This window comes from Antechinus flavipes, chromosome 3 (assembly GCF_016432865.1).
Source record: "Antechinus flavipes isolate AdamAnt ecotype Samford, QLD, Australia chromosome 3, AdamAnt_v2, whole genome shotgun sequence".
NCBI lineage: Eukaryota > Metazoa > Chordata > Mammalia > Dasyuromorphia > Dasyuridae > Antechinus > Antechinus flavipes.
In genome coordinates this window covers 468,925,143-469,069,321 of record NC_067400.1, presented here as the reverse complement: position 1 = coordinate 469,069,321, position 144,179 = coordinate 468,925,143, and the positions used below count along the sequence as shown (strand labels likewise).

At 36.4% G+C, this 144,179-nt stretch overlaps 1 long non-coding RNA gene across 1 annotated transcript; it reads right to left on the bottom strand.

Annotated features, from left to right (window-relative positions):
• Positions 1-23,509: 23,509 nt before the first annotated feature.
• On the bottom strand, positions 23,510-143,192 carry LOC127554794 (uncharacterized). Its single transcript, XR_007952072.1, has 3 exons — positions 143,094-143,192; positions 142,819-142,898; positions 23,510-24,086 (listed from the first exon to the last, which is right to left on the bottom strand). It is a non-coding gene; the product is annotated as an uncharacterized LOC127554794 (long non-coding RNA).
• Positions 143,193-144,179: the final 987 nt, after the last annotated feature.

The following is a 144,179-nucleotide window of genomic DNA, read 5'->3' as shown; positions in this document are numbered from 1 at the left end:
AAAATTAAAGAGGGCCTCAAAGAAAAAATATGAGAAGTCAATTTCCCTTATTTCTTTGCAGGGATCAAGGCCTGTAGATTAAGGATATTGTATCCTACATCAAATATTTTCAATAAGTTGATCAGTCTTGCTGATATTTTTGTCTTATTCCTTTCATTTTTTAAAAATTTCTTTGTTATTAGAGATGCCTCTCTGTAAGGGGAAACAGATATACATTTGGAAATCTAAGCAATATAAACACAAAACTTATCAACAAAAGCCTATTTTTAAAAAATATTAGAGCAAACATGATTATAAGAATGTTTGTATTGAGATGGCAAGAGAGAAGACAAAAGGCACCAGTAGAGAAGATGGTGTTGGCAAGGAGGATTACTTCATTAAATCAACGACTACAGCTAAGAAGAATAAAATGGAACAAAAAGTGCCTTAGTCCTTCGTAGTACATAACATAGGTGTCAAACAGCCATCAGTACATGCAGCCTATAACATTCTGAATGCAGTGTGAACCAGATTAAAATGTAATTGGGAAATATTTAACAAAATAAATAAAAATGCAATAAAAATAATGCTAATAGAAAACCACGTGGTTTTCTAACTCAATATGGACCCACAGGGATCCTTATATATGGTTTAGTGGTTCCCATTTCTATTTGTGAGTAAGAGAGGAAATAAAAGAAACTCATGAAAAAAATTCTCCATGCTAAATATCCCACTTCTTTCAACAGATCCTCAAAAGAAGAAGTTTTATATCCTTAACTATCCTGGTCTTCCTACCGTGGATATGTTCTAGCTTGTCAATTTCCCTCCTAAATTTTTCCCTCCCATAACAGAATATGGAAATTGACCTGACTTGAGGAGATCATCTGCCTTCCTGATTTGGGCACTATTGTTATTATTAAATCATTTCAGTCATAAATAATTCTCTGTGACATCATTTCAAGTTTTCTTGATAAAGATACTGGAGTAGTTTACCACTGTTATCTCCAGATCATTTTACAGGTGAGGAAACTGAGGCAAACAGGGTGAAGTGACTTGCCCAATGTCACAAAGCTAACAAAGTAACCTGAGGATGGATTTGAATTCAGATCCTCCTTCCTCCAGAGTCAATATTCTATCCACTGCACCATCCAACTGCCCCAATGGATACTGTGTCTTTTAAAACAGATTAAACTCCCTCATTAGGGTTTTGGGGGGGGGGACTACGACATAGATATTAACTTTAAAATTATACCAACTCTGAAACAAGAAGAGATCTTAAAGTCCTTTGTTACTAGTACCATGATGCTAGCGCCTTTCAACTAAAAAGGGATTAAGTCATTTCCATATGAAATCTCTGGAAGCCACTGAAATCTATTCCATTCATTATATTTCCCTTCACTGACATGCCCCTCAAAAGCCCAGAAATTAATGTCAAGGTCCCTAAGTCCAGGAAAGCAGCTATAGCTACTGCTTATATATGTATATCAGAGTATTACACTCCAAGTACCCCCATAGGTCAGTACTAAATATGCAGTGTGTAGGGGCTGCTGGTGGTGAGTTGGAAGTTAGTCTAAAGAGTGATGTGCTTAGAGTCAAGAGACCTAAGATTAAATTTCCACTCAGAATTGGGCTCTTTGACTGTAGGCAAGTCATTTCACTTCTTAGAAGCTCTGAGTAGGGAATACACAAAATGGGGCAAAAAGAATATTAATTCTCACATCTGCTTCACAGAGCTGGTGTGATAAAAGCACTCTGAAAACCCTAGAACACAATAGAATCATGATTATTATCGTTTCACTTGATCACATCATATCAGGTTTTTTTATACTCATTCCCACCAAAATTAACACAATTACTATTCCTCTGATAAGGTGTCACCTAACAACCTCCCCACCTGCACAAGCGAGAGAGCAATGAGAATTTCAGGGGGAACTACTGTTTTATTCTTAAGTATTGTTTCATAGACCTCATAAAGAATCATAGAACCATGAGATTCTGAGCAAAAAAGGATGATAAGAGGTCATCTAGTCTAACCTTCCCCTTTTGTTGATCTTTAGTCAGTTCTTATTCTTTGTGATCTCATTTGAGGTTTTCTTGGCAGAGATACTGGAGTGATTTGCCATTCCTTCTTCAGTTATTTTCCAGATGAGGAAACTGAGGTGAAGAGGGTTGAGGGAGTTGCCTAGGGTCACATTCAATAAGTATCCAAGGCCATATATGAACTCCAAATCTTCCTGATTCTGGACCTGACCTTTTATCCACTGTGCCACATTTTACAGATTAGGAAACTAAAACTTATTCAGGTTAAGTGACATGCCTATCATCCCCTTTTGTTGATCTTTAGTCATTTCTTATTCTTTGTGATGCTATTTGAGTTTTTTGTTTGTTTGTTTTTTTTTTTTAGCAGAGATACTGGAGTGATTTGCCATTCCTTCTTCAGTTATTTTCCAGATGAGGAAACCTGAGGTGAACAGGGTTGAGTGAGTTGCCCAGGGTCACATTCAGTAAGTATCCAAGGCCATATATGAACTCCAAATCTTCCTGACTCCAGACCTGGCCCTTTATCTACTGTGCCACATTTTACAGATTAGGAAACTAAAACTTATTCAGGTTAAGCAACCTCTAACATTATACAAGTAGCAAGTATCAGAATTTGCACCTTTATGTGTTGTACTTCCAAATCTGGGCTTCGTTTAACTGAATAGTAATAACATTCTCTCTACTGTACCAATGAGGGACATGAGAGAAAAATAGATACTCTCTAATGTCTAATCTAGTTCTCCACCATAGTAACGAGGACTAGAAACTGGACTAAAAACTGGATCCTACCATTTCAGTGCTCCGTGATACCATAGATCTCATTGTACACCGTGTACTATGCAATCTCAACAAAAGTAGTATAGAATAGTGGAAAGACAACTGAATTTGGAGCCAGAGGATCTGTGTTCGAATCCCTCCTGAACAACTTACTACCCAGGTGAAGAGGGACAAATTACCTCAATCCGCCAGCCTCGGGGTAGGGTCTAGTAAAACGAAAGTGAACTAAATGACTTCCAAGGTCTCTCCCACAGTGACAGCTCTGGTTCCCATTTCCTGCCCACACCAGAGACTCTCACCTATATAACACTAAGGGAAGGGGAAAGGGGATGGGGAGGGGGAGGCGGGCGCCGGGGAAGCTGCCTGTGTCTATGAGCCCGAGTCATGGTTTGGGTTTTCTGCGCTGCTTCCCAGCTGCACTCCCACATTGTGATTGATGCCTAAGATGTGTGCCAATGTCCCAGATGCACCCACCGCCCCCGACAGCCTCCTCCAAAAATGCACAGCCTCCCAACACGGCTGCTCACAGCCATAGTCTCCGATCAACATGGTGCCAAGAAAATGATGGGACAGGAATTTTAAATGACACCTCCCGCCTCTATCTGCTGGAGCCAGAGTCCCTGAAAAGGCACATCTGATAAATTCATCCAAAAATCACAGGGAGCAGGGAGCAGGGTGAGGACATATCCTTCACATACATACAAATTTGTTAAATATATAAAATTGCGACACAGATCTAAAGAGCCAGGTTATTTATTTTTTGCAGGGTTGATCAATCATTTGTGTCCCTAAAGAACGCCAGACCTTTAACTACTCATCTGATTATGTCTGCCGCAGCCCCATTGCTGCTGCTGCTAGTGGTGGTACTTAATATTTTATCCGTATGGCTCGTAGGCACAACAGCGGCTGGATGAGGTTGATTTCCTGACAGAACGCTTATTTGCTTTCTTGGATCATTTTCCACATTTCCATCTAGTCTTCTTTTCTCCACTCCCAATACCCCACCCCCAAAAAATGTAAAAGAAAAAAGGAAAGAAAAGAAATAATAACTGTTTATTTCTTTCCCCTCTCACTTCAAACAGGAGATTTACTTTCAAAAACCCCATTAAGGGTTTGATGTGTACACTGAGAAACGGCTGCTGAGTTTAAAAGCGCCAGCAAATTACATTGGCCTGGAGCTTTCCATTGCTGTATGGCTTCAAGATAAGGCACAGTCCTTGTCTCAGCCATGGCAGCGTGGTCTGAATTGATACCAGCCCAAGCAGTGATTACCTTTTCTTGTGTAGGGTGGCAGGAGGGATTCCATTTTTCCTCTTTCTTATTGATGATGATAAACATTTGTTAAGTGCCTGCAGCTAAGTTAGACACTGTACTAGATAAGTTAGAACATGGTCTAGGCCCAAGGATTGTTCCTGCCTAGAAAAGACAAAACAGAACTTTGGGTGGTCCTGGTGACAACAGTGACCCAGCCTGGACCAGGAGTGAGAAATGGCTCTGTCATTGTATCCCTACACCATTGTGTAATGATGAAAAAGTGACTCAATCTCTCTGAAGCCTCAGTTTCCTTATTCACAAATGAAACAAGAATACATGTTATCTATTTCATAGGGTTGTTACATGAATAATATACTAAATGGATACAAACACTTTAAAGCCAGAAGGAGCTAAATAGGCACCAATTCAAGATCTCATAAATGTAAAATATGAAAATATCATTATTATCATTATTATTATTATTAGCCTTAGGATATAGAACTGAAAGGGCCTTAATAATCATATAATCAAAAGCTGTCATTTCACATATAAAGAAACTAAGGCCCAAAAAAGTGAAGGAATTTGCTCAAAGTCACACAAGTAAACCCCTAGAGCTAAAATTGAACCAAATTTTGGTTCAGATCCAAAGCCAACATTTTTTCCCTATGAGCCAACTTTTCATCACTATTTGTATGCTTTTTTGCATTTTTCCTTCCTTCTGCTTTCTCTATAGAATGGGGCACTTGTGATGGCTATTTCCTTTAAGTATCCTCGTTGCCCTTTAGATTTTCAAGACATTGGTCTGTCTTGATTTGCTTCCAACCTGCCTAGCTGTTTTCCCTTTAGTCTCCTCAGTGGCTCATCATTCACATTATAACCCCTAACAGTGTAACCCAAGTTTCCATTCTGGGACTTTCATTCTTCTATGTCTACACTCTTTCTTGGTGATCTCATCAATTCTTGTAGGCTTAATCATCACCTTTCTGCTTATGACTCCCAGATCTACACAGATCTATCATCTCTCTCCTGAGCTCCGATCCTCCATCACTAACTACCTATTGGATATTTGGAACTGGTACACAGGTACACAACAGAAATCATTATCCTTTCCCCAATATTCACCCCTCTACCTAATTTCCTTATTACTATGGAGGGTTCCATTTGGAACCAATTACCCAGATTCACAACCTCAATATCTTCACTTTTCTTTAAGACCTCGCATATCCAGTTAGTCCCCAATTTTCATCAACTCTACTATCATAACTTTACTGCCATACCTCCTCTTTCTTCCATTCCACATCTTAGTTAATATTTTTATCACTTGTACCATTTTAATGGACTTCTAATTGGTCTCTCTACTCCAATTCTCTTCTAATTCCATTTCCCACAAGATTCTCAAAGTTTTATCCTCAAAATTCAGACCTGACATTATCCCTTGTCTGCTTAAAAATCTATAGTGCCCCCCTATTACCTCTAGAATAAAAACAAACTTCTATTCTGCATTTAAAGCCCTTCCCAAACTGGCACCAACCTATCTTTCCAGAATCCTAGCATTTTGCTCTTCTTCAGGCAAGCTCAGACCCAACAAAATTTGGAATTCCTCAGATTCCACTTTCTATCTTCCATTTCTATGTCTTTGAACAAATTGTCCCTTATGTCTGGAAAACACTCTCTCCTCTCCTCCATTTCTTAGAATCCCAGTTTACTTTGGAGGTCAGCTTAAGAGCTACTTCCTAAATGAAAGCTTCCTAATTATCCCACTTATTACCTTGTATTTGCCCATGTGTATTTTTTACACTAACCCTAACCCTGACATGTCTCTTGATAGAAAGTTATCTCCTTGAGTATAAAGATATTTTTTTTCTTACTACATACCCAATATTCAGCATGTTATCTGATGCATAAGAGATCCATTTTTAATACTTGTTGATTGATTTGCCATGAAACTGAAATTGAAATAAGCTCTATATCATCATTTATGAAGATAAGGTCCATTATTCTATAAGAAACAATGAGCAAGGTGGATTTAGAAAAACCTGGAAAGACTTACATGAACTGTTGCAAAGTGAAATGAGTAGAACTAGTACTAGTAATACTAGTAGAAGAACATTGTACACAGTAAAAACAATATTGCATGATGAAGAACTGTGAATGACTTTAGCTATTCTCAGCAATACAATGATCTAAAACAATTCCAAAGAACTTGTAATAAAGAAGCACACTGAGAAAGAATTAAGGGAGTCTGTATGTAAATCAAAGCATACTTTTTTTTAAAAACTTTATTTTTCTTGGGGGTTTTTTGGTCTGTTTTCTTTTGAAATGTAGCTAATATGGAAATGTGTTTTGCATGACTGCACATGTATAATCTTTATCAAATTGCTTGTTTTCTCAAGGAGGAGAGAAGTAAGGAAAACATTTAAAACTCAAAAATTTTTAAATGTTAAAAATTATTATTATATATAATTGGAAAGGATAAAATATACAAAATCTTGATTTAAAAAAAAAAAAGAAAAGAGGGTCCATTACACAAATGAATTAGAGTAAGACAGGTTTGTAGACAAATGAATAGTATAAACAAGGACTTTGGAAGGCAAGATTAAGCTATTTAATAAAAATAACCCTAACTTAAATTTTCAGTCAATTGTATAAAAACAATTAGAGTGCCAATTAAGTGAATCAACAAGCATATGGAGGCCCTATTATCTTCACATTGCTGTGTTAGGCACTATGGGTCCTACAATTCCATGCTTTATAATACAGTGATTCTCTTAACTCCTCAAACACAGTATTTATGTCCTCAAACTTACTATCTTACTTAAGTAAGAGTTACTTAATTAAGATTAAGTAAAAACAACTCCATTTTCTGTATCCAAGAATTTTCCCTAGCTATCCTCCAAGTTTGAAATTCTCTCTCTACTCATCTCTGCCTCCTGGATTCCTTGAAGTCTCAGCTTTTCTAAGAAGTCTTTTTCAATCCTCCTTGATCTTCTTCTGAGGCAATTCCCAATTTATTCAGTCTATCTCTTGTTTGCATCATGTTTTGCACATTGTCTGCCCCATTAGCTTCTGGAAGAAAGAGACTATTTTTATCTTTCCTCATAACCTCATTGATTACCAAAGTGCCTGAACACAGTTGGTGCTTAATATTTATTGGTTTATTGACATGAGGCTTGCCCTTGTGACACTTAGATTATAGTTTAAAAGATATTCCTAACACATTTGAAACAATTCTAGGATTTAAAATGGTGTGTGTTAAATTTGATAGGACAGGTTATAAGCAAAATAGTAGGTATCAAGAGAAGAAAGATAGGTGTAAACTGATTCTAATAGTAATTAGGAAAAGTTTCATAAACAACATGGGACTTGGCCTGGATCCTGGACTACAGGTAGAAGTAAGCTAGGTAGCAGAGAAGACGAAGGCTTTCCCAAAGGAAATGAGCAAAGCAGGTGTGAGAAAGAATGACGAGACATTGAAAGTCATGTGATCTTGAGTCAATCTTTTTTCTTTTTCTGGACCTCAGACACACCATCTGTCAAGCAAGGGAAATGGACCAGATGTTCTCTGAGGTCCCTTCAAGCAATAATATCATTTGGCAACTCCTGTAAGGGGCCTTCTCTGGTCACCCCACCCTAGCTGCTAATGTCATTCCCCTCTAAAGGTGCCTTTCATCTATTCTGTATTTATCTGAAATATTCTGATGCATGTTTTCTCTCTCCCATTAAAATGTAAGATTCTATTGTTGCTTTTTCTTTGTATCCATAACATTTAATACAGTCTCTGGCATAAAGTTAACAAATACTGATTGTTTAACTTATCAATTGATTAATAGCAAGACCTATTTGGCGAAATTTTATTTCATTATTAATTGCATTAATAAAATCTATTTTGTAATATAGACTTTAAAAACTCAGATTAGATTCCCTCTCACACAATGTGATCAAAAAGAGATTGCCTCTGTAGTTAATAGACTTGGATTCAAATGACTTTTATAAGTCACAACTTCCTGAAGTCTCAGTTTTCTTTCCTGTAAAAATAAGAAATCATTTAAAACTCTATATCTATGATCATATTATTTTAAAAAAAGATTTGTTAGATTATAATTTTTTATGTTTAGTACTCTCTCCCTTCTCTGACCACCTCTAGTAGTACTTTGTTTAGACCAATGTTATTAAAGACATCATATCTTGTATTGTTAATTATCTTTTCCTGTTTGCTTTATACTAGAAAGCAGATTAGAAACTATTGAAGGATACACATCAGACTCTAGAAATATGAAACATAAATTGAGAAGGAACTTTAGGCATCTTGTCCAACCCAGTGAGGAAACTGAAAATCCGAGAATAATGTCCAAATCACATAGTCCTTTGGTTCTATCTATTCATAACACTTAGGACAGATAACAGACAGTATTAATTCAGCAGAAAAAGAAATATTATTTGCCTCCTAGCTACTTTCTGCTAGTAAGAATCAAAACTGAGACTTGGACAAAGGTCACACAGCCTTTTGAGGTAAATTTAGTTAAATCTGTAATCAAAAAAGCACCATATAAATGTGCACTCTCATTTTTACATCAGTAGTTTAAAAGCAAAACTCTTTCTTTCTGGAGGCTTTTTTTAAAGGCCAAACCATTTTTCTTACTTCTGGTCATTGCAAAACACTAAATATTGTAGATGGGAGTTAAAAAGTCAAAAAGCAAAAAAAAAAAAAAAAAAAAATACCATGGACCCTGCCCTTGGGCACTTATAGTCTAAGAGAAATATTATTAAACACAGCTAAATAAAATAGAAGCATGCTAAAATAAATTAATTAAATTTTTTTTGTCATACTTATATTACTTGTCAACTGATCAACTGTTTTTGTGATATGGAAAGATGATATGGAAAGGTGGGTGCAAGCAGATATTTTAGATTCACCAATCAACAGTTTTACCTGGACTTCTGAAGACACAAAATACTCGAGTAGGAGAACTAGAGAGAGAGATATTCTGAGTTCCAGCAGGGGGAAGAATATTTATGTCCACTTTTACATATTTAAAGTTATACGTATAGGAAAACTCTGGACTTACTCTCCCAAACCACACGCACCATAGCAGGTAAGATTTTCAGAGAGCAGTTGCCTAAATCAAACTCCAGGATTCAAGGAATAACCACTGAAAAATACGGAGGTTCTTCTCCTTCAATATCATCTCTGATTAGCATTCAAATAACACTTAACTTCTTGATGTCTCCTTGATATAATTAATACTAAAGAAGCTTTAGAAAGGGATTTTTATTTAAAAATATATAAGAACAACAGAAGTATAAATATATTTCCACTGAACTAGAAACACACTGTCATCTTAGTCCCTTGGGATAGAAAATTTGGGTTTAAAGTGATTAATATAAAATTTTTCTTTGTCACTTTCACTTCTATGAGAGACACAAACAATGGAACAATAATTCCCTTGCTCACAGAATAGGGTCTCTAAGGCTACTATGTAGAGTCATTGCTGGGAGAAATCAAGTAGGTTTGCAGAGAAGATTTTTCAGATGTTGAACTTTTCAGATCTTTTAAGTCCCTGTATCAAAGGCAAAAAAACATAAATAGGAAGCAACCTCATTCATCTTAGACCTAGGCTTGTCTAAGAAACCATGTGTTCATGGATTGGATCAAAATGGGGAAAGATAGTGCCCCTCATCAGTCCTCCTCAGGTCAGTGAGTCATTCTGATATCCATCAGGGAGGAAAAAGAGGTTAGGTTCTTCTGTTTCAGTCTTTGTTATCCACATTCAGTTCTAGTTCAGTGACCAAATAAATAGCTTTTCTTCATCATAATGTAAATGGACAAGAAATTGTTAAAATATATCTGCATATGGAGGGCCTTTCTATTATATATCTTCACACACATCAGAGGCAAGTTCACCAACCTTTCTGCTCAGTGTCAAGGTTGGCAATAACCAGAATCTAATGCATAAGGTTCCCAAACATGGGCTTTTATTATCCAGCCCTCTGTTGCATATGATTTAAATTTTAATAGTAGTGTTAATGTGGCAACAAGATCTATTTTAATCTCTAATATTGATGTATTGTAGTGGATAGAACATTGGATTTGCAGTAAGAAAGCTTGGTTCAAATTCTGCCATTAACAAATCACAATTTCACTCATCCTCATTTTTTTCATCTGTAAAATAAAGGGTTAGATTTCTATATATTACCAATAAAATTCGGTAATAGGAAATAAAAAAAGAAATTCCATTTTAAATAATTGAAATAATATAAAATATGTGTGTGCTAAGACATACATAGAAACAATATGAACACAATTACAAAATACTTTTTTTCATGAATAAAGTCAAATCTAAACAATTAGAAAAATGTTACGTGCTCATGCATAGGCTGAACCAACATAACAAAATGATAATTCTACATAAATTAACCTATTTATCAAAAAATTATTTTATTGAGGTAAAAAAATAATAACAATTCATCTGGAAGAACAAAAGGTCAAGGATAGTAAGAAAATTAATGAAAAATGTGAAGGAAAGTGGTCTAGCCATAATACCTCAAACTGGTATTTAAAGTGGATCAAAACAATCTGGTACTGGATAAGAAACAGAGTGGTGGAAGTATGGAATAGATTAATTACAAATTTTGTTTTAATAAATGACCATAGCGGATAATAAATCCAAAAGTCCAAGCTTTTGAAATAAAAGCTCAGTATCTGACAAAAACTAGAAAACAGTATATGGCACAAACTAGATTTAGACTAACATCTCATACTGTAAACCAAGATGAGGTTAAAATGGGTACATGATTTGCACATAAATGATGATACCATAAACAAATTAGGAGAATATGGAATATCAGATCTATGGTTGAGGAAAGAATTTAGGACCAAAGATATATAGAGAGCATTACAAAATGTAAAATAGATGATTTTGATTGTATAAAATGTAAAAAGATTATAAACTAAACTAATGCAACCAAAATATAAGGAAAGCAGAAAACAGGGAGTGGGGGAGATTTTATACCACTTATCTCTTGATAAAGGTCTCATTTCTCAAATATAGAGAGAACTGTGTCAAATTTATAAGAATTCAAGCAATTTCCCAATTGATAAATGATCAACAGATATGAACAGGTAGTTTTCAGACAAAGAAATAAAAGGTATCTATAATTATATGGAAAAATGCTCTAAATCAACTAATCAGAGAAATGCAAATTAAAACAACCCTGAGGAGCCACTTTACATTTATCAGATTGGTTAACATGACCAAAAAAATGCAAAATGACGGACATTGGAAGGGATATGGGAAAACTTCAACATAATGCTTTGTTAGTATTGTTGTGAATTGATCTAACAGTTCTGGAGAATAATTTGGAACTATGCCCAAAGCGCTATAAAAATATGCATATTCTTTGACATGGCAATATTAGTGCTAGATCTATATCCCAAAAACATCCCCCAAAAGGGGGAAAGAACATTTTTTTTAATATTTTTATTTTTTTTAGTTACATGTAAAATAATTTTTTACATTTGTTTTTAAAACTTTAACTTCCAGATTCCCTCCCTTCTTCTTCATACCATCTCCCTTTGAGAGGGTAAAATTATGCAAAACATTTCCATAAAAGTCATGTTGCAAAAGAAAACATAGATTTCCTCCTTTTCCCCCAGGGAAAAAACCTCAAGAAAAATAAGGTAAAAAATAAGAGTATATTTTAATCTGTATTCATGCACAATCAGTTCTTTCTCTAGGTATGGGTAACATTTTTATCTTTAGCTTTAACTTTTTTTGTTCTTCAGAGTAGTCTTGAATCAGTGTATTGCTGAAAATAGCAAAGTCATTCCCAGTTTATAATCTCCCACAACATTGCTATTACTTTGTACACAGTACTTTTCACTTTGCTTCAAGTCATGGAGGAATTTCCAGGTTTTTCTGAGAGCATCCTACTCATCATTTCTTATAGAACAATAGTATTCCATCATAACCATATATCATAATTTATTCAGCCATTCCCCAATTGATGGGCATTCCCTCAATTTCCAATTCTTTGCCTTGAGAAAAGAGCTACTGTAAATATTTATGTACATATAGGTCAAAAGGACCTATTTGTGCAAAAATATTTATGTGTGTGTGTTGGCTAAGAATTGGAAGAGATGCCCATCAATTTGGAAATGGCTAAACAAGCTGTAGCCTATGTTTGTAATGGAGTAAGGAAATGTCAAATGGATGATTTCCAAAAAACCTGTAAAGGTTACACGAATTGATGCAAAGTGAAGTGAACAGAACCACCAGAATCTTGTCCACAATAGCTGCAATATTGCTAGATTCAGAATTGTAAATGATTTAGCTATTCTCAGCAATACAATGATCCAAGACAATCCCAAAGGACTAATGATGAAGCATACTCGACCTCCAGAGAAAGAATTGATATTGATTGAATACAGCCTGGAGCATGCTATTTTTCCGCTTTGTTTCATTCTTTTTCTTCTGTTTGAGTCTTCTTAATATGGAAATGTTTTACATAATTGTGCATGTATATCTGATTGTTTTTTTGTCTGGGAGGAAGGGGAGGAAAAAAAGGGATAGAATTTGAAACTCAAAACTTTTTTTAAAATGCTAAAAATTGTTATAATGTAATTGGAAGGATTTATATATATATACATATATGTATTATATATGTATATGTAAAAAAATAAATATTAACTTGACTTTAAGTTTTTTTTAAAAATGAGGGGGCTGGGCTTGCTTTTTTGAGATCTCTTTCACTTCTAAATACATTTTCCCATGATCCTATAAGAAAAATCAAAACTGTTGATGACTAATCCAAAGGGTAATAAAAATATATAAAAGTCTTCAGATTGGGGCAATGTCAATTTTAAATAAAGGCTGCCTGCTGCAAGTAAGTCCCTTTTTTGCAAATCCCAGCCTAATTGAACATTGATGGCCATGCTAAGTAGGCACAGGGTCTGGGACCAGAGTCAGTGCAATCTCGAAATCATGTAATTTTTCGCCTCAATGAGCATGCAGATGTTATTTTTAAAGAGAAGAAGAAGAAAAGGGTTTGGACTCAAAGAAATCTGCAAATGACAAGGATGAATGATAAAGGGGCTTAGATTTCAGACACAATGAGGTAGAACTCTACCTCCTACCTTTCTCCTTTTTTGTCAGCCTGGGGGAGGTGGAGAAAAGAAGGAAAGCAGGGTGGGAAGGATCTGAGGGGAGTCTCAGACTGCTTGTGCAATCAGAGTAACTCTAAATAGTCAGACATTTGGAAGCACATTGGACACCAAAGTCACCAACTATGTCAGAGCCTAATTGTGTCCTGGGTCTAAGAGAGTAAAGCCAGTTTAATAGCTGTGGGTGATGGAAGAGGGAAGGAGGAGTGATAGAAGAGTAAAGATGAGCTCTTTGCCCTAACAGAAGTTTTACAGACAGGGAAAGCTCTTGAAACAGAGACCATAAAGATATACTTCCCCTATGCTTACATCGTCTAAGACAAACTAGCTACATTTACAACACAAAAATTATCCAGAGACTTTGACAATTCTCCAAATCACTTAGACTTGTCCTTACAAAACAAAAGGGACCGTCTGTTGCTCTTGGAGACCTCGGTTTAATTTGAAAGAAAAAAATGCTATACTCTATAAATAAAATTTCTAAAGACCTAGAAATATGCAAAAACCAGCCTCAGGATATCATTTAAAGCATTTTCCAAGATAGGAAGTCCCTTCTCCAGCAGCAGATCCAAACTCAGTCTGAGACAAGTTTGAGAGTTGTCTCAATTTCATACAATTCAAAAAATATTGATTAAGCATCTGCTATATGCCAGACACAGAGCTAACCTGTGGGGATTCAATTAATGAAAAGAAATCCATTCTTGCCCTCAAGGAGCTTGAAATCTAAAGGGAAAGACAATGCGGGAAAAGGGGCAGGGAAAGGCTTGGCAGGATACCAGAGGGCCTCTGCCACACAGGGGCATCCTCTTCATAGTTCATGGGCAGCAGATGCAAAGTGCAGACAATTGAACCCAGTTTCTGCCCTCTGTAAAAGAAGGTATTGGGAGGAGTCTGACACTGTGCTCTCCAATACTCCAATCAGAAGGCTGAGGAAGATGAGGGAAATAGTGTCAATCAAGGCCTGAGTTAGCAGCATGGAAGTGATTTTAAATGTGATGAGCTTATCCTAGGAAATACATCTTATGCCAGGGAATTGAAGCTAGGCAGGGCAACAGATGCTATGCTCAGCTACATAAAGAGGCAAAATGACTTGTTGACCAGTCTATCAAGCAATAAATATTTATTAAGTATTTACCACATACCAGGCACTGCTAAGTAGGAGGGAGATTAAGAAAGTTAAAAGACCCTGCCTCTCCAGGAGCTCACAACCCACCAGGGAAATAACTTGTAAAGAGTCACACAGTGTCAGAACAAGCATTTGAATCCAGCTCCTTCTGACTGTGCCATGATTCCTCTTCATCTTTAATTTAATTCACCTCAGGGAAACAAGACCTCAGTCCCAAAAGGTTCCAAATGGAAACTCATAATTCTAAGGAATTTGGGATGCAGGGTTCATATCCTTTTCAGCAACAAAGATGGAGAAGATGGGAAAGAGAAAGAACAGAAACCTAAGAAAAAGTATGTGGGTTTTTTCTCCCTGTGTGCTTTAATTCCCAAGTAATCTCATTTTAATTACATGTATAAATTTAAAATGGTTAATACTGTGCCATGTACAACAGTCGTACGCACCTTAAAAACGGCACTCTCATTCCAACTCGATTGCATATATAAATTTGAAAAGTGAACACCGGGCAGATGAGAATAATTTCACAGTCTCCCTCACATGAGCCACTTTGAAAACCACAGTTGCACTTTAATCCCACTTCAATTGCAAACATAAATTTTTTAAAACTTAATGCCATACTGTAGAGAAGAGCTTTAATTGACTGTTAACAAGCTGCCAGATCAGCTTCCAACCATCCCCATTACGAGGCAGGGGGTCTCAGAGGGGTCCCCATAACACAAAACTGAAAAGATAGAAATAAACCCTCTTGGAACACACAACCCAGTTAACAACCCCTGGTGCTCATGTCCCTTATCTTTGGATTGGCCATTTTTCCAAAAAGGGACTTGATCAGGAAGTGATTTGCCAGCTGCAGCCGGAGGAAAGGCTGAATTAGCTTGGAGAAAGGGAGGTTTAGGAATCTCCAGGCACCCTAAGGAGGGGCAAGATGGAGGCTCACACACACTTAGAATCATAAATATTTTGGAGCTGGCAAGAACTTCAAAGATCATTCAATCCAACCCTCTCATTTCACAGATGAGAAACAGAAATGAGAAAGTAAGTGATTAGTCCCTAGCAACATGGTTAGGGGCTGATCAAGAAGTGGAACTCCTCTCCCAATCTAATGCTCAGATTGGAAGCATTAGATTCCCACTCTAATGCTCAGAATCAGGGCAGAAAAAAGACCATCTAGTACAATCCATACCTGAAGGAGCATTCCTTCTACAGAACATTTGACAAATGGGCATGTTGCTTTGATTTGGGGGGCTTCTAAAAAGGGGAGGGAACCCATTCCATGTGGGCATAATTCTATACATCTTGCATTTCACCACATCCCTGTTTTCTAAGAGAGGGAAAAGAGAAGAATCAGATTCCTTAATTAATTTACTTATATTTTGTAGTACCTATCTATTGGGCACAAGTTATGCCTCTAGGCTCTGTGGGAACATAAGATATACACACATAACAAAGTTAATATCACAAAGCAATAAGTGATGGAGTTCATATCCTAGTAGTAATAACAATTATTAATCATTCAAAAGACATTTATTAAGCACTTATTATATGTCAGTACTCCCACTAGGCATTAAATGTAAGTTTTAGAGAAGATGTGGTCTTTACTTCTTATATAATAGAATATGGCATAAGCAAAAATAAATATAATACAAAATAATATGTAAGTGAATATATAAAAATAATACAAAATGATACTTTTAAATGATAACAACAAAGAGAGTGGGACTCCAAATAGGGAAAGAGGCTTTGCTGACTAGAGTCAAAAAAGGCAGCATTTGATTTGGGTAGGAATTCAATTGGGAAATAGGGAAGACATTCCAGGTATTGAGAACAGTATAAGCAAAGGTATGATTAAAGGAAAGGTCAAGGAATGTATGGAGGACACTAAGTAGTCTAGTTCAGTTGGAATATAGAGAGTACAAAAAAGAGAAAGATGAAATACTATTGGAAAAGATGCCACCAAATTTGGGGAAACTTTGAATTTGTCCTATTCTATGACTTTGAATGAATGAACATATACTAAATAATTATTATATGATACATGCTGAAAATGCAAATAAAAAAAGAAGACAATCCATGTTCTCAAGGAGCTTTCATTCTAATGGGAGGTAACATATATAGAAGGTCATAGTCCAGTCAGATGGAAAGACTCTATGATCTTAGGATACACTGGCAAAACAGATGATAATGAATCCTCTTTAATTTATCTTCACTGTTTAAAAACAAATCCTATTGGTTGTTTATGTTGAATCATTTGAAAGCACTAAGGACTTAGGTATCTAGTCCCTTTTTTTTCCCTGGTCTTTGGTAGTTGTGTCTGCTAAAGTAGAAACAGGTACTACAGTACCTGCAGAAGTAATTACGGGTCATATCTAAGCAAGGGTTTAGGTCTTGGGTAATGGCTGTGCAAGGGGTTGGCTGGGAAGGTGTTGCATTGTTGGTGGAGTTGTGAGATGATTCAACTATGCTGTAGAACAATTTGGAATTATGTCCAAAGGGTTATAAAACTGCATATACCCTTTGATCCAGCAGTCTATTTCTAGATCATTACCCCCAAAGAGATCATAAAAAAGGGTAAAGAGACTTATATGTGCAAAAATATTAATAGTGACTCTTTTTTAGTATCAAGGAACTAGAAATTGAGTGGATCAGTTGGGGAGTCCATCAGTTGGGGAATGACTGAATAAGTTATGATATGTGAATATAGTGGAATATTATTGTTCTGTTAGAATGAGGAGCAGTCTGATTTCAGAAAAGCCTGGAAATATTTATATGAACTGATACTGAGTGAAACAAGCAGAACCAGGAAAACATTATACACAGTAACAACAACATTATGTGATGTTCACCTGTGATGGACTGGCTCACCTCAATAATGCAATGATTCAAGACAATTCCAATAGACTTGGGATGGAAAATGCCAATTGCATCCAGAGAGAGAACTATGGAAACTGCATGTGAATTGAAGCATAGTATTTTCATCTTTTTCTTTGTTTGTTTCTCATGTTTTTCCCTATTCATCTGATTTTTCTTGTACAACATGACAAATAGGGAAATATATTTAAAATAATGCACATATTAAACCTATATAAGATTGCTTGCTATCTTGGGTAATGATGATGGATAGTGGAGGGAGAAAGAAAAATTTGGAAAAATTTAAAGTCTTCCAAAAATGGATTTTGAAAACTATCTTTACATGTATTTGGAAGAATAAAATTCTACTGATTTTTTAAATTTAAAATAAAAAAAAAGAAAAAGGGTTACTGATATTAATGGTAATTGTTCACATTTATTTAAAGTTTGCAAAGTACTTTCCATTTATTATTTCATTTGATCTTTAAAACAATTCTTTGAGCTCAGCAATAATTTATACAGCATTTTAAGATTTACCAAGTGCTTTATAATACTATATAATTTTATTTTATTTAAGGTATTATGATTCTTATTTTAGAGAACAAAAAAAAAAATGAAGCAAGAAGTGATTAGAAATTGAATGATTTTAGCCATGGTTATACAGTTAAGAAATGTTTGAAGCAGTATTTGTACCCAGATCTTCTTTTGTTCCAAGTCCTATACTCTTTCCATTATTCCAGGTTGCCTCTCCAAGCTATAGGAAATGTGCTCATGAAACTTTGGGATATCACCAAATTTTCAGGAATAACTAGCATGTTGGTTAAGAGAATTAGAATACCAAAAACTTGACAGGGTAGAAGAGGGATTTAAATATATATATATAAAACTATGTATATCACCTCAATAAAAGTAGTGACTCCATGAGGAAAAGTAGATTTTTTTATCATTGTGAAGAAAAGCAGGGGCGATGGGTAATTGGAGAACTTTATAATTGGTTAAGACTAGAGAATTTTTTATTGGTATTTTGGTATGGCTGATCACTTACCTTTTTCACAAGTAAGGAATGTTAATTTGTTTTATGGGACTCCTCCTTTATGGAACTTCTGAAGTCCCTTCTCACTATATATTTGTAATCATGTTATTAGTGCATGAGAGGGGGGATGCTTTTAGAAGTTGAAAACCTTACTTGTTGAACCACTTGCAAAAGGAGAGGAGAATAATTCTCACTTTGAAAGGTGAAAGTTTGCCTTTCCAAAGCCTCCTTCTATCTTCTCACTGGGTACTATCTTCTGTGGTTCCATTTACTCAAGAATTTTACTTTGAGCACATATATTGTTGTTATGTAGTCATTTTCACTTGTAACTGACTCTTCATGACCCCTTTTGGGCTTTTCTTGACAAAGATATTGGAGTAGTTTGCCATTTCCTTCTTCAGCTATTTTTACAGATGAGAAAACTAAGGCAAACAGGGTTAAATGACGTGATCAAGTCATATGGCTAGTAAGTGTTTGAGGCCAGATTAGAACTCTATCCACCGTGCCAACTAATTACTTTTTGAGCATGTATAGAGTAGAACAATAAGAAAGGTAGAGTGACTTAATAAACGAACTACCCAGACCCTTAATACAACTATCACCAAACCAATTATTTCAGGTTCATTTTCCCCTAAAGAAAAATCCAGTTTTTACCCCATTTTGGGAAGGTAATAAAAACATAAAAATCAATAAGATTTTCTCTTCCTTAAGTTTCCAACCATAATGATATCAGGCAATTCCAACAGAGAGCATTTTTTTTTCTCCTGCTCCTTCCTCTGTCTCTTCTGGATACTTTGCTAATGACTACTCTCTCTCTCTGGCTTCCCAGACATCTAAATCAAATTTACTAGGATGATTGCCTTTATCTTAAGATTGAAGTCCATACTAATTAAACAGAAACATAAAGAGGATTCTTTAAAAACTGAGATAAGTTTGGAGACAGGTATTCCTCCTCTCTAGTAAAACTAAAGGATATAAAGGAGAGGGGGGGAAACTGTCATCAACATACATCATTCTTGATAACTATAGACAGCTACAGTCTTTTTCTCATGTAATGCCAGGTTATGTCTATATGGTTTAGCCCCCCAATCATGCTATTTACAGAAGGCTCCCACATACTCCTTCTACTTCTCTGTTCAATCATTCAGTAACGTAGGTACCTTTTCTTCCGAAATAAGAACATTGAAGGAGACAATGTGTAATAATATGAAGAAATTTCAAAGAATGGAGATGGAGAATGAAATAATTGAATGGATAAGTGCACTAATGAACAAATGTGCTAAATGTCAGGGATGCAAATATAAAAGCATGATATTCCCTACTTTCAAAGAGCTTATATTGTTCGTCATCCTTTGTTTAAAAGAGCACTAATGACATCATGAGAGCATGTCCTGATTGGTGCATGAATTGGATTTGTGAGAAAAATAACATATGTAAGAGAATGGTGCACAGAAAAGGGTGCATTGGTATTATTGATTGTATTACTGTTTCCAGAGCAAGAGGAGGAAAGAAGGGGCAGTTTAGAGTCAAGACAGGAGAGCGTTTGGCAAGGAGGTTGATAGAACAGACAGTAATGTAGGATGTGAAGCATGATCTGGGGTCTAGAACTAATTGGGCATGGTAGCCCATATAAGTTTGTGCTGGTTAAGTTACCAAGAAGGATTTCTTGGAAAAAAGATGTTTCCTCAAAAGTATAATCTTCTTAGTGAATTAGACTGTAAGCAATGAAATAGAAGTAAGCAATCCATTCTAAGTATGATAAACAGAGGTGTGGATAGAGAGAAAGGAGACTATTCAATAAGGGAAAAGAGAAAATAAGTTAATCCAAATAGTAGAAAAGTCTTTCCAACTGAATAAGGACCCAAATGAAACTATATACTATAAATAAATAATGAGTAAAAAAAAAAATTAAATTTTGTGAATTTATCCATCAATGTTCCCCTCTCTGATCATTGTCTTCTCATGGTGGCAAGGCTTGCACTGTTCAATGAAATTATAAACAATCCTGTGTAGGGTTATCCAAAATAGACAGGTCATAGTGGAGAGGTCGGATAAACTGCGATCCACTGGAGAAGAAAATGTCAAACTACTCTAGTATCTTTGCCAAGAAAACTCCATGGACCATATTAAAATGCTAAGAGATATGACATCAGAATGGTATGCTATGGTCCATGGGGTCACAAAGAGTCAGAAATAACTGAATAACTGAACAATAATCTAGCAATGTTCAGCAAGCCAGAAGCAGAAGCAAATAAAAGCACTATATTTTTACTGGTGTTGAATATTAATAGTCTTGTAACAAAAGATTTTAAAGGCTTGTATGGTTTTAACTGAGTCACAAATAGGGCAGACAATAGGGTCAAGGGAAAGGAGACAATTAAAGGTTGTGTAAAGGTGAAAAGGAAAGTACAAGGAACTAGAGTTCAAGATAAATGTAAAATGAAGATAAAGGAATTGAAAGTATGGGAGGAAAAGGGAAGGAAATCAAATAATGGCAGAGCTTTTGATCCCAAAGTTGTAACAGAAATGTGAAATGTTGATTTTTCAGGGTGTTCCTACATTCCCAAGCTGATTAGTTGGTTGATTGATTACTGCCCTTTATTCTCAAAGAGAACCAAAATGACATCACTGTGTTGAAGTCAATTGTGGCTGATCAGACCAATACACACTTGAATGGCTCTACCACAGGTCAGGCACAAATAGTTCCTGTGAACATTTGAAGTGGAGATGTCTCTAAAGTTGCATATCTCCCAAGTACATTTCCAAGTATATTACATTTATATGGTACATATTATAAAGCTTTCAAAACCCTTGAAAATAGCTATTCTTGGTGGCAGTAGTTCAGGAAGCATTTGAACTAGACTTTAAAGGATAGGGAGGATTTCAACCACTGCCCCTAAAACCAAACCCTAATGAATATGTGATATGCATATGTATGCCAGGTATGAATATGTGGATATGAATAATGTGCTACAACACCAGGATATAATTAATGAGTACTAGAAGGAAAGTGTATATGAAAGCATGAACGTTAGCTCTCATTTAGAGCTTCGTCCAGCTGCACCCATATAGTGAACTGAAAACATTTAGTAAAATATGAGCAACAACCCCTAATCCAGGATAGGTATAGCAGGGAAAGTGCAAATGATTAAAATGTGCTAATAATGCATAAATATCATGAATTATTAGAGTATTGATCATCCCCAAACCTCCCATTATCTGAAAAGTCTCAACATTCTCTTGTGTTCCACTGTAGTCACTAGCAAAGAATACTGAAGAAGACTTGAATCAATCACCAAGCAATTTTAAGAGCATACTATGTGCCAGATAGTAGTGATATGGTGATTAAAGTGAAAGCCTCTGTTTTCTTGGTTGGAATTCTATTAGAAGGGATACATATAAGTGTGTGCAAAATATATACAAAAATAAATAAAACACAGTTTGGGGGCTGAGGATGGATTAATGGATTGAAGAATCAGAAAAACCTAATATAAGATATAACATTTGAAATGAGCTTTAATTGAAGCTTAGGATTATAACAGGAGAATGGAGTACATTCCAAGCAGCCTATGTTCAGAGAAAGATGAAATATCATATATGAGGAGTAGAGCAAGAAACTTGTTCCACATCCCATCCTAGGGCAAGGGGGTGGCAAGGAGAAGAAAAGGCAAGAAGAAGGTTCTATGTAGCAAAGAGCTGACACAAAAATAGGGAGCCAAGAAAATGAAATAAAGGTCCTCAAATAGAATCATTTTTCTTCAAATGACCTTTTTTTTTCTTATTTCCTCCCTATTTCTCCCTATTGGAGAAACAATCAAGTAAAGCAGATGCTATTACAATTCTCATTTTACAGATAAGTAAACTGAGGGTGGGAGAGGTTATGTGAATGTTTCCAGTGTTCTACTAAAGTAGTAAAAATCTAAGGTGGTATCCAAATACAAGCATGCATGACTCCAGGTTTAACACTCCTTCTACTGCTTTACCTAGCTGACTGTAATCACATGCATTGTTAAGATCCTTGAAGGATTTTTTTTTTTAAAGGAGGAAGCTAGATGGCACAGTGAAAAGAGTGCTGGCCCTGTAGTCAAGAAAATCTGAGTTCAAATCTGGTCTCAGAAGTTAGATATAACACCCAAAGAAAGAACCCTGGGAAATGAATGTAAACTGTTTGCATTTTTGTTTTTCTTCCCAGGTTATTTTTACCTTCTGAATCCAATTCTTCCTGTGCAACAAGAAAACTATTCAGTTCTGCACACATATATTGTATCTAGGATATACGGTGACATATTCAACATGTATAGGATTGCTTGCCATCTGGGGGAGGGGGTGGAGGGAAGGAGGGGAAAAGTCGAAACAGAAATAAGTGCAAGGGACAATGTTGTAAAAAAAATTATCCTGGCATAGGTTCTGTCAATAAAAAGTTATTAAAAAAAAAGAAGTTAGGTATATAACCCTAAGCAAATCACTTAATCTCTGTCTCAGTTTCTTCACCTGTAAAATGGGGATATTAATAGCACCTACTTCCCAGTGTTGTTGGGAGGATCAAATAGAATATTTTTAAAGTTTTTAGCAGTGTCTGGCACTGTTGTTGTTGCTTAATAAATGCTTCTTCTTTTCTGTAATTATTGAGAAATGTCAGAGAGAGCAGAGAAAAAGTGCATAGAAGCACCTGACAATGAGAGGAGAGAAAATTAAAAGAAAATTCAATGACTCTAGAGTGGAAGGAGTTGGGTACAGTTATGGCACAAAGAAAAGGCTGCAGTGTTCAAAGCCAGATTCGTTAAGCTCATTCCCTGCCTTGGAATAAGGCTTTCCATCAAAGGGTTCCAAAGAGGCTGGTCTGGGTATCCCTATTCTAAATGGCTCCAGTCTGTGGGGAACAGAAGTGGCCTTCAAAATATAAATGAACTCAGAGATGTAAGTAGGAGTTTTGATTCAGAGTTAGTGAGACCGTCATGGAACTCATCTAAATGGTATGGTCTACAAAACTTAATTTGGAAACCTCAAATCAGATGGCTTAATTACCATGAAATTTGGGGGTTCATCCAGGAAATTTAGAAAAGCTCACTAGAGTGTCAGACTTCCACTCTCAGTCCTAGTTGGAACTCCGAATCCAAGGAATATGCAGAAAGCACAAACCAGTGTAATAAGCTTTCAAAAATATGAGATGAGGATTAGGAGAAGAATTATGAGAATTCAGATGCTTCTCTCACTAAAAAAGTTGGCTCCTAACTTCGTGAAGTTTAAATAAAGTGTTGAGCTTCCCCGACTGCCCCAGTCCACCTTAAATGATAATAGACCAATCTATCGAGAGTAAGAATTTAGAAAGATCTTTTGGAAAAGAAATAAGAAGCCTTTCCAGAATCGTGACTCTAATCCAAACTGACCCTCACAGTCTCCCATCTGTGGTGTATCAAGGAGAAGAAGCTATTGGGTGTGAGAGGCACTGGAATTCTGGGCTTCTCGAAGAAATTAAATAAAGATCCTTTTGCTATTTCACAGTTATAAGTTGGCAGGAGGGAGGGGAATCTCTCTCTTCTTCTGCAGTGGGTGAAGTTACTCCCTTTTTGCCAACTCATTTTCCCCCTCACCCTTTTGCTCCAACAGACTCTTATGCTTGTGATCTTCCGCAATGTATTCATGTATTCATTTAAAAGTCCTGTCTGTGCTGAAGTGGGTGCTGCTTGTAATTGCTGGAGGCCAAAATCTGTTCTGTTTTTCTGGCTGAGTGTACCAGGCAATCATCAGCTGTAATTATTTCGAGTCTTGTTACAGATGGAACTTCGAGGTTTTCTGTCTTAAACAGAATTCATGATTCAAATGTCTCCAGAACCATCAGTAAGGGGTATTGGGATGGGCATCCTCACCATCTGAAAAGGTAGAGTAAGGTCAGTAGAGGAAATCATAGAGAACTAGAATAGCTAGAAATGGTTTCCCATGCAATATCCCTTCCTCATGGCTCAAGTCTGAATAAAGAGGTGTGTGGCACTCAGGGCTCCCCAGAATAAGTACCAACCCTCTGCTTTTCCTTCTCTTCTGACTCACTTGGAAATTTCTTGATATCAATCCTCCCAGGGATACAACTTCTTCCTTACCCCATCCCCATCCCAAACTTGATGCATATAAAACATATCAATCTAGGTATCTCAGATTTAACAAATACCAGACAGATTCATTATCTTCTCTGTCTGTCCTTCTGAACTCATCCCTCTTCTAAATTTTTGTATTTGTCAAGGGCACAATCATCCTACCTGTCATCAGACTTTGCAACCTTAGTGTCCTTCGTGACCCCTTATTGAAGTTTATTGTAATTTATTTTCCTATATCTCTCATACATCTTATGTCTACTTACAGAGTCACCTTATCCTGAACTATTTGGTGTCTCTACCTCATCTTTCTTCATTCCAAACGATCTTCTACAAAGCTGTCAAAGTAATTTCCCTAAAGTATAGAACTAATTATATCACCCCCACCTCTACTCAGTAAGTTCTTGCGTCTCCCTCCTACCTCGAGGCTCAAATGGAAATGGTGATATTTAAAGTCCTTTGCAATCTGACCCTTCCTATCTGGATAGTTTTTTAATATAATATCCCCTTACATTCGCAATGGACCACATATTCTGACTTATTGTTCCTAAATATGACATTCTATATATTCCAGCTCCATGCCATTGTTTTCTATGCCTGGAATCTTTTCCTAACCTCTGCCTTACAAAATCTGTGGCTTTTGGCTGGTTTGGTGGTTGTTGGTTGTTATCAGTGATTGTTGTGTAGTAATATTGCTATTTTTGATGCTTTTGTTATTGTTATGGTGGTAATTAAACTGGACCTTTGATTTCATAGCTACAGAGAACTCCCAGTGAGTTAGCATTCCACTAATTCAGGTCAGTATTTACTCTGCAAGTTATACCTGGATCACTGAGTATTAAAAGTAAGTTTCTCAGAGTTTGCGCAGCTCATATGTATGTCAAAGAAGAGACTTGAATCTAGTTTTTCCTGATTCTACTTACTACATCATGTTTCCTGTTTTGAAGGGACATGCTACATAGACATATGAATATTTGTTGTTATTGCTATTGAGTCACTTCAATCACATCCAGATCTTCATGACCCCATTTGGGGTTTACCTGGCAAAGATACTGGAGTGGTTTGCCATTTCCTTCTCCAACTCATTTTACAGATAAGGAAACTGAGACAAGCAGGATTGATTGACTTGTCCAGGGTCACACAGTGAGTGTCTGAGGCTAAATTTGAGCTCAGGTCCTCCTGACTTTAGGCTTGATACTCTATCCATTGAATCCCTTTTTAACTTTTTTGATAACTTATAGATAATCCCTAGCAAATGGTCAAGTTTCCTTTGCCTTTTTTAACAAAATTATTGTGAAACCATTCCAGAAGCACTTAAAGTAGTGATTCTCAATTTTTTTAAGTCTCTAGATCCATTCACACTCTTAAAAATCATTGAGAAACCTTTTATACTCAAAAATAAGGGAGGATTCCAAAGATCTTTTATTTATATAGCTTATACCTACCAATATTTATCATATTAGATGCAAAAATTGATAAATTTTAAATAATTTAATTTCTTTTAAATTACAATGCTAAATTGATTTCACTTTAACAAATAAAAAATCACTATTTTCCAAAACAAAAAATTAGAAGCATGGCATTATTTTATCTGTTTTTGCAAATCTCTTTAATCAGTTGGTTTCTCATCTTGGCTCTTATCTTTGATCTATAGCAACATATTGTTTCACTGAAGTATGTAACAGATATTGACACAGATATTTAGTTGAAAAAAGAGATGAGTAGGTTGATAGACAAATAATGTTGGGAACTCCCCAGGATCCTCAGACCACACTTTGAGAACTGCTAGTCTAAGGTCTCTGTGTAATTGATTGAGATATATTCTCACCTAGTAAAGGCAAAAGTTAAAAGGGGATGTGTTGATTCTGATCCTACTCTTACAATTACAATGTTTTAAAATTTGATAAGCAGTTTGCTTAACACCTCATCTTTATATCAGCCTTCTAATATGAAGAACCACTGGTATTATTGTTCCATTCAGATGAATGAGCCTTCAGTGGCAAGCCAAAGGATCAGAAGATAATATACAAACTTAAATTTCTCCTGATTTCTACTCAAGTCTTCTTTCCATCAAATCGCATATGAGACAAATGATTATTATTAGCCAATGATCTAAGGAGACCCAGAGTTCCCCTCCTCCTTTTTTTAAAGTCCTAATTTTTAAAATTTCAGTCTCTTAAAGAACATTGCTGATAATGAGACTGGACTAACTTTCTTGTTCAGACTCCACTCAGGTAGAGTAGCTCTTGCTTTCTGCTCAGACTTGGGTGGGGTATAAATTCTTTTAATAGATTACCTAAGGCTGGGGAAAACTTAGAAATGGATAGCATAATCAAAATTTGGTTCCAGTCCCTCATTATAATGTTTATTCTCTCATTAATTGCTAACCAATTAAAGTTGATTCCCACTGTGGAATACCTACTCTTAGAAGAGTATATAAACTGGGAGCCTGCCTGCTTTGTATTTGTCTTTGGTATAAGAAAGATACCCAAGTGACCATCCTTTTATTTATAAATGTGCTGGACTTATTAATAAAATGATTAAATTACCCAGAAATTATGTCTCTCAAATCTTTTTAATCACCACACACAGCTTCTTAAATAAATCAGTGGTATGCCCATCCAACTAAAAGGAAGCTTGCATTTCTTGTACCAACTCCTCTCATTCTTCTCATTTGAAAAAGAATGGGGTTCATGCCACACCCCAAGTTCTGTCTGCTGCTATCACTCACTCAGAGACCTGAGTCATTCCCAGTCAAGTATCCCAAAGACAGGATGCTTGCAGATACTGATGAAGATGAAGATTCTCTGTTTCCAAAGGTCACTGTAGCCCAAGCTCAGTCCCTTCCTACATTGTTGTTATAGGCAACTAACATGACTCCAGGATGTCTTTTATCTCTTGATGGACTGTTTCAGTTTCTTGTCTTTTGGTCATGCACTTTCTTTTGCTGGAGGTAGAATCTTGCTCATATAATTAGAGCCAGACATCAAAGATACATGCATAGGCTCTCAGTTTCCTATTCTGATTCCTATTTTTATTTCCTCGCCATATTTCTCACTCAGTTCCTCTTTTTTCCATATCTTTCTCTTTCTCCCCTCTTGCTTTTCTCATCCTCTGTGCCTTATTTCCTTTTCTTATCCCTTTTTTCTCACTTTCTCAAAAGTTTCCCTGCTTTTCCTTCTCTCTCTCATCCCCACTCTCATTATCAAGTGAAAGACCAGATAGGACATACATGATTTGTCTGATGATCCCCTCAAAAATGAAGCTTAAACACAAAAATAACAATAATACTATGATGGTTCCAAAGCTATAATGAGAGAACAAAGTCAGATGGCAAGGAAGCATTGGCTAAAAAGAAAGACAGACAATCCCCTTTCTGAGTGGATCTCCTTCCACTTAGCTCCTGTCATAGCTTCATCCTCAATGACTCTTCCTCAATGATTTTAATCTGTCAAAACAGCACATCCAAGAGCAATCAGACCTTCTGTCATCTATATTCAAATCTGCTCCCCAACTTAATTCACCAATTCATTCAATCCAACTAGCATTTATTAAGCACAATCTAAGTGTACCAATAACTTGAAGAGGGGAGGAACCTCAAAGTAGTCTATGGGAGATTTTCTGTCCTTTTTTCCAATTTCATTTGGGAGGGCATATGAAAGGCATATTGAAATGATTATTGAGTCATTTCAATCACATCCAGCTCTTCCTGATTCCATTTGAGGTCTACCTGGCAAAGATACTGGAATGGTTTGCTATTTCCTTTTCTAACTCATTAAGAAGTTAACTTCATGTTAAGAAGTAACATAAAATAACATATGGTTAAGTGCCAAGGGAATAAGATTTCAGAATAGAGAGAAATCTGCATGGACTGAAGGAATTAAAGGAGGTTTTTTTGGAGAAAGGAGTCCAGGAGAACGTGACATTTCTGGTATTTGGGTATTGGCACAAATTTGGCATGATATTGGTGCAAAATACTGTAATTTTGGCATGACAATTATATGAAATGGATTGACATGAATTTTGTGATTTTTGCACAGCTGTATCACGTTGACATGACATTGACTAACTTGCCATGAAACTGGCATGTTGTTTCTGTGAACAGTGTATGGTTGGCATGAAGATGCCATGAACTTGGTATGATGATGCCCTGAGAGGGTGTGCCATTCGCATGAAATGTGTGTGGAATGTGACAGTGTAAAATAAAAATTCTTGTGATGGTGGTGTGTTATTGCATGACAATTGCATGTTGTTGACATGACAGTGTTGTGGGAGAGCATGATGTTGGTGTGGTTAATGGCACTATGTCATGATAAATGTATTATACTGGCGTGGAATTGGCGTAATATTAGCGTAACCATATTTGTGCAACAATGACATGATATTAATGTGACAAGGATGGGATATTGGACTCACTCAAAGTTACTCCAAGAATTGACGGGCAGTCTGGGGAAATCTTTCTAACAAGCAGAAATATGTTAAAATGAAATCTGGGAAAGTAGTGGGTTCCCTCTTCCTAGAGGGCTTTTAATCAGAGAATAGATGAACATTTGTCAGGTTATATGATAAAAGAAGAAATTTTTTTCAGTCACAGCCTAAATAGATGTAGAGAACATCTAACATTATGATTCTGAGATTTTGTGTTCTTGGTGCTAAATCCAACTAGTTCTGACTTGAGAGCTGCCATTCTTTACAGTTACATTGTCTTCCTCTGATAACATTAGGGAACAAGCAGTGATGTTCAGGTCTGTAGGGTCCCCAAAAGTCATCATACTTAAAACTCTCTAACAATAATTCTATTTATCCCTGCCCTTCCCAGCCCTAGTGAGGGCAACATATGCTATTCTAGTTTTAAAGAGAGGGAGAAAAGATGGGGTAGATGCTGCTCTAGTATTTTTCTTTTGTGTGACCTTGATTCTCCTCCCTTCATAGAGGAGAAACCTCTTGTGCATTGTCAATTAAGGCATATGGTCTCCTCTTAAATACTACAAATCTTCTCTAAAGTCCCTTTCAATCCTAGAAATGGACTTCTATGACATCTAAAATCTTTTTTCAGCTCTTATTCTGTGTTCAAATGATGAGTATGTCCAGTCAAGAATGCAGAGCAGGGGAAGGTCAGGTCAGTACTCTGCCATCAATCCTTTTATTCACTCATCAAGAATATTAAGCTTCCTTTGGTATAAAGTACCATATTCAGTATCTAGCTGGGAAAATAAAATATATAGCTAAGAAATAATCAGAAAATAATTAAACATGAAACATTAATAAATGCAATATAATGTTGCAATTAGCTGTATATATAAATAGTAAAGTCAAGTTAGGGAAGAAGATGTATTCCATTAATTAATTCATGTATTTTGGGAAAATATTAATTGCAGCTATTATGTGATGTAAGGCCTCTTTCTCCTCCATTCCTCTGTCACCCCTCTTTAACTTTATGCTCACCCATCCCTAAGGGAAAATGAAAAGCAAGCCTCAAATAAATATGGTTAGCTCTAAATTCTATTCCATTCTCATTAAACTTGGTTTCCATAGTTTTCTAGGTCTATAGGGGAACTCTGGGCAAGTGTATACATTTCAAGGCAGATGCTTGTTCTTTGAATTCAACAAATTCCACATTTAGGGAGTACCTAATAAAAGCTAAGTTTTGAAAAGATGAATAAATATAGAATCTAGTAAGAAGGTGGTGGTGATCATGACTTTGAGAGAAGTTAAATGTCAAAGAGACACATAATTGGAGGGTTGGTGAATTTTGGGCTCTCCAATAACCTAAATATATTTGCAAGTAGCTATAAGGCTGCTTTGGAAACAATGATCCTGAAGTCGCCTCTGTGCTCAGCAAGCTTAACAGGACCAAGTCACTTCATCACCTGGGGTCTCAAATTCTCATCTGTAAAATGAGGCCGGATTCAACTTTTTAATTCTGCTATTTTCTCATTTTAAGTGGTCCATGGGCTTATTCCAAATGCGAGACTGGAATGTGCTGATGTTTTGGCAGGGTTCCCATCCAATACAGCAAGAACAGAGAAAAGTGGGGGTGCTATTTACTCTGAGTAGTTTTATTGATTGAAAATTTATCAACCACAGCTTGAGATTGCTGCCACAAACTCAGGTTATAAACAAAAAAGTTGGAGCCCACAGAAAGGATAAGAAGGTCCACAGGGTCTTTTGCTCTGCTAAATTAAAATTACAAAATCACAGAAATGGAGATTTGGAACAAACCACAGAAACCACCTAGTCTGACATATCTAAACAGGAATCCCCTCCACAGCAATCCTGATCATCTGTCTTTAAGATTTTGCTTAAAGACCCTCATTAAAGTGAAGACCATTAACACCCAGGCAGCCCAATCCATTCTGACATACCTCTAACTATTAGGAACTTTCCCCATCTATATCAAACCTAAAAATGTCTCTCTACAACTTGTGTTCATTGCTCTTAGATCTAGCCTAAACCAAAAAAACAAAAATGAACAAAAAGAAGACTAATCCATTTTCCATATACTTTCAAATACTTGAAGACAGCTGAATATTATATCCTGTTCCCTAACCTCCAAGTCTTCTATATTCCCAATTAAACATCACCAGTTTTTTCAGCTAACAAAAATGAACAAAACATGAGCTTTGCCCTCCTCAGAATGTTTCCCAGATGTCCCAGTGCGTCACAGTAGATTTTGGAGACTCATGAGATCTGTACAATGAAAAAATGGAGAGAGAGCTGGCCAGTGGTACTGAGACCTTAACATGGTGAATAATACAGGAGAAGACTGGTTGGCTAACGGGGTAAATCTGGCCCACCAAAGGAGATACCAGCACAGCACAGTCACTATCACCAGATAGGAGATTTGATGCTCTCCAGACCATGACATCAGGAAGAAGGAGGTTCAAGGATAGTACCATAGAAAGGCAGCTCCTGGGCTTTGTCCCAGCTTCATTTCTCTATTCATTCTTTTCTTTCTAATCATTTCCCTAATATAAGAAACATCTACAGAGAAAGGAGAGTTCCTCCCATCAGAGGAACATATTAGCAATCCAACATATCCATACCGACTAGAGCCAAATAACGCCACTCAAAGTGGGACAGCAGATCAATTCCTTAAGAAAGAATTGAATTCAAAACCAACTTCATACCTTCCTAGCTATATGAACCTGGGGTAAGTCACTTAACTTCTATCTGCCTCAGTTTCCTCAACTGTCCAAAAGAGATAATAAAGCATCTACCTCATAGGGCTATTGAGGATAAAATGAGATAAGTGAAAGCACTTTAGATCAGTTTCTGGCACAAAGTAGTGCTTTATAAAGACTTGTTTCCTTTCTTTTCTCTGCTCCCCACTAGGGCAGTCACAAATCAGGCCAATATCCTGGGTTTCACAGGAATCTATAAAAATTCAAGCACCTTTGATACTATAGACTGGGAGTAATCATTTAACAAAGTGGTACAGGCAGTGAATATTCTGGCAAATGGGAGACACTGGGAGTGTAGTAGGAAAGGGTGTATACAACATAGATTTCGTGTTCCAAAAAATCAGAGACATTTTCTAGATTGTTAATTCAATTCAAAACACTTTTCCCCCCAATCCAACATACATTTATTAAGTACCTGCCATATACCAGGCACTGAACTAAGCTCTGGGGATACAATTAATTTAAAAAAAAAAAAAAGACAGCCCTTGCCCTTGAAGATACTTACAATCTAAAAGAAGAGACAATACACAAAAAGAGGCAGAAAAGCAGAATCAGGAGAGACCAAGCCCAGGGGGATCTTGTTCCATGGAGTAGAAACCAGACAGAGCAGCAGATGCAAAGCAGAGCCAGTTGAGAGTCTGGTTTCTGCCTTCTATAAAGGAAGATATTGGGAAGAGCCTGATGTTCAGTCCTCTAGCCCTCTAATAAGAGGGGAGAAGAGGCTGAGGGAGGTCATTCACTTATGTGCTGAGATTATAGGTAATAAACTTAACCTGAGAAGGGCATCAGTAGAATTAAAACCAGCCAGAGAAGCAGAACACAATGAGACTCTCAGCTCCCTAATAATTCAGGGATCCTCAAACTTTTTAAATAGGGGGCCAGTTCACTGTCCCTCAGACTGCTGGAGGGCCAGACTATAGTAAAAACAAAAACTTTGTTTTGTGTGCCTTTAAATAAAGAAACTTCATAGCTCTGCGTGAGGGGGTTAATTGTCCTCAGTTGCCAAATCTGACCCGCGGGCCGTAGTTTGAGAACCCCTGTATCAACTCAAACTAAATCAGTCAATTAACAAGTATTTATTAAGTACCTATTGTGTGCCAGGCGCTGTGCTAAGTGCTAGAGATAAAAAGGAAGGTAAAAGATAAGTTGAAAAAGTTCACAATCTAATGGATAATGCCATATCACTGTTTCCTCATATTCAGCTTGTGGTCCACTAAAATTCTCTGAGCTTTTTCAGACACAGTATTATTTAATCATGCTCCTCTTATTTGTATGTATGAAAAAAAATACTTTTAAATCAAATGCAAGTTTAATTTTATTATATTTAATGTTTTCAAATGATCTTTCTGGAAATTTAGCCATCCAAAGTTGATTATTCTTTCTAGCTTTGTATTAATGGCAAATTTCAAAAATATCCGCAAAGAACATCCACAGTTTCCACTGCTATCTGAAGCATGCCATCAAATGCCTTTATACAAATCATTGATAAGATATTTAAACATCAAAGTGCCAGCTACAAATCCTTGGGGCCCTTCACTCAAGACCTACTTCCAACCTCACATGGAATCATCAATGACTATTCTTTGAGTCCAGTCATTCTTCTGGTTCTGAATTTGCCTAAATATATCAAACATATTATCATCTAGCCCATATCTCTCTATTTCCTCCCCAAGTACCATAAGAGATTTTAGAGCAGAGACAAAAGTATGAACATTAGAAGATTCCTTGAGGCCTTTGTAACTTTAAATCACAATTAATTAAATGACTATGATGATTGAATGATGAAAATAGTATGGTAAAGAAGAAAAAGCCATGCCAGCCCAATAACACTTGTGTGGCACATGGCTAACTATTTGGTGTGGCAAGATTTTTACGAGTCTGTAATACTGCCTTCGCTAAAAGTAAAGAAATAAATAAAACAAAAGCCCTGAATAAATACAAAATATTATAATTATTTGTGCTGAATATTTGCCTTTATTAGTCTCTGCTTAAAAAGATATAAATTCAGAATAGTTTTTAGCATTCCAGTCAGCCTGTCACCTCCTACAGGGACCAGAATATTTGCTTTGTCAAAGTTGGTTGCATTAAGTTCTTTTCTTATTATTATTTTAGTTCATTTTCCCCACTTTTCTATAAAATGAGCAAAATAATTAATTAGTTGCAGGGTTGGGTTTTTAAGGGAGTTTAGAGTTTTTTGTTTTTGTTTTTAGTCTTTATGTACTTTACTTTCCCTTCTCAACCAGAATGGTAAGTAGATGGGAAAGAGAAAAGAACAAAGGACTACCCAGAGAACAAGAAATGGGGGGATAGAGGTGAAAGAAGAGGGGGATTAACAACTTCAAGTAAGACCAAACAGTTCAAGAGAGCCAGCCCAAAGGAGTCAAAATAGATTTAAAGAAACATCATAATGCATACCCTTTGACCCATCAGTGTTACTACTGGGCTTATATCACAAAGACATCTTATAGGAGGAAAAGAGACCCACACGTGCAAAAATGTTTGTGGCAGCCCTTTTTGTAGTGGCTAGAAAATGGAAACTGAATGGATGCCCATCAATTGGAGAATGGCTGAGTAAATTATGGTATATGAATGTTATGGAATATTATTGTTCTGTAAGAAATGACCAGCAGGATTATACAGAGAGGTTTGGAGAGACCTACATGAACTGATGCTAAGTGAGATGAGCAGAAGCAGAAGATCATTATACACAGCAACAACAGACTATGTGAGAATCAATTCTGATGACATGGCTTTCTTCAAAAATGAGATGATCCAAAGCAGTTCCAATTGTTCAGTGTTGAAGAGAGTCAGCTACACTCAGAGAGAGAACTGTGGAAAATAAGTGTAGATCACAACATAGCATTTTCACTCTTTGTGTTATTGTTTGCTTACATTTTTGCTTTCCTTCTCAGGTTTTTTTTTCTTTCTAGACCCAATTTTTCTTGTGCAGCAAGATAACTGTATAAATATGTATACATATAATGTATTTAACATATACTTTAATATATTTAACATGTATTAGACTACCTGCCATCTAGGGGAGGGGGTGGGGGAAAGGAGGAGAAAATTTGGAACAGAAAGTTCTGCAAGGGTCAATGCTGAAAAATTACCCATACCTATGTTTTGTAAATTAAAAGCTAAAATAATAAATATATATATGTATATATATGTAAAAAAATAAAAGCGAATGTTAAAGGGAAAAAAAAGAGAGAAACATCATAGCCAGAGACATTGTTCTATGAGTTGGGTGGAGGGAGTAGATTTGACATTTTGAAAGTATGGGAGAGATTCCCAATGTGGAAATTCCTTCAACTGATACAAATACGCAACTCACATGTAATTTATAACCTAAGATAAACCTTTATAAACCTTTGATTCTCTCGACTATTTTCTTAGGGAACCTAAAGACAACTTCACATTTGTTATCTAATTTATTTTCATAAGGAGAAAGAAGTGAAGTTTTAACTGTATGCAAGGAAGCACAGCTAGAAAGGCCAAAAATGTTGTTATGGGTCACACATTAGAGCTCCTTGGTTCTTCTGGCACATAGGAGGCTCTTAAGAATCATAAAAGTATAGATTTAGAGCCGGACACCATTTAGAGGCCAGTCCAACCTCCTTATATTATAAGTAATAAAGTAACAGAGACCTAGACAGCAAGGTAGCCCCATGGATAAAATGCCATGTCTAGAGTCAGGATTGTGGCTTTTTCTTTCTCATGTTTTTTCCCTCTTGTTCTGATTCTTATTTTACAACATGAGTAATGTAGAAATGTGTTTGATAGGATTGTACATGTATATCCTATGTCAGATTGCTTGCCAACTTAAGGAGTTTAGTAGAAAGGGAGGGAAAAAATTGAAATCAAAATCTTATAAAATTAAATGTTGCCATTATTAAGAGAAATGCAAATTAAAAGAACTCTGAAGTAACACCTCACATGGAAAATATAATGGTAAATGTGGGAGGGGATGTGAGAAAACTGGGACACTGATGCATTGTTGGTGGAATTGTGAAATGATCCAACCATTCTGGAGCGCAATTTGGGATTATGCCTAAAGGGCTATAAAACTTTGCATAAACTTTGATCCAGAAGTGCCAGGGTCACATAACCTAGTGTCTAAGGCCATATTTGAATTCAGACATTCCTGACTCCCCCCTTGGTATTCTATCCATTGCCCCACCTAGCTGCCAATAAAACTTTAAATATATTCATTTCTATGGGGTTCTTAGACATTTTCCACTCAGAACCCCTTTTCTCCCAAGAAATTTTTACTCATCCCAGGCATATAGTATATAAGACCAGTATACAAATCAAACATTTACTGATAAATCATTATTTCATAACCCCTACATTCAGTTATACAACACAATACTGGTTCTATATCTCAAAGAGATCTGTAAAAGAGGGAAAAGAACCTACATGTGCAAAAATGTTTGTGGCAGTTCTTTTTATAGTGGCAAAGAAGTGGAAAATGAGTAGATGCTCATCAGTTGGTGAATGGCTGTATATGTTGAAGTATATGAAAGTAATGGAATATTATTGTTCTATAAAAAATGATGAACAGGCTGATTTTTTGTGACTCACACATTCAGTTACAAAATCCCATACAGTGACACAACCCACAGTTTAAGAAACTTTGCTCTAGACAATCACTGCAGAGCCTTCACCAAGAATTTTGTTGCAGTCTTTTCAACTAATTTTCAACTACTGTAATTAAGTTTTTCTCTTTGATTATTATAAACAGTTGCTAAATTTTTAGGAATTTTTAGCCTTACTCAGATATAAACTCCCCTGGATTTCTCTTTCCACTGATTTTATGACTCAAATGAAAAGGGGGAAAAATAGAATGAAAGCCCATAGTATCTGTCTCTCTTCAGGTCTTCCATGTCTTACTTCCCCAAACATCCAAAACCTTTTTGTGTTGGCTGCTTGTTTTGCAAGGTATTCATTCTTCCCTAATTGTCCACATTCCTTTGTTTCTCTTATTAGGGCCTGATTTGTCAAGTGCACTAGACAGCTTCAGTGTTGGCGTCAGCATTAATTCTCTCCTCTCATTTATTAGTGGGCCAATTTTTCTCTCTTGAATTTTTCCCCTTAATATAATATCAACCACCAAAAAAGGCTGCCTTAGTCTCCTCAGGCAGTTTCCTGAGTGCTGTTGCATCAGGCCTTTTTTCTATTGTGATCTTGATCTTTTCCTCTGGCTTTCTTTCACTGAAACAGCACATTTTGTATCTGTAGTTGTCCTTCATATTTCCAGGAAAAGAATTTTTTTTCTTCTTCTTTTCCTGGAGATCTCTCTGTTGTCTTTAATGAGGCCATGCTGAAGGGGTCTTATCTGTGAATTTTATCAAAAGGAATGGTAATCATTCATGCCTGTAATAACAAAGTCCCTCAGGAAGCTGCAGGCCCCTCAACCAGGGTTGGATTTTAATCCTCCCCAGTGATTCATGCTAGCTTTCAGCACTCTTCAAAATATTCTTTCAGGGAGTCAAGTTCCTGCCCAATGCTGCTCAGATCAGCCCTTCCATTTCTTACTGGGCTGAATAGTCACATTGTTGACCCCTACTACTATATCATTTGTCACCTTTTTTCTTATCTGTCAATTAAATTTGTTAATTATTTGTCAAATTTATGATTTGTCAATCATTCTTCCTCCATCCAGTTATATGCATCTCCCCCATACCTCATTTATATCAGCCTCTTCTCTAAATAACTAGCAGAATCTCTTTGATTAAATATCTCTGTTTATTAATCCAACAGATTTGCTGAAGATCAAAGAGTATCCCCTACCTGCTCACCTGAAGCTCCATTACCCAGTCTAATTCAATAATATGTGCAAGAGGATAGATAAGTGGGGCAGTTGAGTACCAGGCTTGAAGTCAGGAGAACCTGAATTCAAATCTGAATTCAGACACTTATTAGTTGTATGACTCTGGGATCTTTCATATGATGATGATCTTTCATAGATGAAGAAATGAACTGGGAGAAAGTTCGCTCCAGGTGAATCACTCCAGGATCTTTGCCAAGAAAACCCCAAATGGGATCATGAAGAATCAAACATGATTGAAAATGATTCAATTCACAACTTTAAGCAAGAGAGCCTGAAAAGGGGTAGTGAGTGGAAAAACCCACCAACCCAAGGCTTCCGCTACCCACTGCCGAGAGGCTGCTTGTGACTATTTCATCTCTGAAGAACAGGATTTCTCAATATAACTTTCCTTTCTTACTGATGGGGAGAACAGATGCTACCAACAGTTGTTTCTTTTGTTTTTTGTTCTTTGTTGTTCTTCACCCTCTCCTTTGCCAAATCATTTCTCTGCTGCTTGCCAAAGCTTTCTCAGTGTGCTACCATTCCACAGGTTTTCCTCCTTACTTTCTCAAGACAGTAGACCTGATCCCCCATTCACCCATGGAGAAAGAGCCCACTAAATTTCAGCATAATTTTATAGCAGAGACCTTAAATTCCTTTCACATCAAAAAATGTCAGCCACCTAATTTGGTCTAGCTTCCGGATTAGATACCTAGAATCATTGAATTCAGAGCTAAAAAGGACCTTTAACAATAGATATCCCAAAAACCCGAAGAGGAAAAGGAAGCCCAACAAAATAAGCTTGCAAATCTAGGACTTCTGATCTATCAAAATGTAATGGAAAGACTGTCTCTGCTATTTGTGTCCCAGTGTTACCTTGAACATATTAATTAAACTCCTTGGATCTCAAATTCAACCAATAAACAATAAACATTATATAATAAACATTATTCCAACTGTATGCCTTAGTATTGTACTAAGTGCTGAGGTTGGGAGGGAGGCAAAAAATAGTCCTTGTTCTCAAGGACTATATAATTTAATCGATTTCCTCAATTGCCAAATGAGGGGGTTAGGGTAGATTTGTATCAACTATCTCTTCTAGCTCTCTACCTATGAACCCCCCCATCCCCAAATCTCTTGCTCTTCCCAGGAACAAGACAAGTTCTCTGGTTAAAATCTTACTGCCATATACCTTGAGAGGACATTGGCATATAACTTCTCTTCATTTGATACCAGCTATTTTGCTTGGTTTCACTGCTACCATTGCACCCATCATCATAATCACCATCATCATCATCATCATCATCATCATCATCATCATCATCACCACCACCATGCCTCTGAGATACGTACCTTCTGGTGATTTAATCTTTTTTTTCAGCTCCCTTTTCCCATTAAACTTTAAGCTCCTTGAAGACAGAGACTATTTCTTTTTTCTTATTTGTATCTTTAATTCTTACCATAGTCCCTGGCAAATAGTAAATGCTTAATAAGTTTGATTGCATTGTATGAGAATCTTATCATTTATAGACCATCTCCAGTCACAACTTCATTTGTCCTACTGCCTGATAACCAGAGTTCATGTCTAATAAATATAGTAAAATCAGAAATAGAAGAGCCTAATGGGAGCAATCTCAAGAAAACTGGATAAAAATTTAAAAAGAAGGATAGTGAGGCATTTATGATACATGATAATGAGTCAAGAATGATCCCTGATGTCATTCTCAGTCCCTTCCTCTTGTTAAAAGAAAGAGCAAACTTTTACTTATATGTGCTGCTGGATTTGGTCCTGTGTAATAAGAACATATGGATCGAGTTCCTACCACAAAGACCAAGAACAGATATAGAAATACAGATGTCAGCTTAAAGGATATGCAGATGCAAAAAGAAAAAATATTCAATTACTATAGGAATAAACTATTAGAACATAAGACCATAGATCTAGATCTAGATTTCAAGAAAGGATCCAAAAAACTAACTAGTGTAATCTTTTTTATTTTTCAATTGAAGAAACAGAGATCCATAGGTTTCAGACAATGGTAAGTGCAAAAAGATGTCAATAAATCATATCTATACCAGTAGTATAATAAATAATAATGATAATCTATAACAACTATACAATCATAATCAATCATATTTGTACCAATAGTATAAATATGTTATGTTTGGTTCTCATTTGGGTGAAGATGATTAAGAGCAACTATGGGAGCCCCATGTTCAGAAGGGCAAGGAAAGAGTAAAGAATAAACATTTATGTAGTAATTACGATATGCCAACCTTTTTCAGATAATCTCATTTGATCTTCACAACATTATGAGATATGTGCTATATGTTCCTATATAACTATGAGCTTTAGAATGCTTATTAGGAGACTATGCATGTTACTTTGAGTTAACACGACTTTGAAGGAAATAAATAAGGATTAATTAAATTAATTTAAAAATTTTAATTAATTAAGTTAATTAAGTAACGAGGATAATTTAACCTGGTCATGGGATGTTTCTCCTAGTACCGAATTTCTGTAGTACAGGTGAATGTGGGGTAGGGACTTTCCAAAAATGTTCACCAATTCTGTGTCCATGTTAGTAAAGCCTCTGGAAGATCCCTTCTGCAAATCAGTGTAATTATGGACTGGTCACAGTCTTAGTTTAATTGGCACCAGTTGACAATATGTAATAAATTTATATAATCAGCTTAGATGAAAGGATTGGGTTGGTCTTAGATCACTAATGGATCATTAACCTCTATTACTGGTGATTGCTAGTCTTACCAATAAGTAGATTATGCTCAGACTTTTGTTCCTCAGTTTCCCTTAATTACAGATTTATTGCAACTCTGCCAACTCAACTCTCATGTGCCCTAGGCCTGGTATGGCCCCAGTGGTCAAGAGTTCAATGCTAGACAGCTCAAAGCAGCAGCTGATGGACTGTCTCATCTGGGCAATGCATGGGCTCCTGCCTCCCCACATTTAATTGGTATTAAAGATTAAAAAGCAAATTACCAAAGCAATCACACAGAATCCACTTGTCTATATTTCACAACAGCTCCCGAGCAGTTTGATATTTACTGTCAGCTGGCATTTAATTACTGTGCCAGATTTGGAGGCCATAATTGACAGAATGCTGAGGACTAATTCTTTAAAAGGACGCTTTCCCCATACAAGAACACTTGGGCTCAGGGGTGATGCTGCCTCCCTGTTCTAAGGAGCACAAAGCCAGACATCCGAGCAGATTGGTTCCACTCTCCGTTACTCCTACTTCCATCCACCAGAAGGCTGATTTGGGTGATCGTGCTTGCTCTAGCTGGAGAATTGCAAGCAACAGTGATAAAGAGACAGAGTATTTCCCCTTTCTAATCACTAAATCAAGTGTCTAGGTTGGCAAAGTTCACCTGAAATTTTGTGAGGCTATTACTCAAAATTCCAAGGGATCATCTGTCCGGATGAGGGAATGATACCAATAACCAACATTTGTCTAGCCTGACAATGTTTGCAAAATCCTTTACATATGTTACTTATCTGATCCATGGCAACCTGCTAGCTCCGGAGGAGGAAGTGAGTCTGGGGGCTTTGCACAGCCCTCCCCTACTTCAGTCAATTCTCTTGCATGTCTATATTCTCTGTGATTCTCTATATATCTCTGCGAGTAGGAGTACGAGCTGCCCCACTGGCTGTTTTTTCTTTCCCTTCCCTTCCCTCTGTCCACACAGGGTATCATACCCTTCTCTGTGGGTGTTCTTCCCAAAACAATGTAATTTTTGATCTTTGAAACCTCTCAATATATCTTGGGGTTTACGGGCTAGGACTATGTTTTAAACCCAAATCACTCCAGTTCCCATGGATTGACCAACAATATGTCCCAGCCCAATCCCCATTTGACCATTGTTTGGGCCCTGATTGGATCAAAGTGAATATAAACTTGTTTCTGTTTTGGCCAGAAACTCTGAGGGTCTTCCTCTCGAAGATCGATTTTTTTTAACCAGGTAATAGTCCATTCTCTGCTTGATTTCTTACCTAAATTCAATCACTGAATGGGACTTTTCTCAGTCAAACTGAGGCTTGTTAAAGACCTTAGCTCAAAATGGCCAAGATCTCTCATTGCATCCAGTTGTCCCGATCTGTGACTTGCCACCTGACCCAAATGCATCCAGAGGAGAAAGTGGGACTGGTGACGACTTTGCACAGCCCAACCTCACTTAAATTCAATTCACTTCCCTGCATCACCTCCCCGATGATATGGTTCTCTTTGAGAACAAAAGACAAACAACAAAAAAGCTCTGTGTGATCCTTGTAAGGTTGCAGGGGTCCTCAAACTAAGGCCCTCGAGCCAGATGCAGCAGCTGAGGATGCTTATCCCCCTCACGCAGGGCTATGACGTTTCTTTATTTAAAGGCCCACAAAACAAAGTTTTTGTTTTTACTATAGTCTGGCCCTCCAACAGTCTGAGGGACAGTGAACTGGCCCCCTATTTAAAAAGTTTGAGGACCCCTGGACGGGTATTGTAAAACCACTTAACAGATAAAGAAATTCACAGTGACAGAAGTTAAGTGATTGGTCCAGAGTTACCCAGCTAGTAAATGTCTTCTACAGGAATCACACTCGGATCTTGACTATAAAACCAACATTCTCTTCTCTAAACCTTGGCTGGTGATTCTATACATGACATAGTCACTGCCAGCCTGTATTGTATAGTTACTATACAAGTACACCCCAGGCATTCCAGCTAGTCGTGCCAAGGGGTAACAAAGTGCATGAGATCAGAAATGCGCTTGTCTGAATTCAGAATTGCTCTTGTCTTCTGATGAAATCCAGCCTCTAGTCCCAGACTCACTACAGACTGAAAGACTTGGAAGAGTTTCATTACTCCAAGTGATCAGAAGAGGAGGTACTCCCATAGATGACAATGTCTCCAGCTGCTTCCCTACCCTGGAGTTGGGCAGGAGGGTCAATGCCTTGGAAGGCATAGAAGGAATTATCTAATAAATCAGCCCTCCTATCAGAAGCTTCCAGTTCCTGTTCCAAAGCTATTGTACAGCACAGAGAATGAGGCACCAGTTATGGGCACAGTTCAAGGAACATCAGGAGACTATTGAATATTCAAAGCATCTATTCCTAAAAAGTCACCACACATTTGGAAACTCTCTGCCACCCACCCGTGCCTTGTGTCATTGTACTTTATTTTTACTGGGACTTTCTGTGGGGTTAGATGTCCAAAACTCGATCGAGCCCACTGTGAAGACATATCCACAAAGGACACCATGGCTCTAACCAGAAGGAGAATGATAAAGGTAGAATCTAATTGGTTATTTCCATTTCTCATTTTCCAGGGCCAGCTTCTACAAATTATATACCCAGCAGCATAGGGGGAAAATGCAGAAATATTGGCATAAAGAGAGAAATATGTAGCATCCACATCCCCAGCCTTTGATTCTCTTAATAATTAAAACCAAAGTACTAGGAAAGGAAAATTTTCAGAAGCAGAGAAAATAAAATCATACGCTATACTGAGTGCCAATACTCTCAGCATGAGACTGGATTTTAACCAGCTGGCCAGAGAGGTTGAATACTAATCTGAGTGCAGATTCTTTTGTGGTATCTTGTGTTTTTCTCAAGGATGTTGTCAATTCAGTTTAGACTCTACAATAAAAGTTTATATTAAAAGAATAATAAAATCTTGGGCCTGGAAAGGACCTCAGAAATTATCTGTGCCAGCCCTTTTATTCCTACAGATAATCAAACCAAAGAATCCCCTTAAAGAAAGAAATTTCATGAGATTGCATAGCCAGTAATTGGCAGAGGCGAGACAAGGACTCACACCCTTATAAACAGAGAAAAGAAAGCCCAATAAATAGGGAAATATTTTGAAATTGGGACAATACACCAGGATGCCTTTCTATCCCTACCCAGGTCTTTGCATAAAGATTCCCTTATTTCCTAAATCCAGGTCGTTTAATTATGACCATATAATAATTTGAAGGTACACATGGCTAAAACTCTCCAGGCTTAGATGAAAATGCATAGTTAGCATTTTTATTAACTGGATAAGCATGCAAATCCACCTGCCTTAATTACAGAGAGACGAACAGACTGGGGCTATTATAGATTTGTCCATCCCAACAATTGGCACGCCCCTCCCCCTTCTCTGGTTGGTTATGAGCTAGCTGAGACAGAGCAGCTACCATAGCAGCCCATAACAGGGCACAGAAGAGCAGATGATCCAGAATCAGCAGAAGTTTGGGTGGATTAGGAACCTGGAAGTAGTCCAGGAACATTTGGGACTGCAAACTCTCTGAAACCATTTCCTCTGACTACCCTCGTTATCTGCCATTCACATGTACCTTCCTGACATTTCTGAAGGAACCTTCATGGGGTCATCATTACTGGCCTTCCCCTGCTCCCCAAACCATTTAAAGTTATTTGTTTCTGGTTTGATTGTCTCTGAATTCAAATAGTTTCAAGAGGATCAAATGTTATTCCCTAAAACTCTTTGTATCATTATGAATTTTTGTTGTTATTCAGTCATTTCAATCATGTTCAACTCTTTGTGTCCCCATTTGAGATTTTCTTGGCAAAAATAATCGAGTGGTTTGTCATTTCCTTCTCCAAATCATTTTACAGATGAGGAAACTGAGGCAAACAGGGTGAAGTCACACTTAGTAAGGGTCACACAGCTAGTCAGCATTTGAGACCCAGTTGGAACTCAGGAAGACTCATCTACTGAGCCACCTAGTTGCCATTACTGTCTTTCATTCTGTTAGAACAGAAGGGATGTAATTCAGTTTCTAATCCTGCATGCTCACTGTTACTTTTTTGTTTAGATCTCTTTCAGTTCCGGGGAGGGCAATCTCAAAGTCAATTTTAAAACTCTTGGTAAATGCCTACTATATATTGATCAGTGTACAAAGTGCTGAAAGAATCGGAAGAGAAATAAGTCTTATCTTCAATAGAGCTCATAATCTAGTAATAAGATATATATTCACATTAAGAAAGATCCTACCTTCTGCTAGAAACCTTTTCCAATTTATTCTGTATCCATCTTGTTTTATACAATTGTTTGCATGCTGTCTCCCCTCTTAGACTGTAAGCTTCCTGAGATCAGGAGCTGTGCTTTATCTTCCAGTGTATCCCAGTGTAATGTACTTTTTGACATATATTAGATACTTAATAAATGTCTGTCTCCATCTCTGTCTCTCTCTGGGTTTCTCTCTTTGCCTGTCTCTGTGTGTCTCTGTCTCTATCTCTCTGTCTCTGTCTCTGTCTCTGTCCCTGTCTATGACTGACACACTCTTTCTCTCTCTCTCTCTCTCTCTCTCTCTCTCTCTCTCTCTCTCTCTCACTCACTCACTCTCCATCTCTCTCTCAGAAGGCAATCAGGTTAAGTCAAGGCCACACAGCTAGTAAATATCTGAGGTCAGATTTGAGCTCAGATTCTCCGGAGTCTAGCCAGTGCTTTATCTAATGTGTCACTTAGCTGCCCCTTGTCCAAGTTTTCTTAACCTGAAGTCTATAGACTTCTTTGTTTTAATTATTTTGCTAAAAATGTGTTCATGTATACCTGCTTTAATGCATTAATAATATGTCCATGAAAGTCAGCTAAATGGTATAGTGAATAGAGCACTGGGTCTGCAATCAGGAAGACTTCTTTTCCTGAGTTCAAATCTGACCTCAGATACTTACTATTGTGTGATCCTGGCCAAGACACCTAATCTTTTTGCTTCAGTTTCTTCATCTGTAAAATGATTTGGAGAAGAAAATGGCAAATCCCTACAATGTCTTTACTAAGAAAACCCTAAATGGAGCCATGAAGAATCAGACAAGTCTTAAAAAAAAAAAAAAAAACCTTAACAACAAAAATGTCCATATAATTTATTTCTTTTGTAATTCATAATTGTAATTGGTTTCCTGTGGATCTTCTTACATTTAAAAACTTTATTCTGAAAGGAGTCTATGACACATACAAAAAAGGCTAAGAACCCCTGGAGTCTAATCTCATTGAATACGTAAGGAAATTTCAACTCTGAAAAGTAAAGTGATTTGCTCATGAGTCATGCCCCTAGTTAGCCACTCTCTCTTTGTGTCTCAAGCTTTACTTTCACAAAAGTAGGGCCTTGCTACCTCTGCAGGAACCTATTGAAATTAATGAGATAATTTATTTTTAAATGCTTTGAGCTCCTCAGAAGGGAGGCACTGTATCATCTTATGCAATAGGCTTCATTAGACAATACTGAAAGAAAACATTTAAATAGATCCAGCCCCTCTCCACCCTACCCCCATTCTCCAGGAAGGATAATGTAAATGTGGATTCACCAGTAAACATAGACCATCTTACAAAAGCAAGATGTTTAAACCCAAAAATTAAGAGCACATTGCTGAATAATTACAGGATCTGAAAATTTTATAAATTCAAAGTATTATGACAATGTTTTTTTAAAAAATCCCTTTTTAGTTTACAACATTCATAGAACCTTGAGTTTAATCCAAAACTATAGCAAATAAAACCTTGAAGCTACATCGCATCTTCCTTCCAAGGAACCATCATCTCCACCCCCAGCCCCAAATGTGCACTTATAGCTATGTATAGCTCAAGCTCTGTGGTTGTACATCAATGTATCTGTTATTATTCTTTAGGGCTTGACTCCTTTTTTAAACCATAGTCTTCTAGAAGATAAAGGACACAACTCTACAACTCATTGATTTCCAGTAATTCAGTAATTCAGTTTTGTTTTGTCATGTCCAACTCTCTATGATCCCATTAGGGTTTTCTTGGCACAAATACTGAAGCAGTTTGCCATTTTTTCCCCAACTTATTCTATAGATCAAGAAACTGAGGCAAACACAATTGAGTGACACCTAATGTCAGAGTCTATTTGGATTCAGGAAGAGGAGTTTTTCTGACTCTAAACCCAGCCCTCTATTCATTGGGTCACCTGATTGCCCGAGTTTCCTGTAAAATATCCTACATAATAGATGCTAAAAGAAACAATAGTTGAGGTTCAACTTCCAACAAGAAACAGGAAATCTGGAGATGGGAAGAAACCTGAATTTCAAGGCAGAACATCTAGGATCACATTTCTCCCTAAGGGATTTATGATTTTTCAGGATTATAGATTCTGACCTTAGAAAGCCATCTAGTTCAGTTTTTTCTTTTTAAAAATAAGGAAACTGAATTTCAGATAGGTCAAGAGACTTGCCCAGAGTCACACAGCTAGTTCAGTCAACAAAAATTTATTAAGCACCTACTATATACTAACCCCATACTAAAAGTTGGGAACACAAAGGAGGAGAAAGGAGAGCTAGTTAAGTATCAAACAATTTGAATAGAGTACCTTCAATCTCCAGATGCAAGGCTTTATTCATGCAATCACTTGTTAGATCTCAGTTTCCTTTTCTGTGAAATGGAGATATGGGGCTGAGTGGAACAGAAGATATTCCCTATCACTAGGTGATATAAGATATAATTCCTTCCCAAATATGTGGGTTTCATTCACACTCCACAAAGTAAGGTCAGAAGTGTTTTATTTTGTTATGTTTTGTTTTTAATTTATAGGAGAATAAGTCCCAGGGGTTGTGGGTGACAAGCTAATGTTTCATAAGAAGTTAATGGGTAGACATAAACCCAGAACTTATGCCTCCTACTCAGCCACCTTTTTGCCAGATTGTTGGTAGTGCCAACCTGAATGGACAGATAAAAATCTTACTTTGCAAAAATCTGTTTCCTATCAGCCTTGCTGGGCTTGGCCCTTGCACCTGCTGAGCTGTAGGGCACTGGGCTGTAAGAACCATGTTGGAAGTGACTCCTTTGATGTTTTCAAAGGTCGGAGCATATCTCTCCCCTTTTGGAGTGTCACTGGGCCGCAGGTAAAGAATGTTACAGCTGGTGGGAGAGCCAATTAGAGCCAATTATAACCCCACTCACCTCCCATGACACTGAAACTCCTTGTAGAACTTGCCAGTTCCTTGCAAAAATAGCTTGCATCTGGGCCCAAGTCTGGTATAGAATGTGCTTTGACTGCAGAGATTGTGTTTAGCAGAAAGAGGCTCAATTGAGGCAGAGTGGGCTGGTTGTGCCCCACCTTTCCCAGCTTACCTTATCCAGAAATTGTCTTGCTAAGAGACATAGCCTCTGGGCCAGGACAATAGATACAAGGATAAATATTTGATGAATTAATGAGCTTCAAGAAGGTCTCTTGGTGACACAACCAGGGTAATGAGCGTCTTCAAAATGTATGTTTGTTTTAGTTTTATTGGTTTGTCTGTTTTAATCTGGAACTGTGATTTCATTGACTTGGGGAACTCTAGATATGGAAATTTCCTCCACCAATGAAAGTTTGTAATTCCTACTCGATATAAAAATCTGCCCTTGATAGAACAAAGATTTATTCAGAAGTGGGACTTGAATCCTTTATTTGATAAACCATATAGTTTCTCCATCACTTAGGCTACAGACATCTAATCTTGCTAATTATAATGGTTATAATGGCAAGATTTCTGGACTCTGAGTAAGAAAGATCTGGGTTCAAATCCTACCTCCGATATTTATTAGTTGTGTGAGTATGGCCATGTATGTCATTTAATCTCTCTGGTCTGAGTTTCTTCATCTGTAATATGGGGATAATAATTACCTGCAGCACCTATCTCAGGGATGTTATGAGCATCAAATACGATCATGTATGCAAAGTACTTTGTTCTGTGAAGAGCTTTCTATAAACTTTATTATTGATAGCAGTAACTTTCCTGATGAATGCACCAAAGGAGGCAAATTAGTACAATACAAGCAGTACTGGCTATGAAGTCAGAACTTTTGGATATAGACCTCTCTTCAGATACTTTGCACCTATGTGATTTTGATGAAGTCACTTAACCCTGTGGGCCTTCATTTTTTTCATGTACAACAAGGAGATTGGGCTGGGTGATCTTTAATGTCTCTGCCATCTTTAGTCTATAGTCCTCTGAAGACGATAGCCAATAAAGTTAGATGAATATAATTTCCATAATTTTGTCTTCAATTAAAATCAGTGGGGATGGAGGAGGATGGGGAAAATTTTTTAAAGAGTATACAACTAGGAAGCATTTAGCTTCACAATTTCAGTCTCATTCTCAACAGCTCACTAACATGTCCAGTCGCCAGCCAAATCCTATCATTTCTACTTCAATAGCATCTCTCCCCCATATCTATGTCTCATTCTAGTTCAGCCTCTCATCCCCTCCTCCCTGGATGACTGCCATAGCCCCCTAATCCTCTAAGAATCCCTGCCTCCAGTCTGTCCCACCATCCAAGTCATCATTTACACAGATGCCAAAGAGATTTTCTTAAGGGGGAGATCTGACCATGTCACTTCTCTGTTCATAAAAATCCATAATTACCTCTACAAACCTAAACTCCTCTGTTCAGCATTTAAACCTTTACAGCATGGTCTAAACCTACCTTACCAACCTTATTATACATCACTTCCTGCATCCTGCCACCAGTCAAGTTGGACTTCATGCTTGTCCTCATACAGAGCACTTTTGTCCCCAGTGGTTCCTAATCCTTGAGATGGACTCAATCCTCATGTTCCTCTCTTGTATCTCTTAGTTTCCTTTAAGATTCAGCTAATGCACTTTTTACATGGGACCTTTTCCAGTCCCACCAGCTGCTAGCACATTCCCCCCCAAAATTTTCATGCATCTCTTTTGCATATAGAGTGAATATACCCATATGTGTACATGTTGTCTCCTTTTAAGCTCCTTAAAGGCAGAGAATTTTTTTTTAATTTGTTTCTCCATCCACTCAGGGCCCAGAACTGAGCTTGGCAAATAATAGGTGCTTAATAAGTGCTGATTGATTAATAACAGGATGTTAATTCTGTCACATCACAGAAGAAGAGACATGTTAAAATATAGGTCATATGATTAATGTGGTAAAAACCTTTATAACCGATTGCATAAATTATGACAATGGCCTTCTAATTGATCTCCCTGATAGCTCCTGACACTTCAGTCCATCTTATACAATGCTGCCAAAATAACTTTCTTTTAACACATATCTCACCATGTCCCTAGCCAGTCAATAATTTCCTTTTACCTCTAGAATCAAATTTAAATTTCTCTGGTTAATTTTTAAAGCTCTTCACAATCTAGCCTCAACTTCTCTTTGCAGCCTTATTATATGCTACTCCCTCTTCAATACTGCAATACAACCATACTGTCTTTCTCTATTTTCCTTAAACCCACAACACTCATCTCTGTGCCTTTGATCTAGCTTTCCCTCATTCCTGGAATTCACTATCCCCTTACCTCTGCCTTAGCGAATCCCCTCTCCTTTAAGATGCAATTCTGCTACCATATTGTTCAGGAAGATTGCTCGAAGCCCATTCCCCTCTCAAGTTAGTATCCTCCCTCAAGAGCTCCCTTGTATTTATTTTTTGTGTGTTTGTTTACATTTATCCTTCTATTTATTCTGCATATGCTTATATATGCCCTTGTGGTATTCCTGTTAGAAGGTAAAGTAAAATCTATTCAAATAAGGATTTTTTCATTCTTTCATTTTTATCCCAAGAAGTTAGCACAGTGCCTAGCACATAGCAAGCACTTAATAAATACTTGTTGTTGGTTGATTAAGGAAAGGATTTAACCATTGAGACACGGAGATTTACGGCCTCTCACATTGCATAGAAATTTTAATCCTAGTGTTTCTAAGTGCCTGGAGAGCCTCACCTTTTCCCCATGAGCTTGCTTACTCTGGAGCTCTAACCCCTAGCCCATTAGCCTACTTTGAGCCCCACTACCACTTTATCACACATACCCTCCTCCCACTGGGAAAGTGTATTCTTTGACTAGAAAAATCCTTCCACCCACCTAGAGGGTGGCAGGGCTATAAATGAGTCGAATTAGCTCTCTTTGCTTTGTTTATTTCCTTTCTTTATTGTTTGTTCTTGCTATCTAGAAATCTATATTTTAACCCTAATTGTCTCCCAGTGGTAATGATTAAGGCATGACTCTGAGATTTGCATTGCAAACACCATGAGGCTTTCAACAGTAGCTGATGAATTTCAAACTTGGCTTTTCATGGACTTTATTGTTTTATTTTCTCTAATCCAATTTCATTTCAGGTCAGGGTAGGTTATTTTCTTGTGTTGTTATTATTGTTATTGTTGCTGTTGCTGCTGCTGCTGTTGCTACTGTTATTGTTTTGGGGGTATTTGGTTTGGTTGCTTCCTCCCTAGAAGATTATTAATCCTTTCCTCCAGAACTATATGACAGGTTTGGGTCTAGAAGCCTTCTTTCAGGAGAGCTCTGATTATGCACACCTGACCCTTCCCTGAGTTGGGGGGGAAGGAAGTTCAATTTAAAATAGTTGCCTTTATTTAAAGGCAATTAGCATTGAGATGCAGTATGCTATCATGGATAATATTCTAGACCTAGAGTTCATGAGTGCAGCATTTTGCAATGCAAAGAATACTGGATTTAGGGTTAGGATTGTGTTCAAATTCTGACTCTTCCACTTATTATTTATTGACCTTAGGAGAGCTATTTAGTGACTCTGGGCTTCAGTCTGTTTATCTATAGAATAAAGAAATTTATGCTGGATTTCTGCCTCTATCAACTATGTGATCATAGACAATTATGGGATCACAGGATTGTAGATTTAGAAATGAAAGGATTTCAGAAGCCATTTAACCCAACTTCCTAATTTAACAGATGAGAAAAATGTCAACGCAGAGAGATTATGTATGATTTGGCCAAGGAAACGCTGGGAATGAGTCGTAATTTCTCTGATCTTCCCAAGACTTTAAAATTCAGAGATCAGCCTTTTGTAGAGAAAATACCTATGCTGATGAAAGAATGGATCTTTGAAATAAATAGTGTCTCTATCTAAGCCAGGGAGCTTATGTCCACATTTGGGCTTGTGTCCACTTTGTCAGTGAACATTTAGACAGTCCTCCCAGGATGCACAACTGAACACTCTAGATCTAAAACAATGACTCAGCAGCACCTAATAGGCACTTAATAAGTGTGTGCTGAATTAAATTAGTTGAAAAGCCCAGAGATGTCCTCAGATACATGATATAAAAATTGGAGAATATTATTATTTGACCCAAGGGAGGTGGTCCAACTCCAGTGAATTTCTGCTTCTCTCTCTCTCTTTTTTTTAATTTAAAAGTTTGTTTATTTTAGAAATAGTTATAACTCAGCCAGGTAAATATATCACCATAAATTTCATTTAGCATGTTCCCCACCCCACCCTCCACTGGAATAGCTTCATAAAAGACAGCAAAAACCTGCAGACAATTCAAAGTGGGAATAAGATTGTCAATACCAAGTGCATATTGGAAAACAAAATGGCACAATCAGATAGAAAGAAGAGATTGCATTAAAGCTAATAAATATCAATCTAGAAGAAAGCAAATTGCATTGGTGTCTAAGTAATCCCATCTTTTAATAACAATAAAACTTTCTACTTCTAGGGCACTTTCTATAACCTCTCTCTAATAGCTTTGCAAATCAGGCAATGAGATTGGGTGGGTATAGCACTCAGGGATATAACTAGAGAAAACACTGAATCTGGAGTTTGAACTCTGCATAATTGCACAAGCATGTATCTAGCCTCTACTATGTATAGACACTGTGCTAGATCAATCAGCCAACAAACATCAAGTCCCTACTAAGTGTTAGGCACTGGAGATATAAAAGCAAAACCAAAATTATTCCTGTATTCCTGGATCCTAGATTTTATTTAGGAAAGACTATAAACATATATGTATATAAATTAAATACATAGAATGTAAAGGAGGGAGAGGCAACTGGAACTTTTAGAGAAGGCTCCATTGGGCAAGTAGTCCTTGAAGCAAGTTTTGAAAGCAGAAGTCTAAGAGGCAATGAATTGTGAGTATTGCAGATGGTCAGTAGAAAGGAAATAAAATGTCTTTTGTAAGGAGTAGCAAGTAAACTATTTTGACTGGACTATAAAGTTAGTGAAAAGTAATAATGTATAATAAACCTAGAAATGTTCACTGGAGCTAGGGTTTTGTGGTTTTTTTTTTTTTTAAAGTATTTTAAGTCACGTACAATTCTTCATGACCCCATTTGGGATTTTCTTGATGCTGGAGTGGTTTTGCCATTTCCTTCTCCAACTCATTTTACAGATGAGAAAACTGAAGCAAACAGGATTAAGTGACTTGCCGAGGGTCACACAAATAATGTCTGAGACTGTATTTGAATTTGGGTCTTCCTGACTCCCAGGTTTTGTATTTTGTCCACTGCACCTATCCAGGTTGTAAAAAAAAGGTTTAAATACCAAAGAGAAAAAATATCCCTGCTTTCTTATTAGGATGGATACACATTAGATATATATAAAATAACACCAAGACATTTCTAGGAGACAGTGCTAATAAATGGAGATATTAGTAATCCCAACTCCACTACTGCTACCTGCATGACCTTAAGAAGCTCACTCTATTTTCATGTCCTCAATTTATTCTTCTTTAAAATGAATTAAAGCTTAGAATAGGGATTCTTAATGCTTTTGTGTTCCATGGACTCCTAAAGTCTATGCACTCCTTCTTATAATAATGTTTTTAAATAATTAAAGAAAATTCTGAATCTCAATTAAAGGTGAGTGAAAATAATGATTTAATTTTTTCTCATCCAAATTCATAGAACTCCTGAAATCTATCCATGGACTTCTTCCTGTGTACACCCGATTAAAAACCCCTGGCCTAGATGATCTGAAAGTTTTCTTCTGGTGCTAAATTCCAAGATTCTTTAGTCCACTTGGCCTTCTCTAACCACTACTTAAAAGTAGCATTCTGGTAAGTTGTTGGGGGTGGAGGGGAGTGGTATCTCTAAAAATATCAGCTAAGAAGTTCAGAAAATGAACAAGGAACAGATGGAACAAAAGAAGTTGGGAAAAGAGCAAAATTTCAATGGATTGAAAAGTATATAAAATCATATTGACTGTTATCTCTTGCATAGCAAGACAAATTGGCACACTTTGCCTTTTGATACTACTTTTGTTTTACTTTATATAGCAAAGGGATAAAGATCAGAGCTATGATGACACTTTGCCTTTTGATACTACTTTTGTTTTACTTTATATAGCAAAGGGATAAAGATCAGAGCTATGATGTCACTGATTTAGTGAACTTCCAGATAAGAAAATTCCCTTTACCAATGTAGATCTTCACCTTCTCTGTAATTTAGATTACTAAGAGAGCAAGTGACTTATCCAGGGTCACAGTCAGTGTGCATCTGAGATAGAATTAAAATCCAGATCTTTCTGACTATGAGACTAACTCTATCCCCTGTACTATAATCCCTCTCCAATACTTAGCTGTTCTCATGTTGCAGTCTCCTCAAAAAAAAAAAAAAAAAAAGTAAGTTTCTAGTTATCAAGGATTCTATCTTTTTAGTCTTTTTCTTCCTGGTACTAGCACAATACTTATACATTATAAGTATTTAATAAGTGTTTGTTGAGTTAAAGAAGAAGACACCTTAAGAGTAATCCATTATATCAGTTTAGAGTTCAGGAGAAGAGTATATCTGAAGAGAAGGTAGGCAAATTCCTGTAAGGTCAGGCCACTGCCAAGGGGTGGAAGCCCCCAGAAATGGATGATCTCTTATGTGCTGCCAGTAGGTGACTTGGTTGTCACTATTGTAACCCACCAATAAATAGTTGCCTCAGAGAGCACCAATTCATTACCTTAAGATCTTCAAAACACTGAGCCTGTCTTAATCTTCTAATATAAAATGTTTTTTTTTCAAATATTTGAGACTATTGCCTTCAAAAAATGGGGGGAAAAGTTTGGAAACTGTTGCATTATAGGACTTAATTTGCCATCTCAAACATTTTTTGAAGGCAATCAGGTTTAAAGAATATGTCCAAGATCACATAGCTAGTTAGTGTCTGAGGCTGCATTTGAATTCAGGTCTCCCTGACTCCAGGGTCAGTGCTCTATCTACTGCCCCAACTAACTGCCCGTTCCAAACTTTTTTGAACACTTCTATCAGTAAAGACTTTTTGAGCATGAACTATGTACATAAATATATATTTATATGTATATACTTATTATATAGTCACTCTTAACATGTACTACACAAAAGCAAAAATATTAAGTGGATAAGATAAAGAAGAAATGTTTTAGAAATCACACTTTATTAGTAGTACAGAAATCTAAAATATATATACACATATTTTAGTGAGAAATATCTGGTTAAATTCCTTTTTAAAAAAAATGTTGATTTAACCCTTTGCAATAGAGCAATTTGAAAGTCTAATTCTAAGTTTGATTTATTTCTGTTCTTGGTTTTAATAGTTATCATAGCTGGGGGAAAAACCTCATAAAGATATGTACAGTACATCACTGGAAGCAATACAATGTTGGCAGCACTTACTAAATCATCATACTCATTTTTCAATCCCATCCACCAATTATACAAAAGCTTTTGTTAAATTCAGCTGGTAAATTTCCATCTTCCCTGATGACAATTAATTGTTCATGTAAACTAATTGAAAATGTGTTGCATGTTTACATTTACAGATATTACAGATAAATTTAAAACCCATTAAAACTCTTTATCTGAAAGGTATTTAAACAGATTGGAAAAATTGTTTCCAAGTTTTCTTAAGTGTGCAGAGGAGAGTTTTTAACAGGTAGCTCATATTATTTCTAATACGTAGAACTAGTAAGTTCTACAAGAGAATGATCAATAGTGAAAAGGTTGCAGAGAAGTCGAGAAGGATAGGGACTAAAGGGGGCAGTTTCGGTTGAGTGAGGTATCAGGTTAAATTTTAAAACTGAGAACCTAAAAAGACTGAATGAATGATGATGCCCTCAAATGATCATTTAACCCAATTCACTAGAAAGTCAAAACATCATCTTTGTGATGTCATTGATCCTCTTCAAGAATAAATGACTAACATCAACAATAATGTCAAAAGATATAGGAAAATTCAAAAGAGGAGTGGGATTAGAAAAAAAGATCATTTAAAAAGATCTGTAATATATACTGCTATCCATTCGTAACTGTTCATTCTGTGCTAGCTACTCACTCTCACTGGGAAGAAAAATGAAAGGTGGAATGAAAAGTATGTCTCACTGACTGGCATTTAGCAGTCCTGTTGCAGCCACAAGATATTTGCAGAGCAATGTGTGGGGAAGGAGGTTTAGAATAAAGGGAAAGGAATTTTGCCTACCCTGCTGCTGTGGATGCTTGAGTCTTAGTTAGACTGAACCCCTGGCATAGGAAGTCAGCAGTGGGATGAGGCAGAGTAAAGGAATTTTGAATTACATGAGATGAAGAGGGGAGTGTAGTTGTCCTAAATATAAGTCCTATGCAGTGCTTTCTCTCTGGTTGGTTGTTCACATACCACCTGGGGTGGAAGCAGATGGTATTTTGAATACAATGCTTTAAAAGACAATAAATTTCTCTTGAACATTTTTCTTGCATTTCCAGGAAGTTGATACTATATGTGTATTGGCACCTGTTTATGGTAGGGTGGAGGGAGGGAAGAGATGTAGTCCTTTCCTCAAGCATGAATAACTGAAAAAATCAAGTCAGAAAGCATATGAACTATTCTTTAATTTGTTTTCTACAAAATAAAACTTTTTATTCAGTTACTGCATTTTACAAATAAATTTCAACTTATACATTTTATATCCCAAAGTTAAAGTAGGAGTCAAGCTAATACAAATGCACAGGTTCAAGGGAGTACCCTGGTGTCTGAAGAGTTGCATCAAGTTTATTTTGTAAGACATTTAGCCTTAAGACTTTTGCACCACCACTAATGCCTTATTTCTGCTCCACCCTTTTCCCAGCTGCTTTTCAGGAAGAAGGTGTTAATTAAGGCCTTAGCACTACTCTATCTCTCTCCTCAGGTTCCTAAGATTACTCTCAGAGAAGGCCAGCCAGTGGCCTGCTTTAAACTCACAACCCACGTTTTCAGAGTCTGAATCCTCCAAATGGAAGATTAAATGCCAGTGCCCCTACGACAGGGCTCCCTTCTCTGTCGACACCCCCTCCCTCCTTATAGAAGGGTGGTGTACCTCTGTTTTATAATCTGACCCCAGCAAATACAACTTTCTTAAAGAGGCTGGATCTTTTCTTCACCCTCTAAATCTTTTTGAAGTCGTTTAAGCAAAGAAGAACAGGTTTTAAAATAAAAGGGGCTTCCAATTGCTTTAGTTTGATTTAGATATTTTTTAAATGTTTCTTAAGTACCTATGTGAGAGTCACAAATGCCATTGGCCTTTCCCTAAGGCATTGCTAATTGCTTGACTATGAATCAAATTCTGTTATCACCCTCTGTATGACTTGAGACAAATCATTTGTCCAGTTTAGATTTCAATTTTCTCATCTTATTAAATAGAGGGTGTGGATTTTACATTTAAAAGCCCTTCCCAGGCCCCAAAATAATGACTCTCTGATCTTCTAAGACAAAATAGACAATGAAGATCTCACAAAAGGAACCAGTCTTCCAAGAGAGAATATGAATCACTAGCCAAATCCTAAAAAGCATCTGCTGCTTACTTCATTCCTAGACTGAGGGTCTCTACCTTCAAAGAATCACATTTTACATTAATTACCCTTTAGTCCATTACAAATCTTGGTTTCTTTCTAAATTTTCTTCTGAATGCAAGTATTGCTCAGGCAGCACTCGGTATGATCATTAATCGAGTACCCAATGACTGGGCTCTAGTTCCCCTAATTGGGTCTGAGTGATAAGGACAGGTGTTTGCCAGTTGCTTTCTCTGTTCAGGAGAATGGTAGAAGTCTGTTCTGTCATGGGAGATTGGGATTGTGCCTGACTATGACAGGGAGCCTTCTGGGAACTAATCAAACCTAAAGCCAGAGTTATATTTGCCTAATAAAGACATGTTCCATGATGCCAGAAGCCGGTGACTATGTGGAATAGTAAAGACACTAGAGAATGTCTTGGGTTGTGTGGGGATATTTGTCGACTAACTGGGTAACTGTATTATGTGTAAGCAAAATTGCAGGAAATTGTCAGAGGAACAGAGGATTATCAGTGCCAACATAATTGGCTTCACAACTCTGAAGCAAGGATCAGATTCTTTTTTTATGTCTTAAGTGTTTATTTTGACAAAATTGCTCTAACTACATTACTTTTGAGTTTTTAGTCATGTTCACATATTCAGGTAATTCAGTTTATAATTGCTCAAGTTCAGAAGTGAGTTCCCTTAGTCTCAGGCCAGAGAACCCCTCACTTGGGGCAATTCTTTTTTTTTTAAATTATAGCTTTTTATTTTCAAAATATGGACATGCATAATTTACCCCTACAAAACCCTATGTTCTAATTTTTCCCTCCCTTCCTCCTCTTTCCCTGTCAGCAAGAGATCCAATATATGTTCAATATGTATGATCCTTCTACATCTTTCCACAAATATCATGCTGCACAAGAAAATTCAGAAAAGGAAAAACATGAGAAAGACAACAAAATGCAAGCAAACAGCAACAAAAAATACTATATTGTGATTCATTTTCCATTCCCACTGTCCTCTCTCTGGGTGTAAATGACTTTCTTCATCACAAAACCATCGGAATTGATCTGAACCACCTCATTGATCAGAATTGATCATAGTATAATCTTGCTGTCGCATATAATGATCAAGGAGCAGATTCTTCAAGGTAGGATAAGATGTCTTGTGTTATACAATCACTCCCATCTTGCTCTGATGACCAAAAGCTTCCAAATTCATTCAGCCAGCAACTCTTTGTATGATTGTTCCCAAATCAGAAAAATATATTAAGAATTTCTATTCTCATCCTGTTAGTTTCCACAATGTAAGCAGTCCCTGTTTTTACTAATATAAGCGAGGGGATTCCCATGAAATAGCCTAAAATATAGTAAGATTTGATTGTGAATTGGACTTTGATTTTAATATTCAAGGACTGATTTTGTATTTTAGGCCCAATGTTTCTATTACGTCATTTCTTAACACTTAAAAAAGAGGCGAGGAGAAGAGAGGAGAGGAATGGAGAGAAGAGAAGAGGAAAGGAGAGGAGAGGAGAGGAGAGGAGGGGAGGGGAGAGGAGGAGAAGGAGAGGAAGGGGAGAGGAGGGGAAAAGAGAGGAGAGGAGAGAAAGGGCGGGAGAGAGAGGGGAAGGGAAAGAGAGAGGGAGAGAAAGAGAGAGACAGAGACAGAGAGTTGAGTATACATAGGAAGGAGGGAAATGATGAGAGACAGGGAGCTGAAGAGACCAAGATTGATGATAAATTCCAAGTAGTCTGAGTTAACAAAAGAGATGCTAACTGAATTTCTTCCCAGTCTCCAAAGACTTTGAGAGACATGTAAGTCCCTTGCACAGCAGGATAGGACAGCTGGGAGCATTTTCATGTGTTTTTTGAGCCTCTGGGCTTGAGAGAATGCAATGCTAAGCATAGATAAGTGCAAAAAAAAAAAAAAAATCAGCACAGAAAAAAAAAGTTTCTTCATTTACCCTTGATATGGAACATTTGAAATGAAAAAAAAAGAAGAAGAAGAAGAAGAAAGAAAAGAAAAGAATAAGGTCTCATAAGGCAAACAAGAAAGATTGAAGTTGGACACGAAGAAGGACTTCCTAACCATATAGTGCTAGATACTAGAATGAATTGCTGCAAGACAAATCCCCATTCCCAGAGGCCTTTAAGAATGGATTAGACATTCATCAATCTGTGGTAGATTCAGGCCTGCCTAGAGGCAGGGGAAATCGAAAGGTTATCTCTTAATGGCTCTCTGTGTCCTAAGAGACTTTGATTTTACTCATCCTTCTAGCTGGAAGAGAGGGAACAGATGTCCTCCCGGCAATTTGTCTCAAAAAGACCCTCAGAAAAAGCAGCAGCTGTAACAGGCTTCTCAGGCGGTTTTCAAAGATGTGGGAATCTCCTTCCTTCCTTAGCCACCCCCATGTCCACCCCCTACACAGGGAGCCATAGATTGCCTGGTTGACTTCCATGGCAGAACGTAAGGACAGATCTGATATACATAAATCAACATATTACTCATTTTCTAGCATTGCATTTGACAGCTGTTACATGAGCACATTGTTAAAAACTGTCAAGCAGTGATACATAGTGCCTTTTACAACATATGTTGACTTTTATCTAATGTAGTTCCATAATTAGCCCTCGGGAATAGGAATCTGGGCATCCAACTGGCTATGTGATCTCAACTAACCTCTGTTTTCTATAGAAGAAAGTTAAATGGATAGAGGTGGTGACCCAAGCTTCTAGGGCCCTTAAAATATTCAGAAGCAGTCAGTAAAAGAGGGAAGATACTGATTATTCTTTGACCCTTTCCCTGTTGTAGCCCAATACTACTTGTTAGCAGCCAGGTGGTAAGCTGGCGTTCAAGATCCTTTTTTAGGGATCCACCCAATGAAGGATGCTTAAATCATCCAAAGAAGGCTACAGGAAATGTGGCAATGCTAACCTTGACAGAAACATCAAATCACATTATTCTCAGGAGAATCTACAAGCAATCCTACTGCTTGATTTGCCCCTGATCCTTTGTTTCCCTTTTTGAAAAAAATAAAAAATTACAGGCAAAAAAACATTATTTTCCCCAAATCAGGTTTAGTAGGTCACTTGACATTCTTGTCCTATACTGAGTGTTAAGACAAATGCAGTATCCTAGCTTTCTGGAACAGCTGGCCAGCAAGAGCCAGAAAGAAATGTCACAAGATTGGACAGTGGGCAGTCTCAGAAGTTCAGGGGCCCTGAGAACAAAGAAAAATGATTCCTTCAAGTCACAGAATTGTAAAATCTTAGAATTTGAAGAAACCTAGTATTCATTCAAAACACAGAAAGTCCTTGCAGCATTAGAAAGCTGAAAACAGCTGAAGCTTGGGCCAAAAACAATAAGGGGAGACAAGGCTACTTACCTGAACATTCAGCTGAAAGGAATGATGACACAATAATTGAGCTGATAGCCATATTGGGAAGTCCACATCTGAGGCTTAATCAAACATTTTTTGAACACCCAGTTCCTTATTAACTTCCTGGTCTTGGATCACATCTGATTATTCTTACTCTGGATTGTTACTTCTAAATTATTATATTGCATTTCAGGACCTTACACAGGTCCTGAACAATAGTGTATATACTGGTTCTTCTCAATGATACTTCTATGGAAAATGAGAGCAGTACCACAGAGCCAGGGAAAAGCCAAAGTCTCTTAAAAGAAGGAGAGGGAACCAGGCCACTAATTTGAATTCAGGTTCTGGGAAAAAATTCAATCCTCAAAGAGATAACCATGTACCAAACATAATAAACATCTAGAAATGAAAGCAGTGATCCTACGAAAAAAACAGTATCCCTTTAAAATAAGAAGAGGCCATACCAGAGTAACTTCATTTCCTTTATTTAAGGGTTATGAGATTAGTAGAAGAGGGATGAACTACACATAGTTTACATGGATTTTAGCAAAATACTTGAAAGTTTCACATGCTATTCTTATAAACAAAATGGAAGGAGGTCAGTTAGACAATAGCATGATGAGATGATTCAGAACAAGTCAAAAAGATCTAAACAAAAATTATTAATGACTATGTAAATTTTTTCAGAAAATTTAAAGTTTTGTGCCCCAGGGATCTGTGCTTGATTCTGTGCTATTTAACATTTTTATCAGTGACTTAGATAAAGGCACATACCTCTTGAATTTGTGGATAACAGAAAGCTAGGAGGCACAGTAAACATGTTGGGTGAAAGAAAAAAGGTCCAAAAAGATCTTGGCATATTAGGACATTGAGACAAATCTTAACAGAATAAAATTTTAAAAGGCTGAAATTAAGGTCTTACTTTTTAAAAATTGACTTTGCAAGTATAATGTGGTGATATATAACTACATAATTTTTCTGAAGAAAGATCTAGAAGTTTTTAGTGAATTTAAGGATTAATATGAGTAAATTAGGTAATGTGGAAGCAAAAAGCAAAAATGCAAATGTGATCTTAAGTTGCATTGAAATGGGTATAGTATCTAAGATTAGAGAGATAATTATAGAGTTCTGTCCTGGTCAAAGCATATTTGGAGTACTTTGTTCAGTTCTGGATGCCACTGTTTATGAGGGACATTGACAGACCAGAAACATTCAGAGGAGGCCACCTAAGATGGTAAAGAGAGCTGAAAACCATCGTACACAGAATTAGTTTAAAGAGTTATGGATGTTTAGTCTAGAAAAGATTTATGTGGTATATGATAGATGTCTTCAAGCATCTCAAAGGTTGTCATATAAAAGAGAATTAAGTTTGTTTTGCTTAATTCCAGAAAACAGAATACAGAGAAATGAGAGAACATTGCCAAAAAGAAAAGAAAGAACAGATATTTAGGAATTTTTTGATATACATTGAGCTAAATTTTTATTCTGTGGTCCTATATCTGACCTCTGTCTGATTGAGACTTGATGAAAATCAGTGTTTAGTTTCTTACTTTCCATGTTCTTCTATCCCATTTCCCTTGAGTTTTTTTTCGTGATTCCTCCATGCTGTGACTTTCCTCCATGATAGAGTTCTCCTTATCATACCTCTTAGCATGTTGTTCCACTCACTCCGAAACTGAGTGAAACAAGAATGGTACCATCTTAGATATTAGTTAATTCAATCTTTTTCCTAATATAGGACTTTATTTCATAATACTGAAAAATTGGTTATCAAGTCACTCCTTTGAACAATGCCAAAGACATGGAATTCACTATCTCATTAGTCAACCTACTCTTTTACATTCCTATACATATATAGTGCCTTTCAAATTTCAAATATTTCAAGATATTGATTATATTCAATTAAATAATGAAGAAATGGAAAATGAAATCCCAAAAGAAGATTTTGTATAAGCAATCTTAATTTATTTCTCAAGCCTAACAAGGAAAGCCTTGCAGAGCTACTTATCAAAATCAAACAATTATTTAATAAATATTATGAAACACCTACTACATGAAAAGACATTATTCTAGATGTTATGAGGATTAAAAAGTTATGAACATCCTCTGTCTATAAAGAGCTTATAATCAGTTCAGGAAGGCAAAACATAGATACCTAAAAAGTTAATAATTATATTTTGATGTATTTATATTATAAATGCACATAGGAATGCCCCCTTTGCCTTCTTATTACTTGTCTTTTTAAAAATATATATTTATTATTTTTTGACATTTACTTTTATAAGATTTTGATTTCCATTTCTCTGTCCCTCTTTCCCTGCCCCCTCCCCATTGATCTTTGTTTAATCTTCCATGGATGATCTTCTCAATGTTCTGAGAGTCTTCATCAAAGAATTTTAATATAGCATAGCTACCATTATGATATGTAAGTTGCCGCCTCTCATTCTTGCTATGTAAATAGAGTTCCAATGTTTCCACTCATATTAGCAATTATTGATAATTTTTTGTACCCTGTTATATCCAAGCATGCATGTCTCCATCATTCCTTGGTTCACTTGTGATTTTTATTATAATTATTTTGTTCCACAGTTCTTAGTCCAATAATATCACCAGGAGAATGGTGGCATTTAAAAGATGGGTTTTATGTCAAGGTACAGATTGGGATTGTTGAAAGTGTAACAATCCAAATGCTGTCCAGATGACTTTCTTTTTCCTGTTCAATTCTGGACCTAAATGATTGGTAAAACATACGAACTGATAAACTAGCTAAAAATGATAAAAGAGATGACTAAGTATCATATGAATGAGACAGACAGACAGACAGAGATGGGGAGGGAGGCAAGGAGAGAGAGATAGAGACAGGGAGAGAAAAAGATTGAAAAAAGAAAAGGGGGGAAAGAGACAGGGGAACCAGAGGACCAACCTAGAAAGATATCATGGAAGTCTTCACAGAGAAGTAATTTGAATTGAGATTCAGATAGATGGATAGTGGGGAATTCTGAGAAAGAAAAAAGCATTAAACAAATATACATGATTTGCTTAGGTTAAAAAGGAGTTGATTATTCTGCCTAAACATTTTTCACTCATAACCCCTTTCACTTGAGAAATTTTTACATGATTCCAGGTATTGTGGTATAAAAATAGGTACATAAATCAAATATTTCCTGATAATAAATCATAATTTCATAGACCCCACATTTAGTTACAAGGTCCCATATGGGATCATGACCCACAGTTCAAGATTCTGGGCTATCAATTATATAAGGTGACCCCATTGAAGATTTTTGAGCAGGTAAGTGACATGATGAAATCAAGTTTTTTTTGTTTTGCTTTAAGGAAGATTAATGTGGTAAAAGTATGCCTGATGAATTGGAGAGATTAGATGCAAAGAGAATAGTCAAGAGACCACTTTAATCCAGAAATCAGTTAAAATGGCTTGGATTAGCTAGCATTTGTGAAGGCTCAGGAACTGTGCAAACATAGAAGGTACCACTGAGATTTTGCATCTTCTAAATGATTCATTTTTTTCCTTATAATCATTTCATAGTATTTTATTGTATCCAATTATATGTAAAGAAAATTTTAACAAAATTTTGAGTTTCAAATTTTTCTCCCTCCATCCTCTTCTCTTCCCCTTCTCTAAGATGATAAACAATTCAGTAGAGATTATATTTGTGCAATGTAAAAAAATACTAAAAGAAAAATGAAAAAAAAGAAAAGAAAATGAAAATAGTATACTTTGATCTGTACTCAGAATCCATCAGTTCTTTCTCTGAATGTGGAGAGCCTTTTGCAACATGAGTCTTTTGGAATTGTCTTGAATTATTGTGTGGCTGAGAAGAGTCCAGTCATTCATGAATAATCATCACATAATGCTGTAGTTACTATATAAAATGTTCTGCTGGTTCTGTTAACTTTAATTTGCATCAGTTCACTTAAGTCTTCCCAGGTTTTTCTGAAATCTATTTCCTTGTCACTGTTTATTACTCAATTGTATTCTATCATATTCATTCCCCAGTTGATAGCAATTCCTCAGTTTCCAAATTTTTGCTTCCCCAAATATAGCTACTATAAATGATTTTATGTATGTAGGTCCTTTCCTCTTTTTTATTATCTCTTTGGGATATAGACTTAGTAGTGGTATTGCTATATCAAAGGGTATGTGCAGTTTAGTTGCTCTTTGAGCATAGTCCCACATTGCTCATCAAAATGGGTCAATCAGTTTACAACTCTAGAAACATTGAATTAATGTCAAATTTTCCCATATCATCTCCAATATTTATCATTTTCCTTTTCTATCATATAGCCTGTCTGATATGGTATTATCTCAAAGCTGCATTTGCATTTCTCTAATCAAAATTCTTCATATGCTTATAGAAAACTTTGATTTCTTTTTTCCTTCTTTTTTTATTATAGCTTTTTATATACATGTATGAATATACATATATATATATGCATGAGTAATTTTTCAACATTGACCCTTGCAAAAACTTCTGTTTCAACTTTTCCCCTCCTTCTCTTTACCCCCTCCCCTAGATGGCAGGTAGTCCCATACATGGTAAATATTTTAAAGTATATGTTAAATACTCTCTCTCTCTCTCTCTCTCTCTCTCTCTCTCTATCTATCTATCTCTCTTTCTATATATATATATATCACATATTATACAGTTAACTTGTTGCACAAGAAAGATTGGATTTAGAAGGTAAAAGTAACCTGAGAAGAAAAAACAAAAAAGCAAGCAAGCAATAACAGAATAAGTGGAAATGTTATATTGTGGTCCATACTCATTTCCCAGTGTTCTTTCTCTGGATGTAGCTGGTTCTGTTCGTTACAGATCAATTGGAATTGCTCTGGATCATCTCATTGTTGAAGAGAGACATGTCCATCAGAATTGGTCATCATATAGTATTGTTGAAATGTATAATGATCTCCTGGTTCTGCTCATTTCACTTAGCATCAGTTCATGTAGGTCTCTCCAAGTCTCTCTGTAGTCATCCTGCAGGTCATTTCTTACACAACAATAATATTCCATAACATTCATATACCACAGTTTATTCAACCATTCTCCAATTGATGGGCATCCATTCAATTTCCAGCCCTACAAAAAGGGCTGCCACAAACATTTTTGCACATGTGGGTCCCTTTCCCTTCTTTAGTATCTCTTTGGGATATAAGCCCAGTAGTAACACTACTGGATCAAAGGGTATGTACAGTTTGATAACTTTGGGGGCATAATTCCAAATTGTTCTCCAGAATAGTTGGATCCATTCACAATTCCACCAACAATGCATCAGTGTCCCAGTTTTCCCACATTCCCTCCAACATTTATCATCTTTTCCTGTCATCTTAGTCAATCTGACAGGTGTGTAGTGGTATCTCAGAGTTGTCTTAACTTGCATTTCTCTGATCAATAATGATTTGGAGCACCTTTTCATATGACGAGAAATCAAACTTTGATTTCTTCATCTGAAAATTCTCTACATATTTAAAAAAATTGAATCTTTTATCAGAAATAATTATCAGAAACAATTATAAAGAATGTTTCCCAGCTTTCTGATTCCCTTCTAATCCTGGTTGCATTTGGTTTTGTTTATGCAAAAACTTTCTTATTTACTATAATCAAAAGTATTTATTTTATATTTCCAAATTCTCTATATCTCATTTTTGGTCATAAATTCTTCTCCTATTTATAGATCTGATAGGTAAACTATCTCTTGTTCTCTTAATTTGCTTATGGTAACACCCTTTATATATGAATCATGTATCTATTTTGATCTTATCTGGGTATATGGTGTAAGACATTGGCTTATACCTAGTTTCTACAGTATTGTTTTCCAGTTTTCATGGAAGTTTTTGTCAAAAAGTAAGCTCTTATCTCATAAACTGGGGTCTTTAGGTTTATCAAACACTAGATTATAATGGTTATTTACTACTGTTTCTTATGCACATAATCTATACACAATACATAAAAACTATTTCTTAGCTAGTACCAGATTGTTTTCATAATTGTAACTTTGTAATATAGTTTGAAATCTGGCACTGCTAGACTACCTTCCTTTGCATTATTTTTTCTTTAATTCCCTTAATATTCTTGACTTTTTCTTCTTCCAGATGAATTTTATCTTCTCTAGCTCTATAAAATACTTTTTGCTAGTTTGATTGTTATGGCACTAAGTAAGTAATTTAGTTTAGGCAGAATTGTCATTTTTAGTGTATCAATTTAACTTTCCCACAAGCAAGTGAAATTTTGCTAACTGTTTAGATCTAACTTTATAAGTGTGAAAAGTGTGTTTTAATAATTGTGTTTGTATTGGCATGTTTGTATTGTATTGATATAAAATATAAATATTTTAGATCATCTACTATCATTACTTTCAGTGGAATTTCTCTTTCTAACTCTTGCTGATAGACTTTATTGGTATATCTAAAAATGCTGATAAATTATGTGGGTATATTTTATATCCTGCAATTTTGCTAAAAGTATTAATTATTTCAATAGTTTTTAGTTGATTCTCTAATGTTCATTAAGTATACCATCATATCATGAACAAAAAGAAACAGTTTTATTTTCTTATTGTCTATTCTAATTCCTTCAATTTCCTCTTCTTCTTTTATTGCTATAGCTAATATTTCAAGTACAATATTAAATAGAAGCAATAGCAGACATTGTTGCTTCACCTCTAATCTTATTGGGAAGCTTTCTAACTTACCCCATTACAGATAATGCTTGCTCATGATTTTGGAAAGATACTATTTATCATTTTAAGAAAACCCCCTTTTATTACTATGCTCTCCAGTGGTTTTTTTTAAAGGAATGAGCACTATATTTTATTAAAAGTTTTTTTCAGCATCTTTTGAGATAATCATTTGATTTCTATTGGTTTTATTACTGATATAATCAACTCTTCTTATAGTTTTCTTAATATTGAATCAATCCTACACTGCTGGCAAAAATCCCACCTGGTGATAGCATATGATTCTTGAATTGCTGCAATCTCCTTGGTTGTGTTTCATTTTATTTTTTGCATCTACATTCATTAAGGAAATTGGTCTAAAGTTTTTTCTTTGTTTTAGCTCTCCCTGGTTTAGGTACCTGCACCATATTTGTTGGTAAGACTCATTCTTTGCCTATTTTTCCAAATTGTTTCCTTAGTATTAGAATTAATTGTTCTTTAAATGTTTGGTAAAATTCACTTGTGAATCTATCCAGCCCAGGAGATTTTTTTTTCCTTAGAGAGTTCACTGTCTTGTTCAACATCTTTTATCTAAGATGGAGTTATTTAGTTATTCTACTTTCTCTTCTGTTACTCTGGGCAATTTATATTTTTGTAAATATTCATTAATTTCACTCATGTTGTCAGATTTATTGGCATCTAATTGTGCAAAATATTTCCTAATGATTGCTTTAATTTTCTCTTTATTAGTAGTGAACTCATCCTTTTCATTTTTAATACTGTATATTTAGCTTTCTTCTATCTTAAGTCAAGTTAACCAACTGTTTATTGTATTGAGGTTTTCCCCCATAAAACCAGCATCTAATTTTATTTATTAGCTCAATATTTTTCTTACTTTCAATTTTATTAGTCTAATCATTGATTTTCATGATTTCCAATTTTGAATTTAATTGGAGATTTTTAATTTGACTTCTAGTTTTATTTTAGTTACATGCCCAAGTCATTGATCTGTTCTTTATCTATTTGATTGAGATAAGAATTTAGAGAAATAAAATTTCCCTCAAATACTGCTTTTGCTGAATCCCATAAGTTTTGATGTGTTGTCTCATTGCTATTCTCTTTAATGAAATTATTGACTGTTTCTATGATTTGTTCTTTGAGCCACTTATTCTTTGGAATTTAATTATTTAGTTTCCAATTAATTTTAATATATCTTTCCCCTGGCCTTTTTTAAATGTAATTTTTATTGCATTATGATACAAAAAAGGATGCATTTAATATTTCTGCCTTTCTTCATTGTATTTTGAGAGCTTTATGCCCTAATACATGGTCAATGTGTGTAGGTGCCATGAACTTCTAAGAAAAAAGGGATATTCTTTCCTATTCCCATTCAACTTTTTCCAGATGTCTGTCATAACTAAGTTTTCTTAAATTCTATTCACCTCATTAATTTATTTCTTGTTTACATATTGTTTAGATTTATCAAGTTCTAAGAGAAGACTGCTGAGGTCTTCTACTAGTATATTTTGCTGTCTATTTGTTCCTATAACTCACTTAGCTTCTCCTTCAGTGTCAGTCTCTATGGTACCTTTTAGCAAGATATAGTTTTCTTCCTTACCCTTTAATTAGATCTGCTTTTACTTTTACTTTGTCTGAGATCATAACTGCTACTCCTGCTCTTTTTTTACATCAACTTAAACATAATAAATTCTTCTCCAGTCCTTTACATTTACTCTGTATATAACTCTATAGTTCAAATGTATTTCTTGTAAACAACATATTATAGGATTCTGGTTTTTGATCTACTTGGTTATACACTTCCATTTTATGGGAGAGTTCATCCCATTAACATCCACGGTTATGATTACTACCTGAGTATTTCCCTCCATCTTATTTTTTCTCCTCTTAGTCCTCTCTTTTAACCCTTTCCCTCTTTACCAGTGTTTTGCTTCTAATTACCACCTCCTCAATATGTCCATCCTTCTGTTAATCCCCATCCCTCTTACTTAGCCTTCTCCAGTCCTACTTGCCTATAGGGTAAGATAGATTTCTATACCCAACTATTATGTACAATATTTCTTTTTTGAACCAATTTCAATGAGAATAAGGTTCAAATGATACCCACAGCCCCTACTCTCTCATTTTCCCTCCATGGTAATAAGTCTTTTACACCTTTTATGTAAGATAATTTATCCTATTCTACCTCTTCTTTCCTTCTGCTCCAGTGTTATTAATTTTGTCATCCCCTCAAATTCACTTTATATTTGCATCCTCTATCTATGCATACTCCTAATTGCACTATTAGTGATACAATTTTTAAAAATTTTAAGCATCATCTTGCCATTAGGGATGTAAAGAATCTAACCTTTTTGAATTCCTTATGTTTTCTCTTTTCTTTTTACCTCTTTATACTTCTCTTTATACTTCTCTTGAGTCTTCATATTTAAAATCAAAATTTTTATGTTCAGCTCTGGTTTTCTCCTCATGAAAGCTTAAAAGCTTTCTATTTCATTGAATAAAATTTTTCTCTTGAAGAATTATGCTGAGTTTTATGAGGCAGTTGATTTTTGGTTGTAGTCCTGGTTTCTTTGCCTTCCAGAATATCATGTTCCATTACTTCTGATCTTTTAATGTTGCAACTGTTAAGTTCTATATAATCCTAACTGTGGCTCCCCAATATTTGAATTGTTTCTTTCTGGCCACTAAAAATACTTTTTCTTGACCTAGAGTCCTGGAATTTGGCAATAATATTTCTGGGAGTTTTCCTTTGGGGATCCAAATGATCAATGGGTTCTGTCAATGTCTATTGACAGAATCTAGTTCTAGGATATTATGACAGTTTTTCTTTGATAATTTCTTGACATATTTTAGGTAACCCAATGATTCCTAATCATGAAGATTTTGTTGGATCTATTTTCCAGGTCAGTTGTTTTTTCCAAAGAGGTATTTTATATTTTCTTTTATTTTTTTCATTCAATTTTGTTTTATTGATTCTTGATGTCTCATTCACTTGCCTAATTCTAATTTTAAGTAATTATTTTCTTCATTTAGTTTCTATACCTCTTTTTCCATTTGACCAATTCTATTTTTCAAGTAGTTGTTTTCTTTTTATGAGCAGATGATTCTTTTTTCCATGATTTTCTTGCATCACTCATTTTTTCCCAATTTTTCTTCTACCTCTCTTGATTTTTAAATTCCTTGTTGAGGTCTTCATGAGTTCTTTATGGACCTTAAGTCCAATTTCCATTTTCCTTTGGGGCTTTGCTCTTAGATGTTTTGACATTGCTCTCCTCTTCTAAGTTTGTGTCTTGATCTTCCCTGTCATCATAATAAATTTTTATGGTCAAAGTCTTCTTTGTTGGGTTTATTTTTTTTTTTTTGCTCATATTTTCCAGGCTTTCCCCTACTTTTAAATTTGAACTCTGCTCCTGAGTTAGAAGGGGCACTGTCCCAAGCTTCTTGTGACAGGCACTGCAAGCACGAAATCTTTGCCTGGTGTCACAATTAATGCTGCCTTAGGGCTCATAAGGCCCAGGCCTAGTGTCTGATGTCCTTAGGGAGTGATTTGCTGAGTGACTGGTACTGCTGGAGGTTTGCAAGGGTCTAGTAGCTTGCCCCATATTGTGTTGAGGTGGTAGAGAGAGGAAAGAGTCCCAGCTCTGCCCTGAGGCATGTGGAGAGTCCCAGTACTGGTGTTTGCTTGTTCACTTAGACCTGCACAAGAGAGAACTACACCATAGTTCAGGGGGTTGATATAACAATGGCACCTGCCTACTTGACTAGTGCTATGCTGAAGTACATGGAAGGTCCCCAGTGTTGGTATTTGCCTGTTTGCCTGGCACAGCCCTCAGAGTCAGTGAGACAGACTTTTTCCTTTTTTTGCTGAGACAATTGGGGTTAAGTGACTTGCCTAGGGTCATACAACTAGGAAGTGTTAAGTGTCTGAGGCTGGATTTGTATTCAGGTCCTCCTGACTTCAGGACCAGTGCTCTATCCAATGCACCATCTAACTGCCCCAAGACAGACTTTTCCTGACAACCCCCAAGATTCTTGATCCAGAGATTATTTCATCTTGTCATTTTGCTGATTTTGCTACTCCAGAATTCATTTAAGGGCTCTATTTTATAGTTGTTTGGAGGTAAATATGAGAGAGTTCAGATGATTTCCTAGTTATTCAACCATTTTGACTCCTGGAAATCAGAGATTCAATTTTAAACATCTCTGGTTCATGGACAAATATTTAGATAAAGTTTAGATAGAGTTTCAGAAAAATAGACCCAATATCTGAATATATTCTTTCTCTTTCTCTCTCTCTCTCTCTCTCTCTCTCTCTCTCTCTCTCTCTCTCTCTCTCCATATATCAAACATGTATGCATGCATACAGGCACACATGGATCCAACCAACAAGACCTACAGATGTCAAATTGTAGATAGTATAACTCAGAAAACGATATTCATATAGAATCTGTCAGTGACAAACATGAGCAGATAAATTTTTACATGTGACCTAAGAGGGAAAATTCAAAGAATGGGTTTTCCTTGATAGTAGTAACTGGAAAATTGAAAGGTTTCTAAAGAAGTACATGGTAGAGGGAGAGAAATGCATGGTCACACAACACAGCTCAAGAGGGGCTTCCAGTCTTGGGATTTGTCTTGTGAAAAAAATCCAAATTCAAGAGTCTCCTACTTTAAGAGTTTGGATATCAATTTCCAGAGAGAGACAGAGAAAGGGGGGGAATAAGGGGAGGGAAGGAAAGGGAGAAGGAGAGGAAAGAGAAGAAAGGGGAGGGGATGAGAGAAGAAGGGGAAAGGAAAGAAAGAAGAAGAGGAAGGGAGAAGAAGAAAAGAGGGAAAGGAATGGGAGATTTAGGGAAAGATGGAGGGGGAAAGGAAGAAAGAGAAGATACCATGATTGTTTGTGGGCAAAAGAATGGTCCACACAAATCCCTGCACGGCATACTGCTTATAGAGCAACATCAGTAAGTAATATGAAATATACAAGTCCAACAGAAGGGGAATATTTATATAGGACCCCTAAAAGCATATTTATCTTCCAAAGCAAGGGTTCTTAACTTGGACTTGGAATTTTTATTTTGATAATTGTTTTCAATTAGGTTTTTTTTGTAACCCACATATTTCTTTTTTTTTTTCATTTAAAAATCTTATTCTGAGAAGGGAGCCACGAGGTTTTGCCAGACTGCCAGAGGAATTCATGGTACAGAAAAGGTTAAGAATGCTTACAAAAAAGAATCCTAATTGTCACTAAAAATCTGGAAGAGACTTGGTATGATACCATTAGAATAAAAAAAAACAAAATAATAAAAAGATATATGTAAAGCACTTTTCAAATCTTAAAGCATCATATAATTCTTAACTATCATTTTTGTTGTTATTTCTGGTGCAAATGGGCCCCAGATTTGTGGCCCAAACTTTCCAATAGATGGCTGGGCTTGGCAATATGGGCTTGGTACACCACTTCTGTCTCTTTTCTCATCCTAATGCTAATCAGAGAGGGCATCAGCTTCGTGATCCAGGTACCAGACCATGCTGTGGCTATTACAGGAAGGAGCATCCAAGAGCAGTCACTGGCAGCAGACTAATAATAAGATTCATTTCTTTCGAGACTCCCAGGACATAGCCCAGGGAGACTGGAGAATGCTAATACTTCCTGCAAAGGCTCTGGGGGCTGGTTATTTATTTTTATTTTTTAAGGTCAATTGTTTCAGGTCGGTACACTTATTAGAGGAGGGATTAGTGGGAAAAGAGCATGCACCACTGTTCTAAGCCAACAAGAAAAACAAGACAAGAAAAGGAAGCTCATTCCCTTACAAGAATCTTCTCTAGATTTGGCCATGAAAGGGCCTGGGATAGAATACTGATTTTCATCCATGATTATGAACATTGATGTTGGGAAAAATCTATGACAGATGATGAAATCCAGACCCAGAATGAGAGGAGCATCTTGTTCCTCTCTTTGTCCCTGGCTTTTCCTGACGCTCACTCATGCTCTGTCCCTACATTCTAAAAATGGGCTTCATACATATATGGATGTAGGACTGATATAAACTGGAAAAGATTCTAAAGGGAGGCTTCCTCCTCCATAGAGTCATATTAGTTACTGGAATTAAAAGTTCCTTTCCATGGAATATAAACCCCAATTGTCTTGACCTTTTTCTTGCCACTGAATTTCCAATAATTCTGAAGGAGAGAATGAGGCTGAACAACATTGCACAACTCACTTTAATCTAATCCATTCACAAGTCAAAACATCACCCTGTGATATCACTTGTCCTCTTTAAATAGGAAGAACAAATAATAAACTCCTTGAGGGCAGTGGTAGTCACTCTTTTGTACTGTTATCCCCAGTACCTAGTCCCGTGCCTGGAACAGTCAATAAATGCTTATTGATTTAAAAACATTTACCTCTTATTGATGTCCAAGACATCATGACAATGTTTTTGTCTTTCTCCGTATCTGTAAATCTTAGCAAAATGCTTGTGCCTTAATAAATCCTTATTATAACAGTGGTGAAGAATGATAGTACTAAACAAAACAAATGCAGACAAGATTAGAAGGGAAACAATAAACTGGGAAAACATTTTTACACTCAAAGGTTCTGATAAAGGCCTCATTTCTAAAATATAAAGAGAATTGACTCTAATCTATAAGAAATCAAACCATTCTCCAATTGATAAATGGTCAAAGGATATGAACAGACAATTCTCAGATGAAGAAATTGAAACTATTTATAGACATATGAAAATATGCTCCAAATTATTATTAATCAGAGAAATGCAAATTAAGACAACTCTAAGATACTACTACACACCTGTCAGATTGGTTAGAGTGACAGGGAAAGATAATGCGGAATGTTGGAGGGGATGTGGGAAAACAGGGACACTGATACATTGTTGGTGGAATTGTGAACACATCCAGCCATTCTGGAGAGCAATTTGGAACTATGCTCAAAAAGTTATCAAACTGTACATACCCTTTGATACAGCAGTGTTTCTACTGGGCTTATACCCCAAAGAGATACTAAAGAAAGGAAAGGGACCTGTATGTGCCAAAATGTTTGTGGCAGCCCTGTTTGTAGTGGCTAGACACTGGAAAATGAATGGATGCCCATCGATTGGAGAATGGTTGAGTAAATTGTGATATATGAATGTTATGGAATATTATTGTTCTGTAAGGAATGACCAGCGGGATAAATACAGAGAGGACTGGCAAGACTTACATGAACTGATGCTAAGTGAAATGAGCAGAACCAGGAGATCATTATATACCTCAACAATGATACTATTTAAGGATATATTCTGATGGAAGTGGAGCTCTTTAATAAAGAGAGCTAATTCAGTTTCAATTGATCAAGGATGGACAGAAGCAGCTACACCCAAAGAAAGAACACTGGGAAATGAATATAAACTGCTTGCATTTTTGTTTTTCTTCCCGGGTTATTTATACCTTCTGAATCCAATTTTCCCTGTGCAACAAGAAAACTGTTCGGTTCTGCACACATATATTGTATCTAAGATATACTGTAACCTATTCAACATGTAAAGGACTGCTTGCCATCTGGGGGAGAGGGTGGAGGGAGGGAGGGGAAAAATCGGAACAGAAGTGAGTGCAAGGGATAATGATGTAAAAAATTACCCTGGCATGGGTTCTGTCGATAAAAAGTTATTTAAAGGAAAAAAAAAAAAAAAAAAAAAAAAGAATGATAGTACTTATCCCTTTAACATAAGGTGGAGGTAAGGGGAAATACAAACTGAACAGGAAAGAAAGTAGATAAGGTAATTGGTTTCTGTTTGCATACTACCCTGAAGGCAGTGGGATCCATATGGAAGAAAATGGAGCAAATGTAGTGTTACAAAATCTTCCATTTAGCATGAAGCTGACCAACATTATGGCATCTAAGAGATAAACTCTAAATTCAAGAATCTGATAACAAAGACAATCTTCTAAACCTTTGAAAGGAGCAACAAGGAGAAATAGAACGGACAATGTATTGGGGAGCTAGATAAGAAATTGAGTAGATGATTGGAAGTGGGAAGAAGTTTAAGGTCTTAAAGTATGTGACATTTCTCCACTCATATGTTAAGATGCAAAAGTCAGGAATTAAAACCCAGAACTTCTGATCCCTTCATCCATACAATACATATAGTATTTATTTCATTTCAACAAATATTTAAGGATCTATTATGTATATATAAGGTATGTATTTAGCGCTATAATGTCAAAATGAAATGAGATACAAGAAATTCAAATAACTATATAATTCAAATCAAAACATGTAAAGACAAAGAAGATATAGGACTAAGTGACATGAGAAATTCAAGAGTGGAAGAGATTCCGATGGGAGATCAAAGAAGGAATGAATCATAGGTGAGAGTGCATTTAAGTTCACTCTTGAAGGAAAAGAAAAGGATTAATATCAAGCAACATGGCATGATGCAAAGGACATTGGACCCGGATTCAGGAGATTAGGATTTGAGAACTGGCAGCGGTTGTTACTAGCTGAGCAACCACAGTCAAGTCATTTAGTTTCTGAGTCTCAGTTTCAATATCCATAAAATGGGAATAATAATACTTATGGAATCTACTTCACAAGAGTCTATTTTGAATCAAGTGTTACATTAATGTCCATTTTTATTATCTTTACTAACTTTAGTCCATAGATTCTAGAGGGATAGAGTAGGAATCAAAAAGCAAATCATCTCTTTGCTGCAAAGTCATCTGACACTGGGCAAACTATATCATTTCTCTGTGCTTTAACTTCTTCGTTTGTTAAATGAATGGCATTTTATTTATTAAACAATTTCTAAGATCTCTTTCATTCAGGATTGTACTAGAACCAGCTAGAACTGACTTTCATGAACCTATTTTAAATTTTCATGAGTATTTTTTTAAATGCTATTTTATTTTTCCAAATTCAAATACATACAAAGATAGTTTTCAACATTCACCTTTGCAAAAATTTGTGTTCCAAATTTTTCTCCCTCTTTCCTCCTCCCTTCTCCCCAAAACAGCAAGAAATCCAATATAGATTAAACATATGCAGTTCTTCTAAACATATTTCCATATTCATCATGCTATATGGGGAAAATCAGAACAAAAGAGAGGGAAAATAAGGAAAAAAAAACAAGCAAATAACCAAAAAAGTTGAAAATACTATGCCTTGATCCATATTCAATCTCCATAGTTCTCTTTCTGGATGTGGATGGCACTTTGCATTGCAAGACTATTGGAATTGCTTTGAATCACTTTGTTTTTGAAGAGTCAAGTCTGTCACAGTTAGTCATAACAATCATTGTGTACAATGTTCTCTTGGTTCCACTCACTTCATTTAGCATCAGTTCATATAAATTTTTCCAAGTTTTTCTGAAATCAACCTGCTCATCATTTCTTACAGAATAATAATACTGGAGGACTTCCGGTTAAGATGGCGGAGAGGAGGCACACAGCTGCATAAGCTCCACGCTTTCTCTCACTATCCATTTCATTACAAGCCTCTGATTTAATGCTTGACTGAAAAAAAACCCACAAATAGTTACCAAGAGAAGCCATCCTTGAGATTCGCCAAGAAAGGTCTGTCTTTACTGGAGGGCTGGGATGGTTTTAGATCGGGCGCAGGCTGAGGACAGCGGCAGTGAGAGCACGGGAGCAGACTGGAGAGGGGGTGGGGAGTGATCGCAGCCATCTCTGCGGGGAGAGCTTCGCTACAGGTTTGGATACTTTGCTCCGCAGCAAGTCAGCAGCCCAGCAGAGAAGCTAAAAACACCGGGGGTGAAGAATACAACCCCAAACAGCTGGAGTCTCTCGGGACCTGGCCGCCTCCCCCCCTCCCTCCCCACAGTGACTCAGCACGCTCTTGGATCTCAGAGCGCAGGCGCAGCACAGTCCTGCTAGTGCCTCACTGCTGCCCCCTGCAGTCTGTAGAGGAAGCTCGATAACACACCCAGCCCCCCCCCCAAAGAAAGACTCCAGTTTTTTCTGTTTTTCTTTGCTAGTTTGTCTGTGATTATTAGACAGAATGAGCAAGAAGCTGAAGAGGACTTTAACCCTTGACAGCTTCTATACAGATAGAGAGCAGACTCTAAATCCTGAGGAGACTAAAAACAGACAGTCCCCAGGTGAATCCCCAAAGGAGGAGATCATCTGTTCCTCAGCACAGATGAACCTCATAGAAGTAATTAAAAAGGCTCTCACAAGGGAGCTAGAAGAAAAATGGGGAAAGCAGAGTGAGGCTTGGCAAAAGAGCCTGGAGAAGTCAGTTAAAGAGAGAGTGGATAAAAAAGTAAAATCCTTGAAAAATAGGATTGATGAACTGGAAACAGAAAATAGCTCTTTAAAAAACAAAATAGGCGAAATGGAAAAAAATTCCACAGAACAAAAGAACTCAATGGGACAATTAGAAAAAGATTTTTAAAAAGTGAGTGAAGAAAATACTTCACTGAAAATCAGAATTGAACAATTGGAATTGAATGACTTGAGGAGACAAGAAGAATCAGTTAAGCAAATCCAAAAAAATCAAACAATGGAAAAGAATGTGAAATACCTTCTGGGGAAGACAACAGACCTGGAAAACAGATCCAGGAGAGACAATCTGAGAATCATTGGACTTCCAGAAAAACATGATGAAAAAAAGAGCCTTGACACTATTTTCCAGGAAATTATCAAAGAGAACTGCCCAGAAGTCACAGGAACAGAGGAAAAAATAAACATTGAAAGGATTCATCGATCACTCACTGAAAGGGATCCTAAAATCAAAACACCAAGGAATATAGTGGCCAAATGCCAGAACCCTCAGACGAAGGAAAAAAATATTGCAAGCGGCTAGAAAAACCCAATTCAAGTATCAAGGAGCCACAATAAGGATCACCCAGGATCTGGCAGCATCCACATTAAAAGATCGAAGGGCCTGGAATATGATATTCCGAAAGGCTAAGGAACTTGGTATGCAACCAAAAATAACTTACCCAGCGAGAATGAACATCTTTTTCCAGGGAAGAAGATGGACATTCAACGAAGTAAGCGAATTTCATCTATTTCTGATGAAAAAGCCAGAACTTAACAAAAAGTTTGATCTACAAATATAGAACTCAAGAGAAATCTAAAAAGGTAAAGATTAATGTTGGGAACTATATTTTGACTATATAGATGTATAAAGAATACATGTATACCTTGTTCTAGAAATTGATGTGGAAAGGACATTGTACCAGAAAAAGGGTAAAGTGGGGGTAGTACATCTCATGAAGAGGCATAGGAAACCTATTATATCTGAGAGAAAGAATGGAGGGGGATGAATATAGTGGGTATCTTACTGCCTTCAGAATTGGCTTTAAGTGAAAAATCTTAAGACATATTCAATCTATGGTGAAACTTCTCCCACCTCATTGAAAAGTGAGAAGGGAAAAGTGAAAAGGGAAGGAATAAGCTAAGCGGAAGGGAATACGGGAACTGGGAGGGAAAGGGGTAAGATAGGGGGAGGAACTCTAAGGCGGGGGGAGGGATACTAAAAAGGGAGTGCTGTAAGAAGCAAGTGGTGCTCACAAGCTTAATACTGGGAAGGGGGAAAGAGGAAAGAAGGGAGAAAAGCATAAACTGGGGTTAATAAGATGGCAAGTAGTACAGAATTGGTCATTCTAACCATAAATGTGAACGGGGTAAACTCCCCCATAAAGAGGAAGCGGTTAGCAAAATGGATTAAAAGCCAGAATCCTACAATATGTTGTTTACAGGAAACACACCTGAAGCGGGGAATACATGCAGGTTAAAGGTAAAAGGTTGGAGCAAAATCTACTATGCTTCAGATGAAGTCAAAAAAGCAGGGGTAGCCATCCTGATCTCAGATCAAGCTAAAGCAAAAATTAATCTAATTAAAAGAGATAAGGAAGGGCACTATATCTTGCTAAAGGGTAGCATGGATAATGAAGCACTATCTATATTAAACATATATGCACCAAGTGGTGTAGCATCTAAATTCTTAAAAGAGAAATTAAGAGAGCTGCAAGAAGAAATAGACAGTAAAACTATAATAGTGGGAGATCTTAACCTTGCATTCTCAGAATTAGATAAATCAAACCACAAAATAAATAAGAAAGAAGTCAAAGAGGTAAATAGAATACTAGAAAAGTTAGATATGATAGATCTCTGGAGAAAATGTAATGGAGACAGAAAGGAATACACTTTCTTTTCAGCAGTTCATGGAACCTATACAAAAATTGACCATATATTAGGACATAAAAACCTCAAACTCAAATGTAGTAAGGCAGAAATAGTAAATGCATCCTTTTCAGACCACGATGCAATGAAAATTACATTCAACAAAAAAGCAGGGGGAAGTAGACCAAAAAATAATTGGAAACTAAATAATCTCATACTAAAGAATGATTGGGTGAAACAGCAAATCATAGACATAATTAATAACTTCACCCAAGAAAATGATAATAATGAGACATCATACCAAAATGTATAGGATGCAGCCAAAGCGGTAATAAGGGGAAATTTCATATCTCTAGAGGCCTATTTGTATAAAATAGAGAAAGAGGTCAATGAATTGGGTTTGCAACTAAAAATGCTAGAAAAGGAACAAATTAAAAACCCCCAGTCAAACACTAAACTTGAAATTCTAAAAATAAAAGGAGAGATCAATAAAATTGAAAGTAAAAAAACTATTGAATTAATTAATAAAACTAAGAGTTGGTTCTATGAAAAAACCAACAAAATAGACAAACCCTTAGTAAATCTGATTTAAAAAAGGAAAGAGGAAAATTAAATTGTTAGTCTTAAAAATGAAAAGGGAGAACTCACCACTAACGAAGAGGAAATTAGAGCAATAATTAGGAGTTACTTTGCCCAACTTTATGCCAATAAATTCGACAACTTAAATGAAATAGAAAAATACCTCCAAAAATATAGCTTGCCCAAACTAACAGAGAAAGAAGTAAATATCCTAAACAGTCCCATCTCAGAAAAAGAAATAGAACAAACTATCAATCAACTCCCTAAGAAAAAATCCCCAGGACCAGATGGATTTACATGTGAATTCTACCAAACATTTAAAGAATAATTAACTCCAATGCTAAATAAACTATTTGAAAAAAATAGGGTTTGAAGGAGTCCAACCAAACTCCTTTTATGACACAGACATGGTACTGATACCTAAACCAGGTAGGCTGAAAACAGAGAAAGAAAATTATAGACCAATCTCCCTAATGAATATTGACGCTAAAATCTTAAATAAAATATTAGCAAAAAGATTACAGAAAATCATACCCAGGATAATACACTATGACCAAGTAGGATTTATACCAGGAATGCAGGGCTGGTTCAATATTAAAAAAACTATTAGCATAATTGACTATATCAATAACCAACCAAACAAAAACCATATGATCATCTCAATAGATGCAGAAAAGGCATTTGATAAAATCCAACATCCATTCCTAATAAAAACACTTGAGAGCATAGGAATAAATGGACTTTTCCTTAAAATAGTCAGGAGCATATATTTAAAACCATCAGTAAGCATCATATGCAATGGGGAAAAACTGGAACCTTTTCCAGTAAGATCTGGAGTGAAGTAAGGTTGCCCACTATCACCATTATTATTCAATATTGTATTAGAAACACTAGCCTCTGCAATAAGAGTCGAGAAAGATATTAAAGGAATTAGAGTAGGCAATGAGGAAACCAAACTATCACTCTTTGCAGATGATATGATGGTACACCTAGAGAACCCCAGAGATTCTACTAAAAAGCTATTAGAAATAATTCATAATTTTAGCAAAGTAGCTGGCTACAAAATAAATCCCCATAAACCCTCAGCATTTTTATACATCACCAACAAAACCCAACAGCAAGAGATACAAAGAGAAATTCCATTCAGAATAACTGTTGATACCATAAAATATTTGGGAATCTATCTACCAAAGGAAAGTCAGGAATTATATGAGCAAAATTATAAAAAAGTCTCCACACAAATAAAGTCAGACTTAAATAATTGGAAAAATATTAAGTGCTCTTGGATCGGCCGAGCGAACATAATAAAGATGACAATACTCCCTAAACTTATCTATTTATTTAGTGCTATACCAATCAGACTTCCAAGAAAATATTTTAATGATCTAGAAAAAATAACAACAAAATTCATATGGAACAATAAAAAGTCGAGAATCTCAAGGGAATTAATGAAAAAAAAAATCAAATGAAGGTGGCCTAGCTGTACCTGATCTAAAATTATATTATAAAGCAGCAGTCACCAAAACCATTTGGCATTGGCTAAGAAATAGATTAGTGGATCAGTGGAAAAGGTTAGGTTCACAAGACAGAATAGTCAACTATAGCAATCTAGTGTTTGACAAACCCAAAGCCCCTAACTTCTGGAAAAAGAATTCATTATTTGATGAAAACTGCTGGGATAATTGGAAATTAGTATGGCAGAAATTAGGCATGGACCCACACAACACCATATACCAAGATAAGATCAAAATGGGTCCATGACCTAGGCATAAAGAACGAGATTATAAATAAATTAGAGGAACATAGAATAGTTTATCTCTCAGACTTGTGGAGGAGAAAGAAATTTGTGACCAAAGATGAACTAGAGACCATTACTGATCATAAAATAGAAAATTTTGATTACATCAAATTAAAAAGCCTTTGTACAAACAAAACTAATGCAAACAAGATTAGAAGGGAAGCAACAAACTGGGAAAACATCTTCACAGTTAAAGGTTCTGATAAAGGCCTCATTTCCAAAATATATAGAGAACTGACTCAAATTTATAAGAAATCAAGCCATTCTCCAATTGATAAATGGTCAAAGGATATGAACAGACAATTTTCAGAGGATGAAATTGAAACTATTACCACTCATATGAAAGAGTGTTCCAAATCATTATTGATCAGAGAAATGCAAATTAAGACAACTCTGAGATACCACTACACACTTGTCAGATTGGCTAAGATGACAGGAAAAAATAATGATGAATGTTGGAGGGGATGCGGGAAAACTGGGACACTAATGCATTGTTGGTGGAGTTGTGAACGAATCCAACCATTCTGGAGAGCAACCTGGAATTATGCCCAAAAAATTATCAAATTGTGCATACCCTTTGATCCAGCAGTGTTTCTATTGGGCTTATACCCCAAAGAGATACTAAAAAAGGGAAAGGGACCTGTATGTGCCAAAATGTTTGTAGCAGCCCTATTTGTAGTGGCTAGAAACTGGAAAATGAATGGATGCCCATCAATTGGAGAATGGCTGGGTAAATTGTGGTATATGAATGTTATGGAATATTATTGTTCTGTAAGAAATGACCAGCAGGATGAATATAGAAAGGCTTGGGGAGACTTACATGAACTGATGCTAAGTGAAATGAGCAGAACCAGGAGATCATTATACACTTCGACAACGATATTGTATGAGGACATATTTTGATGGAAGTGGATTTCTTTGACAAAGAGACCTAACTGAGTTTCAATTGATAAATGACGGACAAAAGCAGCTACACCCAAAGAAAGAACACTGGGAAACGAATGTGAACTATCTGCATTTTTGTTTTTCTTCCCGGGTTATTTATACCTTCTGAATCCAATTCTCCCTATGCAACAAGAGAACTGTTCGGTTCTGCAAACATATATTGTATCTAGGATATACTGCAACATATCTAACATATAAAGGACTGCTTGCCATCTAGGGGAAGGGGTGGAGGGAAGGAGGGGAAAAAATTGGAACAGAAACAAGTGCAAAGGATAATGTTGTAAAAAAAAAATTACCCTGGCATGGATTCTGTCAATATAAAGTAATTATTAAATAAAAATTAAAAAAAAAAAGAATAATAATACTGTGTTACATTCCTAACCTGACTTATTCAGCCATTCATTCTCCAACTGATGAGTATCCATTCAATTTCCAATTCCTTGACACTACAAAAAGGGTTGCTACAAACATTTTGAGGACTTAAACTTTGGAAATCAACAAAAGCTAACAATAAGAAATTGAGTTATCATTTTGTTGATTATGTAGACTTTAAAAAGTGATGAAAATGTTAATATGTCAGATCAAGCTTAAAAATGTAGCTCACTTACATTTCTGATTTTTTTATTGCTGGAATTGTTATTATAAACATTTACCAGCATATTCCTATTCATATCTTTAAAGCTATGATCTTCAGAGTTGGAAGAAAATAAGGTCATCTGGTATCTCTTTGAATCCAATACATGAATCTCTTCCACAGCGATCCTGGAATCATTCAGAAGTCCAAACTTCTCTGTTTTAAAGCTTTTCTATGACCCATAGCAGGCTACCTTTATTATGGAAACAATTCTTTCTCCTGTCTAGCATCCCTACTCTTTCCCTAAAATTTCCAAATAGCTTTTTAGTAGGACTTTGTGTTGGATCCTCGCATCTCAATCATCCCCAATCAAACTTGTCTAAATGAAAACAATTTTTTCCTTGTAAAAGTCATGATTTGATCACCTTAATGAGCTTCCTTGATATAAAGGAATACGAAAGAAGATGTCTCACATATTTGCTAAGACAGGTTGGTAAAGTTTGAATGTGTCAAGTCCAGGGGTAGCCATTCTGAAGGACCATTTGTGGTGGTATGATACAATAACATACCCTATATTTCAAGTCAGCATATTGGGTTCCAATATTATCTCAGGGAGACCTTGGACAATTCACTTAGTCTCTCTTGGTCATGATTTTTTATTTGTAATATGAAGAGCTTCAATTATATGACCCCTAAGTTACCTTCCAGCTCTAAATATGCAGCACTTACCTCACAGTGGTGGTGAGGATGAAATAAAATGAAGTGTGAAAGGAATTTTGCAAATGCACTATATAAATATCAGTTACTATTATTGTCTCATGATTTGCCCATCCCTCTTCTTGCCATGGCCTGAAAATCATCACACACCTGAGGTTTCAAAGACTTACTTTCTTGACTTACACAGCTTGTCTTCTCCTCCCTGTTCCCACCTCTAAACATCTTTTATTAAGACTCTGACTTCCCTTATACAGTTAAAATTTTAAAAAAGGATTTACCCATAATTGACCTATCTTGTTCCTTGGTGAAAATCTCTTGAAGTTCCTAAATTGCTATTGCATATTGAAAGTCTCCAATTGTTTGGTTTTTTATCCTCCTCCCCTAAGAAGTTATACTATTATAATTATACTTTTAGGATGATGAAAATCATGAATATATTATGACCAACTCAAATTTTTTTGTTTCTTTCTCTCAAAATTCACTCCATCTGAATAATCCTGATAATCATCACAATCTTGACCTGATAAATATCTCCAGCAGTCAGGGACTTCCTAACCAAAGCACTAAGCTTGTTTCGAGGATCTCTACCCCTCTCTATTCATTGATTGCTAAATCCAGTCCTCTGTTTCTGTTAGTAGCCAAAAGCCTATCAAAATCCCAGGTATTTCTTTAAGGATACATTACTATTGGGACAGGCTGGAGAGAAGGGTACAGGGAAGGAAGGGATGGAGAAAAAGCCAAAGACTCAACCCACCTAGCTCCAGCATGAAGCTTACTTCAAATTCCATCTTTAAGGCAGATTCTAGCTATAAGCCCTCTGATTTTGGCAACAGCAATGGCCTTGGGAAAAGACAAACAACTTTAGAATGGAAGTCACCCCACCCCCCACGACCAAAATGTTTCATGCCTTTCAAGAAATGGAGCTGGTCCAAAACCAAATTCAATTGGTCCTTTTTCCCCCCAGTGCTCACTGCCTCCAGCTGAATCCCATCTCAAACAGTGAAGCCTAGTGAATACAGCTGCACCTGACAACTCCCAGGAGGACCCAACCCCAGAGAAATGAAACAGGCCCAAGGAGGAGGAAGGGAGAAACAAGGAAATGGGCACCTGCCACACCGAGCTTGCTTTTTTTGATGGAAAGTCTCTAGCCATGCTTTGAACAGGATTTTTATCTTAAGTAGGTTACTTACCCAGAGAAGATATGACTGTGTGAGAGGGCTAGGCTGTAAAAGAAGCAAAGAGTTTCAGCTTCCCAAAGTTAAGCTCAGAGAGTCTTAAATTTTCTTGATTTGCCAGCTTTGTGACAAATAGTCACAACCAGATGGTGGATACAGGTATTTCTTCCCATCTCTCATTGACTGGGAACTAATTGCAAAGAAATCATTGGGCTCATTCCTCAGGTAAGATAATGAAATTTCAAAGGACCATAAGGAGAGACTGCAGACATTTGATACATAGCCATGTATACTGAGAAAATATGATAATATTTTCATTTATGTACATAATTGAGCATCATTTAGCCATTGGAGAATGTTGGAGGATTTGTGAACAGGAGAAGTAGATAGAGGTTAAATAACTATGTCAATCAATCAAAAACAAACATTTATTAAGCACCTCCTGGGCACCAAAGGCACAAAACTGAAAATGAAATAGCATCTGCCCTCAAGGAGAAACTTGGTGGGAGAAATAGGTATCATACAAACCGAGAGTTGGGAAAGCCTGTTTAAACTGGATTCAATACTTCCTAACCGTGTGAATCTAGACAAAACATTTAATTTCTCCAGGCTCAGTTTCCCCATCTATACAATGGGGATAAAAATGAGATCTACTTCCAAGGGAATTTTTGAAAATAGAATGAGATATTTTTCAGTATTTTGCAAACTTTACAGCATCATGAAAATTCTGAGCTATTAGGGAGTATATATCCAATCAGCTTGTTCTATGTTTGACTGTGTTTTAGCCCATTTTTGGAAACAGTTTTGCCAGGTTGTGCATGCTTCATGGAATCACAGGTGACAGCTGGGAGAAGGTAGAGACCAAAGGTGAATGTGCAGCCCTGAAAAATCGAAATCTCATATCAGAGGTGTTAATCCTACCTGAAAATTCCATATGTCCATCAGCAAATTAGGGGAATATCTATCACAAGGACGTGAAGATTTCCCTCAGCAGAATGGGCAGATGAGAACAATTTGTTTCAACCACCATGAAGTTAACTGAAACAGGTACTATAGAGTCCTTGGAGCTTGGTCAGACATCAAAGACATCAAGTCATCCACTCCATCCCAAACCATCACCAGTCATCCTGCCTTTTATCTTGCCATTGGATTTTGTCAACTCAAAGAAAGGGTAAAGCTTATGACTTTGTGCAACTCTACCTTACTTAGATCCAATTTAGAAGCAGTGAAGACATCACCCAATGATGTTATTAATCCTTTTTGAAAACAAAGGACAAACAATAACATGTATACATATATATGCATGTATATGAGTACATATCTTACCTTATATTTATTTCATATACATGTATATATCGATGCATACATATATATGTGTGTATTATATATATATATATATATATATATATTTATATATATATATATGTGTATATATATATATATATATATATATATATATATATATATATATACATATATATATATACATACAGAGAAGAAAGGAAATTATGGCCAAAGAATAGCTATAGTTCATTATAAAATACAAAATGGATAATTTTGATTATATTAAATTTTTTAAAAAATTGTACAAACAAAGCCGATGCAGACAAGATTAAAAGGGAAGCAGAAAACTAGAAAAAAAATTATATCCAAGGATTCTAATAAAGGCCTCATTTCTAAAATATATAGAGAATTGACTCAAAATTATAAGAATATAATCCATTCTCCAATTGATAAATGATTTAAGACTATGAATAGACAATTTTCAGATGAAGAAATTAAAACTATTTCTAGTTATATGAAAAATGCTCTATATGACTAGTGATCAAAGAAATACAAATTAAGACAACTTTGAGGTACCATTATGTATCCCTCAGATTGGTTAAAATAATAGGAAAAGATAATGATGAACACTGGAAGGGATGTAGGAAAACTGAGACACTAATACATTGTTGATGGACATGGCTATTTTCAACAATGAAGTGATTCAGGGCAATTCTAATAGACTTGGGATGGAGAGAGCCATCTACATCCAGAAAGAGGAATGTGGGGACTGAATGTGGATCACAATGTAGTATTTTCACATTTTTTGTTGTTATTTGCTTGCTTTTTGTTTTCATTCTCATTTTTTTCTTTTTGATCTGATCTTTCTTATGCAGCATGGTAAATGGGAAAATATGTATAGAAGAATTGCACATGTTTAACATATGTTGAATTACTTGCTGTCTAAGGGAGGGGGTGGGAGGAGAAAAAAATTGAAGCACAAGGTTTTTCAAGGGTGAGTGTTGAAAATTAACTATCTTTGTATAAATTTTGAAAATAAAAATATTATTAATATTAATAATAACTATTATTAATAAAAATAAACAAACTTTTCCGAGAAAAATAAAGATATATACATACATGTGTTTATGAAAATTTAGAAGAACAATAGCAATTAGAAGGATCAATCACTCAATGAGCATTTATTAAGCGTTTACCATGTGCTAGGCGCTCTGCCAAATGGTGAGTACATAAAGAAAAAATAAGAATAATACCTGCTCTCTAGAAGCTCCCATATTAAAGAGAAAGAAAATAATAATAACATTTATAGAGTAGTTTAAATGTTGTAAAGGAATTTACAGATACCGCATTTTATCCCCACAACCACATTGGGAAAGTGTTATTATTGGCTTTATTTTACAGAAGAGGAAACTGAGACAAACACAGGTTGATTTTTTTAAATGTCCCGCCCAAGGTCACACAGACAATGAGGATCTGAAGCAGTATTTGGACTCATAACTTCCTGACTTTAAGTCCAGAACTCTTCATTGTATCACCTACCTTCTAATATGTATCCAAATAGATACATAAGAGAACATACAGAGTTGACCATTATAGGTTTATGTAGCAAGGTATGTGAACTGAGCTTTGAAGAAAACATTGTATAAGGTAAACATTAGAGATATTCCTTGAGTCTTATTATGCAGAGTAAAGCTCAAAGCAACCACCAGTGTGGAAACTTCCTCCAAAAAGACTATAATCCATCTCCGACTTTGTAGATAAGTCATAAGGAGTTGTTTGAGACACGTAGAGATTAAAGGACTCACCCATGATCACACAGCTGGTGTTAAAAATGGGATTTGAATCTAGACCTCCCTGGCACAATCCTTCAAAGCCACAAGAAAAATAGTATTTTCTCTAACTGTCATATGTTATAAACCTTTCCAACTGCCATCAAGACAATTTATTCCAGGGTTTTCCCAGCAAAGCCCCCTACCAAATCCTGTTATCCCAAAATAAGTATCAAATATTTGGAGGATTTGGGTACCATTAAGTGTTTTCTCAACCCAGGAGATTTCAGAGTCTACCCAGAGCAAATCCAGAGGGATTAACGGACTGAGGAATAAGGACACTTCCAAATGTGAAGGGTGAAGATTGCCTTTCAGAACTTCCAGACAGCAGTTGATCTGTATTTAAATGTAATTGATGGGACACTAAGGTAAAGATGCACCCTGGAATTGGCTGGCTGCTGTCACTTGTTCTGCCCAAGCCTGGGATGTTGCATTATTCATAAACTCTCTAGTAATATGCAAATATCTCAGATCCCAACAAGCTGTCCTAGTCAGGCTTGTCAGTTTCCACACTAGGAACCACAAAGTTGCAAAAGTGCAACAAGAACATAGAAGAAGTTGGCTGATCCTTGTTTGTGAATTATACAAAATCCTCATGAATTATACAGGACACCTTGTATGTAGACAGAGATATCATTTAAAGCAACGAGCTTGTTTATAAGTTCTGCTCCAATGACCTTTAAGCACGGAGTCCTACTTAGCAGCACTCTCTCATTTTCCAAATAAATCCTCTATATCCCAAAAGGAGTTCTAACAAACACATCTTCACTTCCCAAGGAGAAATCATCACCAAGAATCCAAGTTAAATGCCAGTAGTGCACCAGCAGGCTAAGCTGAGTTTTTTAAAGGGTCAGTTTCAACAAACCTTAGATTTTAGAATTCCTTACCCATCCCAGATAATAAAGGCATTTCCTAAATGTCAGAATCAATGCATTTCAAGAAATATTAATGAAGTACCTCTGTGTGGAATATTGTGCTAGGTCAATGGGAAGGTGACTTTTGACAAGGCAAAGTTCCTGCCCTCAAGGAACTCAATGTTTGAGGAAGGAAGGGAAGAAGGAGGGAAGAAGGGAAGGGAGAAGGGAAGGAAGGAAGAAAGAAAGGAAGGGAGGAGGGAAGGAAGGAGGGAGGGAAGGAGCGAAGGAAGAAGGGAGGGAAGAAGGAAGGAAGGAAGAAAGGAAGGAAGGAAGAAAGGAAGGAAGGAAGGAAGGAAGGAAGGAAGAAGGAAGAAGGAAGGAAGGAAGGAAGGAAGGAAGGAAGGAAGGAAGGAGGGAGAGAGAGAGGGAGAGCAGGAAGGAGGGAGGGAGGAAGGAAGAAAGGATGGAAGGAAGAAGGGAAGGAGGAAGGAAGAAAGAAGGGAAGGAGGAAGGGAGAAAGGAAGGGAGGGAGGGAGGGAAGAAAAGAGGAAAAAGGATGGGGAGATAAGGAGAAAGGAAGGAAACACTGATACTAAACTATATATTATTAAATAGAAGGCAATGGAGTTTAAAAGTATAACTCCCCATAAAAGGTAGCATTGATAGAGTAAGTGCCATACAGAAACCTCCTTCCACCAGTGAAATAACAGATACATAAAAAATGCACAAGAGGGACAAAGATCCGAGTGAGTTAAGAAAGATAAGAGAAAGATATAAACTACTGGACAAATTATAGCCTCACCAACTTCAAGCTAGAAGCCATCTAGTTCTCATTTGAGCTCATCTGTCTGCATCTAGTCCAACCCTCTTATTTATAGGTGAGAAAAGTGAGTCTCAATTCATTGAGGTGAATGGATACTTATCTCAAGGTCACATAATATTTAAGTACCATGGGAAGGATTTGAATGTAAGTCTTACTGATTCCAAATCTAGGGAAGGCTTCATGGAAAGAGGCAGTATTTGAGCCAGGCTTTCATCAGATAAGGCCTTTGAATAGGTCCCTTTCTATTAGATAGCAAAAAAAAAAAAAAAAAAACACCAAATTAAATCCAATTCACATTGTGCCTGTAATCTGTTTCCCTCCTTCTGGGTCCCATCTCTAGCACTAACCCAATGATGCAGCTGTGTTTGGGTTAGCATTGCTGCAGGGGGAGAACATAGCTACAAGGCAATATTAGGATGATAATTAAAACAAACAACAAAATACATTTTGCATCAGCATTAAATTCTTTTTTTTAAACAGTTATTCGCTGTTGTAAACCCTCATGGTTCCCCTATGGCAGAAAAAAGGCTGCAAATTGGTTGGGGAAAAAGAGTACCTGCATAATAACATTATGGATCTTTAAAGCAAGTATTCTTTGAGACAACCCTTTGCACTTTAGATGAATTTAGTAATGTTTCAGTTAGGATCATATAACTAACCTTTAAGGTTAATTTCAAGGACAATCCCTATGCCTTTCTATGATATCTCCTTGGTGTCCTTGTCATGGAAGGGAATCTAATGAGATAATATATGAAAAGTAGTTTTGCAAACTTTAAAGCACTATGTAAATGTTAGTGATTATAATTCAGCTCGAATTTATATAGCATTTTTAAGAATTGAAAAATGTTCCACATGCATTAGTTCATTTGAGCCTCACAACAAACCCTTAGAAACAGATGTTATTTTTACTCCTATTTTGAGATCAGAAACCAAGGCTTAGAGGTTGAATGATTACCCAAGATCACATAGCCAATAAACATAATTCAAACTCAGTTTTGATGGTCCTAGATAATGAAATTATGTATGTTGCCTCTTAATTAGGGATGTGATAGTAAATTTTTAACAACCAGCTCTGTATATATATATGTGTGTACATATATACACACATGCATATATGTGCATACATATGCATACATGTGTCTGTATCTATACATATCTACATACATGTGTATGTATGCATGTGTGTCTATATGTGTGTGTGTACGTGTGTGTGTGTGTGTGTGTGTGTGTGTGTGTGTATATATATATATATATATATATACTCAGTAGAACACTTTTAAGGTAACTTTGCATTATTAACCTTTTCTTCCAGACTTTCTTAAACCTAGGTAATCAACAAAATAAAAACTCAAGCCCTGATTTGTAGCATTGGCCAATTTCTGAGGTGCAAATGCTTTTGCTGAAAATTTAAGCATCAGCTCCGAAGAGTCCTTTGGAGCTGGTTCTAACAAACTAGACAGGGAAGAAAAGATGAAGGAATGGAGTGTTCATATATAGGACTCCTTGTGGCATCTTCTGTATTCTCTTCCCTTAGGATACAACCCATAGATCCTTGACAAGTCTTACTCTCCTGCCTTATCTAGTCCTATTTTCAAAACTTCATTATTACACTTCTAGCTTCTCCCTCTCATTCAGAATCTGTTATGGGCTAGAACTTGAAACAAGGTGTTAACTCATTAGAGTTGATAGAAACAATACTTAAGTTTACACCTTTGAGAGTTCACACATTAGCTCACACATTAGTTCACATGTTTGGGAGATTTCAGAGTTCAGTATGAGATATCCAAATTCACACCTCCCATAATCCCACTCTCAGAGGAGGAGAAAACCTTTGAGTTTACACCTCTAAAAGAGCATAAAAACAGCTGAGCTCAGTCAGGAGAATTCAATTGGAAAGATTGAGAGGTGAGCGTCAGTTGGAGATTGAGAAGCCAAGAGTCGAAGTTGAGCTGGAGGCAGAAGCTGGCAGAGAAGCTGCAAGAGCTCTTGGAACCAAGGAGGGAGATAGGCTCTAAGAAAAGTAACCGGGCTATTTTGGAGGAAGCAATAAAATATCTGAACTTTTAACACCTGGCTGCATTTGGAGTGATTATTACTTGGAACTGAAACTAAGGCTACCTCCAGAAACCTCCCCAAGAAACCTGCTCACAGAGAACCATCCTATATTATACAAAAGAAGAGAACATCACAAGAATCTTTAGCATTTCCTTTAGCAGCTGAGGCCAGTGCTGAAGGCCGTTCATAGACATTAAGGAGAAAGACAAGCCTGTCAAAAATCAGCTATACTTATCTATACAAACTTTACAGCTAGGAAGTTGATTTTCCCACCATTCTACTCTTTTCTCACTCTTCCAGGCCAACCATTAGGCTCTCACTCTAATGAGCATGAAGAGAGTTATAATGACACAATGGAAAAGAACATGAACACTGGAGTCTGCGAGAGGACCTAGTTCAAATCCCACTTCATGCTTACAGCTTATGTAATTTGGGCAAATCACCGAAATTCCCCCTAAGTTTCAATTAACTCACCTGAAGGTTTCTGATGCATAAAACTAAGATCTTATATTAGCCCAGATTCCCAAAGGTATGTAAGGGAGAAGGAAACTCTTTCAGACAGTAAACAAAATTCAAATTACTACAGTAGAAATTGTAACAAGGCGAATGAGAGCTATGACCACACTCAACAGGCTTTCATTATCTCTGCTTTTCCCCCACTTTATGCTTTACTAGGGGTGTGCTGGAGCCAACTCAAACCAGCTTTTTAGAGCTGCCAGTTGTTAAATTTTCAGTTTGAATATTTACACCTCAGAAATCAGCAGCAGCAGAAATCAGGTTTTGATTTATTATTTTAGTAATTATTTGGATTTTAAAAAACGATGGAGAAAATATTAATAATGAACGTGTGTTATATTTGTATTTTTCAGAGATTATTATTAAACATTTACCAACACAGCTTCTATTAACCCCCATCTCTATCATATGTTCACATGATTCTTTCCCCTTATTGCCACAATGAGACTTTTTAGATATCACCAATATTTGAATTGTCCAGAGATTCAATATTTTATTCTGTTTTTTACTTTGACAAGCCTTGAAGATAGGTTGATATCTGAGTCCAGTCAGCCACTGTTGATAACTGTTATCTCCTCTAAAACTCTGTGAATTCCTCAAAATAGTATTCACCAGCCCTTTAGTCAGAATATATTGTTCAAATTAAAAATCTAAAAGACCTAAATAGACCTCATGGCTAGAGTGTACATATACCCCAGGAGCAAGCAGATTTCAAGAAAAAAGAAGATATATATTCAAGGAAGTACAGGAAAAGCTTATCTTTGGTCAGGATGTCTATTCAATTTGGAGCTCAGAAAACACAATAATTATACTGTGGGGATCTACTCCAACCTTCATAATTCTCAATCATTTGTTTCTCTTATTTTGTCTTCTGCTGCTACTCTGGCCCCAAATTTCTCATTCCTAACCCACCCCACAGGCTATAGCATACCTAATCAGTGTATTAGTGTTCTCTCTGTCGTGTAATAGACCCCATTCTCATTGGAGGTGGCAACACAGACCATTTAAGTTTTTCAAAAATCCCATTGTGATAGCCAAGGACCAAAACTGAACCATGCCAGATCTACCCATTTTTATCATCCTCTCTACCTCAGTGCAGAGCTCCCTTTTGGTCAGTGGTTCTCTTTGGTCTTTAGTCGGGGGGGGGGGGGTCTCTGAAACTCTTTCAGCGGATCTACAAATTCAAAATTTGTTTTTATTTTTAACATGGCAAATGTCTATAAATCTAACCTATGTAAACAAAAACTTTTTGGATAGATTCACAATAATTTTTAATAGTATAAAGATACTGAGAACAAAAATTTGAGAACCACTGCTTTAGATAATTATGATTATGATGATCATTCTTTTCATAATACTTTACAATTTGGAAAGTATTTTATATATATTATCTTATTTGATCTTCACAATAATCCTGTCAGGTGCTATGATTATCCCCATTTTACAGATAGAGCTGAGAGAAGAAACCCAAATTTTACAACTGAGACTGAGAGGTTGTGACCTTTCCAATATCACACAGCCACTGTTCCTGAAGAATCTGAACTCATATCCTCTTGATTCCCAGTCCAGTGTTCTATCCACTAGACCAGATGTATCAAATACACATTGCTCATAGTGCCACAGCAACAATCTGGACACAACTAGAACTGGAATAAAATGTAACTGGAAAATATTTAACAAATAAATAAAAATATAATTGGATATCAATAATGCTAACAGGGAGTTTCTAAGTCAATATACCACCATAGGGATCCTTATTACAATTTGTTTCTATTCATATTTGATACCACTGCACATATCACCATATTTATTGCCTTTGATAGCTACTGTATTTTTCTCATCTCTCAGACCTATGCTCAAAAATTTTCCCTAAGGAAAGAATTTGAAATATTCATTCTGGGGTAAAAATAACTGATAACAGTTTAAAGCATTATCCCTTCCAGGGGAATTTACATTTGAGCAGGGATCAAAGTCCTATAATAAAAAATTTAAAAAAAAACTGAACAATCAGTAGACTTGGGTTCCAGTTTCAGCTCTGTCACTTAACTGGCTCTGATGAGGGTTATAATAAGGGACAAAGTGTTAACCTCTCTGGGTCTCTGATTCCTCATCTGAAAATGGGAATAATAATGTTTATACTGCCTACCTCGCAGTGTGTTGTGAGGAAAGTATTTTGTAAACCTTAAAGCAATTTGCAAATATTATTATCATTATTATATCTTCATCAATGAAGTTCTAATAAGTGAGTAGGAAAATGATAGAGAGAAGGTATTTTGAGTTGACATCAGGTCCTCCTAGCATCCCTAAAATTAGAATAAATGGACAATTTGCCATGTCCCTCCCATGGGAAGCTGGTGCCGGGTCTCATTCAGCCATGAAAATACATCCATAGTATAGAGAAAGACTAGAAGATTTATTAAAGAAGAGAATCAGCAGGACCTGTGAGAAAAGACTGTAGCCTAAAGGAGAACTGATATATTTGAAGGCAAGATGGGACACGATCAGGAAGGGAAACAAAAAAAAAACTCAGAAAGAGATAGCTTAAATAGATACTAAGGCAAGTGGGTATTAATACTGTACTTCAAAACCAAGTGTTTTTTTTCATTGTGAGGGAAAAAAAAATACTAATGAAAAGAAAGCCAACCCAGCAGCCTCCAGTTCTGGTGCTAGAAAATCTACTAAAGTTAGACAGGCTCAGCTCTAACTAACCTTTTCTTCCTGAAGTTCTTCCTTAATTTCCTAAGTAGAGCCTCTCTGTTTCGTTGCTTTCACAGAAGAGGAAAAGGAATAACAGAATTACATACAGAGTTGGATCTCATATTGAACCCCAATCCCCATTCTGCAGATGAGGAAACTGAGGCACAAAACAATTAAATTACTTGTCTAGGGTCATACAGCTGATTAAATTCATGGCAGAATTGAATCCACATCTTGTTAATGACAGGTTCAGCCCCCTACTCTCTCAGGATGTCAGCTGAAGATAGAAGAAGCTAAAAAAGATGGTCACCAGAGCTTAGGGCCTTCCCTCAGTCAGTTTCCCAAGCTCTAGAACAGCCTCTCTCCATCCAAGGGGATTCCTGACACCAGCCCATCCAGGGATCCCTTCTGATGAGCCACAACAGTCTATTAGCATAATTAGATCAGATGTACTATAGTATAATTAGAATCTCTTCTGCTGTCCCGTTCCTTCACTAATAAAATGTGCACTCAGAATATAATTGTCTATCCCCGTCTCTCCTGGCTTTGAATTAGCTTCATATGTGGGGGTGGATGGGACTGGGGGAGAGGAAAAATGGGGTTGGCTAATTACTTCACTCTCTCAACATTCATCTCACTCCTCTTTCTCTCCACCCAGACGGGAACCAAACTGCACCACTGACTGCACTATTGACTGCAGTAGTGGCTCACCAGAGTAAACAAGTTTAAGTTTCTGTTGAAGAACAGGGGGCAACCTCACCAATGAGGGACAGCTGTCAGAAGAAGGTCTGCTTGGAGGCAGGGGGATGGATAGAAGGCATTTGGGGCTGAACCCAAAACCCATGTGCAAAAGCAGTTAAGCAAATTGAGTGGAGTAGGAATCAGGTTGTAGGGGGAAATCAAGTTGGCCGTGGTGAGGAAATGCTTCTCTCTGAACCAAGGAGAACAGAAGGTCAGCCCTGAGCATCTGGCAGAGTTATTTGGCAATCTGAGTGGACAGAGACTGATCACTTCATGTTTCTACCTAACTTCTGTGAGGTTTCAGGAACTAATCATAAAGATGTGGAGTATAATACAAAGAGTGCTGGATTTGAAATCAGATAAACTGGACTTGTACCCCCATTTATGTAGCTGACTAGCTGTGTGACTTTGGCAAATTTCTTCACCTATCTTCACCTGATTTCGAAACCCAATTCTGCCACTTATTATGTGTTTGACATTAGAAAGATTCCTTTTTGAACCTCGATGTCCTCATCTGTAAAATGAGGGGTCTTGAATTCATAATCATTAATCTATGATCATAGGGTCTGATGACTCATGAAAAAGACACAGAGAAGGATATCACAAGGGGAGAAAGAATGTTGTCTTTACTTATGGAGAGAATATCCATAAATGAGATAGCTCAATCCAGCCAAATAATAGATCATCAAAAATCCTTAGATTTTTCTCCTCAGAAAGTGGAGAAATAGTATCATGTCCTGACCCCCTGATTTATGAAAGGAAACCAAGAGGGTAATCAAGATGATGTGGAAATCTTCTAAATAATTAGAGTTATCCAAAAGCAGACTGACCCATGTTGATTGTGTTAAAAAGGACTGCTATATTGTTAAGAGGTGGTACAAATAGTCTCTGAGGCCCCTTCCCAAACTGAGATTAAATGATTCTGTAAAATGGGGATTAGGTAGTTAGGTAAAGCAGTGTAAATAGAGTTATGAAGAGTCACCTTTCTGAGTTCAAATCTAGTCTCCAGCACTATTTGTTTCAATTTCCTCGTCTGTAAAATGAGCTGGAGAAGGCAATGGAAAGTCACTATGATATTTTTGCCAAAAAAATATAAAATGGGATCACAAAGAGTAGAACATGATTAAAAAGTCTGAATAAGAACAATAATAAAAAGGGGCTTAAGTATCATTTAATGATCTTATTTGCCTCATAGGTTGCCAAAGCAATTGAATCATTTAATGACCAATCTCTTGCCAAGTGGCAAGCCTCTCCATGGTTAGCTAGACTAATAGTGAATTAGTGAACACAATCTGACCCAGATTAAAAATGATTGTTATGCCTTATTAGAGATTTTGCTCTGCTAGTATGGCCTTTGAGAACCCAAGGTCACTTCAACACCACAATGAGAAATCAGAATAGTATTTTAAGGTGTAAAATTAATTTAAATTTCATTAATTTCAAATAGATGTACCTAGAATAATTCAAGGCAAAAAAGTCAAGATCTCCATCCTATCCCTTCACTGTTAAAAGAAGCTTTAATGCAATTTACATGGTGCTGAATCTAAAAGATAAAATCATTGTGGAAATCGAAAGGAATTTACTCATCCAAATCTAATTATCAGGCAAGTCTATGAGAATCCCCTCTAAGGTTAAAGAGAGACTAACCAGAGGAGCTCTCTTCTAGGCTGGCTAGGTGCAGTTATGGATCTGATTCACAAAGGAACTGAAATAGTCCCTAAGCTATGGATCTGCTCACAAAAGAGTTGTAACCAATTCTTTTGGGGAAATGAATGCCAAGCTGCTACAATTCAATTGAAAGCAGCAAGTGGCAGTAAAGAAAACAGCCTAACCAGTCAGTGGAGAAGTAGCAGATGGTAGCTCAGTGGAGGAAGCATCCTATAGTAGATGACAGCAGGAACATTCTGGGAAGCAAAAAGAAGTTTCAGAGAAAGAGAAGCATTCCAGCCAGTAAAAAGCCCTGGGAGCATATTTTGTCCAGTATATAAATATATTCTCTTCCACTAGTGACATGAAAATCTATAGAAAAATGTTCTCTATGTCTTCTGGATGATTTTTCTTTTTTCTTTATTATATTATTCCATAACCTCTCTTTCTACAAATTTAGTCATGAAAATTTAGTGAAAGGGGTGGGGAACTAGTATGCAGGAATTTTCCAAAGGTTCTCTGAGTTTTCTGGATCTCATTTGACTTTGGAGCTTCCTTCCACTGAGAAGCCAAGACAGAAAAGAATTATGAGCTATACTGGTCCCCCCATGCTTCTCTCTTCCAAGAAAGTACAAAACTGGGGTAGTAGGAATAGAAACTAGATGCTGTCTCAGCAACAGAACATGGGGAAAAAGGGGAGCTGAAACTTTATAGCATGGCAGAGAATGAATGAGAACAGAAAGAAATGTAATTGGGGGCCGGTAAGAGCCGACTGGAAAAGGGAGTTGACTGGGAACCAATAGCTGCATCAATTAGTGATCTTACAAGAATCCAGTCCACAGCTTCACAGTTCCTTCAGAGCAATCCAGAAAAACACAAAACAAAACTCTACTCTTAGTTGCCTGTCCAACTACTTCACTTCCCATTTCCTCTCTGACTGGTGGTAGGATGAATGTTAAGGGAAACAGATTCAAACTTCCCACATTTATAAGAATCATTATAATTAAAATATAAGAAGTCTCTTCTTTTAAATCTAAATTGAGTCCCTATTTTATTTGAAACTTATTATAGTATAAAGGCATTTATAATGATTTGTTCAAGTCTATAGGTGCACAGTTGGAATTTTAAAAGGGAAAGTTTACCTTTTTTAGGAGGAAAAAAATTCTTCAATTCAGGTTTATGTAAGGAAATAGTCGGTAAACTGATTGGATTAGGGGTTCATGACAGTTTTTGATGAGGTGTAAGAATTGAAAGATCCCCTCTCACAATGTTGCAGATCCCTAGGAAAGAATTCACAAACCCTAAATTCACCACAAAAGGGGATTTATTTGTACTAAGAAGACAGCTTTCTTAGTGGGCAAGGTCCTGTTAGGACAATTGCAAAGATGGGTTACACTGAGAAGAAAATATCTTTATCAGTAGGCCTTCCTGATTAGGAATTTGGCAAAGATTCAGGGTTCAGTCACCTTTTATTAGCCTTCTGAGGCTTTATTGGAGTTTGTCCAGGCCCCAGAGCTCAGAGCAGTTCGAGGGATTAATCTCCAGTTCAATAGAGGATGGTGATTATGTCCCTGATCAAGATCTCCAATTAAATGAGATTATTTATCATGAACGGGTGTGGCCCCTCCCAGTGTTTGAGACTCAAGAATTGCAGTTTCAGAGCCCCCCAAAAGTTAAAGGGAGACACAATTTACATCATTTTTATGTAATGGAACCCTTTGGTAGTCTGGTGAAGTATATGAACCTTTTCTCAGAATAAGATTTTTAAATGCATAAAATAAATAAGATTACAAAGGAAAAATATATTGAAATAGCTATTGAAATATTTTTTGTAAAATTATAATTTCATACATATTAGATTAAGAAACCCTAAATTTGAGAATTTTTTTTGAAATATAAGTAATCTCTGAGATATCCATACCCCAGATTGTTTTGAACCCAGAAAGAGAATTGATAGGAAAATGGCAGCTAGGTAGTATAGTAAATAGAGTCAGGAAAACCTGAGTTCAAATCTAACTTCAGCAGTGTACTAACTGTGTGACTCTGGGCAAATCATTTAATCCTGTTTGTCACAGTTTTCTCATCAAGAACTAGAAAAACCACTTTCGTATCTTTGCCAACAAAACCCCAAATGGGATCCCAAAGAGTCAGACAATGACAGAAAACAGCAAGAAGTCAGTAATAGGAGAGGTCAAAGTTGGTATATTTGTTTAGATAAACAATCTGCATGAAATACCCAGCAAAGCCTCTACCTGACTATAATTAAATCCCTTTCCTTTGAATTAATAAGCCTTCTAGCTTGGTTTTAAAAAGTACAAATGTCAGATGGAGAATTGTAACTTATGGTTTGAGGAGATCCTGACTCAAATGGTGTCTTGAACCTTAATATAACCTTGAGCCACACTAAAGGACAGAGGGTACGTGGACGGTGTATACAGAAATAGGGTTGGCTGGATTCTACTGACAAAACCTAGAGCTGCAGCTGACCTAGGGAGAAATTTCACACAGCTTAGAGTTGGAAGGATAGTTTACAGAAAATACAGACTTTGGAGCCAGACTTGGTTTAAAAAGTCCATGTATGATGTCAGTATTCTTGTTTTGGGAACTGCAAACTCAGCAGTTGAAGGGCTATTTATTCTTCCAAGATCCTATGCCTGCAATTAGGCACACTGCCACCTGATGAGTGGTGGTACTTTGGTTTTGTAGCATGTGGTCTTTAATCTAACAGACCAGTGAGAACCATGAATTTTCTAGTAGATATTTTTTTAAATCCAAAAACAATTCTTTATTTAAACTGCCAAATACAGAAACACTAAATTTAATGGGGAAAAAAATTTTGGATGAAGTCAGGTGACCTGTTTCTAGTCTTAACTCTGTACTGATAAGCTGTATAACTTTGAGCAAGTCATGTTACTTTCCAGGGTTTCAAAATCTTTTCTTTTTTATTTTTTTAAGAAAATTTTTTGAGGTTTCCCATTTTACTCACACTAAAAATACGAAAGGCTTTCACAGGTCTGATCCCCATACTAACTACCACAGAATCTTTAACCTGCTCCTCTTTCCAACCTGGGCCATCTTGCCTCTCCCTAGGCAGCCTTATGGATATCCCTCTCAGGTTTTTATTAGATTGCCAAACTTAGCCATGGACACATAGCCGACTTTAACCGTTCTTAAAATTTCTGACCTCAAGAAATCTACTAGTCTCTGCCACTCAACAGCAAAGAGTATATGTAGGCAGGTATCACCAAGCCCACAAAGACTTCATTTTCCTTATCATGTCCTAATGGCATGGAATCAAGTAATATCTAACAACTCTTTTAATATTCTATGACTCTAAAAGATGATAAATACATAGAGCAAGTTTTAAAGAAAAGTTCAAATTCTAAAACTACCTTACTAATCCTTAAAATTTATTACATTATCCTGGTTTTCCCTTTGAATTGAATAATATATCCTGTATCTTTCTCTTGGAATCAAACACTTCAAGTACAGCCTCTAGAACTTTAGCCCAGCTTGGTATCAAAAATCCTTTCTTGAAGATTTGCCTTTATCTGACAAGGTTTTCTCCCTGAAAATCACAGGTAAGTCCATCTATACTGCTGAGCTGTTCAAGCTCTTTAAAATCATGATCTTGCTATTTCTTCTGGCTTTTCCACATTGTATTATGCATAAACATCATACTCCACCAAGAGATGTTACAGTCATATAACAGTTTAACCTTTTCAATTCAATTCAATTTAGTAAATACTTGTTAATGTATTATGCCAGCCACTGAAGATACAAATACAAAAATAAAAGTCTCTTTTCTCAAGATTCTAATAGGAGATAATGCATATACATAGAAAAGTAAATGTGAGATCTTTGAGGAGGGATTGAGAAGTAACAACTGAGGAAGAGGATCCTTTGAACAGAAGATAGTACCTGAGTCAAGTATTGACATTGTTTGTTGTTCTTTGTTCCCAGAAAGGACCAAAATGATATTTCTATGTTGGGATTAAGGTACAGTGTCTAACTGTGGCTGATCAGACCAATATGAGTTCAGAAGTCTCTAAATGAATTCATGCATAGTCTACATGAACATTTGGAGTGAAGAGATCTCTAAATTTTCTCACCTCTTGTTTCTTTTGAGCTACTGCAATTCTACTTTGCTCACAGAGCACAGGGCTTTCTTTGATGCAATCAAGCCATGTTAGGGAGTCCTATGTCAGTGTCTCCCATGTCTCACAAATGATTCCAAAATTCTTCAAAGGTATTGCTTCTTCTGACCTCCATATGAGCACTTGCCTTGTGTGAGTTTTACATAAAATATTCTTTTAGGTAGATTTATATTTGGCACTTATACATTATAGCCAGCTTACTGGAGATGTATTCTCTGTGGGAGAGTTTGAATGCTTGTCAATGTAGCTCAAGAAAGTACCTCCGTATCTGGTACCTTATCTTGCGAGGTGATCTACAGAATCTTCCTAAGACAATTCAAATGAAAAGTAATTCAGTTTTCTGGTCTGCTGCTGGTGTCCCATCCAGGTTTCCCAGGAATACATCAATGAGATTGGTAGATTTTCAGTTTTAGACTTTGGTTGATCTTCAGACTAATATCTCTTCTCTATCAGACTTTCTTCCAGAGCTCAAATCTTGACCTAGATCTGGAACTATTATATCAACTTTACCATCTATGTATATATCCCTGGACAGTATACTGCTGCCAAGGTAAGGAAACTTATCTACAGGGTTCAAATTTTCTCCCTCTGCTGTAACTGATGATTCCATATATGAATTGTGCCATGCTGGCTGGTGAAGAACCTTCTTTTTTTTTGGTGTGATGGCCAGACCCAAATCAGCATAAGCAGCAGAGAATTAGTCCATGCTCTGTTGCATCTCAGAGGCTGCACTGAGAGCAATGCAGTCATCTGCAAACAAAATGACACACACCAACTCTCTCAACTTCAGTTAGGCTTGTAGTCTTTTTGAGTTAGATAATCTGTCATTATTGCAGCAGCTGACTTTGATGCAAGTCATATAACACCATCCCTGAAAATATCATACTAAAAAGCATAGGAGCAAGCACACAGCCCTGCTTCACTCCATTGGCGACTGGGAAAAAAGCACAAGAGCATTATCTATTATCCAGAACCTATGCAAGTATGCCATTATGAAATTAGTGTACAATACTGATGAACTTCTCCAGATAAATAAATGTTTTAAACAATATAGAGATTCTAGAAACAGAGAAGAGGAAGAAAATCCCAGGCAGAGGACAACCTGTGTGAATGCACGGGACCCATTGTGCTATTTTGTTCCATTTAATGGAATGTTGTAATCCAGTTTGACTAGACCTTGGAACTGATGAATCGGTACAGAAAAAAAGGTAGGCTGGAGTCAAAGTGCTTTTTGGCAGCTATGTGAAATGTGGAGTGAAAGGAGAGAAGCTGGAAGCAGTAAGACCAATCAAGCAGCTATGAAAACAGTAGGCAAGAAGTGATAATTAGTTTGGCAGTTATGAATAGAGAGGAATGGATGAATTCAAAAGATTTTTTGGAAGTGGAATAAGCAAGGCTTGACATGGGGGTAGGGTTAAAAGAGAAATATATATGTACCCTAAGAAGACGAGAAAGGGTTAATAGGAATGATATCCCAGAGGGTGCTAGCATAGCCAACCTATCTATCTGCCTTTAGAATGAAGCTACAGGCTGACTCTTATTGGCTATATACATATAGGACTGGGAGGATGGTGGAACCTTAATAGAAACAGAAAGGCTAGAAAGCTTGGCCAAATTGTAGATTTAATGGGAAGGAAGACAATCAAGTGTATTTTGGATATGTTGAGTTTTAGATGCTGACAGGACATTCAGGAAGATATATCCAGGTGATCCTGAAAGATTAGAGCTAAATATTGAGATCTGGGAGTCATCTGCACAGAGATGATAAATGAAACCGTGACAATTGATATGGTCATCAAGACAGTATAATACAAAAAGAAGATAGTCCAGGAACAAGTCTTGACGAACATCTTTGATAAGAGGGTGGGAAATATATGATGATCTAGGAAAAAGAGACGAAAGATGTGTAGAAGTAAAATCAAGATGGGACTGTGTCACTAAAACAGAAAAAAAGAAATGGTATCCCAGATAAGAGTACAGATGACAGAGTCAAATGCTTCAGAGAAGTTACACAGGATAAAGTCCAATAAAGCCACTGAGGCCAGATTTAAATTCAGGGAGATGAATCTTCCTGATTCCAAGTCCAGCACTCTATTATGTCACCTAGGTGCCCATAAAATTTAGTATTTAAAGAATCACTGGTTTAAAAGCTAAATTACTAACAATTAAATAACTTTAAAATTTGCAAAACATTTTACAAATATCTTGTTTTAAATTCAGAGGAACCCTGGTAGGTGGGTGTGGTGATTATCTCCATTTGATAGATGAAGAAACTGAAGCAGTCAGTGGTTAAGTGATTTGTACAGGGTCACATATAGGAAGTGTCCAAGGAAGGATTTTAAGTCTTCCTGACTTCAGATCCAGAACTCTATCCACTGAAGTACCTAATTGACTTAGAGAATAATTTTAATCAAATGATAGGGAGGCTGACCACTGATCTCATCCAAATTACTCCCTCCAGGTGCCCTGTTTCTCTGCCCCATTAGCTTTTTTTTTTTAAACTTTCTGTAGTAAGTCTTAGCTGGTAGAATGAAATCAAACCATCCCCCTAGCAACCAAAAACTTTTACAACTTGCCTCTAATATAGAACTTGGAATCACAAAAATCTCAGCTTACACCAAAAACAGTTGTAAGGCCAGTATTTCTTACAGAACAGACCATATTTAAACAACATTTAAATAGAAAAAAATAGAAAACTTTAACAGAGGTTTTAAACAGTATCAAAGTAATTCCACCACAGATTGTAAAAGGAGAGAAAAAAATTTCCTAGAGAAGAATATAGAAGTTATTCACCTTACCACTACCCCCATCCTATCTACACACACACACACACACACACACACACACACACACACACACACACACAAACACTTCAATATGTAGTGGAAAGAGAGTTGAATTTGGAATCAAAAGGTATAGGAGACCAGAGTCTGAAGCAAAGACACATACACACACACACCAGACAAATACATCACAGAGAGGCAGTCATTCAAGGGAGAGAATGGCTTCAAAAAAGCAGGACTTGGAGCCATGGATTCAAGAGAGAACTAGGTCTAAAAATGGAGAGTTCAAATGCCTATACAGAGAAGCAAACCCAAGGAGGGCCCCTAAATAATGTGCTCCGCAGAAACAGGGGAGTTTTGTGAGTAATCTCCAGGAGAGAACAAACTCTGAAGGTCTGCAGTCCAGGAAGAATCTGTGCTTTGGCCATGGGAATTCCTTGCACATATGCATCATTATTATCATACTTAGAGATTTATGCCTACTCTTTTAGCCAATATTCTATGTATTTGTGGAAGAGCTCAGTGAAGGTTTGGGATAGAAGAGATAGATTATTTAGTTCTATACTTTTAGCTAGACTGTTTAGAAAACTCCTTTGTTAAGAACAACTTGTATATATTGGTTATGAGATAGATAGATAGATATTGATAGATAATTTGTGAGGCAGTTTGGGTTAAATGACTTGCCTATAGTCACACAGCTAGGAAATTCTAAATATTTAAGTCCAGATTTTAATTCAGATCCTCCTGACTCCAGGGCTGGTATTCTATCTATCCATTGTGTGACCTAGCTGCCCCTGAATAATATATTTTTAAAACTTAAGTATTTTTAGCATAAAATCATAGATATAGAATCGGAAAAAATCCTTAAAAACCATCTAATCCAAACCATCACTCCTTATTTTATAAATGAGTAAATTGAGGCTCAGGGAAGTAAAATAATTGGCTCAAATTTAGATCCTTCTATATTTGAGCCAATCGCTTTACTTCCAGGAAGAAAAGAAGGAAAGAAGGAAGGAAGGAAGGAAGGAAGGAAGGAAGGAAGGAAGGAAGGAAGGAAGGAAGGAAGGAAGGAAGGAAGGGAAGGAGGGAGAGAGAGGGAGGGAAGGAAGGAGGAAGGAAAAAAGGAAGGAAGGAAGGGAAAGAGGGAAGGAGGGAGGGAGGAAGGGAAAAAGAAAGGAAGGAGGAAAGGAAAGAAGAGGGGAGAGAGGATGGGAAGGAGAGAGGAAGTCAAGAAGGGATAAAGAGAAAGGAAGGGAAGGAAGAAGAAAAAAGGAGAGAAGACAGGAGGGAGCGAAAGAAGTAGGGAGGGAAAAAAAGAAGAAAGCAAGCATTAAGTACCTACTGCGTGAAAAACACTATGCAAAACATTTTACTCATATTTCATTTGATCTTCATAGCAACCCTGAGAGTAGGTACTATTGTTTTCCCTATTTCAAAATTTGGGGAAAGTGAGCAAATCAGAAACTAAGTGATTTGCACAAGATCACACAGCTAGTAATTTTCTGAGGTCATATTCAAACTTTGGTCTTTTGACTCCATGTGGCTATACCATGTTGCCGCCCTTAATCAGCCATACAATATTGCTGCCCTGGAGGAGCTTGAAATCTTAAATAAAGCTTCATGATACTTTATTTTGAGTTATGCAGTAACAACAAGGCAGCAAAAATGCAGAATTCAGAAATATCCTTTAGAGAAGAGCTTAGATGAGGTAATGTACTGAGTTCAAAAATGGGGAAAAATCAAATTCAACAACATCCCATACAGCTACAAAAATATAGCTGAGAACACTCAAAATACAGACCCAGACTGAAGAAGCCTGGCTCCAAAAAAACACTTTTTTTTAAAGACTTGATCAGATAATTTAGATCAGCATGTAAGGGAAAGAGTATTGTATTATTGTGTGTGTGTGTGTGTGTGTTTTGTTCATACTAGGTATTTAGTCTTATTTTCATAGCTTTTCCAAAATCTACATGATGAACTTTAGAAGCTCTAATTCTAATGCTTATTTTAATAATCATATTATCTCATTTTTGTGAATTTCCAATGGCAAAAAAAAAAATAACCTACCTACATCCTCTCATCTTGTGTGGCATAGGGAAATTTGGAGCTTTTTAGAGGGATGTAAGTAAGCCACAGAGGTATGAAATCCCCCCAAACATAACTAGTCTGCTTTATATCATGTTTATATCATGTTATATCATAAGATCACATGTGATCTGAAGTTATTTAACTTCAATATTAGGAGACTATATAAAGAGAAACAAATAAAATTTATATGACGAAGTCAATATTTAGGATTTGGCACATTATATTCAATACTATGCTCAGTTTTGTACCCCATGGAGTCAGAGGGTCAAGAAGAAGGGTTAAGGAGCAGCCTCTCAGAAAAGATAGAAAAAATATTAAACGTAGCCTGAGACAAGAAAATTTTCCTACATTTTTGTTCCCCTCTCATACCAGGACCTAATGGATCTCCAATTCACAGAGAAAAAAAATTAGAGTAACCTAAAGTTTTCTAAAATTATGATAAAAGGCAACTTTAAAAAATGTTCTGTTCAGATGTTCTGATATCCTTGCTCTGTATCCCTAGCATTTAGTATAGAATCTGTATCAACCCTAGGTACTTAATAAATGCTGTCTGACTGCAAATGTCATTTCTATCCATCCATACCTTCTTTTTCTGTGTGGGTTTTGTCCTGATCCTCCCACAAATCCCCCACAAAGCAACTACCCAAAATGTTGTTGGCCTTCCACCAACATATTTGTCAGGTCTTTGAATATTTTGTATGTGCCATTGTAGCATTCAAGTTATCCATAAGTCAACAAGCATTTATTAAGTGCTCACCAAGTGCCAGACACTGTGGTAAGTAAGTCTTGGAGTTATGAAAACATGGCCTTTGCCCCCAAGAAACTCACATTTTAATAGGGGATAATCCTAATGTGAAAAACTATGTGCATACAAGATATATACAGTGTAAATAGAGGTTAATCTCAGAGGAAAGTCATTAGTAGTTTAAGGAAACCCAGGAAAGGGTTCTTTCAGCTAAGATTCAGCTAAGTCTTGAAGGAATCTAAGGGGAAAAAAGGTGGAGGTGAGAAGGAAGAAAACTCTATGTATGGGGGAAAACCAGTGAAAATGCAGTGTCAAAAAATGAAAGTGACAAATAGGTCAGTATAACTGAACACAGGGATGAGTATAAGGCCCAAATGAGGTAATGAATATAAGCACTTTTTTTTTACAAACCTTAAAATGAAATATAAATGCCAGGTTTTATTCTTATTAGCTTACAATCAGCAGTGCTCCACTTTGGTAATGGCTTAATTCTCTGAGCTCAAGAAATATTTATAGTGCAATATAGGGAGTGTTTTAGTAAATATTTAACAACCAGGAGGGGAAAAGGAAAGAATGTGTGTGTGTGTGTGTGTGTGTGTGACACACACACACACACACACACACACAAGTTTATCTAATAATAATAAATGCTAGAGGGAATGTGGGAAAACTGGAACACTAATGCATTGTTGGTGGAGTTGTAAACTTACCTAGCCATTCTGGAGAGCAATTTGGAACCATGCCCAAAGGTCTATAAAACTGTTTCTCCAATAGTGTCACTACTAGGTCTATATCCCAAAGAGATCATAAAAGAGGGAAAAGGACCCACATGTGCAAAAATAAACAATGAGCAGGCTGATTAGAGGAAAGCATGGAGAGATTTGTATGAACTGATTCTGACTGAAGTGAGGAGAACCAGGAGAACATTATACACAGTAACAAGATTATGTGATGATCAACTATGACAGACTTAGCTCTATTCAGCAATATGGTGATCCAAGACAATCCCTATAGACTTGGGATGGAAAATGCCATCTGCTACCTCCCTCTTAATCTTGTTATGGAGAAATAATATTTGAATTTCAACTTTGAATCTACATGTGCAAGTAATTTGCTTTTTCAAATAAAAGTAGCATATTTCAAATGTTTGTTTTGCTATTACTTCTTCAATGTATGAACTCAAAAATTTTTAAGACAGACATGGAATGTTACCATGATATGGTATTCAATGTAATTATTATTCCTGCTTCATTTATTACTAATGTGTGTTATCTCATTCCACTTAAAATTTACTATATTTGTTAATTTTTGCTTTATACAAAAAAAAATTGGAAAATGAGTTTGGTACCCTTTACTAATTGGTTCTACATTCATAGGTTTATATATTTTATTTGCTTCCCCTTTGAAAACTGCAATTACCCTGACTCGATATCACGTGTGAATTTTGAAGAAAAATAAGCCAACATTCATGCTTAGTCATGGCTCCAAATTCAAATGTGCAAAAGCTTAAATGCTTTTTTTCATTTTTTTATTTCTATTTTTATTCATCATATTTATCACATTTAATAAAACATGCTAGGAGTCTAGCCAAGTACAGTATAATACTATAACTCTCTAATACTGGAATTTTTGCCTTTACCCATTTAACTTTTTTTTCCTACTCTTAAGAAAATGGTTTCCCTTATGACTTTTTTACTCATCAAAAATTCAATAAATTTTTTGAAAATAAAAAAAATAATAAAGTGCCATCCACATCCAGAGAGAGAACTATGGAGAACTGAACAAAGATTAAAGCATATGATTTTCATCTTTTTTGTTTGCTTTTTCTCTCATTGTTTTCTCTTTTATTTTGATTTTTCTTTCACAACATGACTAATATGGAAATATTAAAATGACTGTACATATATAACCTATATCAGATAGCTTGCTGTCTTGGGAAGGAGGCATGGAGGGAGAAAAAAAAATTGGAACATAATCTCATAAAAATGAATGTTGAGAACCACCTTTACATGTAATTGAAAAAATAAAATACTCTTGAGGGGGAAAAAAGATGTTTAATCTAGGTGATTAACCTTTTTTTAAACCTAGACAATCAACAAAAGAATAAATTAAGACCTGATTTAGAGTAATCGGAGATTTCTGAAGTTTAAATGCTCACATTGAAAATGTAACAATTAGATCACAGGATTCATTGAGCTGCCTCAAGCATACTCCAGGCTAGATAGTATAGCTGTCTAATTTTTAACTTCTATCTTTGATATATGACTAGCTCATCTCCTTTTGTGGTCCTATAGTCCTTTTGACTATGTCTTTTATGCCATTCTTACACATAAGACATCACAGACACTATGCTTCAGCCTACATGATCTTTTTTTCCATTGGTCTTTGATTCACCTGCAATTTTGAGTCTTTTGAGAACTTTATTCTGTGAATCATTTCCATAGAATTTATCAGAAAAATTCTGCTGCTAAAACTAATGGGTTGTATTTTGTTGTTGTTGGATTTTTGCTGTTTTTTTTTTTCCTTTTCCAGTGAAGAGCAGATTGGGATCATTGAAAGCTCTGCCAGTCAGTCTACTCTCCTTCTTATAAATCAGTGGGCCAGTTCTTTGTCCTTCTACAGACAGTGAGTTCTGTTCAGTGTGCTTAAAATGCTCAACAGAGAAAACAAATGTTTGGCTTCTCTAAGGTGGCAGGCTTGAAAAGGAAAAAAAAAAAAAATAATTTCCTGGAAGGACACAAGGGTAATAAAATGCTGAACATAACTAAATAAAATCCAGTTTAATGTTAATTAACATATTAGGAAAAAAGAAATATAAAGAGAGAGCAAGGGCTCCCTACTTAGTGAGTTAGTCATCCAGGTAAATTAGAAGCAAATTGTCAGTGAGATATAAGTAATGGAATGGAAGAGAATCCAAGGGAAAGGAAGAGGAGAAACTGGTGTTTTTTTCTCTATTTTTTTTTCAGTTCTGGCCAGAAAGGGGGAAAGTAGGGGGGAAAATGCATTTGAAGATCAGGGGCACATGGGCCAAATCTCCTTTTAGAAAGGAAATCTTATTCTCTTAGTGAGAGAAAGTTGTCTTCTTTCAGGTGACAACAAAGAAGTGAAAATATGATTGTTGCACTAAAAAACCTTTTTCCCATCAGCGTGCCAGGGCCTAAAATTCCCACAATAGGGTTATTCCTTTAGCTTAAAGCATTTTTCCTCCAAGCAGAATCAAAACTTCAACTCTTCCAGAAGAATCACATTCTAATTACCCTTCAATCCTTCCAACTAGCCAATAGAGTGAGAAGACTCAGTCAATGGGCAATTTACACTTTGAGTGCTACAAGCTTAAATTGCCTCCCAAGTGTGAGTATGCACTTGGACTCTAGGGAAGAGGTATCCTCCCGAGAAGCTGAAGAATAGATAATGGTTCTTACCTTCATTCTATTATCATCATCAACATTGTCTTGGCAGGATGCCAGAATTCAGAGTACCATTACCATCATCTCAGATGCCATTATTCATGCCCCAATCCTACCCAATTTAGTCATTTCAAGTCTCTCTACTCTGACCACAGGAGCTCATGCTCACCCCCTCAGTTCTCAGACCTCCTAGAACTGCCTTTTTATTCCATTTCCAATTTCATCTCTTTCTCTCCCTCTCTTTCCCTTTCTCCTTCTAACCTTCCCTCACTCTCCTCATCTCTCTCTCCCTCCTCCTTCCCTCTCTCCCTCCTCCTTCTCCCCTTCCTCCCTTTCTCTCTCCCTCTCCCTTTCCTCCCCCCTTTCCCTTCCCCCCCTCTCTCCCCTTCCTTCTTTCTCCCTTTTCCCTCCTCCCCCTTCTCCTCTCTTCTCCTCTGTCTCTTCCCTTCCTCTCTTCTCCTCCCTTCCTCTCTATTCTCCCTCTTTTTCCTATAGTCTTCATTTCAGTCTCTTGAAGGACATTACTGATAATGAGATTAAATTAACTCTCCTCAATCTTGGTCAGACCTCTCAAGGAATTTAATTTAAAGTAGAAAAGCTTATTGTGCTCTACTAAGATTTGGGTGGGGATAAATTCTTTGATTTGATTGCCTAAAGCTGGGGATAATTCAGAAGTAAATAACAATTAAAATCATACCCTAAACCCTTCATTAGAATGGGTCCACCTCTCATTGTAATATTCATTCTTTCCTTAATTGTGAACCAATCAGAGTTTAGTATCACTCTTGGGACTACCCACTCTTCCAAAGGCATAGAAACTGTGAGGTCCCTGCCATGAGAGGTCTTTGGTATTCAAGAGTGCCACTGACCTCTTATTAATAAAATGCTAACAGTATTAATAAAATTACTAATTACCCAGAAACTATGTCTCTCAAACTTTTTAAATGTCACAGGTTCTTTCCCTTTTATCTATTTACATGACTTCCATATTCTTTTCCTCTTTCAAATCCCCATAGATTCTACATTCCTTATGTCTAGCATAAGACCCTCAGAAAGAGTCCCTTGTCCTTGAGCTTCTTTCAATGTACAATAGCTCTCACATCTCACAATTATGGACAGTTGATGTCTCATTTGAGACCATCAATTAAGAGAAGAACAGAACTCTGCCCATATTATATTATGAATAAATACTTCAGGGAGCAGAGAAATGTAGGATGAAAAAATGATGCAACAACTAGACCAAATACCCCAAAGTAAAAATCAGCTTAACTGAAAGAACCCCCATTTAAACTAAGAGAAATAGAAGAATATCAGGCATAAAAAAAAAAAAGAAGAAGAAGAAGAAGAAGAATATCAGGCATTTTTAAAGACAGGTAAAAATTTAATCATGAAACTTGAGTAGAAAATGTAAACAAATCGGTGAATTCAGAGACCTGCAGATAGTGTGGAATAGGAGTAAATATAAACCATGTCTCTCTCATAATTACACCAACAAAGATCAAGGAAGAACACCAAATCAAAATCCAAGGAAAATCTTGAGTTATTCCAGTCTAGGTCATCATGGGCAACCAGAGGTCTGTGGACAATAGGGAGCAAGTCCAGTTAGGAAAGACCTCACTGAGCATTTCAAGAAAGAATCTGAGTTAGAACCTTGAGGCTATGTACCAAGACAAGGAGTGGGTTCAAGGCTCATTAAGGATGAGGACCAAGGTTTATACTGTGTAAGGAATGGAGGACAGCCAGCAGCTGTATTCTATGATCCTGATCAGAGCTGAGATGTATGCCAGGGGAAAGAATCCTCCTAGATCTCCCCCAGGGGGGATCCAATCTGAGTGGAAGGTGTTTGTGATCTGGTTCTAGCCCATAGAGCCAGGCTAAGCCCTACAGCCAGGTGACCAGGGCAGGGAGCTCAGAAGAAGAGTGAGTCTACAATTCTATCACTGGTGCTGAAGAGCCTTCCAGGGAGCTGATCAGGGTGCTGACAAAAGCCTTCTATTAGAATTCCAATGAGAAGTAAGCCTGCAGCTGTGACACCCACACCTAAACCAGGGTCAGGAACCTGTAAAACCTAGACCAAGAAGACAGATATTTGCCCTGAATCACCTGTTTAGGGCTTGTTAAACAAAGCTGTCGATATTCAGAGAAACCAGAAATAGAACTTCATAGAATACAGATAAGGATGAAATAAAGCCCCAATATGCTCTCCAGAAATAAGCAGAGCATGTCTGTAACACAAAGTCCCAATTTGAGAAGGCTAGAAGAATGAGTAAACAAATTAATGGCTTCTCAGAAGATTAAGCTGGTTGAAATGGAAGATAAAAAAAGCAGAACAAATAAAGCAAAATTTAAAAGCAATAGACCTGGAAAAGAATTTGAGATCACTACAAATGAAGATAATGAAACTAGAAGACAGAGTTCATCAAGATTACCTGAGAATTATTGGTCTGCCAAAAGAAAAATTACATTTTTTAAAAGTAGCCTCAATACTGTTTTAGAAAATTAACATTTCCTATAAGTATTGAAAATTGATGGTAAAGGTAGATAAATTTCTATGAGATACTATTAAAAACCAAATTTCACCTATCCAGAAATATAGTTTTAAAATATATTTTATTTATTTTATTTAATATTTCCCAATTACATATAAATAAAATTTTTATACTAGTCATTGTTTTTTATTTGAGTTCCAAACTCTCTCCCTCTCTTCTATCCCTTCCCTAGCAGCTGAGAAACCAAGCAATATGAAATCAATTATACAGAAATTTTTTAAAATATTCATTGTTTTTTATTTGAGTTCTAAATTCTCTCCCTCTTCTAGCCCTTCCCTACCAGCTGAGAAACCAAGCAACTTCAAATCAATTATACATGTGAAGTCATGAAAAATATATTTCCATATTAACCATGTTGCAAAATAAAATGCACACTAACAAAAAGAAAAAGAAAAAAGTTTTTTAAAAGTATACTGCAATCTGCATTCAAAGTTCATCAGCTCTTTCTCTGGAGGTGGATATCATTTTTTGTCATTGGTTTTTTAGAAGTGTCTTGGATAATAATATTGATCATAGTAGCTAAGTCTTTCACAATTGTACATCATATAATATTGCTGTTACTATATACAAGATTCTCCTGATTCTGCTCATTTCACCTTGCATCAGTTCATATAAGTTTGCCTAGTTTTCTGAAATTATTATATTTATCATTTCTTATAGCACAATAGTGTTTTATCAGAATCATATACCACAACTTTTTTAATCATTCCTTAATTGATGATGATTCTATCAATTCCCAATTCTTTGCCACAACAAAAGAGTTGTGATAATTATTTTTAGACATATATGTCCTTTTCGCTTTTCTTTGGTCTCTTTGGGACAGATCTACTAGTGGTCTTGCTGGATCAAAAGATATGCACAATTTTATAATCCTTTGAACATAGTTCCAAATTGTTCTCCAGACCAGTTCACAATTCCACCAATAATGCATTAGTATCTTGATTTTTTTACATCCCTTAAAGCAGTTTTTTCCTGCCATGTTAGCCAAACTGATAAATGTGAGGTGGCATCCAACTTATTTTAACTCTCATTTCTCTACTCAATAATGATCCAAAATATTTTCCCAAAATTAGAAGGAAAATCTTATTTTTATTGCATTAGTTTTGTTTCTGCAAACCCTTTTTAATTTCATGTAATCAAAATCATCCATTTTACTTCCCATGATCCTCTCTATTTCTTGTTTGGTCATAAGCTCTTCCCTAACCCCCAAAACTGATATGTATTTTTTCCCATGGTCCCCTTTATCATCCTTTAAATCTAAATCACTTATACATTTTGACCTTATCAAAATATACAGTGTGAGATGTTATCTAAGTGTTTCTACCACACTTTTTTTCCAGGTCTACCTAAACCTAGTTTCTACCACATTTTTTCCCAGTTTTCCCTAAAACTATTTGTCAGTGAGTTCTCACTCCCCAAACTAGGATTTTGGGGGTTTATCAAATGTTAAATTACTATATTATTTACTACTATGTATTGTTATTTCTACAATATATTTATTACAATCATTTACTACTATCTATCATTAACCTAATCAAGTCTACTAATTCTACTTCTGTTTCTTAGCCAATATCAGATTGTTTTCATAAATACCACTTTGTTATATAGTTTGAAATCAAGGACTGCTAGACCACCTTCTTTCCATTTTCTTCATTGATTTCCTTGATATTCTTGACCTTTTGTTCTTACAGATGACTTTTGTTATTAGCTTTTCTATCTCCATAAAATAATTATTTAATAATTTGAAAGTGTGGTACTGAATAATAGATTAGGTAGAATTTTCATATTATCATATTGGTTCAGCCTACCCTTGAACAATTAATTTTTTGTGGTTTAGATCTGTCTTTATTTGTATAAAAAGTATTTTTGTAAATGTGCTCATTTAATCCTTGGATTTGTTTAGGCAAGCAGATTCCCATGTATTTTATATTGTCTGTGGTTATTTTAAATGGAATCCCTCTTTTTATCTCTTCCCTGCTGAGTTTAGTTGGTAGTATACAGAAATACTGGTGATCTATGTGGATTTATTTTATATCCTGCATGTTTGCTAATGTTGTTAATTGTTGGATGGAACCAAACAAAATTAGGGAGAGGAAACTACCTATTACCTTTCAAACAACTTTAAAGTAATGTCTCAAATCAAATTTTGGAGTGTCAGAGCCCACAAAAGGTTTTGGAGAAAGATTTTTCAGCCTAATACAACTTAAGAAGTCAGCAGGAGATGTCTCTGATCCAAGAATGGGGTGCATAGAGCAGACATAGCAGACAACAGCATTAGTGGTGGTCTTTGGAGACATAAACTCTCATCCCAGAGACGATGAGTGTTGGTCAAAAAGAGATTACAGGGAACTCTTTGCTGATCCTAATATACTGTTGTCCATAAGCAGTTCTAGATCAGTTTCAGATCCAAGAGAAGTGCTAGCACTCATGACTGCAAGAGAGTAGAGGATCTGGTCACTATTCCAGGTCCAAAAGGAGAATTAGTATTTGTGGCTGCAAGGAAACAAGGGGCCCCTCTTTGGTAAAGACAAGAACATAGACCAGGAAAGCAGTGATGACCACACTACTCCCAGTACAATGCCATGTTAGAAGCACCAAAAATTTACAGAAACTAAGAACTATCTCTGAAAACAGCAACACAAAAAAATTTGGAGGTTGGCACAGTGATTCCACATCCCTAGGTGAGTAGAACTTTAATATAAAGTTCAAAATAAAGAAATAGCCTGGGAAATTCAAATAGAGTTGGGATGGAAAATGACAACCACATCCAGAAAAAGAACTATGGAGACTGAATATGGATCAAAGAATAGTATTTTCATCTGTTGTTTGTTTGTTTCTTTGTTTTCTTTCACATGATTTTTTTCCCTTTTGGTCTGATTTTTCTTGTACAATATGACAAATATGAAACTATTTTAAAAGAATTGCATATATTTAACCTATATCAGATTACTTGCATATCTTGGGGATGGGGGAAGTAAAGGAGGAAAGGAGAAAAATTTGGAACACTAAGAATTACAAAAATGAATGTTTAAAACTATCTTCACATATATTTGGAAAAATAAAATATTATTGAAACTTTTAAAAAAAATAAATACCTAGTAATAATGAAGGAAAAAATGATCCAGAAAATGAGCAAGAAACAATAACAAAAACTTGACCATAAAAAGCTACTACCATAGCTGAGATGCTCAAGACATAATCTTAGAAAAAGACAATGTTGTGAAAGCAACTATAAGCAAAGCCTCAAAGAAAGATGCTAATTGGCTTCAAGGTCAGCAAGAATTATTGGATGAGGGAAAGAAAAGGATAAGTTGTAGAGGAAAAATGGGAAAAGAAATGGAAGTGATGCAAGAAAATTCCAAAAAAAGAAATAACAACTTGGTAAAAAGAGATACACACACAAATATAGAAGAAAATAACATCTTTAAAAAAAAATTGGCCTAATAGTGAAAGAAGCACAAAAACTCACAAAAGAAAATAAATCTTTTAAAAACATATTAGTAATCATTAGCGTCCACCTTCTTTGTTGTAATTTTTATATGATCTAATATGCTTTTTCATTCTTTGGATACTGCTTTATTGTTTCTTAAAGTCTCATAGAGTCATTAATTAGCTTCTACTTTGTTCTAATTTTTTCAGAGTTTTATGTTTCTTTTTTTATTTGGCTAGTTCTGCTTTTAAGGAGTTCTTTTTTCAGTAACTTTTTGTACCTCCTTTTCCAATTGATCTATTTTTTTAAAGATTTTTTTTTTGTGAGCTCCCAGGTCAAGAAAAAATATTGCAAGCAACCAGAAATAAACAATTCAAATGTCTTAGAACCACAGTCAGGATAACACAAGGTTTAGCAGCTTTCTCATTATAGGAACAGAGGGCTTGGGATATAATTTTCCAGGGGCAAAGAAGGGAGAATTCTAGATAAGAATAATCTACCCAGAAAATTTGATAATAATCCTTCAGAGAGAAAAAAAATAACATTTTATTAAAGAGACACATTCCAATAAAAACAACAGACCTAAATAGAAATTTTAACAAACAGAAAACTTAAAAAATATATTAAAATGTAAACATAAAACAATAATCATAAGGGATTCAATAGAGTTAAATGCTTTATATTACTATATGGGAAAATGTCACATGTAACTCCTAAGAACTTTAACATTACTAGAATAATTCGAAAGAGTCTGCATAGAAAAAGGACATTGTGAAAATTGAACATAAAACCTCCCCAAAAAAGAATATAGGGCTACTAGAGAGGTATATGTGGAGAAGGGGGAAGGGAGAGGTAGAATGGCACAAATGTTCTCACAAAAAATACATAAAGAAGTTTTTATAGTAGAGAAAAATGGGGGGTAGGTGGGAGTGGCAGGGAATATTTGAACCTCACTGTCATCAAAACTGATTGAAAAAATGAAGAGTATATATACAGACTCAATTAAATATAAAAATCTAAATTATCCTATAGGGAGATAAGAGGAGAGACAGATAAGATATATGGAGGGGGTGATAACAAGGGAAAGGGTTGTTTGGGGGAGATAATAGTCAGAAGCATGACACATTTTTGATGAGGGACAGGATAAAAAGAAAAAGAGAAGAATAAGCAGAAAAATGGGATGGAGGAAAATGGACAGTTAGTGATCATACCTATGAATGTGAATGGGATGAGCTAACTCATAGAAGTGAAGAGGATAGCAGAATAGATTGGAAACCAGAATCCAAAAATATATTGTTTTCAAGAAGCATACTTGAGACACAAAGACACAGAAGGAGAATTGAAATGAAGGGCTGGAGCAGAGCACATTGTGCTTCAGCTGAAGTGAAGAAGGCAGGGGTAAGCAATCATAATCTCAAACAAAGCAAAAATAGACCTAATTGAAAAAGATAATCAAGAAAACTACATCTTGCTAAAAGGCACCATAGACACTGAAATAAATATCAAAAAAATGTATAAAAAGTTTCTCTGATAAAGGCCTCATTTCTCAAATGCATAGGGGACTGAGTCAAACTTACAAATACAATCTATTCTCTAATTGATCAGTGGTCAAAGGAAATAAACAAGCAGCTTTCAATAGAAGAAATCAAAACTACCAATAGTCTCATGCAAAAAAATACTCTAAATCACTACTGATGAGAGAAAGGAAAATTAAGTATCAAAAATAACAAATGCTGGAGGAAATGAAGAAGAATAAGTATATTAATTAACTGTTTTGGGGTGAAGTTATGAACTAATCTAGCCAATCTGGAGAATAATTTGAAATTGTGCCCAATGGGCTATAAAATTTTGCATATCTTTAGATCAAGCAATAGCACCACTAAGTCTGTATCCCAAAGAGATCAAAGAAAAAGGGAAATGACCTGTATGCATAAAAATATTTTAAGAATTCTTATTGGCTAAGAATTAGAAATTGAGGAGATGCTCATCAGTTAGGAGAATAGCTGAACAAGTTGTAGCATATGACTGTGATGAAATACTATTGGGTTGTAAGAAATGATGAGAATGGGGCACCTAGTTGGTGCAGTGAATAGAGCACCAGCCCTGAAGTCAGGAGGGCCTGAGTTCAAACCTGACCTCAGATACTTAACACTTCATAGCTGTGTGACCCTGGGCAAGTCACTTAACCCCAATTGCCTCAGGGGGGGGGAAATGATGAGTAAGATACTATAAAAAAAATGGCAAGACTTATATGGACTGATGTCAAGTAAGAACTGAGAGACTGTCATGCACAGTACTAGCAGTACTGTAATGATTTGCAACTATAAAAACCTTGGTACTCTGATCACTACAATGATTTTTTAAAATGCCAGAGGATTCATGAAGAAAAAGTATCATCTGCCTCCAGAAGGAGAACTGATGAATTCTGAATATAAATTGTAATATAATTTTCTCTGAATTGTTGTGTAATGCCAGAGAAAGTGAGGCAACACAGAGATTAGAGGGTTTTTAAATATTTTAATAGTGAGAGTTTGGACTGGCAAAACCATATTAGCCAGCCGGCTAATTCAGACTCTTGTCTCAAAACATCCAACGACAAGCAAGGGATTCCAGAGACTCTTATAGGTCTCCAGCAATCAGGGAAACAAAGGCAAGGGGGGGGGGCAGAGTACTGGGTAGATAGAAGTTCCAGGAAAGGACCATAAATTCAGTTCTGACAGCTTGGGTGGAAGGAAGAAAGGATCATAAATTCTGATAAGTTGGGAGTGAAGAAGCTAGGAGCCAGGAAGTCTGAAGCAGAAGATGCCCAAGCATTTGAAATAAGCCATTTGGAATTTTATGGCTCTTTGGAATGCCGGAGTGGCCAGAGCTCCCAGTCCTAATTATCTCAGTCTTAATGGCCAGAAAGGGGGGGTTGCCACCAGGGAAACTGAAGGAAACTGAGGCAGAACAATTCAGGGAAAAGTGAGGCAGAACAGTTGTTTTGGTGGGGCTTTGTTTGTTTTGATTTGTTCTGGGGGTTTTGGGGTTTGGGGTTTGTTTTTGCAGGGGGGAAGGTGTTTCGGGTTTTTCTGTAATATCAAAATATGTTTTGCATGATTTCATGTGCATAATTAATATAATATTGTTTGCCTTCTCAGAAGATATAGAAATGGTGATACAGACTGAATTCAAGATTTATAAAGTTAAGATGCTTTAAAAAATTAGTGAATTTTGTTTAATTCTAAGGAATTGTCATTGTAATCTAAGATAAAGCAAAAATCAATCTAGATAGCATCAAGAAACATAAATAGAAAAACTACTTTTTACTTAAAGGCCCCATAAATTATGAAATGATAGTAAGATTAAATATATGTATACCAGATAGCATAGCAAATAAGTACTTAAATGAAAGATTCATCAAAAGGCAATCTTTACCTAAAAGTTAGGTAGTAAAGCATGAACAGTAGAAAAATTAACATTCCTTAACTGAAATCTGGCAAATCTGAAAATTGTAGAGTCTTTCAAAGAGCCTGTTTAGCAAGGCTTCTAACTCAAGTGCCCTATTATTATTTAGTCATTTTTCAGTTGTATTGGACTCTTCCTGACAATGTGTGTGTGTGTGTGTGTGTGATTTGTTGGGGGGTGTTTAGGTGGAGGGGATGGTATTGCAGTTCTTGGCAGAAATACTGGAGTGGTTTTGCCATTTCCTTTTCCAGCTCATTTTACAGATGAGAAAACTGAGACAAATAGTTAAGTTTCTTGCATCTGGTCACACTGCTAGTAACAGAGTATATGGTGGCCTGCTTCCATAAAGGGATTTTTATCACCATAGTTCCCTTCCCCAAAGGAGTAAAACATGTGGCTCAGGATAACCAGAATCAGATTAACAGGTGATTGGAAATGTTTAACAGAATAAATAAAAATAGAATAGAGCAGGGGTAATATTAACATGTTGTTTTCTAAATCAATATAAGCCTGCAGTAATCCTTGTAGATAATTTAGCTGCCCCCATTTTTATCTGAGTTTCTTCCAACTACTCTAGAAATTCAGTCAAAAAAAAAAAAAAAAAAACCTTACTGCTTACAAGCTGTGTGATCCTGGGCAAGTCACTTAATCCTAATTGCCTCTCAAAACAAGAAAAGAAAGAAAGTTATAATACTCACAAATATACCAAAATATTTGAAAGATAGCTAAAGTTTCAAGGCCTTTTTAGATTCCTTGAGTATTTATGTTAACAAAACAATAAATAAGGATATTCATAAACTGACAATTCAATTTAAAACATTTCAAAACTAAGAAATCAATAGTTTCAAAACAAACATAAATGAGGAAATTTTGAAAACTAAAAATAAGACTGTCTTTTTATTGAACTAATAAAGCAAAGAGCTGTTGTTTTTAAATAAATAAAAATTAGTTGGCTAATTTTATGGCATAATATATAGGATAATTGCTTTAGAGTGATTAAAAACTTGACTGAAATCATATCTCTGACATTTAAAACTTATTAAAGACATTGGATAAATAGCTTCCCTAAGATTCACTTTTCTCTTTAAAATGAGAGTAATAGAAACATAGCACATAGTTTTGTGTGGATAAAATGAAATAATATATATGAAATGTTTTGTAACCTTTAATATAACATTATACATCAATGTATTTGGTTATATAATATATTAATTATAATATATTAAACTCATAATAATATAAAATGTATAATTGCATGACATATTAATATAACATTAATGTGTATTCATATACTAATATATAATGAAAAGAGATAAACATGGAAACTACACATCAATATTAAATATAAATACAGCAAATGGTATGGAATCTAAATTCTTAAAGGAAAGTTTAAATAAGCTACAGGAAGAAATTAAAAATAAAATTATAAAAAAGGAAGAGATCAATTTACCTTTCAGGCCTAGATAAATCTAAAGTAACAAAATTTTAAAAAGAAAAAAAGAAGTAAATAATCTAAATAGACTTTTTTTTAAGTTAGATGTTATAAAGTTTTGAATAATATTGAATGAGAATAAAAAGGAGCACCATCCATTTATCATCTGTGCATGGCAGTTTCACAAAACTTAACTATTAGGGTACAAATACCTCAAAAAAATTACAGAAAAGCAGAAATATATGTTTAACAGCCATAATGCAATAAAAGTTACAATCACCAAAGAATCTTTGAAGCAAAGATTAAAAATTAATTAGAAACCAAATAACTTAATTCTAAAGGTGATTAATTCTAATAGGTAATTAGGTCAAATAAAAAACAAATTATAGACATAATCATTAATTTCATTAAAGTTAATGACAACAATGAAACAACATATCAAAATTTTGGGGATGCAGCCAGAACATTTAAAGGAAAATATATGTCTCCAATTTTTCTTCATCAGCAGAAGAAAAAATAGATAAATTAATTGGGCATGTAATTATAAACAAGACTAGATAACAAATTTAAAATCCTAACTAAACTCCAAAACTAAAGAAATTAAAAATAAGAATAAAAATCCTGAAAATCAAAGAAGACAACAAAAATGAAAGTTAAAAAAAGAAAAAGAAATTGATAAATAAAATTATATTATATATTGTTAACAACACTTAGGAAAAAATGGATATAAAGAGACATATCTTTTAAAATAACATAATACAGGATATCTAAAATTTAATTGAGATACTATAAAACATTTGCAAAAAAAATGCTCTAAATGAAGTATTTAATATTTTAAGAGGTAGTACAGTTTAAGTGTTGAACTTGTGAATAAGCAAGACCTGGATTTAAATCTCATGTCTGACATAAAATAGCCATTAAATTTCACTGAGCCTCTTTTTCTTCATTGGAAAAATGAAAACGATACTTCCTATAGTTCTATTTTACAAGATTGCTGCAAGACTTAAACAGGATTTAAATTTAAAATGCTTTGTAAATTTTAAAGTACTGTATAAATATTGGTTATGTAGGTTATATTATGTTGGTTATATTGGTCATTAATGTCCATGGCAAGGCTGTGCTAATATAATAAAACAGAATACTCCAGATATTATATACAAATAAAATTACCAAGAGGATACTTTATAGAATTAGACAAAACAGCAACAAAATTCATCTATAAATGCCCAAGATTATCAAGGAAAACAACAATAAGGAGAAGGTAGAATGGGAAAGAAATAGAAATAACATGACTAGATTGAAAGCATATTGTAAAGCAGTACATCTCAAAATTACCTTTTCCTAGGAAGAACCTGGTAGTGAAGGGGATAAAACACCAGTCCTGGAGTTAGGAAAATCTCAATTCAATTACAGTCTAAAATACATACTATGTGACCCTCAGCAAGTTACTTAACTCAAATAGTCTCAAAAGAAAAAGAATTTTTTTAACTACCTCTTCCTGGATTAAAAAAAATGGATTAAATAAGATTTATTCAGTAAACTTATTATTAAGGAAGAAATTATTTATTTAATAACTAGGAAAACCAGATGGCAGTTTGATGTAAAAAAAGATTTCTAGTTGTACCTTACACCATTTCCAAGAGGATGGAGGACAATAGTGGGGATAGGAGGACAAAAAGAAAGAGAGATCGAGCTATTCCTTAATTGGCATAAACAGCTCCAGTACAGAAATCACCCCTATTAATTCAGATAAATAATCACTTAGAAATTTATAATTTCATAGAGTTGCTTAGTGCATTAAAAATTTAAGTGACTTCTCCAGCATCACATAACCAGTATGTTTTAAAGGCAGGACTTAAACCTTACTCTTCTTGACTCTGAGCCTGATTATTTATCTATTACATTATAGTTGTATGTAATACAACTACAAACATGCACCATTTCTTATGTCATATATTACTATATTACATATATATAATTAGTCATCCACATGGATGAGTGTTCTAAATAAAAAAAAATGAGATCAAAAAAGTTTAGAGAATGGAAAACTATATCCTTTAGAACTACAAATAAGGAAAATTCTTAACCAACACTTAATTTTTAATATTGAGAAAACTATAAAAGCCATCAAAAATAATTTTGTCACAGAAAAACCAAAAACTTTATGCACATAAAATCAATGTAGCTAAAATAAAAGTAAGTTATATAGAGAGCAAAAGAGCCTTTACATTAAATATCTCTGAAAAGTCTGGCATCCAGGGAATTGAAATATCAATTGTGTAAGATTAGAAGAACTTCTCTAGATTAAATAAATAAGGTAGGAAGGAATAGAAATGATCAATTTGGGGGCAAGGAAACCTAAATAATTAAAATTCATTCAAACAACCAAATCCCTAATAACTAGAAAAACCAAATTAAAACAATTCCCAGCTATCACTTCAACCACATCAAATTGGCAAAAATCACTGTTGGCTGAGTAGTAAGCAAAAGGCATTCTAGTACTCTGCTGGTCAAGTGTAAATTGATTCAAGTATTTTTGTCAGCAATAGGAAATTACTCAATAAAAGAAACAAAATGCTCATATATTAAGGCCTTATCAGCAATCCTACTACTAGATTTATAATCTAAGAAGATTATTGACATGAGAAAAATAAGCTATCTATGCAAAAATATTCTTAAAATCACTATTTTTAATAGCAAAAAGTTGAAAATAAACTACATGCCCACTTATTGAGGTATAAATAGCTAATTGAAATAGTTGATTCAGTGCAGCAAGCATATACTACATATTTACTATGTGTCAATCACTGTATTAGACTCTGAAGATCCAAAGGTAAAAAAAGAAAAGCCCCAGCCTTAAGAAGCTTGGAGAGTAGAAGAGGAAGAGAGAAGAAGGAGGGGGAAGAGCTAAAGGAAGGAGGGAAGTGCAACACGGAAGCAGACAAGTAAGCATAAAAGATATGTAAAATTAATACAAAATGAATTATTGAATTTAGGTAAGGGGAGAACAGTGAGAATTATGAGGATTAAGAATGTCCTGATAAGAGGTTAGTATTTGAGCTTATCCTTGGAGGGAGACAGGAATTACTGGTGGTAAAACTGAGTATTCTAGAAATAGTGGAAAGATTGTACAAAGGCAAAAAGTCTGGAAATATGGGGCATATAGAAAGGAAGGAAGGACGGGAGGAAGGGAGGGAGGGAGAGAAAGAAGGAGGGAGGGAAGGAGGGAAACAGGGAAGAAGAGATAGAGTGAAGGAGGGAAGGAGGGCAGCAGGGAGAGAGGAAAGGAGGGAGAGGGAGAGAGGGAGGGAGGGAGAAGGAAGAAGGGAAGGAGAGAGGGAGTCTGAGGACATAAAGAAAGGCAAAAGAAAGACAGTCCTTTCTTTCAAGGAGCTGCTGATCCATTGGGGAAGACAATATGAAAATAACAATGTATAAACAATATATGACCATATATAAATATAGTTATTGATATAGTTTGATTTGTATACCTATTTTATATACATATATATCTAGGGTTCTGTAAAAATTTCTTGGACAAAAAGGGGTCATGAAAGGGAAAAAGTTTAAGAAGCCCTGCACTAGAGCCCCCTGCTTTCACCTATCCTGCCACACAAGGTAGTTACAAATATGTAAAGATAAGATTAACGTAAGTGAACTTATCCACAGCATTCAAAACGTCAGCATTTGCTGTAACTGAGGGTGTAACTTCCACATACGGGTATCCACACATGGATGGTGTGGTACCGGCTGATGGAGGACCTGTGTTTTCTTGGTGTTAATTGTTAGGCCAAAATTAGCACCAGCTGCAGAGAATCGATCCGTACTTTGTTGTGTCCCAGCTTCAGCGGCTGCACAATCTGCAAACCAAAAACCATGCACCAGCACTCCTTCTGCTTTCGTTTTGGCTTGCGGCCTTTTCAAGTTGAAGAATTTACGTCAGTATGATTCTGTTTTTGTTTTCCAGGGGTGTCCCATGATAATGGGAGTGTTGGGAGACTCCAAAAGAAAGGATGACAACCAGACTGAAGGTCTACAGAGCTGCTGTGCTGACTTTATTGTTGTATGATTGTGACCTTGGACAGTCTTCCAGCAGAGGCCAGGAAACTGAATCCATTTGAACTGCCTTAGGGAGATTGTGAAGATCACTTGGCAGGAGAAGGTGCCAGACACTGAGGTCCTTTCTTGAGCTAAACTGCCAAGCATTGAACCCCACTGCAGAGAGCACAACTCCTTTGGGCTGACCACATTGTTCAAATGTCAAATGTATGCTTGTCAAACAGACTATTTTATGGAGAACTCACACAGGGCCAGCATTAACGAGATGTTCAGGAAAAAGTGATACAAGGGCATGCTCAAGGTCTCTCAAGAACTTTAGAACTGATTGCATGACATGGGAGACATGGCCCAGGACCCCCAGCATGGAGTGCCCTCATCAGAGAAGGTGCAAAGCAAAACTGACTTCTCTTAGAAGAAACACACGATGTGCAGAGTTAGAGAGCCCACCTCAAATGTTCACAGGGACTATTTGTGTCCAACCTGTGGCAGCATCCAAGCTCCCGTTGGTCTGATCAGCCACGGTCGGACTTGCTAACTTGACTCTTCGAGAACAAAGGATGTAATTTGATCTTCAAGAATGAAGGACAATAACCAAAATAACCGAAGACAAGATTAGACAGATCATGTCGGTGCTTCCTTGTTCAAGTTAAAATACACAGCATATATCGCCGTTGTGTAAATGATGAATTATGAACAGCGTGGCATGAGTTACAAGCACGCTTTTGTGAGTTTTGCTTAACTGCTTTGGCAGAGCATGCTTGCTTTTTCATTTGTTGGCATGCATTAGTAGGAAAGAAAAAAAAACAAAAATAGGCTTGAGAAGTGAAATCAGGATCATATATAACAGACCCCTAAACATTTACTCACTCCCACGAGACACAATGAAGTCCAGAGTTCTTTGCTTCCCTGCCCTTTACAGATAAAATTTTCCATTACAAGACTCTCTTAACAACAAAAGGGTAGGAGTGAGGATATGGAGGTGGACAGTACATATGATTTCTCTTGCTTTTCATAGTCTAGGATTCATATAGTAGTGCTGGCAATAAAGCCATGCTTTTTGTAACATCTCTCTACATTCCCTCCCTTGATGATCTCAAACAATTCCATACTTTTAACTATCACCTCTGTCACTGTCTCCCCGATACATCTATCCACTCCCTCCATAGAAGTCCATTTTTATCACCTATTAAACATCTCCACTGGATGCCCTTTCAGTACCACAAACACAGCATTTCTAAATGAAACTCATTTATTTTACCCATGAAATATGCTCCTCCCTATTCCAGTTGATGATCCATTCACTCAGTCTCCCAGGCTGCCTTCTAAATCTGACCTCCAAATACCATGTCCAGAAGTTCATTCTGAATTCCCTGTGACCATAAATATTCATATTCACCCAGACCATTTTCCCCCATGGTATCACCATCATACTAACCACTATCAACAACACCCCTTGTCCTAAGAACTATAATTAAATCAACAGCACTATTGCCTTCAAGGACAATAAAACTGCTCTGTCATTCTACTCACCAGTCCTGTGACTGTCCAGACCAAAACACTCTTCCCTAGAAACTATTTTCTTCCATGTACTATCTCCCTCAAGGGTAAGGCCTGGCTTATTTGAGGAACTGTATTCCCAAAGCTCAGCGTAGAGTTAGGCACAGAGTAAGTGGTAAATAAATTCTTTTCCATTCATTCATTCTACTCTTCCCTGTTCCTCACCCCACATATCCATTCAGCTGCTGTTCTTTCTACCTCGAAACTCTCTCTTGCACCTGGCTCTTACTCTCCCCTCTGAATAAAGTCACCCTAGTTTATATTCTTATTTCTTCTTGTCTGGGCTATTGTATAATACTCTCTCCTGGTCTTTCTTATTCTACTCTGTTTTCTCTAGTTCATTCTCTCCACCACTATCTGAATAATCCTTCTAAAACAGTTCTATGATCATGTTCTCTTCTATCCCTAAACCAGTGTAATTGCCAAACTGACTTGCATTCAAGACCTTCCACAATCTTTTTTTTCAAAGCCAAGAAACCTGAACAACTATAAAGTGCTACAGGTATTGAATTTAATGTAACCAAAGACTACTAATTTTGTCTTGACCAATCCATTTCTCAGCACAATCCTTTACCTGACCCTTCTTCCTGTCTGACCTCACTATATTCTGCTTCCCCTATTACTTATATTTCTAATTTAAAAAGAAAATTTTCTCTATGATAAGAGTCTCAGATAATTGAATAATACTTTGATGTATAAGACCAGAGTTGGAATCCTGTTTCATTCACTTACTTGGCGAGGTACATCATTTAACCTAACTGAGCCTGTTTCCTCATCTGTGAAATAGAAGTAATAATAAAACTTACCTCAGAAGGTTGTTGTTGGGATCAAAAGAGAGCATATAGCTAAAGGGTTTTGCAAACCTTTTAATGCTAACTATCATTATTTTCCTCAGATACATCACATGTGTTCTCACATGCTTTTGTTCATGCTGACCCTATGGCCAGAAGTCCTTCTTTTTCATCTTTTACAGGACAATTGAAATCCTACCTCCACAGCTTCCAGTTTCACCAGAAAGAACTTTCCCAACAAAGTCCACCTCCTACTTACTAACCAAGCTCTCAGACTTCCCAAACTCATATTTTTGTTTCCCCTGCCTAAACTCCAGGTACTTTTGTGAGTCAGACTTCCTTGGGATTTATAAGGATATAACATCATCTGCTGTGGGGTGGGAACCTGTGGAGAGAGAAGCTTGAACAATCTACTCACCTGCTTTGTTCAACAGACTCCCCTCCAACAACCATTCTCAGCTGCTCACATTCCCACTACTCCTAGACTTTATATTCTAGTGATTCCAAACCCCCAAACTCTAACTAAAAACTCTATTCCTCATCCTCAACCATTCACTCCTAACTCCCATCCTATGCCCTCAGGGTCCCACTCTGAATCTGCCCATCCCTTCCACTGTGCCTTCTAAGATATCTACTCCAAAAGTAACTTCTTCCTTTCTCATTCTTTCCATTTTGGGCATTCACTAAGGTCTGTCTCCATATGGATAACAGTGCTTCCCTGACCACTCTTTTCAGAACTAGCTGCACTAATTTGAAACTATGCCCAAAGACCTATCAAACTGTATACCCTTTGATCCAGCAGTGTCTCTTACTGGATCTATATCCCAAAGAGATCTTAAAAGAGGGAAAGGGACCCACATGTACAAAACTATTTGTGGCAGCCCTTTTTGTAATGGCTAGAAACTGGAAACTGAGTGGATGCCCATAAATTGGAGAATGGCTGAAAAAGTTATGGTCCATGAATGTTAGAATATTATTGTTCTGTAAGAAACAATCAGGAGGATGATTTCAGAAAAGCCCAAATACACTTACATGAACTGATGCTAAGTGAAGTGAGAAGAACCAGGAGATCATTGTACAAGGCAACAAGATGATGTGATGATCAACTGTGATGGACATGACTCTTTTCAACAATAAGATGATTCAGGCCAGTTCCATTAAACTTGGGATGGAGAGAGCCATCTGCAAAGAGAACTATGGGAACTGAATGTGGATCACAATATACTTTTTTCACATTTTTGTTGTTTGCTTGCTTTTTTCTTCCTCACTTTTTTTCCTTTTTGATCTATTTTTTTCCTTCTGCAGCATAATAAATGTGAAAATATGTGCAGGAGAATTGCACATGTTTAACATATATTGGATTACTTGCTATCTAGGGGAGAGAGGGAGGAGAAGGGAGGGAAAAAAATGGAACACAATGTTTTGCAAGAGTGAATGTTGAACATTATTTCAAAACAGGGGTTGCAACGGAAGAATAAAAATATTCCTTTTACTCCAATACCACTTTTGAGGCTTTACTTTCTACCATTATCACTTTGTATTTAATCCTCCTTCGAGGTTTTCACCATTGAAATTTAGCACCAAATTTGGAATTATCTTGTGTCCATTTTCTTTTGAATTTTAAGACATATTTCTTTTTCTTCAATAAATTCAGTGCCTGGAACATAATAAGTACTTAATAAATTACTTGCTGACTATAGCACAACTATAGTCTTTCTCTCTACCACAATTACTGCCACTCTTTCCAGTTCTTCAATAGACTCAATTCTGTTTATCCTGTCCTCTATTCCACTTCAGCTATACACAGGTGTTTAATTCTTTGATTTTGCTATCACCAACAAGTGGTTTATTACCATGTTTGTAAATTCTGAAATGTCTTTATCTGATCATAATCTTTTACATTTCCACTTCCTTTTGCTTTACAATGCCTAACTCTATTCATCATAATTTCCAGTCCCTCCACCTCTCAGCTATGTCCCAGGTTATCTACTTACCCCTGTACTGGCTATATTTGCCTTACTTCCCTATCTTGATCTTAGTAAGAGAATTCAACTCTTCATCATCTTCCATTCTCAAATGCCTTGTCCCTGTGCCTTATTATCAAACATACCTTGTCAAACTATAATCCTGGGTTATTTGTGCCATTTATCTTTGCTCCTATTTAGTACTGCTGGAGGAAGTCATGGAACTGATGATTGCATTTACTACAAATTTGTTATCTAATTTCAATTGGGCCTTTCCAGTAGCAAGTCAACTCTTCTATTCTCCACTCATCAATCTAATATCCCACTCTCCCCAGCAGATGTTTCAAAACTTTTTGTTTGTTCTCAAGCCTGCTGTGGCACCCCATTCCTCCACCCACTCAGCTGAGGACATGTCTTCAGCTTTTATCAAAAAAAAAAAAAATTGAAACTACTTAGAGAAAAATCTTCTCTTCTCCTCTTATTATCTCACCTACTTTGTACATAAAGTTTGCATATTGTTTCTCCCATTGGAATGATTGCTCTTTGAGCACAAAGATTGCTTTTGCCTTGCTTAGTGTCCTCAACACTTAGCACATGGCTAATAGGCATGTGCTGGCAAATAGGAAGCACTTAAATACTTGTTAATTCTTTTGTGATTTTATTACCCTTTGGTGCTCTTTTTAGGTAATATCGAACATTGTAGTTTGTCTTTATTTTGTTTCTAATTCCATTATTAGACAGTAAACCTCTTGAGATCAGGGAGATAAAGATTTTCATATGTAATAAACTTTATATTTCCCTAATATCTCGTTTAGTGTAAGGCACAGAGTAGGTGCTTAATGGATATTTATTTAGTGAATGAATGATCTATAACACTCACAATGTTTGGACTGTTCTTTCCAGATAAATAGCTTAATTAGTTTCTATTGACTGAAGCAAACAGACTTTTACTGGCAGAAAAGGAAGAAGATAAAGGAGTCTCCAGTGAACTCCCTAATGATGTTATCGCCTTTGGGCTATTCTCTGTCAAAGTCACCTGTACTCAGGAAGGCGAGAGGAAACCAGGTGAGTCCATGGTTATAAGCTCTATCCACATTTCCCAGGAACAAGAATGAGCAAATGACCAAAGGCATAAACCAAATTTGCTCTGCCTCCAGTTTTCATGTATTACTACCAACCTTGCTGCAAATGGAAAAAAATGATATGGTGGATAGAGCATTGCTCTTGGAGAAAGGAAGAATGGAGTTCCATCTTGCTGGAAACATTTATTGGCAATGTGTCTAATTAAGCTTTTCTGGACCTTGCTTTCCTCATCTGTAAATTGATATGGTTGGATTTGATGGCCTCTAAAGTTCATAAAAGTCAGAAAGTCAGAAAGACCTTTTTTTTATTTTATTTTTAACTTTTTATTGACAGAACCCATGCCAGGGTAATTTTTTACAGCATTATCCCTTGCACTCACTTCTGTTCCAATTTTTCCCCTCCTTCCCTCCACTCCCTCCCCCAGATGGCAAGCAGTCCTTTACATGTTGAATAGGTTACAGTATATCCTAGATACAATATATGTGTGCAGAACCGAACAGTTCTCTTGTTGCACAGGGAGAATTGGATTCAGAAGGTAGAAATAATCCGGGAAGAAAAACAAAAATGCAAGCAATTTATATTCATTTCCCATTGTTCTTTCTTTGGGTGTAGCTGCTTCTGTCCATCCTTGATCAACTGAAACTGAATTAGCTCTCTTTATCGAAGAGATCCACTTCCATCAGAATACATCCTCAAACAGTATCATTGTTGAGGTATATAATGATCTCCTGGTTCATATACCACAATTTACTCAACCATTCTCCAATTGATGGGCATCCATTCATTTTCCAGCTTCTAGCTACTACAAACAGGGCTGCCACAAACACTTTGGCACATTCAGGTCCTTTTCCCTTCTTTAGTATCTCTTTGGGACATAAGCCCAGAAGTAACACTGCTGGATCAAAGGGTATGCACAGTTTGATAATTTTTTAAGCATAGTTCCAAATTGCTCTCCAGAACAGCTGGATGTGTTCACAATTCCACCAACAATGTATCAGTGTCCCTGTTTTCCCACACCCCCTCCAACATTCCACATTGTCTTTCCCTGTCATTCTAGCCAATCTGACAGGTATGTAGTAGTATCTCAGAGTTGTCTTAATTTTCATTTCTCTGATTAATAATGATTTGGAGCATACTTTCATATGGCTATAGTTTTAATTTCTTTGTCTGAGAATTGTCTGTTCATATTCTTTGAGAAAGTTAGAAAGACCTGAGTTCAAATCCTTCCTCAAAAACTTACTAGATGTACATTCCTGGGTATGTCACTTAACCTATCTCTGTCTCAGTTTCCATCGCATCTATCTCACTAAACTGTTATGAGAATCAAGGGAGATAACATATACAAAGCATTTTGCAAACATTAAGCACTATGTAAATGATAATATTATTATTTTGTTATTATTATTGTTATCCTATAATTCACTTTTTTTTAAAGCTACAACCAAAAAGCCTTTTATACAGAAGGACAGTCAAGCTATCTCAATGCACTGACTATAAGAGAATTCAATGCTGATTCTCTATTTGTCCTTTCTCCCTGGCTCCATGTTCCTTGCAATTTGTCCAGAAGGTAGATATATCCCTGAGAGTGTCTCATCTCATAGCCTCAAAAAAAAGTCAAGTTTGTTCACCAACTCATTTTACAGATTTATCTATCTGTAACTGAAGCAATGAAAACAAGAGATTTATCTATGAAATTATGCTAGTGATGGAATCATAGATTCTTAGGGTTGAAGAGGAGAGAACCTAGAAAGGTTAATGAGTTTGTTTTAAATTGTTCCAGATAGATGAAAACCTCAACTCTTAATAACACCTTACTTTCCCTGTCACTCACACTTTCTTGTCTTTGATCTGAACCAAGAGATATCTTGGGAGATATCAACAAAGTTTTAAGAGTAAAGCCTTTTAGCACATTATTCTTCTCAAAGGCAACATGTGACATGGAGGATGAGTTTCAGAGTTTGGAACCAAGAATTTAACTTGGAAGTTAGCTCTTGTGTAAGAATATTAATGTGGGGGAGGGCAGAAAGTGAAAAGAGAAGAGAAAAAGAAGGAGAGCTGTCTGCTTCTGCCAGGCTTTAACTCCAGTGCAATAGAGATATACTGGGAGTTCAATTTGTGTTTGCCTGAGCCAGGGAGAAAATCTAATTAAATATGGTGTCTGGGTTTGGAGAAGCTGGGATGGGGCTAGAATATAAAGTGTGGCAGCTACCCATAGATCAGAGGGCAATATTAATAAACCCACAGAAGGGGACAGCAGGATCTGCTGGTGGTATCGATAAAATGCAAAGCAAAGACAAAGCAGCCAGGGAATATTGGATGGAAATGCTGATAAAAACACACCAGGGACCGTATCCCCCACAGCCATAGAGCCTAAGCAACTTTGTGAGGAGTCTAGATGTTCTCTTCTTCCTCTTCCCTGGCTCTAAAAAGGTGATCAAGTCACTGAGGTCTCTCCTAGATCTCAGTTCTGTATCCCCTGGGTATTCAACACCAACATCCACAAGTCTTTTCCAAATAGAGGGGCAATGGGTAAGATGGAGAATGGGCAAGGATATTTTGGTTAAATATATTTTTTTAGGTTTGAAAAAATCCCCTCCACAGTTCTCTCAAAACAAAATAGATACATTTGACTTACCCAGTTGAAGAAAAGTCTTACTCAATGTGGAAGGATGGAGTAAGTGATCCAAAGGACTAGGTCCCTAGGTTCCCATAGTATTTTAGACTTTTGGAGAATGAGAATCTCCATCTCTAATATTTCTGGAGCCAACGTCCTAAGGACTTGTATCATTTCCCAAGAACCCAGTAGGATCCTTGGGAGATATCTGAGGTTTCCCCTTGGAGTTATAAGACATAATTCAAATCAGGTGCATGCACTGCAAAGTCTTTTGAAACTTGAATTGGATACTGTCCTCGTTGCTGACTCCTACTTCCAGAAAAATTGTTGTGACAGCCTCTCCTGCACATCAATCTGTAGGTACCTGGGGGGCACTGTAAAAAGGAAGATGACCCAGCTCCTTTCACAGATGGAATTGAGTTCCTGGAATCTTTCCTGATTGGAGTCTTAGAACATAAGCATCTTTCGAGTACAAATGGTTTCATTCATTATATTTGTATACACGGTGCCTGGAACATAGAATAATAATAGGTACCTAACTCTTGTTTATTGCCTGTCAATTGCACTTAATTGCCCTTGCTTTAGTAGTATACATCAACTGCAATATGGTATGTGGTAGAAATTATATCATATAGAATAGGACTCAACCTTGTTTTCATAAGGTCTTTATGCAATATTCAGTCTGCCCTGGATAGCTGAGGCTGGGTTTGGTATTCTTATTATTATTGTATTAATCTTTATTATCTAGAATGTCTTATTATCTCCCAGAGTGTGTGGTAGAAGGAAGTGTTTGTGTGTGAGAGAGAGAGACAGACAGACAGACAGAGACAGAGACAGACAGACAGAGACACAGAGAGAGAAAGAGAGAGACAGAAAGAGAAAGAGACAGAGGGACAGAGACAGAGAAGAGAGAAGAAAGAGAAGAGAGAGAGATTGGAGAAAGAGAAAGAAAGATAGGAGAGAGATTGGGAGAGAGAGTAAGAAAGAGAGAGAGAAAAAAAGAAAGAGACAGAGAGACAGAGAAAGAGACAGACAGAGAGCCAGAGAGAGACAGAGACAGAGAGAGACTTACAGACAACCAGAGACAAAGAGAGAGGGAAGGAGAGACAGAGACAGAGAAGAGAGAAACAGCGAGAGACAGAGACAGAGACAAAGACAAAGAGAGAGGGGCAGAGAAACAGAGAGAGAGGGAGAGAGGAAGAGAGAGACAAAGACAGAAGAGAGAGACAGCAAGAGAGACAAAGACAGAGACACAGGAGAGAAAGACAGAGTCACAGAGAGAAGGGGAGTGAGACAGACAAAGAGAGAGGGAGACAGAGACAGAGACAGACAGAGAGGGAGAGAAAGAGAGACAGAGACAGAGAGACAGAGGAGACAGAGACAGAGAGAGGGGGGGGAGAGAAGAGAGAGAAAGAGAGAGAGACAAAGACAGAGACAGAGAGACAGAGAGGAAGAGAGAAAGACAGAAAGGAAGAGAAACAGACACAGAGGAGAGAGAGAGAGAGAGAGAGAGAGAGAGAGAGAGAGAGAGAGAGAGAACGAACAGAGAGACAAAGATAAAACAGAGAGACAGACACAGAGAGAGGGAGAGACAGAGAGACAGAGACAGAGAGAAAGTCAAATCGTGTCATTCAGTGAGAAAAGGATGAATATCCTTCATGTTGTTGTTTGTCCTTCCTTCCGGAAGAGGACCATGACATCAGGAAGAGGATGCTATGTCATGTAAGTAATCTGGATTTAAGTGAGGGAGGTTGGGCAAGTTTACCTGCCTCACTTTCTCCTCCATCTGGGTTCAGTGGCCAGACATAAATCAGGAGGACTGAGATGGTCCTGGTTGAAATGGGAGAGTTTGGCTTTTTTAAGCTAAGATTTTCAACAGGTCTCAGTTTTCATCTATTCAATGATTAAGGCTAGGTAGCAATTGTTGCAAAGAATCTCCTCTTTCACCTAGTCCAAAAAAAAAAAAAAAATATATATATATATATATATATGAATGAATAAACGAATCTAGGAGGAGAAGACCCTGAGGGTTTCTGGCCAAAGCAGAAATGACTAGGTTAATAATTTAGGCCTTGTTTTAGTTTGGCAATTAAAATTTACATTCTTTTGGGAAAGGAAGGATCAGAGACTAGATTTCTTTCTTAAGAAATATGGCTTAAACGAAAATCACTCTCACTTTCATCAATTGACCAGCAAAAGGGCCCAGAACAAACTCCACTTGAGGGAATAATCTGATATAAATACCGATGTATTAAAATTATTACAGAAATATTTTGAATTGATATATCTGGAATTGCTCCGAAATTATGGAAATTTTCCAATGCAGATGCAATATTACACTGTGACCTTGTGCCCTTCTACATTTTACAAAAGGTTAATAAAGTCATCCAAGAGAAAGAGATAAGTATCCTTCAGTGTCCTGGCAACTAACCTGATTCAAACATCATTGAAATTCTTTAGAATATAATCAAGACTAGACTAAAAAGAATAGACTGTTTTTTTCGAAAGTGCACTTAATATCTAATATGATAAAAGTATAACATTTTTTAGTAAAAATTAAAGAATGTGACAAAATCTTGCAAACTCAATGCCAAATCATATAAAACAAGTGATTATAGCAAACAGAGGACATATTGTATACTAAAAGTTTTTTTAAGATGTAAAAAAGTTGTAAGATTTATTGTATAGAAATAAATGTGATTTTTTATTTTGTCCCAATTAATTCACAAACCACTGCACAAATGATGAAACTCTTAAAGCCCAAAGTTCATAAGATCATTAATCACAGGGCTTGAAAAGACCTCAGAAACCTAATCCCCTGTATTTTTTTTCAAATAAGTAAACCAAAGCCCTACTACGAAATTATAATAATAATAATAGCATTTATTTAGCACTTTAAGGTTTGCAAGATATTTTATATATATTATTTCATTTGATTTTCAAAAGATTGATGCTATTATTATCTCCATTTTACAGATGAAGAAACTGAGGGAGACAGGTTTAAATAACTTGCCCAAGGTTGCATAGCTAATATCTAGAGAATTCAAATTTGAATCTTCTTGATTCCAAGTTTAGTGTTCTTTCCACTATAACATCTAGTTACTTAAATAAGGGTCAACAGCAGAATTTAAACACAAGTCCTCTAACTCATTTAATCTCCCAAATCATGCAAGTTAAAGTAAATGACAGATCCAGGATTTTTATTTTGATTCCAAATCTGTAGCACTTTCTCTCAAATCCATACTCAATTCCCTGAGGAGCAAGAAAGTGCTGGTAAATGTTTAACAACTAGAAATTCTGGAAAGCAAGGTAGGTAGTTTTGGATTGTTGGGTTGTTTTTTTTTTTTTAAGTTGAATCTCTTATTAACACTTTCTGCATCACTTTCTTATACCTAGAGATTAAACATACTCCAAGCCCTGATTTGTAGTATTTACTGATTTTCCAGGTATAAATGCTCACACTGAAAATTTAACAAGTGTCTCTTGGGAACCAACAGTAAGCTAGCATTTGTAAAATACTATAAGCCAGGCAGTGTAAAATATTTTACAAATATTATGGCATTTGCTTCTTACAACAATGCGGGCAGGCGGGGAGAGGCGGGGGAGAGAGGGTAATGCTAGGAGATCTAAGCTCCTGTCCCGCTCTCCTACTGGTTTCAGTAGGACAAGGTGAAGAAAGAAGAGAGAATTTGTGCCAAACAAGAAGAGCATTGTATGGGAGATTTGGCGCAATTTAGTGAAGCATATCAGAGATTGAATTTGGAGAAGACAACATTGCAAACTTTTGGGGAAATTGAGGAAATTTGAAAGAAAAATCTCCAGGTACAGTTTCTGCTTCAATTTGTAAGAATAAGTGGAAAGAGAATTGAGGAGAATATAAAAGGATTAAAGAGGATTAAGGAGGATCAAGGAGAATTAGAAAGCACAACCTGTATAAGAAGACTCAAGGAAAAGGAGAAGGTAGTTAGATAAGGCAAAGTAAGAACAGGTAAAAGAAACATTTAGAAGCTAATACAAATTGATAAGTGAGTGAAACAAATAGAAAACTGGACCAAGGGTGAAGGGGAAATGGAAATGGATAGCTGGACATTTGTAACTTACAAAATAATGCTGAAACTTCCAGGAATGAAAGAAGCAGTTTGTCTTTCAAAAAATGATTGAGTAAAACCATCAAGGCTCTCAGATGAGAAATTAAATTATCCAAGGTAGGTTGGAAGAAAAAAAGAATAGCACCCAATTATTTCCATTTCTAAGAGAAGAAATAAATAAAACTTCCTCAAAGTATATAATATGCCTTGGAGAGGAATTAGGTTTTCTTCATTGGAGGTCTTCAAGCAGAGGGCAGATGACCACTTGTCAGGGATATTATGTGGGACTCCTTTCATGTATAGGATAGAGTTGATGATCACTGAGATGCCTCCCAACTCTCAAATTCTGTGATTCTATATATCTCCAGCTATTCTCTTTAAGATACAACATCAATGACTCTATTCTCAGCAGCAAGGAGACAAGACTATCAAAAAAATCCCCTTGAAGTAGCAATTTTAGGATAGTGGTTCGAGATGTGAAGAACTCACAAAACATTTATCATGGTCAGAGGATGCCATTTATTACATGAAAGAGCTCACAGGCTTAACCAAATATGACTAAGCAGGACAGAATCATATATGATTAAGCAACATGTTCAGAATGAAGACAACCTTTTTAAGTTGGAGTGCAAAAAAGGGTATGGAAGCAGGGGCAGGGTCTAGAGAATAAAGGAAGAAATGAGGAGAGGTTGGGGAAGGGTTAGAGAGGAGCCAGGAAGACTTACAGGACTGTCTCAGGGATTGTGATGTCAATAATATAATTTATCCTAAATAAATAAAATAATTAAAAGATAGAGACACACAAAAACAGAAATGGAGTGAGGAAGACACACAGACAGACAGAGGGAGGGGAGTGAGACAGAGACAGAGAGAGAACGAGAGAGACAGACACAGAGAGAGACAAAGAGACAGCGATAGACACAGAGACAGAGAAACAAATAGAGAGAGAGAGAAAGACAGAGACAGAGAGAGAGAGAGAAGACAGAGACAGAGAAAGAGAGATGGTGATAGACACAGAGACAGAGAAACAAACACAGAGAAAGAGAGAGATACACACAAAAACAGAAATGGGATAAGAAAGACATACAGACAGAAAAAGGGAGGGAAGAGAGACACAGAGAGACAGAGTAACAGAGAGAGGAAGAGAGAGAGACAGAGACAGAGACAGAGAGACAGCGACAAAGACAGAAAGACAGAGAGAGACAGCAACAGACAGAGAGAGACAGAGAGAGGAGGGAGGGAGACAGAGAGACAGAGACAGAGAGAGAGGTTGAAAAAGATAGACGCAGGAAACAGCCTGTAAAAGCAGCTTTGTGCTTGTCTTTTCTCTCAGTTTCAATGTTTCCTTGAAAGGGCCTTTTGTGTTCAGTAATGAGTATAAACAGCAATCCCAGAGGATTGCCCCTGAAGCTGCTAATCTCTATAGGAACCATCATTGTAACAATCATCAGAGGGACCCCTGCTACCACTAGGACTCATCCTAGTGCTGATATTTCATATTAGTGACACAAATCCTTTCCTTTCAGGGAAGAAAAGTTAATTTTTTTTGGAGTCAGAAAGATTGAGGGTGAGAAGAGTGTATATGGCATAACAAGGCAGAGTAGGAAGGGGCCAAGGGAAAAAAAGGACCAGTCTTAGGGACACAGACAGGGAATTGAATCTTCAAGACATCTGGGAACAAAATAAGCTCACCACTTGTAAATGCTGTAGGACTAAATGAACTCTGAGGTCTCTTCTAATCCTTAGATTTTTTTTAGGTCTGGGTATACTAGGATAGGCCAAATTAGGATAAAGAAATTAGGATAGACCAAAGATGCTATTCTTGAGAGAATTAAATATATTAACAAAGAAGGTTTAAGGCTCTGAGAACACAATAGGCCCATATCTGCCTAGAATCACAATACAATTTCATGGATAGAGCACTAAAATGTACCTAAAGATCTAGGATTGTTCTCTGACTTAGACACACAACTAACTATACAATCCTAGACAATCCAATCCTGGACAAGTCTCCTAAACCCGCTATAGGTCATCTGCAAAGTGAGGAGGTCAGATTCATTGGCTTGTGAAGTTCCATCTAGTTCTAAATCACAATCAGATTAAACATAATACTTTCCAGAGGCAGAATTCTAGAAATTCATCATCATCAAAAATTAAATTTCTCCATCTGTTAAGCAATGTACATGCCTCCAAGTGGCATTAGCTCTGCCATCTAAGAGTTTACAATCTGAGTTTTCAAATTTGTTGGATCTATCCAAATTGTTGTGGTTATTGGAATGGAGGGTCATGAGATACAGACTCTATAAAACCCTGAAAAATTCTAGGCTTGAGGGCATTTGATAGTCTAAGACAGAGGTCCTCAAACTTTTTAAATAAGGGGCCAGTTCACTGTCCCTCAGACCCGGCTGGACTATAGTAAACACAAAAACTTTGTTTTGTGGGCCTTTAAATAAAGAAATGTCATAGCCCTGGGTGAGGGGGATAAATGTCCTCAGCTGCTGCATCTGGCCCACGGGCCATAGTTTGAGGACCTCTGATAGAGGAACGTCTCACTAAAACTCTAGCTTTCTTCCTTTCTGCTTTAAAATATCAATGATGTCATTACCTTTCATCAGGACATTAAGCCAGGAAAAAACATATTTGTTTCCTCTTTATCACCTCCCATTAAAAAAAGAGTTGCATGCCTGGCTTAGAATGCATATAGTCTGATCAGAGAGAGAAGGGAACTGTATAAATGGAAAGAATGGAAATGAATGAGAGACATGGTGAGGCAGAATCCTTTGAACTAAGCTATTGATTAGATATAGAAAGGGAGAGAGGGAAAACTAGAGAATAGTGCAAAAATTGTGAAACTGGGTAATAGGAAGGAAGGTAATGTCTTCAGCAGAAAAAAAAGAAGGTAAGAAAATGGGTGGAATGGCAGAAAAATTTGTCTAAAACAAAATATTCTAAAATTGAACAAAGGCTCCATTTTAAATATGTTGAGTTTGAGTTGTCTATGACACCAAGGTGGAGATGTCCAACAGCAATTGATGAGGCAGGACTGGAGCTCAGGAGAGATATTTGGGCTGGATATATGGCTCTGGAAGTATACATAAAGAGAAAGAATGGTCAGCCAGGAGATGAAGAAGCAGGTGAGAGAAGTGTCATGAAAGCTGAAGGTGAATAGATCATCAAAGAAAAGGTCAATGGTATAATCTACAGAGAAGTCAAGAAGAATGAAGACCTAGAAAAAGGCTGTCAGAGTCAGCAGTTTCCAGAGATCATTTGATAACATTAAAAGAACAGTTTCAGTTGGTGGTAAAGTTGAAAGCCAGACTGTAAGAGGTTGAGCAGTAAGTAGGAGGAGGCGAAGTGGTGATGAGATGTGTAGACAGCTTTTTCTAGAGTTTGGCTGTGAACGGGAAGAGAGAGAGATGATGATAGCTTCCTATTTTAGCCAATTATTCTTGCTAACTGCACTAAATTGGAATGCTGCTCTCCGGGGGCCCAAAGATGGTAAATGTGGGAGACAAGGTTGTTCTGACATGCTTCTCTCCTCAAACAACACCATCCCTGTCTACAGTCAACTTCTGCTTGTGCAGATGGGGAGGGAGACCTGGCCCAAGGAACAAGATGAGATTTATGTTGGGGATACATTTCATGTATGGGTTGCCCTAGATGGTCTCTGAGGTCCCTTCCAGCCCTCAAAGTATGTGCTTCTATGATAATAACAGCTGCCTTACAACAACCACTGGACCAAAAACCACCAGCAGCTACCATCGCAAAGAACTAGATAGGGACCTTCTCATTCTTATTCCAACTTTCCATTGCTCAGTTCCCAAAAGAGTGGTATGTTTCTGCTGGAAGTAATCCCAATCCTTATTCTACTTTACCCTCAGACCAACTACCCTCTTCTAAACCATCATTGGTTGAAGACCATCTGCCCTCTCACTGCTCTCCAAGCTTCTCTGAGCCTTTCCCTTTACTTTGTTCCTAGCTACCAGAATGTAAGTACCACTTGTCCTTTCCATATGCCATAAAACTGAGTTCTCTTACATGTTGTCTAACCCAACTTTTCACAGCTCTCTCTCACTTAAATACAATCCATTTGCAAGTCATGACATCTCCTCCTTTTATTATTCATCATATATACTAAACATTATGCTAAAGTCTGAAGATCTTTTTATGAATGAAGAACAAGCAACTACCTATGTAACTAATAGTAGGAGCTGTTCACTGAGGACCTAACTGGAACTGGCCAATTGGGTCACACAAATTTAATTTCTTTCTTTCTTTTTCTTCCTTTCTTCCTTCCTTCCTTCTTTCTTTCCTTCCTTTCTTTCTTCTTTTCTGTCTTTCTTTCTTTCATCTGTTTGTCTTTCTCCTTTCCTTTTCCTTCCCTTCCCTTTATCCACATAGAATATCATATCCTTACCTGCAGGTTCTCTGCCCAAAGCAATATAAATTTTGATCACTGAAACATAACAAGATAGTTTTATGGACCATGACTTAAATCCAAATCACTCTAACTCTCATTGATTGGCCAACAATGGGTCCCAAGCCTCTTGGTCATTATTTGGCTTCTGATAACTGTTAAAGACCTTAGGTTAAAAAGACCAAGGTCTCCCACTGCATCCAGGGTTATCTTCAATTGTCCTGATCTATATCTGGCCACTGAACCCAGATGGCTCTGGAGGGGAAAGTGAGGCAGATGACCTTGCCCAGTCCTCCCTCACTTACATTCAGTTCACTTGCATGTCATGGCGTCAGAACCCCATTTTGGTTCTCTTCCAAAATGAAGGACAAACAAAAAGTTTAATACAATTAAATTATGATCTCCTTGAGAGCAAAGACAGTTTTGTTTTTCTATTTGTATTCTCAATATTTAGCATGGTACTCAGTGCATGATAAGCTTAATGTTTTTCCATCCCTCCATCTGGAACCCTCCACCAAAATGCAAAGTTAATAAGAGTGAGAGCTTGTCTAATAACCTGAACCAAGACAAACATATGTTAGCCTGAATGATTTCATTCTTCAGGGGGAGGAAAAGGGTAGCAAAAAGGAACATATTGTAATACTCTATTTTATTTCCATAGGTTCAACTTTGCACATATGTCTGCTGCTCCTCAGGAAGACCAAGCACAAGAGAGCGAAGCAGTTCTCCCCCAGCTCCTACTATCTTCCCCCAAAGTTACGTTCTATTCTTTCTATTTGTTTTTGATGTATCTATATATGGTCATGTTGCCTTTCCCTCTTCACTTTTTGGTTTGGGATCTTCAGATCTTAGCATAATGTTTAGTATATATAGTAAATAATAAAAGTATGTTGATTGATCAACAAATTGTACTCAAATAGAAAGGATTGGGAGTTTACAGCCATCCACCCCATTGTCAAAAAGATGTTCTCTCATACCTGAACAAAGAGTACCAGTTCCTCAGGGAGGTTTCTATTCTCCCCATCGTAAGATGTCATTCTTAAGATCTTCCTTTAATCTACCAGACAGGGAACAAGTAGACTAGTACTAAGTCATTAATGCAACACAAAGCTAGAAACATACAGCTTGAAAATAGTTAACTCTTCTCTTCCCCTCCCAATATCCCTGTACAAAGATAGCTACCTCACACCCTGCATGCATTTTGACTAGATGTCCAGTGAACTATTCCCAAGAACACAGGAAGAGGATATACCTGGCTTAGAATTTTCAGGACCACTCATGCTGGATGAACCATATTTATAGGATGAACCAGGAATATTAGTCATCCTAGCCCTTCTTCCCTTTAGTGACCTTTAGTAATGTCCTCCAATTCCTTTGGGACCAATTTGGGACCCTCTGAATTCAATTTCTCTTGGGACAAAGCTCCATTTATCTTGCCCTGCTTACTATTATGACCTGATGTCAGGGAAATTTTCATAACAATTGTAGTTACTATTGTTGGTCAGTCATTCAATTGTGTATGACTTTCTTACCTCATAAATCATAGAACTCCAGGCTCCTCTGTCTTCTGTCCCCCAAGGTCTTTCCAAGCTCATGTTTACTGCTTCCATGACACTATTTATCCATCTCACTTTCACCTCCATTTTTCCTTTTGCCTTCAATCTTTCCCATCATCAGGATCTTTTCCAAAGAGCCCTGTTTCCTCAATAAGTGACCAAAGAATTTAAGTTTCAGCAACAGTATTTGACCTGTCAGTAAGCAGCCTGAATTAATTTCTTTAAGATTTGACTGATTTGGTTTCCCTCCCATCCAAGGGACCCTCAAAAATCTTTTCCAGAACTACAATTAAAAAGGGTCAATTCTACAGAATTCAGCTTTCCTTATAGACCAAATTTTACCATCACACATTGCTACTGGAAAAACCATAGCTTTGACTATAAAGACCTTTGTTGACAAGGTTGTCTCTGCTTTTTAATATGCTGTCCAGATTTGCCATAGCTTTCTTTCCAAGGAGAAAGTATCTTTTAATTTCATGGCTATAGTTGCTGTCTGCTTTGATCTTTGAGCCCAAGAATACAAAATCTGTTACTGCTTCCATTTCTTCTTCCTCTATTTGCCAGGAAGTGATGGAATCAGTTGCCAAGCTCGAAGTTGTGTTTTTTTATGTTAATCTTCAAACCAGTTTTTCACGGTTTTCTTTCATCCTTATCAAGAGGCTTTTTAATTCTCCTTCACTTTCTGCCATCAGCATGGTATCATCTGTATATCTGAGATTGTTGATATTTCTCCCAGTAACCTTAATTCTTGTTTTTGATTTATCCAGCCTGGTATTTCATAT